This window comes from Cornus florida, unplaced genomic scaffold, assembly GCF_030987335.1.
Source record: "Cornus florida cultivar Cherokee Brave unplaced genomic scaffold, ASM3098733v1 CherokeeBrave_3.0.0_Hap2_Chr01, whole genome shotgun sequence".
Taxonomy (NCBI): domain Eukaryota; kingdom Viridiplantae; phylum Streptophyta; class Magnoliopsida; order Cornales; family Cornaceae; genus Cornus; species Cornus florida.
This window is the reverse complement of record NW_026775571.1, coordinates 55,350,566-55,475,915: the sequence shown is the minus strand read 5'-3', so window position 1 is coordinate 55,475,915 and position 125,350 is coordinate 55,350,566. Positions and strand designations below refer to the sequence as shown.

At 38.7% G+C, this 125,350-nt stretch overlaps 2 protein-coding genes across 8 annotated transcripts; one reads left to right on the top strand and one right to left on the bottom strand.

Moving 5' to 3' along the window:
* Positions 1-18,631: 18,631 nt before the first annotated feature.
* Positions 18,632-75,151, top strand: LOC132297474 (uncharacterized). Of its 7 annotated transcripts, none has more exons than XR_009479237.1 (9): positions 18,633-18,828; positions 34,926-35,076; positions 41,665-41,734; positions 65,487-65,746; positions 66,904-67,020; positions 68,977-69,028; positions 69,647-70,028; positions 74,579-74,630; positions 74,809-75,151. XR_009479237.1 is itself a non-coding variant. In XM_059794921.1 (9 exons), exons 2-7 carry the CDS (start codon positions 34,981-34,983, stop codon positions 70,012-70,014), a joined length of 963 nt encoding a protein of 320 aa, XP_059650904.1. In that variant the 5' UTR covers positions 18,633-18,828; positions 34,926-34,980; the 3' UTR covers positions 70,015-70,028; positions 74,579-74,613; positions 74,809-75,151. The 7 variants fall into 7 exon arrangements, 4 of the variants coding, with proteins under 4 accessions (XP_059650905.1, XP_059650906.1, XP_059650904.1 ...); XR_009479235.1 differs by having other exon boundaries at positions 74,579-74,692; XM_059794921.1 differs by having other exon boundaries at positions 74,579-74,613.
* LOC132272531 (uncharacterized) lies at positions 23,518-24,431 on the bottom strand. The gene is made up of 2 exons (XM_059773663.1): positions 23,832-24,431; positions 23,518-23,706 (listed from the first exon to the last, which is right to left on the bottom strand). Exons 1-2 carry the CDS (start codon positions 24,429-24,431, stop codon positions 23,518-23,520), a joined length of 789 nt encoding a protein of 262 aa, XP_059629646.1.
* Positions 75,152-125,350: the final 50,199 nt, after the last annotated feature.

Genomic DNA, 125,350 nt, shown 5'->3' with positions numbered 1-125,350 from the left:
GATAACAAGGTTGATGGAAACAAGGATGACGAAAATTCTCCTTCAAAAAATGCAAATCCTAGCTCATCTAATCCAAATTCCACTCATGAAAATCCTAAGCTTGTCACCCCAAATGTGGAGACTTCTTATGAACCTAAGGCTCCGTTTCCTCAACGTCTCCAAGAGTCGACACATTGTGGGACAAAAATTATAAAATTCAAGACATGTGGGAAGTTTTCAATCAAGTAAAGATCAACTTGCCTCTCTTGGATGCTATCAAGTAAATCCCTCCTTATGCAAAATTTTTAAAGGATTTGTGCACTCAAAAGCGCATTTCTAAAAATCATTTGCCAAAGAAAGTAAGATTAATTGAGAATGTGAGGGCAATCATTCAGCATAGCACTCCTCCAAAGTATAAGGATCCGGGCGCCCCGACAATCTCGTGTGTCATTGGTGACAACAAGATAGAGAGGGCCCTCATTGACTTAGGAGCTAGTGTGAACTTAATTCCATACTCAGTTTACTTACAGCTTGGGTTGGGAGATCTTAAGCCAACTTCCGTGGTCTTGCAGCTTGCCGATAGATCAGTTAAGCATCCGCGGGGCATTCTTGAAGATGTCATAATCAAAGTATAAAATTCTACTTCCCGGTAGACTTTGTGGTTCTTGACACGGAACTGGTCCATAACCCAAAGAAGCATATTCCCGTGATCCTCGGTAGACCATTTTTAGTTACGGCTAATGCTTCCATTAATTGTCGAACTGGGGTGATGGACATAACCTTTAGAAACATGCAAGTCAAACTCCTCATCTTCCATGTAACTCAACATCCTTCCAACGAGGATGATTGTTTTCTTATTGATGTAGTTGATGAAGTGGTTGAAGAATCTCTCCCCTTCATTCTAAGCAAAGATCTTCTTGAAACTTGCATATCTCACTTCGACTTCTCAAACTTTGATATTGACCAATCCATCCAAGAAGTAAATTCTTTGCTTGACATTGGTGCTATCATGGATCCTCCTCCTTAGAAAATACCAAGAGAACCACTTCCTTAACTTTCCACTACTCCTCCGGTCCCATCATTGAAATCTCCACCACAACTTGAGTTAAAGCCACTTTCGGCCCACCTTAAGTATGTATTTCTTGGTGCAAATCAAACTCTTCCGGTCATCATTGCATCGGACCTCTTGAAGGACCAAGAAACCAGCCTTTTAGCGGTGCTACAAGAGCATAAACAAGCTATTGGTTGGGCAGTGGCTGATTTGAAAGGAATTGACCCCTCTATTTGTATGCATTGCATTCATATGGAGGATGACTCAAAACCTTCTAGAGGGGTCCAGTGCCAGTTAAATCCTAACATGAAGGAAGTGGTCATGAAAGAAGTGATCAAATTGCTAGATGCGAGAATCATCTACCCCATCTCTGATAGCAAGTGGGTAAGCCCCATTCAAGTTATTCCCAAGAAATCCGGCCTCATTGTTGTTGAAAATTCAGTGGGAGAACTCGTGCCACAACACGTCACCACCGGGTGGCGTGTGTGCATTGACTACCGAAAACTCAATTCTACCACTAGGAAGGATCATTTTCCACTCCCATTCATTGATCAAATCCTAGAAAGGCTAACTGGCCAAAGCTACTACTATTTTTTGTATGGTTATTCCAGCTATAACCAAGTGGCAATCGCCCCCTAAGATTAAAAGAAGACAACTTTCACATGTCCCTTTGGAACTTTTGCCTATAGACGCATGCCCTTTGGGCTATGTAATGCACCGGCAACATTCCAAAGGTGCATGATGTCCATATTTTCCGATATGGTTGAAAAGTTCCTGGAAGTTTTCATGGACGATTTTTTCGTCTTTGGCTCCTCCTTTGACTCGTGTCTCCATAACCTATCCCTTGTGCTTCAAAGATGCAAAGAGACAAATCTTATTCTAAGTTGGGAGAAGAGTCACTTTATGGTTTGAGAGGGCATTGTTTTAGGACATGTCGTTTCAGAAAGGGGAATCGAGGTTGACAAAGCCAAAGTTGAGTTGATCTCTAACCTTCCTCCTCCAAATTCTGTCTGGCAAATCTGTTCCTTCCTTGGACATACCAGTTTCTATCGTCGCTTCATCAAAGATTTTAGCAAAATCTCTCGGCCCTTGTGTAATCTTCTTGCCAAGGATATTCCGTTCAATTTTGATGAGGCTTGTTTGGAAGCTTTCATGAAACTTCGTACTCTTTTCTCATTCGCCCCAATCATGAAACCGCCTAATTGGTCTTTTCCATTTGAGATCATATGTGATGTATCCGATTATGCATTAGGTGCGATTTTGGGCCAGCGTGTGGACAAGCTTCCGCATGCTATCTATTATGCTAGCAAGACTCTCTCTGATGCTCAGTTGAATTACACTACCACTGAAAAAGAAATGCTAGCTGTGGTGTACGCCTTGGATAAATTCCGTTCTTATCTTCTTGGATCCAAGGTCATTGTCTTTTCGGATCATACCGCTCTTAGGCATTTGTTCACCAAAAAAGAGACCAAACCCGCCTAATTCGGTGGATACTCTTACTCTAAGAGTTTGACATTGAAATCCGGGATAAAAAAGGGACAGACAATGTTGTCGCTGACCATCTCTCTCGTTTACTCATTGAGAAATCCTCCGAATTTGCTGCAGTTCGTGATTCCTTCCCGGATGAACAACTCTTTCAGATTTCTCATTCAAGCTTCCATTGGCTTGCGGATATTGTCAACTATCTAACGGTAGGAAAAATTCCGTCCAGTTGGTCAAAACAAGAAAAAGACCGGTTCTTTTCCCAAGTCAAAAATTTATTTTGGGAAGATCCGGAGTTGTTCAAATATTGCCCGGACCAAATCATTCGAAGATGCATCCCTGAAACTGAAACCATAAGTGTTTTAAATTTCTGCCACACTTTTGCTTGCGGGGGACACTTCAGTGCCAAAAAGACCGCTGACAAAGTCCTTCAAAGCAGATTCTATTGGCCGTCTTTGTTTAAGGATGCTTACAACTTTTGCAAGTTATGTGAGCGCTGTTAAAGGCTCGGATCCATGTCCCGAAGAGATATGATGCCCCTCACTCCCATTCTAATTGTTGAAATTTTGATGTTTGGGGGATCGACTTCGTGGGACCATTTCCATCTTCGTATAGCTATGAGTATATCCTTGTACGGGTGGATTATATTTCCAAATGGGTTGAGGCCGAGGCTACCAAGACCAATGATCATAAAGTCGTGATTAAGTTTATTCAATCAAATATTTTTAGTCGTTTTGGTACGCCCCGAGCGCTCATTAGTGACGGTGGATCGCACTTCCGAAATCATTATCTCAAATCTGTCCTCTCTAAGTACTCCGTCATTCATAAGGTTGCCACACCTTACCACCCTCAAACAAGTGGTCAAGTGGAATTATCTAATCGGGAGATTAAGCATATCCTGGAAAAAACGGTTCGACCGGACCGCAAAGATTGGGCATTAAGACTAAACGATGCACTTTGGGCCTACCGGACAGCTTACAAGACGCCCATTGGCATGTCGCTATATCGACTGGCAAAGCTTGTCGTCTCCCAGTTGAATTAGAGCACCGTGCTTATTGGGCCATAAAAAGGCTCAACTTTGATCTCAAACAAGCCGGCTCTACTCGTAAATTGCAGCTCAATGAGCTTGAGGAAATTCGAAATGATGCGTATGAAAACGCCAAAATCTATAAGGCAAGGACTAAAGCTTTTCATGACAAGCACATTGTTAACAAGTCTTTTGCCGATGGACAAAAGTTTGGCTTTTCAATTCTCGCTTGAGACTCTTTCCTGGTAAACTCTGTTTATGGTGGGATGGTCCATATATCATCACTTCTGTCTTTCCTTATGGTGCAATCAAACTTCAAGATCCTGCCGATGGATCTCTCCCTAAGGTTAATGGCCAACGGCTTAAGCCTTATGTTGACAGCATAGTCCCTATCCGCAAAGTATAGAAAGTCCTATTAACGGACCCAATTTACGAGGACTAATGCGCGATCTTGGTTCGTCTAGCTATCGACGTTAAATTTAGCACTCGTGGAAAGAAAATCTTTCAACTTCTGAGCTTTCCTCTTCCAAGTTGCCAATAGTTAACATTTTTCCGAAAATGCACTAAGCTTAACCAATATGTGAACTCTTCCGGAATTGTTGGTGTTCACATTCAGTTTTCTTAGTCGTTTAAAGGTCTCAGTACTATTTCTGAAATTCTTCAAGGTCATTCTGGCATTTTTCTCATCTAATCTAAAATTCAGATGGCATTCGGATCTCTGGACTACTGTTTTTGCAATTGTGCTCTGTATTCTATTCTGGGGGTTTTGCAAAATGTTTAGGGTCCATCAAACGCCTCTATTTCAAGTTTGGAATGCGTCGATCCCATCCCGCCTTTGTAGGCCATGATTTGCTACAAAAGGCAGCTTCTGAAGTAGGCCTGCGGGCGCCCGCGAAAGTGGGCAGTAGTATCCTAGCAACCGCGGGTGGCCGCCACGCGTCCACAGGCGCCCGCGACCCCTTTCACAGCATCATAAAATGGGCTCCAAAGCCCATTTTCACTTTATAAACTCTTCCTCTCTCTCAACCCCCGCCCCCAAAACCCTTCAACCCTTCAATCCATCACTCCTCTCCTCTTCATTCCCCATCTCTATCCTTCTTTTGGCCATCATTCCCTCTTCCATCTCACTCTAACCCTCAAATTCATCCATCATCAAGCACAAAGAGCTTTTATTTCTACCAAATTGGGTAAGCTTCCTCTACACTTTTTTTCTCTGAATTCTTGATCAATGGAGGATGGGATTGATATTGTGGAGGATTTATACTTGTTTGGGGTTATGCATTGTTGAGTACAGGGTTAAAATTTTTGGATTTTCTCATTCTAACATCCTTTTGTCTCTCTTCCTAATTTCTGTGCACGCCAGGTGTTCGTAAAAATTCCCGAGCCAACTATTTTCACTCCAATGGCGCCCAAACCATCTTCAAAGCGTGCTCGCTCATCCGAGGGACCTTTTAATGTGCCTCCCACGCCAAATTCGACATCAAAAATGGTTTCGAAAATAATCCAGAGACGGCATGGGCAGTCCGTGAATTGAGGGAGCGTGGCCTCGAATCTCTTTTTAAGCCACGTGCTAGTGCATACTATCCGTGTGTGGTCCACCTGTTTTACTCAAACTTGTTCCATTCCTGTGCGGAGTCGGAAATCATCAAGACCAACATTGATGGCGAGGCTTTTGAATTTACCCTCGATGATCTTGCTGCGGCTTTGGCTTGCCCACTGGCATCGCCGGTGGATGATACGGGCCTGCCCCTATATGGTGAAGCTTTGGCTCAGCTGTCATTGTCGGACATTGTGGGGGAGATTTGCCACAATCAGTACACCGGCAATCGAACCACAAGCACCAATAAATCATTCTTGCCGTGCCGATTGTGGTTTCTGGACTCGGTCCTAGCCAACGTTCTTCCTGTGCGGGGCTATTCTGAGCGTAAGGGGATTTTTCCGCAAGCCCTTTATGCCGCTAAAAAGGAGCATTGGTTTTACGTCCCGCAGCTTATCTGGGACTAAATCCTCAAGATTTATAATAAATTAATTTTGGTCAGGTCGAGAGCGCCATCACTTGGGCATTTCCATTTCCTTATCTTGTCACTCGGCTGCTAAAAAATGCAGGGTTCAGGCCCCCGCGCCATGAGGAGAAAAAGAAGGACGTGTTTGGTTTCACCCTTAGGGTCTGAAAGTCGAGCACTGTCCAACTTAAGACGTCCCGTCAGGCCCGCATTGGGGATGCGTTGGATTGGGGTGCGCCGGCTTCCCCTGTGGCTCCTGCTCCCCCCTGTTCATGATGCCCATACTGCTCCGGCTGCCCTTGTTGCGTCGCCGCCGCCTGTCATGACCCAATCTCATTATTATAATCTTAGTGCTCACCTTGATGCTTTTCGCATGCGCCTCAAAAGCATAAAGAGCACCGTTAAGGTTACTCAGGAAAGTCAGCAGGTTTTGAAAGACATGCTCCAGACATTGATTGACCGTGCACCTGGCGTGCCTGGCGGTTACTCCTCCACTCCGATGATGGAGTGATTTCATGATTTTAGTTTCTATTTTTCTTGCTAGTAGTACTTTTTAGACTTATTTTGGGGCCGCATTTGACATTTACTTTCCAGTTATTTATTTTGAACTTATAACTGCACTTCTTTTGCTACTTTTCATGGATTCTACTTTTTAGATAAATAAATTGCAGTTATTTTTATTCCTTTTTGTTTGGATTCATATGATGTTTGCTGTGTATAGATATCTTTTGACAGGTTTTTGAAATCAAGTTTGGAGGCATGCTCCTGGAATTCACGAAGTGGTTTATTTTTGCACCGCCACTGAATTTCCTCCTTCACTTGGTATTATTGTTCTATGTACCCTTTTTTCCATTCCTTTTCCTTCTTTGTCTTCTCACATTAAGGACAATGTGACATTCAAGTTTGGGGGTGCATTGTTGCATTTTTGATATTACATTTTTGCTCGCATGACTTTAACTTGATTCATGTAAGTTAATAAAATCATTTTGTTGGAAGCAATGATAGTGTAATCATGGAACTCATCGAAAATTGAACATGTGTTTAATACTTTGTGTATAGAAGCCAAGATAGTTTTGAAAATAAAAGAAAAATCTGAAATATTCATGTTAATTCACGTTGGTTTGTATAAATGCTCCAATTAGATTTTCGTTGGAATTCTTACTCTTCTATGCTTCACACTGCACAGATGCACATCGGAAACCTAATTGTGAGGTATGCAACCTAATTGACCTTGACCATGATTCAGTTGATTTGAATTGATGATCCTAATAAATGGATATTTTCGGCATGAACTTCTAAAAAAAAAAAAAGAGAGAGATATTGAATAATGAAAATGACTAGTTTAAGTTTGTAACCTTACTGACTCGAGTTATTAAGCCCTAGGAGTGTCTTCACACTTAGCACCCTAAAACCATCTGGTTTGGGAGTTGCTGGCCTAACACTTATTACATGGGTTAGTTAGAAAGCTTAAGGGACTTAGGCATTGCACGCTCATTCACAAAATAATAATAATACTAATAATAATAATAATAAATAATTATGGTTAGATGGAGTTCGTAGCCTTGCCAACTCGAGTTATTAAGCCCTTGGAATGTCTTTACACTTGGTACCCTAAAGCCATCTGGTTTGGGAATTGCTGGCCTAACATTTGCTACATGGGTTAGTTAGAAAGCTTAAGGGATTTCGGTATTGCACGACTACATTAAAAAAATAATAATAAAAAAAAAAAAATTGTCGTTTGAATAAATTCATGCCTTAGTGATCTCATTTAAAAGGAAATTCAAAGATTTAAAGGCTGGTGTTTTAAAATTGGATAGAGAAGGTAAAAGCCACGTATTGGGAATCCGGTTCACTTTCACTAACGCAAGAGTTGAATTCTTTTCAAGAAATGACAATTGAAGTGTTTATATAGACTATGATGATTGATGCATGAAAGTTGAAGTGTGTTTTGCCATTTTGTATATCAAAGCTTCATATATGCAAAGTAGTCTGCTTAATGATTCTGTCTCCGTCATTCTATATGTTCCAAGTTACATTTGAGCTTTGTACTGCATGTTGATGGCATTTAAAATGTTGCCATTTTTGTTAGGTTCTGTATTTTGGTTTTGCTATGGGACTAGCAAAATGTAAGTTTTGGGGGTGTGATAAGAGCCGAATATTGCATATTCAAGCGCCCTTATTTGCATTAGCTAAGTCCATTTAGTTGATTCTAATGTACAATTTAGCTTTATTTTTATTCTTCTATCTTTTGTCAAGTTGGTTCCCCAAAAATGGTTATTAGTGCGGTTTTGTGGAATTCTTGAAGAATCGAAGTGCACCGTTGCTGGAAACCGCCATTTTGGCCAAGCTAAAGAATTCATTGAGCTGATGAGATTTATTGCACTGCACCCAGGAGAAAGACCGTGTGTACAGGCCGACCCAAGGAATTCAAGGAAAAAGAGGTGAGGTTTTGTCAAGCCAGCAGATGTGGGTGCCCACAGGAAGTCCGCGGGCGCCTGCCGAATAGCCCAGTAACAACCCCTCATCCGTGGGGCCCCGTCGTGTCTCGCAGGCCCCCGCCATCAAGCACCGCAGCTCCCGCCGCAGATCCACGGGCGCCTGCGAAATCCTCCAGTGGCCTCCTTCGAGATTCAAGCACCCACAGGCGCCCACCAGCGCCTCGCGGGCGCCCGCCGATCTGCAGATAAGTGGGTATGGTTGCATTGTTTCTTCCAATGTTGTCCCCTTGACCCTTTTTGTGTGGTCCTGATTGCTCCTAAGGTTGGAGGAGGCACGAAAATGGAGGGAAAAGGAGGATTGGGTGGCTAAATAAGGGGCTAGAGGTTTTGGAAAGGGGATCTCACATTTTTTGGAAGGTTTAGAGAGATAAATATTGAGTGCTGTGTGTGTGGGTTGTTCTTGACCCTTCAGGTGCGAAAATGGAAGGCCTCATCTTCTCTTTTGCTTCCTCTATTGCTCATATGGATAACTAACTCCCTTTCTAAGGAGGAGATGAAGCCCATCCTTGTAAGCATGCTTTAATTTTGATTTATTTTGGGGAATGAAATGTATGTATGGGCTAAGTTTCATAATCTAGAGCATTTTACAATGTGTAATGAATATTAATTTATATAAATGATCACATTGAATCAATTATGTTGTCTTAGATTATTTGTTCTCATGGTTGTTTGGCTAGCATTTTCATAGTGATAATGGAAATGAGATTATGAAATGGTTTTAATGGCATGGTTTATGAGAAATTTGTTAATCCATAGCTTAGGGCTTCCTTTTGATGGGTTAATCTTGTCTCTTGACTCCATGTGCTTTTATCATTTAATTGAAGGCTTGATAATCTCTAGCTTAGTGAGTATGTCGAAGGCTACACACTAGTTTAGGTATAAGCATGTGAAGCTTTGATAAGTTATTCTTGCCTTGTGATTTAATGAATTTCTTGAAAATATTGTTGCAACCACGTGTTGCTACATATCATGGTCACATATGTGTATTATTTCCCCGAATCAATCATGATGAGTACTGAAAAGTGCGTATTTAAACCCCTTAAGCTTAGGTATTCTAGTACCTTTATCTATCTTACTTTACCGTTTTAGATTGATTTCGTAATATTTCTATTTTCAGGCACTTATCCCAAAAATAAGTTAACTCAGCCAAATAAGAGCTTAATTGAAGCAATTCTGGGATTAAACAAAGAAATGAGCAAAGTGGAGAAAGAAAGAAGTAAATGAAGCCAAAGGTGGGAAGCAACAAAGTTCGATCGATCCAACTTCAAGGTTCGATCGATCGAACATTGATCGATCTCAGTACTTCAAGATAGATCCAAACCTTGACCCAAAGCAGAAAGTCTAAAGTTCGATCGATCGAACACTTTTGTCCTTATTCAAATGATTGATCTTATCCACAGCTGTACCACCCACTAATCGCTTTTGTCGTTTTCCTAAAAATATCTCTCAAAATATCTCAGATTTGTCTTTTACCAAAAAGCTCAACCAGTTGGATCGATCTAGCCTCAGTTCAATAGATCTCAGCCAAGTACGATCGATCCAAGTCCAAGGTTCGATCGATCGAACTTCCTCTAGTGTGAAAAAGTTAAAAAACCAGCTTGTTCAATCCATCCTCTATCCAATCATTAGAGAATATTTCTTTGCACGACCCCAGCTCATTTTATGTGTCACTTTACCTACCTATAAAAGGAATATGATGCACTTTTTGAGATATATACAATTCTAGGGATTATTCTCAAAGGAGGCAAGCTTGGAGAAGAAGGAGGCTATAGACACCATTGGAGTTCTTCATCAACAATGAGCAGATTTCTTCCATGGAGTTAGCTCTTGAGGGTTGGAACAACATCACCATGAGTGGCTAGACATCCTTTTGGGGCTACAGTTAGCCCCAAGCATGCTTTCTATATCTTAACCTTGTGTATTATTGAGGGATTAGTGTTATAATTAATGTTTTGACACTTTGATATGTATAGATCTTGATTATTCAATGATTTATGTGGTTAAATGCTTTCAATTGATCATTTCATTTTATCCATATGTCTATGTATGTTAGAATAGATGTTCATGTGCTTTATCTAGATTTAGTGTTATTGATGCATGTCTATGTGTATTGATGCTATAGATTTAGAGATTGTCAAAATAGAGTGCTTAATGGAATGTTGTTGTGATTTTCTTGATGGTTTATACTTATTCCTTGATGGATTGTGCCTCTCCCCTAGTTTATTTTCATGCTAGTAGTGTAGATGTAGTGTAGTTGTAGTGTAGTGTTAAATGGGAGGACAATCCATGCTTGTTGTTTGATGATCCAAGCTTTTGAATGCAAGTAGCATATGTCTCTAACCTTGTGTTGTATTTGGATTGTGAGCTTAATGAAAGGATTAATGACTTGTTTTGATCTATTGTGCCTTTCACATGTTGTTTAGACAATATATGTTTCATTGCTTAGATATATTGTGCCTTTCACATGATGTTTAGACAAAACATGCTTAACTAGTCATCCTTGCTTGTTGAATCAACCAAACACACATACACATCAATATTACAACACACCATTTGCCCTCATTAGTCACTTGTCAATGGTATAGAAATGCATTGCTTGGTGGTGATCTCTAAACCCCAAGACTCTTATCTCTCTTATTTGTTCTTAGTTGCATTCTTTTGTTATCACTTAATTTAATTTAGTTGCTCTCTAGTTTAATCAACCAACCAACCATTTGTTTGATCACTCGACCTACTAACCCTAATAGCGATTCCACAACCAAGTACGACTCCAATACCTTGGGACAATCCCTATTCGCCCTAGCTATATTTATAGTGAAAGGTAGTAGTGGCTTTTACAAATGTAAAACTCTTGGCCTTCGCTTTAATGCCAACTCTTAAGCTTATGGTAGGACGACGATCATAGTTTTTGGTGTTGTTACCGGGGATTGATTTGATTAGGCAACGTTGTATTTGTGGAATCAATTAGGATTAGTACTCTTTTGATCGTGTCTTTACTTTATTTTTTATTTTTCTTTTTGGTTACTTATTGTGTTGTTCTTAGTTGACTAGGTGCATTGTTGGAGAAGAAGCAAGCAAATGAGCATTCAAGCAAAACAAAGAAACTAAAAAGCTAAAAATTTAAAAAATTTGCTAAGCTAAGCTTTAAATTTGGAATTGAAGTGCTAAAGGACCTTTGTGAGACTTTCTTTACTCAATCCCTTAGTTAAATCGTTGGCCCGCGTGGAGGCTTGTTTTTAATTGTTCTTTGCATCATTGTTGTTAAAGCATAGGAGTATGGGTTCAGTGTTTGTGGAAGAAGTCTAATTGCATTGTTGTGAAGGCATAGTGTTTGTTCGTTCATAGTGTTTATGTGCTTTCACATTGTGCATGCATGTTGTCGTTCTTGTCCCTCTTGATTTGCATCTTGAATCCATCGTTAGAAATCTTAGGGGAAGTGGAAGTTCAAATAGAACCAATCTATCAATGGATGACCATAATAATGATCATGTTGAGGACCTTGGTCACATAGACCAACAAGGTATCCTTCATCCAAATGTGCACAATGAGAACATACAAGTACCATTATGGTAAGACGACGACCAAATCATATATTAGCATGTGTAAGGGGTTGGAGTGGATTCACTTCCCTAGTCCTTTCTATCTAAATTTCTTTCCTCTAAATTTCTTGCACATTATTGTTTTATGAAATTTTAATTTAAGTGACAAATCAAACACAACTCTATACCCCTTTCATCAAACCAAAAGTGAATTTAACTACCTTGGTTGTCATAAACTAGCAATCCAGTGGTTCGACTTACCCGACCAATAGCCCTATTTTAGAATAATTTGTGCTATTGCAAAGGGTTTATTATTATTGTGATAGTCAATGACCAATCAGTGGGCTTTTATAGAGTTACCTCTTTTGTTAGGGACCTTGAATGAGGGTTTGATTATGATTGGTTGTCTTGTCTTCGCAGAAGGAGGTGAAGTCCTTCGTTATAGTAATGATTGTTTCGAGATGTTATAACCGAAAGAGTCTGGATTATAGATTGTGGATCATGTGTCGATGTTACCTTGAGTTATTTAAGTATTAGACTTAAGGACAAAAATGACATTGGTGTTCGGGTTGGATTGGCGATGGGAATGGCTTGGCCAACCATTTTCTTGAGTCAGTCTTTCTTTGACTTGATGTCGGGTCAAAGGTCAATGGTTTTTCTATGTGAATGGGAATGTGATGTTTTGTTTAGAAGTGAGTTTCTTGTGGAATGGACATTGTGGATTGTATATGTCAGTGTACTAGTAGTTTTTCCTTATCTTTTGACTGGTATGTCATGTTGTTTAGTATTGGAATTGGTAGTTAGTTGTGCAGCTATGGCACAGCTAATGATGACGATGGACGTCGGGAATGGCGTTGTCAGTATCTTTGGAGTTGCGATTTGAGCTTGTGAGTAGGTTTTATCGAGAGATTTAGTATCCACTTTCCTTGTTAGTATTTGGTGTGCATTGTGTAGACTGTTGTGTGTTGGATCTAACTGGTAGAAGTCTGATAGTTTCTAGTAATATTTGTCTTTTGGTGATGACATTAAGGTTATGTTACATTTTGGGTCACTAGTGACCTAGAGATAAGTAGTTTCTTTAACCGTTTATATCAATTTTCTATTGACTTCAGAGATGGTGTTGTGTCATTGGTTAGAGTTTTCTTGGCAGACTATGTGACCGTGGTAGACAAGATGCCTTTTTTCTTTTTAAGGAAGGTAGATTTCGAGGATGAAATCTTTTTAAGGAAGGTAGGTTGTGATGTTTCGCACTTTTTTTTCATTTTTCGGGCATTTTTCGAATTTTCATATTTATTCTTTTTTTGCGCCTCGTTTTGCGTCCCACGAGGGTTCCGAAAGTGATTTGGGTTATTTCTTTAAGTTTTGAACTCTTAATTATGCATTTTAAGCCATTTTGCCATTTTTTGAATTTTCGGCCCAGGAGCTCGTGTGGGTCCCACACCCGAATTTTTGGATCCTAAAATTATTTTTCAAGATTAATTAACTGTTTTGTACATTATTTGTTCATTATGTGAGGGTAGAATGGACTATTGATATAGATATGGCATTATTGTGAATTAGTAACCTTTGAGGGGTATTTTAGTCTTTCTATGGTTAACCTTTGACCATGCATATGTGTTGACACTTATACACATAGTTGGTTGCATTTCCTTAATGTTTTGACTAAACTTTCAACAACATGCATCAATTTTCCTTCTTCCGCTTTTCTTTTTCTTTCTTCTTAATCCTTAGCTCCATTTCTTCCTCCATTGTTACCCCTTTTTAAAGCTTAGTTTTGAGGGCCTTCTAGGAGGATTTTGGGGCTGCCATAAGAATAGAAAATTTTCCTTCGAGAGAGGGAGTTCCATTGATGTAAAAATCAGACCCTTCCCTTTAATTTGATTTTTTGAAATTCCCTTTGGAGTGGGAATTTGGTTGGGCTTCGAGAGGGGATTTTACTCCTCTTGTTTTCCTCTCTACATTGGTGCTTATTGGTTGCCATTAGGTGAATTTTGAAGCATGAATTTTGGGGTTTTTTTTGTCTGTTTGGCTTGGTTTGGCTTGAGGTAGGGGTTTTTTTAAACCATAATTTCTTTATCTCTTGTGAATTAATTTCTTAAGTTTTGAACTATTACATGCTTAGTATTGAAATTTTTACAAGTATGCTTATGTGTTTCAAATATGAAATTTGTAACTTATATAGTAATGATGTGTTAAGTGATTTAAATGCTTAAATTGAGCTCCTCTAAATGTTGGTTGCTTTTATGTGCGCAAAACTGAGAAATTAATAATTGTAAAGATGATATTATAGTTGTTTATAAAACTGAAATTCCAAACTAATTTAACTCAACTATGGAATTGTTTTTAGGTGAGCTTGTTATTGTTATTGTTGTGTTTCAAAAACTGAAATTTTGGCTTCTAGGATGGTGCTTAATATGAGCTTAGAAAACTAAAATTTAAGATTCCTAAATGTTGGTTTTGTTTTGTGTTTAAAACTGGAAATTTCTTACTCATTTGTGTTGTGTAAAGTAGCATGGACGCCGAAATCAATATTTGTTGCTTCTGTTTAAATCACCTTAGTTGTGCCGTTGATTTTCTGTAAGAATGATCATATTGTTGTGTTTTAAAAACTGACATGTTAGTTGTTATCATGGCATGACTTATAATCATAGTGTTTGAAGTTGAATTTATCATGTTTACAAGACACTGAAGTCATGTAAGGGTCATACATTACATTGGGCATGAAATAGGCAAAAATAGATTTTTGAAATGAAGGAAGTTATGTTTTGAAAAGAAAACAAAATGATTTTTGGGAAAAATGATTGAGGCATTGGATGGAATTTTGAAAAAGAGGGAGTCATTGGCACCTAATTAGCATTGAAATCCATTGCATCCATGAGATTACATTATGTGACGACTATTAATTCCCGAATAAGCATGAACTCTTTCCTTGTCGCTATTCTTTGTTTGGATTCACGGAAGCATTAAGGAGTGCATTTTAGGCATCTTCTATTGAGCCGTTGTGCTCACTCCTTACTATTTTTCAGGTTATGGAAAGGTGGTTATGGAATACATTTCTCCACAAGCATAGACGAAACTAGAGATTATGAGTTGTGATATCTTTTGTTGTATAAATGTTTATATTGTAAATTCTTGACTTATACTATGTAAGAGCTATATGAACTTTGGCTTTGTAATGTAATGAAGTATCCTTAAGACTTGTAATTATGGACTCTAGAAACTCTATGTTTTGAATATATAATGGGGCAATGAATGCATGATAATGCAAGTTCATTTTGAATCTTTAAGTACTTGATTTTTTATGTATAATGATTTCATGTGGTTATAAACTGTGGATTATATATTTGGGGACAGGTTTGAGGGGTTTGAGATGGACTTATAACTAAAGGGGTACCTTAGAAACCATGCCATGGCCAAAGTATGGCTTTGTGCTCGAGCATAGGGCTTAAAATGGTGAAATCCTAAAAGTAGTTTTCTGCACTTTGACCCAAACTTCAAACAACCATAGCTCCCTCATTTAAAACTCAAATTGGGTCGTTCTTGAGTCTAAACTAACCGGCTCGAAGTCAGCTTTCCATGGTACTAATTCCAGTCATAGATTATATTTGTGGAGATAGTTATGGCTTCTTTAGTGTAGACTACTCCAAAAATCTTTGGAACTAAAAGGTGCAATTGTGTGAAACCATCATTCTTATGTTTTGAACCTTGTGGCATGAGCCCAAATGACCAATTAGACTTATGTTGACATTGTATGACTCACTTAGAGTTATCTCATTCACTTTCATACCTTGAGTTAGCCATTTTACCCATGGGTGTTTTTGGGTTTGAGTAAGGACCCAGTTAGCATTTCGGACCCCAGGTTCGGGTCGTGACAAATAGCTTGATGTCATGACTGTTTTTTTTTGCATGGTGAGTTGGAAGTGCAGATTTATATGCATCAGCCTGAGGAGTTTGAGATTCTGGGAAAGGAAGATCATATTTGCCTACTAAAAAAGTCCTTACATGGGCTGAAGTAATCTCTTAAACAGCAATACAAGCATTTTGACACCTTTATGGTTGGGGATGGCTGTTGTAGGAGTAAGTTGACAGTTGTGTGTATCACAGGAAGCTCTCAAATGGTTCGTATTTGTACTTGTTGCTGTATGTTGATGACATGTTGATAGCTTACAAGAACATGTCTGAAATCAACATATTGAAGGCTTAGCTTAGTGGTGAATTTGAGATGAAGGATCTTGGTGCTGCAAATAGGATATGGGGAATGGAAATTCACAGGGATAGAGGAAGGGGCAAATTGTATTTGTCACAGAAAAAATACGTTAAGAAGGTGATGGAATGTTTCAGTATGCAGACATCAAAACCTGTGAATACTCCATTGGCTACCCACTTTAGACTTACAGTATGATTGTCACCACAGATCAAGGAGGAGGTGGAACACATGTCTCGTGTTCCTTATACTAATGTAGTTAATAACCTTATGTATGCTATGGTGTGCACTAGGCCAGGCATTTTATATACAGTTAGTGTAGTGAACATATACATGGATAGACCTGGGAAGGTCCATTGACCGGCTGTAAAGTGGATATTACGATACTTGTGAGGCACTGCAGATGTTGGGTAAGTCTATGACAAAGGTAGCGACACGTATGGGAGTGTTGCTGGATATATTAATTTGGATTATACTGGAGATCTTGATAGGAGGAGGTCCTTGATATGGTATGTCTTCACTCTTTGTGGGAGTGTGATCAGTTGGAAGGCGACTTTGTAGCCCGTAGTTGCATTGTTTACTACTGGGGCTAAGTATATGGCAGCTACAGAGGCAGTGAATGAAACTCTATAGTTGAGAGGCTTGGTTGGTGATTTGGGCTTGCAGCAGAATGATTTGACTGTGTTTTGCGGCAGCCAGAATGCCATACATTTGATTAAAAATCAGATGTTCCATGAGAGGACCAAACGCATTGATGTCAGGATTCACTTGATCAGAGATATGGTTGCACGGGGTGCTTTTAGTAAGGAAGATTGGGACAACAGAGAATCCGGTAGATATGATGACTAAGGTTAATCCTACACTCAAGTTCAAACATTGTCTGGACTTGATTAGTACTTGCAGTTGCTGAGGCCCTCAGGGGCATGTAGAGGCAGCGAAAGGAATAGTTGTAGATTGTGGAGCTTGGCGTAATTCGAGCTAAGGTGGAGATTTATGATATCATGGCCTTAATTTGGTGTTGGGTCGCGTTGCGACCCGCTTATAACCCGGCGACTCGTTGGATGAGCTTTGTGTGGGCCCAAGCTTTTTGTGATATTGTGGCCTGGATTTTTTAACCCGTTTTTCGCTCATGGGTCGTGGACCCTAATTAGTCTCTTGTAACCCAATATATAAGGGCACTTAGCGTTTGGAGTGGGGTAAGAGAGAAACCTTGAAATTTATATAAAAACAGAGTGAGGGGCTGAAAACTTGTAATCTTCGATTTTACACACAGTGAAAACTTTCGCCGGATTCCAACCGTGGACGTAGGCTGTTGCTAAACCACGTATAAATCTTTGTGCTCTTTGTATAGTATGTTTAATTTTCTATTGTGATTCTTTATTCAACTTGGATTCGTTGCGTTTGTCATAATAATTTTTATTGTTTTAGTTATGGGATTATTTTATTAAGGTCCGTGATATACGGATTTCCAAGTTGTACTTTGAAGGATTATTTACGTTTGGAATTTATTGGATTTATCTTGAGATTGGTATCAAAAGATTATATAATTATTATTTAGTTTCTCCTTTTCGGCGATATTATTTATTTATTTTTATTTCATTTGTATTATGTGTTTATTTATTATTAATTGTTTGATATTATCCATTTTTGGACGAATACTTGATTAACTCGCGTTCGGAAATTAGGGGTATCACACGAAGTATGGGATCTTATCTATTGTGTTGATAGTAGACATTTTTTATTTTTTTATTTTTCTGAATATTAATTTAGGAAACTTTAAATAAGGAGTAAGTATAATAGTGATTTTGTTGGATTAGGAAATGAGATTGGGGGTTTTGTAATATGGACTTGGATCCTCTAAGTTAAATATTCCCTAAGTTATCATAAGTTGAATTCGGTACAGAATGACACGTAACATTAAAAACCTATCTACTGCTAGTGTTAAACCTATCTACTGCTGATGTTAAACCATGTCAACTAATTTAAAGAAACTTTGAAAACTACACCGTTTTAAAATAAGAAAAATTTACCAAAGTTTAAAAATTGCATCGTTTTGAATCAAGGAAAATTTACCTAAGTTTAAAAACTATATCATTTTAAATTAAGGAAAATTCACCATACTCTAACGACGTTTAATATCATTATCTCTCCATCATCTTTTCCAAAAAAAAGATCCTCTATCTCTCTCCTCCTTATTCATATCTGAAACAAGTCGTGTCTCTGTTTTTTTTTTTAAATAGTAATACTCACACAACCCTGGTTCCAAATAATTGCTTGCACGATTTTTTTTTGGAAAAGATGAGGGAGAGATAACGATGTTAAACGTCGTTAGAGTATTGTGAATTTTCCTTAATTTAAAATGGTGCATTTTTTAAACTTTGGTAAATTTTTTATATTTCAAAATGGTGCAGTTTTGTGGTTTAACATCAACAGTAGATAAATTTTTAATGTTACGTGTCATTCTATAGCGAATTCAGCCTACTATAACTTTGAGAATACTTAACTTTGAGGATCCAGGTTATTGTAATATGACTGTAGGATTATATCTAACTGTTATTATACATAGCGTGAGTAAAATTTCTTGCTCCACGGTGAACAAGCAATTATCACACTCTCTCTCTCTCTCTCTCTCTCTCTCTCTCTCTATATATATATATATATATAAAACGTCATACATTTGGGCTCATCTCTTCTTTTTAACTTAAAAAGTTTTAGCTCCATTCAAACTTAACCCGGCCTAATCCAAATTAATGTAACACCAACACTTTAAAATGAGGACAGCCCAAACCCAAGCAAATTAAACAGCCCATAACCAAGCCCATATTCTGGAGCCCATCTATATAAACCCTTCGTCTTTCCATCCATTCCTAACAGTACCGCTTCTCAATTCTCTGCAACAATTCTCTGCGTCCCTTGCCGCTACTGCTCTCTCCATCGCTAACTCATGCTTCTCTGTCACAATCCTCTGCGTAATCTCTCTCTGCCATGAGAGGATGGTGAGGATACTATGGCAACATCGGAACGTTGATGACTACAACGATCCAGGTATTTTTCTATAGCTGTATAGACTTCTCTGTATCTATGTGTGTATTGTAATATATGTGGGTTTGATTTCTTTGTATCTGTATATGTGTGTCTATTGTATATGAATCTATGATACACGTGGGTTTGTAAGCGAGCTCCGACCTCGAGTAATACTGAACTGCGTTCAAACACCAAGATGGAAGCTCGAGTCGAGCTCGAGCACCCTGTTACAAACCTGAGCCGAGCTCAAAAATTCCACTACTCGGCTTGGCTTGGCTCGTTTGCCGCCTACCCTCTATTTGGACCAGCATCCTCGCTGGCGTGGACCCGATGGGTTTGTGCAAACTCCTTCATTTTCGACGGGGATTGACTGTGATACCTATAGATACCTGGTTCTCGTCGGTTGAATAGTCAAAGAGAAGAGGTCTGGGAATATATCACCAAGCAATATGAGAAATGCAGAAAGGTGGAAAAAGGGAGAGAAAACCAGTCCAGTCAGAGAATTGGAGCAATGGTAGGGAAGAAGCTGTTGTTAGTTCCTACCTCCTTTTTTCGTCATTACCCTCTTTTTATAACTCTAGGTCATCCAGGTGGTACATTGTTGGGCCTCCATGTTGAGAATGGGTCAGGGTCATTTCCTTTTTGGGTCATGTTGCCCTAATCCCTACATTTTTGGATCCATTGTCAAGTGTACCTTTCCTGGTGAATAATCCAAAAACGGCAGGCTGTAAAGGCAATTGTACTATTCCAACTGTCTTTTGCTCTTATTCTTAGACTGGGTCTTGCCTTAGTGGGCAAGACATTACTAATTTTCCATCCTCCATTCCAAAATACCTTATGCGTCCCAATGTCATTTGAAGAGCCCTACCATAACTCTTCGTTGCTTGGATCGAGGTTCGACGCCCACCGATCGATGGTTCATGGTAATGTCAAATCGAGGTTCAAGGCCCGTCGATCGACAGATTATAAAAAGTCGGATCGAGGTTTGAGGCCTGTCGATCGACAGATTGTGAAGGTCAGATCGAGGTTCAAGGCCCGTCGATCGGCAGATTATGAAAGGGTCGGATCGAGGTTCAAGGCCCGTCGATTGACAGATTGTCAAAGGGTCAGGTCGAGGTTCAAGGCTCGTCGATCGACAATTTGTGACTCGGATCAAGGTTCAAGGCCCGTTGATCGATGATTTATGATTAATAGATCGAGGTTCAAGGCCAATCGACCGACAGATTGTCAAAAGGTCAGATCGAGGTTCAATGCCCGTCGATCGACAATGTATTAGATTCAAGGCCCGTCGACCGAATGTAGGGCTAAGATTGAGTCCAGTGATCAACTATCACATGCTTTGCTGAGGTGGACTTTGTCAAAGTGTTGACTATTTGACTTGGCCCTTGGTGACGTGGCTAGACCACGTCCACATTTAGTCCCCCTGCACGTGGCGTTTTTGAATTTTGAAATAAAAGGATAAAGCGGCGCGTGCATAGAAACGTAATAATGTCTTGCTTTGGAAACCGATGTCTTTTCGGCGACTGTCAGTTATGTATTTAATGGGGAGGTGATGAGACACAACTGTTCGGTGTCTTCGTCTTCTCCAAGACTCTAACTGTGATCTATATATATAGAACCAGGGCGGAGAGAGGGGAAGCCATTACAGAAAGAAAAGAGAAAAAGGAAAGGCTGTGCCAGGTCAAGGAGCAAAGTGAAGTGAGCGTACTGTGTTAAACAAACGAGTGTGTGAGGGCAGCAAAGCTATTACTGTGTAAGAGCGGGTAAGGTATTCGAGAAAATGACAAAGAGAAAGCAGTTGAGCAAACCCGGTGAACCAGCGCCGGAAGTACCGCCGGAGGAGGAATGGAAGAGGGCTCCGTTCTTTTGGCCCATGGATAGGTTCTGGACCGCCGGCAGACTCTGTGCACCGATTTGCCATTGAACAAGAGATGTATTCCTTTTGTTTTATGGAGTTTAAAACGCCAGTGGGCCCATGTGCAGGATGGGAGGAGTGGTCTGAGCACATCTTCAGCAACAAAATGTATATGCTATGGCTGCGACAAGCACGAGTTGCGCGAGCTATGCGTCTGTCCCGCAAATTGAAAGTGCCGCGCGATATCCCAGGATTGGAATTGCTAGTGTCGAGATGGTGTAGTACGACCCACACGTTTGTGGCGAAGTGGGGAGAATTTACGCCTACATTGGAAGACATGGCCCAATTACTAGGCCTGCATGTCATGGGTAGAGGGTATACAGTACCCCTGACGATGGATGAAGCAGAGAAGGGTATCATGACTGCATTAGAGGAAGGGTTGGAGAAGACCAAGAGTTATGGGTCCTTTTTTAATGCGAAGGGGGCTAAACGCGAAGAGAGAGTGGAAGGAGCCAGAAAATGTACAACAGGTGCCTGGATACGCTACTGGTTCAAGGACCTACAGCTTTCCTTCAAGGGGGACAAGTCCGAGCGTCCCTTTGTTGATGGAGACAAGATTGGACATCCTGCAGAGCTCGCAGCATATATACTGTGCTAGTTGTCCAAGTATATATTCCCAGGGACTCAGACGATGCACCCTTGAGTCGATGGTGTCTAGTAGCGGTGAAGATAGCAAGTGGGATTGCGATCCCACTGGGGCCGTTATTCTTGGGAACACTGTACCATCGATTGGACATGATTGCTAAGGATATCACGCGCTCGACTGGCCGCTACCCCATGGTGTCCTATGTAGCCAGTGGTTTTTTACAGATGTTCTTGTACTAGAGATTCCCCGCGTATAGCCCTTTACCCTTGGAATTGAGTGACCATGGGGCACGAGGAAGACGTTGGTCAGGGGCAGATGTGCAGGCGAGCACTTGGGGAAGTGATAGACTCCGAACGAGAGTTTGTGTTCAGGCCCTATCGAGAGGAGATAACAGGGGTGGCGGACATGGGGATCTATTGGGAAGATTCAAGAGTGATCACACCAAGGCAAGAAACGGGGGATGCAGATGAGCAAACTTTTGCCTTGGTGGTGCTGCCAGGACATCTGCCCGGGTGATTTGAGCTGGGTGATGTGAGCAAAGTGTACAACCCAAAGCGGGTACCCAGGCAATTTGGCTATGATCAAGGGGTTCCAAGCGACTGTGGCTTGGAAGAAAGATTTGATGAATTTGACAAAGTCTTATTCCGGTATAGTGTACTATACGACCTATCCGAGGAAGAAACTGGCAGTATCGTGATTCCTTCGCGAAATCGCCACGGGGATATAACAGGAAAATACACGCAATTTTGGGCAGATTGCGTGGGTGCCTTCAGGAGGTTTTGCCTGCAGACTCCTCGTCTTTTTGCTCCCATGCCTATATACAAGGATGATGTGTCCCTACGCATGCTTAGGCCAGGAGTGCGAGGCCATAGATCGATAATGCTCCTTTGGATGCAGAAATGGGCGATGTAGCGTATGATGCGGTGCCCAAGGTGTATGTATCCGTTGCACCCGTCGAGCCAAGAGCAGATAAAAAGGCATCGACGGAGGCCCAGTCCAAGAAAGTGGTCAGTGAAGAGCCGATTGCTGACCGGAGACGGCAAAAACGGAAAGCTTCAGCAATCCAAGTGTCAGAGGATGAAGAGTCAGTTGGGGAGACAGAAGAAGTGGTGGAGCTCAGTAGTGATGATGCCTCGCCGAGGGTGGAAAAGGGGAGACGGCGGAGGCATAGAGCGCGGGCGAAAAGTTTAGTGGAGGTGTCAGAGATTGTAAAGAAGACGCCGATAACCATCTTGCATATGCCACGAGTGGAGAAGTCCTCGATACCAAAATCATTGATGCCCCCACTGCTATTAGAATACCCGGGTGAGGGGGCATCCAATGCGAAGGAGGAAGAAGAGGTAGCAGAGGAAGAGCAGGCCTCAGGAGACACCGTAAGGTTGGAAGATATGGAAGCAGAGATACAGATGGGCCCTCACGAGGTGGAAGTGCTGCAATCGCAATCTTCCCTGGAAGGCTCAAACAGTACCTTAAATAGGCGATTGTCGGGCGAGGAAACTGAAAGTGGCAAAAATAGTGGGATAGGTGGAGTGCCCCCAGTCTAAGAGAGGCAACAGAATGGGGTGGATTGTGCCATGGTTGCGACAGAGGAGACAGCCTGGCGAGGGGTACTGATCGGGGCACACTTCATCCCTTTGCTAGAGGCGGCGAACCGAGCGCAACCAGCGACGGTGGAGGCGATCGGAAGGAGACATCCGATGACATCTGATGTTCCATCGCTTTGGGTAAGAAGCCTTGGGGCGAGTACTCGAAATATTTGCAAGTGTGGCACGAGGGGAGGGGTCAGATGAAGTAGTGCAAGAGGCCCGCGAGCTAATTGAGTTGCTCAAGGATCGAGTGGAAATAGAATGGCTGAACAAGAGACTTGACGCTTGCGAGCGAGTGGTAGGGCAAGCTCTCCTGGCAAAGGAGATGGCAGAGTTAGATGCCCGAATTGCGCGAGACAGGCGTATGATAGAGGAGATTCAGGCTCGCCTGGCGATGGCAGAACAACAGCGGGCTCTGGTAGAAGAGACATACAACGAGCTTGGTGGCGATGTAACCATTCTGCTAAGTTATGAGTAGTCTAGTGATTGTAGATTAATGACCAGCAGGTCCATTATGTACTAGCTTTTGTTAATGAATGAAAGTTGAGCAATTATAGAAATGGTGTGATAATAAACTTGCATATATTATTTCTGATATAGGACTAACGCAAAGTACAAAAGAACTAACTGTGGTAAAGCTTTAACCAACTGGAATTTATGGGTTCAGCCTTGCGCTCATCACCCTGCAGTCTGCAGTAACCACTGGGTTGGACCTCAATGAAAACATAAGGCCCTTCCCATTTGGGGTTGAACTTTGGGGCAGAGGTGTTGTGCATAATGTGTTTGGCAGCTTTAAGAACAAGGTCACCGACCTGGAAGGTACGAGGTCGTACATGCTTTTTATAAGATTTTGCCAAGGTATGTTGGTAGACCTTGAGATGTTGGCGTGCTAAAGCTGTCGTTCATCTAAGGCCTCAAGACGAGTGAAGTGGTCGACCTCGCTTCGAGCAGCCAAAGCAGCAGCAGGAATAGCAATCTCGATTGGGAGAATAGCTTCTGTGCCATACAGGAGAGAAAAAGGAGTTTGGCCTGTTGCGCGCTTTTTGGAGGTGCGATGTGCCCAAAGAGCTAAGGGCAGCTGATCGACCCAATTAGACTTGTGCTCGGCGACCGTGTGACTAATGATTTTAAGGAGAGATTTGTTGGTTGCTTCAGCTTGGCCGTTGCCTTTGGGATAGTAAGTAGAAGATCGGCGCTGTGTGATGTTATATTGCTGAAGAAGCTGAGCAACCCGATAATTAACAAAGGGGGTGCCATTGTCTGAGAGGATGATCGCTGGGATGCCAAACTGGCAAATGATATTTTCACGAATAAAGGCTGTAACAGCGATGCCTGTGGCATGGCGCAAGGGGATGGCTTCAACCCATTTGGAAAAGAAATCTGTAGCTGTGAGGATCCAATGCATTTGACGAACTGTAGGATTGATTTGGCAATGAGGTCCAGACCCCAAGTGTGGAAGGGCCAAGGGGCGGCAAGTGGATGAAGTACTGTTGGGGGAGTATGTATCCGATGGTGATGGTATTGACACGGTTGACATTGTTGGACAAGCATCTTAGCATCGTGCTCCATAGTTGGCCAGTAGAGCCCTTTGTGGATCAAGTGTTGAAATAATTTGTAGGCACCCTGATGCTCGAGGGAGTGAGCTTGATGAAGTGCTTCACGGATCTCAGCGCGAGCAAGGCATCGCAGGAGGTGCCCTTCGCGAGAGAGGCGGAACAAATGACCATCGCAAACTTGGAAGCGTGGGGGTTGGTGCTTGAGCTTGGCGGCCAAGGTTGGATTGTCTGGGCGATGACCATGTTGGAGGTAACGAATGAAGGGGGTCTGCCAATCAGCCAACTCGAGCTCGAGGACCTCAGCCGCATTAGGGCATTTCTGCCAGGCAACACATGCGCGCTGCAACGCGGCAGCCTGACTGGACATTTGAGGCCAGTAATAGCCTTGGCACTGGAGTCGCCGGTAAAGAGCGATATCAGTAGTGGCACAATGTTGCTAATGAACACGGTGAAGAACTTCACGAGCCTCGGCGTCCCCGAGACAGCTACTGAGGATGCCAGAGGGGGATCGATGATAAAGGACTCCTTGGATCAGATGAAAGCATTTGAGCTGAGCAAGGGATAATGAACCGGTGAAGGTCTGCATTTGATCGATAATTGGGCGTCGCCAATCAGTAATATCTTCAAGAGGGAGCAAACTGGCGATGGCAGGCTGTGTTTGTTTATGAACAGTGATTTGTTGTGTGGTGCCAGAGATGTCAAGTTTGGAGGCGAGCGTAGCAAGAGCATCGGGATATCGATTGACAGATCGAGAGACATGAGCCAAGCGAACGGTGGTGAATCGAGAGAGAAGCTTTTGAATTATTGTGCGATACGAGGCCAAAGAGGGCTCTCAAATTGCAAATTCATCTGAAGTCTGTTTGACAATCAACTTTGAGTCGCCATCGATGCATAACCGGGAGACCTGTTTATCGAGTGCTTTTAATAGCCCCAGGATGAGTGCTTCATATTCAGCTTTGTTGTTAGTGCACTTGAAGTCAAGTTTGACAGCAGTGGTAGAGGTGAGGGTCGGGCAGGAGAGCACAATGCCCGTGCCTCCGCCCTTTGTGGTGGAAGAACCGTCAAAAGACAAGTGCCATTCCTGAGCTTGCTCGAGAGAGGCGACCTGTAGGTCATCGAGAGGTAACTGTTCATCCACGGGCTCATGAGCTGCGTTGGGGAATTAAGCGAGCAAATCTGCGAGAGCTTGACTTTTAATGGCCTTCGGCTGTTGGCAAGTGATGTCAAATTCTTCTAAGGAGAGAAGCCATCGTGCGGCCTTGCCTGTAAGCATAGCTTTGGAGAGGAGGTGCTTGTAGGGATCACATTTAGTGATGAGAATGATGCGATGGGCAAGGAAGTAATGCCGGAATTTGTGCGCGGCAAAGACTAAGGCGAGACAATGCTTTTCAATAAGGGAATACTGTTCTTCAGCGTCACGGATCAGACGACTAATGTAATAGATCGGGCGTTCTTGATTATCAATGTCCTGTGCGAGCAGTGCCCCAATGGATCGAGGTGTAGAAGTAACATACAGGAAGAGGGTTGGTCTTTTTGTGGAGCATGCATGATCTGAGGGGACAATAGCACGTGCTTGATCCGCTCGAAGGCGGCCTGATGAATATCCGTCCATGAGAACTTCACTTTTCCCTTAACAAGGGTACTAAAGGCGTGTGTGGCCTCCGCGAGGGCTGGCAGGAATCGACGAAGATAAGAAACTTTGCCCAGAAAGCTCTTCAGCTGCTTAGAAGTCGTTGGAGATGGCATGTCAAGAATTGCTTTGGCTTTTGCTCGATCGACCTCAATACCCTGTCAAGTGACCATAAAACCCAAGAACTTGCCATGGTTGACGCCAAAGGCACATTTGAGGGGATTCATTTTGAGATTATATTGGCGGCAACGCTCGAACACTTGGCGTAAGTCATGGAGGTGATTGGCTTTCTGTTTAGACTTGACCACCAAATCGTCCACATAATCTTCGAGATTGTGATGGAGTAGATCATGGAAGATAGCAGTCATGGCTCGTTGATATGTGGCTCTTGCATTTTTTAAACCGAAAGGCATGACAGTGAAGTGGAAATTACCAAGAGGCGTTCGAAAGGCTGTCTTTTTTGCATCACCGTCGGCCATCCGGATCTGATTATAACCACTAAAACCATCCATGAAAGAGAACATTTCATGGCCTGCAGTGCCATCGACCAGAGTATCAATAATGGGCAAAGGGAAGTCATCCTTTGGGCAGACCTTGTTGAGATCCCTGAAATCAACGCACACCCTGAGTTAGCCATTCTTCTTCTGCACAAGAACGATGTTGGCTAACCACGTGGGATGGATGATAGGCTTGATGAAGTCGACTGCTAACAACTTTTGGACCTCGTCTTTAATTTGCAACTCAAGCTCTGGCCGGATGGTTCGCGAGCCTTGTTTAACTGGGCGAACGTTGGGCAAAACGTTGAGATGATGGGAGACCAGCGAAGGATGAAGCCTTGGCATCTCGCTGTATGTCTATGCAAATACATCGCGAAATTCCTGCAAGAGAGACACAAGGTGAGATCTATCTTGAGAGCTGAGTATACCCGAGAGGAACGTGATGCGAGGCGGCTCATTGGGATGGGCAAGATTAACTTCAACGAGATCCGGTAGTGGTGCTTTCTTGAGAATTCGAGGCTGATACGCTGGGGGTCAGTAGAGTGAACCTCTGCTGACCCCGGGCACCGTCATAAACGGTAGATGACACGACCGTTGGGGAGGCGAACGCGTTTGCATTCACGTGGGGCATCGCTTGTCTGAACGGGAGAGGGAGGGTGAAAAATGCCCTTTGGGCGTCAGCCCAGGTGGGTAGAGGAGTACTGATAATGGTTGCATCGCAGTCTTGCGCGTAGTCATCAAGGTCATCGAAGAATAACGCATCCGTGTAATGAGCCTCAGAGGTGGCAAAAGGGCGATCAGAACAGGGGACAGTGACAACCTTGTTATTCTAGATGCCTTTGAAACGTTGATGGTAAGTGGAAGGGACAATGCCAAAGCGGTGCATCCATGCGCGTCCCAGAAGGATGTGATAAGAAGTGTCGCTGTCAATAACGTGGAACTTCGTGGAGGTTTGGAATTTGTTAACAGCTAGATCAACATTAACATAGCCCATCGTGTGACGAAGATCATTGAAAAATCCTGCGAATTCGATTGGCTCTTTGACCAGACGATCCTCGGAGATGCCAGCCTTGCGAAAGGTGGAGAGGGGCATGACATTGATGGAAGAACCATTGTCAAGAAAAGCGCGCTTGAATTCTACTCCCTTGATAGAAGCCAGTACATACAATGGTCGATTTTGGGCACCTGGGCTCTGTTTGTCAGCATCGGAAAAGGATAAAGTTTTCTTTTGTGCAGGAGAGTTGGGTTTAACAGAGGCGACCAAAGGACACATATCTGCTTTTGAAGAAGGCTCTGCCTCATGCCTGAATTTGTTTCTGCAAGTTCATCATAGCAGGTGATAACAGCTACACGATGATCAGGGTACGAGAACTGACGAACATCCTTAGGAGGGGTGACTTCAAGATCACCAGTTGCCATTCGCCGTTGAAAGAGGCGGCGCAAGCCCCAGCAATTAATAGTGGGATGAGTAACACTTTGATGGTAAACACAGAAATCAGCGTTAGCTCGATCTGCCGGGGTGGGCTCGCGATGCGGGGTAGGTAGAACAACATTGCCATCCTTGACCCATTGGGTGAGAGTATTCTTAACTTCCTCAATACGGATGGGGAAAGGTGGTGGTTTCTCGCCTTGTGGCTTGAATTGGGATTTGTCAAACCGCTTTCGGGGGCGTTCCTCAATGGTCGCTGTAGGTGTAGGCCTGCGATTGGAAGGCTTTGGAGCTTCAAACTTAGGGGCATCATATTTTGGAGGCTCATACTTAGCGGCAATTGGTTTGAGATCCTTGAGATTCCGGGTTGCAATCTTGAGCTCGCCAAAGCTAGCTATCCTTAGGTTGACAAGGTGGAGCTTGTAAATCTGCAGCATGCCCTGGATGCAAATATCAACCAAGTCCATTTCATTACTACTTTCAAAGCATTCACCTGCATGGTCTTTGAACCGATTGATAGAGGCAAGGATGTCCTCATTGTCCTCTTGAGCCTCCTTTGTGAGAGACAAGGTGGTGACCCGTTCTTTAGCCTGGAAAAACTTAGTGAGGAAGCGATCTTTCAGTTGCTCCGAGGTACTGATGGAGTCTGGTTCGAGATTAAAATACCAACGGTAAGCTCAATCAGTTAGAGATTTAGAGAACTCGCGTAGACGAACCACATGATTATCACCGAAATGACCCAAAGCCTCAACAAAGCGCATGACATGTTCCCTAGGATCACCGGTCTTGCCATTGAACTGGGGGAATTTGGGGACCAAGTATCCCTGTGGATATGGAGTCTGTGCAATAGTAAGAGGGTAAGGAGGCTCACTGCCAAAGTCTAAGGCACGAGAAGTTGGGGTACCTTTCTTGAAAAGATCGCGCACTTCAGAACGTGTGAACACTTCTTTTGGGGCGGAGTAGGAATAGGAGGGGAGAGGACGGTGTGCCTTAGGGTTCGCCTGGGCATAAGTGGGTGGGGAGCAAAACATAGGTTCTTTGCCTTAAGACAGGAATACTCGAGGAGCCATAGGGGTTACCTGTAATTCAGGGTTGTAAAGCTTTGGAATGGGCTGTGACAGATCTGCACTACGATCTTGAACTTTTGGGGACTTCGTGAGTTGCTGCTCATGTAATGGAGGCAAAGTCACACCAGTTGGGGTACTCGTACCGAACATCATCTGAGTAGCTGAAGGGAGCTCCGTTGGAATTATAGTCGGCGTCGCCGAGACCCTCCTGTCAAGAACACGGAGAGCTTCCTCAAACTTCTCCATTCGGGTCATCAGTTGGTGATTTATGTTCTGCATAGCCTCCAAGACAGCATCGGTGCTAAATCTGTGTCTGGATTTTGAAGAGTGAGACCTTGTGCTAGTAGCCTTAGTGCTAGTGTCTCTGGTGCTGGTGGCTTTGGCATTTGTGGCTCGGTGGCTAGCAGATTTGGTAGTGACAACCTTGACGCCAGTGGCTCCAACTGCGGACACCTCTGCCTGTGCCGGAGGAGAAACCTCATCTGGATTCATCGTTTTGCCCGGATAATCCCCAGTGAAGTCGCCAAATGTAGATACCTGGTTCTCGTCGGTTGAATAGTCAAAGAGAAGAGGTCTGGGAATATATCACTAAGCAATATGAGGAATGCAGTAAGGTGGAAGAAGGGAGAGAAAACCAGTCCAGTCAGAGAATTGGAGCAATGGTAGGGAAGAAGCTGCCGTCAGTTCCTACCGCTTTTTTTCGTCATTACTCTCTTTTTATAGCCCTAGGTCATCCAGGTGGTACATTGTTGGGTCTCCATGTTGAGAATGGGTCAGGGTCATTCCCTTTTTGGGTCATGTTGCCCTAATCCCTATATTTTTGGATCCACTGCCAAGTGTACCTTTCCTGGTGAATAATCCAAAAACGGCAGGATGTAAAGGCAATTGTACTAGTCCAGCTGTCTTTTGCTCTTATCCTTAGACTGGGTCTTGCCTTAGTGGGCAAGACATTACTAATTTTCCATCCTCCATTCCAAAATCCCTTCTGCGTCCCAATGTTATTTGAAGAGCCCTACCATAACTCTTCGTTGCTTGGATCGAGGTTCGACGCCCACCGATCGATGGTTCATGGCAGTGTCAGATCGAGGTTCAAGGCCCGTCGATCGACAGATTATAAAAAGTCGGATCGAGGTTCGAGGCCCGTCGATCGATAGATTGTGAAGGTCAGATCGAGGTTCAAGGCTCGTCGATCGACAAATTATGAAAGGCTCGGATCGAGGTTCAAGGCCCGTCGATCGACAGATTGTTAAAGGGTCAGGTTGAGGTTCAAGGCCCGTCGATCGACAATTTGCGACTCGGATCAAGGTTCAAGGCCCGTTGATCGATGATTTGTGATTAACAGATCGAGGTTCAAGGCCCATCAACCGACAGATTGTCAAAAGGTCAGATCGAGGTTCAAGGCCCGTCGATCGACAATGTATTAGATTCAAGGCCCATCGACCGAATGTAGGGCTAAGATTGAGGCCCAGTGATCGACTATCACATGCTTTGCTGAGGTGGACTTTGTCAAAGTGTTGACTATTTGACTTGGCCCTTGGTGACGTGGCTAGACCACGTCCACAATACCATATGTCACAACCTTCCCCAATTCATAACGAGACGTGGGAGTAAATAAATAAAGAAGAAAAAAAAAAAAAAAATCAAATCGCACCATCTCTGTAATAAGAAAATGCCTCTTTTTCTCCTGAAGTTGTCGGAATTATTTGTAATAAGATATTGGCTACAATTGAAAAGGTCTTATCAATAAAATTTCCATTTATTCGTGATCTAGGCAGCCTTTATATAATTCTTTCTTATTACTTCTGGTGATGAAATGATCCCACAAAAAAATAATAACAGATTCATTTTAAAAAAAAGATATGGACCTTCTGCTCAAATTGTTCCTTTTTGTCAGGAATCAACATGAAATAAGAAATGTTTGAACCCGATTCAATCACCTCTTCTTGGGACCCAGCATCCTCACTGACCCCTGACCTTCATTCGTGTGTGCACACTCTCCCATTTTTGGCTGGGGATTGGCTTTGATACCATCTATCCACCCGCACTCACTGTTTAGATACTGTCCACTTTGAACATTATTCATGCTCACGATTTCAAAATGCGTCTACATAGATGGGAGGCGTCCATGAAGGTGAGGGCCATTTGGGATTGGCCTACGCCGAAGAATGTGGGAAAAGTACACAGTTTCCATGGCTTAATCACGTTCTACTGAAGGTTCATCAAGAATTTCAATAGTATTGTGGCTTCCATCACAGAATGCATGAAGAAAGGAAATGGGGTGAGGAAGCTGAGATGAGTTTTGCCTTAATCAAGGAAAAACTGTCAATAGCCTTAATCTTAGTCCTTTCGAAGCTATTTCAGGTGGATTGTGATACCTCAATAATGGGAATCGGAGCAGTTCTATCACAAAAAGGAAGGCCAGTAGCATTTTATAGGCAGAAGCTGAGTGAAGTACGCAAGAAGTGAACCTATGAGTCGGAATTCTATGCGGTGGTGTAAGCTTTGCATATGTGGAAGCATTATCTTATCCAGCGAGAGTTCGTGTTGTTTACAGGTCACCAGGCACTGAAGTCCATTAACAATCAAAATAGTGTTAATCGGATGCACGCGTGATGGGCAGCTCCTTGGAAAGTGCCTTTCGCTACCGAATCTCCACAGCCACTTTCCAAGGAGCTTCCAATGAGCTGTTGAAGGGGGACAACCTCCTAAAACCAAGACCAACAACTGAAGAGGCCTGCAAACATACTTCCATCGGACGAGATGATACTTAAACTCCTCCCCTCGACCGCCTCAGTGGAAGTTTCGTTGAAGACTCTCGAGTCTTCCAGCAATAGAGGTGGAATCTAGAAAAGTGAAAGATAATAAGTTGGAAGACTCAACAGCGTTCTCTACACTAAATTAACCTTCCCGCCCTTCGAAAGATACTGCTTTTTCCACCTATCCATTCTTCTCTCAAATCGCTCTGTCACCGGATCCCAACTTCCCACCCTCCTTGGCGAAGCACCCAAAGGCAAACCCATATAAGAAATAGGGAAGGAGCTCATCCCACACCCTAGAACCGTCGCAAGAGAAGCGACTCCCCAGGGACAAGCACACTCTTTCCCACATTGACTTTCAAACCTGAGATTGCCTGAAAGCAAACCAGAATACATCTTAAATATCTCAGTTGGGGCACATCTGCCTCATAGAAAACCAGAGTATCACCCGGGAATAGCAAGTGAGAGATCTCAATATGTTGAACCGATTATGACCTGTCCTGAAACCCTTGATAAAGCTTAAATCCACTAATTCCTCATCAACCCACTAAGGGCCTCCATAACAATAATGAACAAAAAAGGAGAGAGGGGATGCCCTTACCTCAAACCTCGAGAATTGCCAAAAAATCGGAGGGACACCCATTCACCAATAAGAAAATCTGACAGAGGAAACGCAAACCTCGATCCATCTTCTCTTCTCTCTCCGAAACCATCCTCTCCAATAGATATAACAGGAAATTCCAAATAACATGATTGTTAGCAGAGATATGATAGCCATGAATTATGGAATGACTTACCATATTAGTAGATGTTTGATAGCCTCAAATTATAGAGTTTGACTTTATTTATGCACATATCTAGCCATAGAATATGTTGTGATTTGATTTAATTTCATTTCTTGTAATATGAGCATGTGCTCTTTTTATCTATAAATACTAGAATTGTGAATGAGTGATTTATCTCATTCAAACCTTTTACATATTTATCTTCTCTTTCTTCTATATTGTATTTCTTCTTGGTATTAGAGCCAGGTGGTCCGATTGTAATGAGGGCATTGCGAGTTCGGCACCACCTGTTCGGAAATAGTCTGAGGCAACATTGTTGATGATTTGTGGTATAAGGAGACATTTTTGATTCTTCCATCTACATCTTTTAAATATGTGTGGGAAGGAAAGTGGTTTGAGGAGACATTTTTTGTTGTTTATGGTCGCAAAACGCATGGTTGGTTGTTTATGGTCGCAAAACACATGGTTGGTTGTTTATGGTCTGAGGAGACACTTTGATTTGTTGATGGACACTTCATTTGAGAGAAAATCCTCACTAGTCAGATTTGCTCTCAACACCCTACATACATTCCTGCAAACTGCATTAGTAAGATTGTGTTTGAGGATGTATTGTCTAAGTTGGGCGTCTTAGATATTCTCGCACTAACTTGAGGGGGAGTGTTAGCAGAGATATGATGGCCACGAATTATAGAATGACTTACCACATTAGTAGAGATTTGATAGCCTCAAATCATGGAGTTTGACTTTATTTACGCATATGTCTAGCCATAGAATATGCTGTGATTTGATTTAATATCCTTTCTTGTAATATGATTATGTGCTCTTTTTATTTATAAATACTAGAGTTGTGAATGAGTGATTTATCTCATTCAAACCTTTTACATATTTCTCTTCTCTTTCTTCTATATTGTATTTCTTCTATGATTATAGGCTTTCTCAATATCGAGTTTGTACAAAACTCCAAGAACACCACTACTCAGCCTATAATCCACACACATTCGCTGGCAATAAGAGCAGAATCCTCTTCCCCCAATAAATTCATTTTGAGACTCAGAAATGATTCCATCCAGAACCTCCCTTAATCTCAACGCAAGGACTTTAGTGATAAGCTTATAAAGCAGACTCATCGATCTACAATCCTTAACGTCAGACGCACCACCCTTCTTAGGAATTAGGGCAATGAAAGATGCATGCAACGACTTTTTTTTTTTTTTTTTGATAAGTAAAATGTATTAGAAAGCGTTCAAAAGGGGAACGCGTCCCAAGCTATACACAAAAATGGAACCTATGAACTTAAAGAGCCCAAGAAGTCCACAATATCCTCAAAAGAAGAAGCATGCAACGACTTTTTGAACCTTCCGTTAGAATGGAACTCATGGAAAGTGGTCATTACCTCCTGTTTCACCACCTCCCAGCTTTCCAATAAAAACCTCATTGTGAATCCATCCGGACCGGATCTTTGTCACATTGCAGCTCTTCAACGCCTTCAGTACCTCCTCCTTTGAAAAAGGAATTTCTAATCCATCACTATCCACTGCTGAAATAGAGTCAAAATGAAGGCCATCAAGTCGTGGTCTCCAACGTAAAGGCTCAGAATAGAGCCTTTGGTAGAAAGAAACATTCCCCCTACGCATGTCATCCTCCTTATTCAACACCGCCCTGTCCACTCGAATCCATCCAATGTGATTTCCCCTCCTATGGGCATTAACAAGTCTATGAAAGAACTTCGTATTTCAGTCTCCCTCCCTTTTTGAGCCATAAAGCCCAAGATTTCTGTCGCCACGAAATTTCCTCTATAAGAGCAATCTCTGCCTGACAAGCTGCTCTCTTATCTCGCTGGGACTCAACAATACCACCCACCCCTTCAATCTATCAATCTCAGCAATATCAGCAAGAACCCTATTCTTCCTCCACTCCAAATTCCCAGAAATGTCCTTATTCCATCTTTTGAGCTTGTTCTTCAGGAGACAAAGCTTTCCAGCCAAAATAAAGCTTGGAGTGCCCACCACCGTGGCCTCCTCCCACCTAGACCGCACTTTCCCCTAAAAATCAACGGCTCTAAGCCACATATTCTCAAATCTGAAAGGAGTACAACGAGGTCTCAATCCTCCACAATCCAAAACTAACGGAATGTGATCTTCAATTTTAATGAATGAGATTGTTTTATTGCTGCCCATTTCTAAATTATTCAGTCTTAGTTGCGTAAAATTAGGTGCGGAGGAGATTTTTTGTTAGGTTGTGATTTTAGTGCTCATGGTTTTACCTTGTGAATCATTACATCATTTTTGTTTTTATGTTTTTTGTGGAGAAGTTGCGTTGAAAGGAGGAATATATTTGATGCAACTGCACGTTGTTTGAGATCCATCATGAACAAGGATGTCCTTCTGCCTTTTAAGGTTGGACAATTGGCTGAATCAAGATCATTTCAGATAGGGTATCGTGGTGCATGGTTCCGATGCAAGGTAATCCTCAATGCAACTATGATAATATATTTAGATTATATTCTTCTGGTGCTTACTTCTGAGATGTTTGATCTTACATTGAATTTGGCTATATTTATCATAGAATGATGTTGGCTATACTTAAATGCTATTGAGTTATACTTGGATGACAAGATAAGGGATGAACGATTTGTTTTGCTAGAATCCTTAGTTTTTTAGTGCTTTGAATTTTTTCTTGGTAGAACATTATGCTTTTATTTACAGTAAAACATCTAGTTTGAATATCAGAATACCTTTGGATCATTATTGAAATATGCTTTAATCTCCATTTTATATCTGGAGTTGCTTGGTTTTATGGTGATTTGGTAATATTATCCACTTGATTAGGCTGTGAGTTTTTAATATTTCGTCTCGTATACCGGTACATCTAAAGTAAGTTACGAAGTCATGCCCTGAAATCCAGTGCTTGAACTCCTGGAAAAGTTTTTAAATTTGAGTGATACGAGAGGTCATGTTTGTCCACTCCAGTCCCTTTTTTATTTTTTAACTTTTATTTTTGAGGCTCTGGATCATTCAGGATAGGATTTTTTTTTCCGCTCCTTGGTTCACATGATTAATCTCCACTATATTTGCTGCTTCTCTCTACATGCTTAATGTGCGTGGAAGCTTAGAGATTGATGATAGTCTGACCAAGATAAATGCAAAATCTGATGTTGAACAAATTTTTTTTTTGTTTGGTAATTAAGCAAATTCAATAAATAGCGTTCAAAAGGGGAACGCGTCCCATGAGCAACAAAAGGATCCTATGGACCCAAGGAAGAAATAAAATCAATTGTCTCCTCCGGGGAGAAACAATGCCTTCCGGAACCCCAAAAGCATAGCGAAGTAATAAAAGTTGACTTAAGAACAACGATCGAGGATTCCTCTCCTTCAAAGGATCTATTATTCCTCTCCCTCCACAGACACCACCATAAGCACAACGCATGACCTCCCACAAAGTATCCTTTCCAAGCCTCCATCAGTCCTCTCGTAGATCTAGGCATCACCCACGACACCCCAAACATGCCTCACAAAAGACATCAACAGTCAAAAGCCACTAGACAGTGCAAAAAAAGATGATCCACCGATTCTCCATTACATTTGCACATACAACACCAGTTAACTATTATTTGTCTTCGCCTCCTCAAATTGTCAAGCGTCAAAATCTTGCCCCCACACCACTGTCCAAGTAAAGAAAGCCACTTTGGGTGGCACCTTAGATCTCCACACAGTTTTCCATGGAAACGTAATCCCTGTAAAGTCTGCGAGGCAACGGAAAAATGAACTCACTTCAAACCTTTCTCGGGCAGAAGGAACCTAGACGAGCGAATCTCCACCTCTGCCACAGTTCTCATGCCGATACAGGCGCTCTAACAACCCACAAATGTCGTCCAACTCCCAATCCTGGAAAGCTCTCACAAACCGCACATCCCAAGTCAACCTCCCGCTATCAAGCCGATAACAGTCAGCAACCGAGGCATGCCTGTCAACAGTAATCCTAAACAATCTGGGAAAAGAACAAGCCAAAGAACAATCACCACACCAAAGATCCTCCCAAAAGCAGACGTCTTTACCATCCTGAATTCTGAATATGATGTGTTTTGAAAACTCATTCCATCCTTTTCTAATGGATTTCCAAACACCAACACCACCAGGAATCCTCACCAATCCTGAACACCACCCCCCTCTCTTTCCCGAACCGGCACAAAATAACCCTCCTCCACAGCCTATGGCATTCCACTCCATACCTCTACAACCACTTACCTTGGAGCACCCTGTTAAATGGCACCAACCTCCTTAACCCTAACCCTTCAGCATGAAGTGGCCTACAAACCTGCTCCCAATGGACAAGGTGATACTTAAACTCACCTTGTAAGCCACCCAATAGAAAGTTCCACTGAAGCCTCTCAATCGAAGCAATAACTATGGATGGAATCTGAAAAAGAGATAGAAAATATGTAGGAATACTTGGAAGCGTACTTTTCAAAAGAGTGACTTTCCCACCTTTCGATAAATACTGCTTCTTCCACCCTGCCAGTCTCCTCTAAACCATCTCAACCACCGGATCCCAAACACCCACAATCCTCGAAGAAACTCCTAAAGGTAACCCCAAGTATGTAATTGGAAAGCTACTAATTCCACATCCAAGAAGGCTAACTCACCTATATTCTGCACCTGCCCCCACTGGAATCAAAACACTCTTCCCTACATTCACTTTCAAGCCTGAGATAGCTTGAAAACAAACCAGCACCGACATCAAGGACCTCATCTGGGACACCTCTGCCTCACAAAACAGTAAAGTATCATCCGCAAACAATAAGTGAGATATCTCCAGGTGATGAGCAACATCCCCACCCACCATGAACTCCTTTATAAAACCCAATTCCACCGCCTTCCCCATCAACCTACTCAGGGCCTCCATAACAATAATGAATAGAAAAGGAGATAATGGATCCCCCTGGCTCAGACCTTTTGAGCTACCAAAAAAATCAGTTAGAGACCTATTAACCATCACTGAAAATCTAGCTGAAGAAATACAGGCTTCAATCCAATGCCTCCATTTGTCCCTAAACCCCATTCTCTCCATCAAATACAACAGAAACTTCCAACTCACATGATCATAGGCTTTCTTAACATCAAGCTTGCAAAGAACCCCTGGGACACCGCTCCTCAGCCTCGTGTCCAAACATTGGCTAGCAATAAGAGCTGAGTCAATAATCTGACGCCCACCAATAAAAGCATTCTGAGACTCTGAAATAATATCATCCAGGACATCCCTCAATCTATAAGCCAAAACTTTAGCTATTAGTTTGTAAATGCACCCGAACAAGCTAATAGGTCTAAAGTCCTTCATATCCGAAGCCCCCTTCTCCTTCTTTGGAATAAGTGCAATAAACGAGGCATTCAAGGAACTCTCAAACCTCCCCTGAGAATGGAAAGCATGAAACGTATCCATCACCTCCCCCTTGACCATACCCCAACTCTCCAAAAGAAAACTCATAGTAAAGCTATCCGGATCCGGAGCTTTATTTGCGTTACAACTCTTAAGCGTCTTCAGCACTTCCTCTTCAGAGAAAGGAATCTCCATCCTATCTCTACTAAGCTCTGAAATGGAATCAAAGTGAAGCCCATCCAGCTGGGGTCTCCAAGCATAAGGCTCTGTAAACAAACCTTGATAAAAAGAGACAATCCCTCTGCAAACATTGTCCTCCCTGATGTTGAACATTAGCCGGATAGAAATGATTGATCTCGCTACATTTGCTTTTCTGTTGGGGATTTCCTTTTTCCTTTAAATGAGATCTCAAAGCGGGCTACTTTTGATGGAATGGTGGTCTCAAGTTAACAGGGGAGATGAACTGTCATCATGGTGATGTGTATGTTTTCAATGATAAAAACCACTTGCAATAGAACGAATCCTTGTTTGATTTAAAAGAAAGAATTTTGATGTGTTTTCTATTTCTAAATTACAATAAAACTGAAAATAAACTAAATTAACAAAGGATGAGATCAAAGTGAGAAAAACTTAGGGATTGACTTCACTGCTAGCCTCATAACACGGTCAATTGCTTCAACTATGGGGAAATTCGCACATGTATATTCGGGAATCAAGTGGCTACAAGAACGCTTCAATTCAATTAAGAAGATATACGTGAATAAACACTCAGCCATAACTCATCTTCGGTTGATACGAATTGTCTACCTAACTACTCTAAGCTACCATGCAGTACAACTCGTCTTCCCTATGCATGAATTATCAAAACATTCATTTATATATTTGTTAAGCACCATTGCATGATAACCACTTCTACCGTTAAGAGAAGCCCTTAGCCACTAATCTCTCACAATAGCAGGGTTTGAATTCAATTAAAACAAAATTAATTCTAAGACGAGATTAATTTATTTAAAACTGATTATAATCATTAAAACCCAATTGCTTAGTACAACTAAGTCAATTGCTTACAATTATGCAATCAATATACATAGAAAAATCCCAAAAGTTAAGAACAATAGAACCATGCTACTCAGACTAGGGTTACATCAATGCCCTAAGGAATGATTTAGCTTCTCATGGAGAGGAAGAATGTCATCATTGTTGGTGTAGAAGCCATCTCCATGGACTGCCAAGTGGAATCTTCAATCTTCAAAACCCTAAAAGCTGCCAAGAGGTAGGAGAACCAAGAGGAAGAAGAAGAAGAAGAATGTGAAGAACAAGTCCTAATCCCCCTTGGATGGGCTTTATAGCTTTTGGGGGATAATTAGGCCCATAAAGGAACAAAGAAGAGGGATTTTACAACTTTCCCGCAGCTTTTGGAAACTTTCAGGATGTTCGAGCTTGAGCTCTGGTATCTTGTGTTCGAGCTCTGTAGTTCAAAATTTCTAAAGTGTCTTTTCATCTTCCCAGGGAGGTTTGAGCTCGAGCTTTAAGGCCAAAGCTTGAGCTTTGAGGCTCAGTGCTCGAGCACTAAGGTTTGATGCTCGAGCTCTCCATACTTAGAATTTTTCTGCTGTTTAGCAGTTTCTTCATCCAGTGCTCGAGCTCTAAGTATGGAGAGCTCGAGCACTAGGATCAGTGCTCGAGCTCTAGGCAATGCTCGAGCACTAAAGGGTTGTGCTCGAGCTTTGGTTTATGAATTTCTTCAAATCATCCCGGTTGAACCCCAAATTGACTTGAAAGGTCCGGAACATCTCCCTAAGCATTGAGAACATCGCCATAAGCTCTTAATACATGGAATTGTTCACATCTTCGGGTAAAAACCTACAAATAGAAAATGAACGAAAACATAAGAACCGAGATATAAGCATCGCTAGGGCATTAACATATGCATGTTTAAGGGCTCGAATATGCAATATTCAATGCTTATCACATGGCCTCCGAGAGATTTAAAAGGTGCAATGTTTGACAAGGTACGTGGCTTGCAGTTCTCATATGTCCGTACTCGGGCTCTATGTATGCTAGATAAGAAAGAGGAGAGGACTGAAAGTGGAAGACGCTATTCATAGCCTTGATGGATTATCTCTCTTGGATTGTTATTTGTTACTCAGAGTAGTATACAAATTAAATAATCCCTCATTTACCGGGGGAAAAAATGATACTCTCTCATAGACTGGTTTTGATTACTCAGATTAGCAAACAAACGTGGATATGCTTATGCTAATTTGCTGCAAAATTTGTCAGATTGGAATTGTGCACTTCCTGCCTTGACATCGTCTCTGACCAGAAACTGATACCTTGTGAATGCTGCTGAACAACCAGGAAAATGGTACTTTATAAATATTGGCTTAATTTTTTTTTTTTTTGATAAGTAATATTGGCTTAAATTCTTTAAGTTGCCTATTCTCTATAGCATGGTCAGAGAATAACTCAACATAGCTCGCTGGATAACTCCTTTCCCAACTGTATCTTTGATCTAACATAGCCATTTTCCTAACAAGTGTTCTTCACGTTTACTGGTGGAAGCAACTCTTGGATTCCTTCCATTCTCCCCTTACAAGCTCTTTCCAAATGACCAAATGTTATGTCGTTCACTACCAGCATTTGGATAAATGATATGAAGCAGAAGTTGCTAGAGAAGTTGGAAAATGATATGTGAATTACTGTTAGTTTAGCTCCTCTATCTTGAGCAAATGCACCATCATTTAAATTTTGTGTAGTAAATCATGCTACAATTGCAAGGCTCAATGATCTTTTGAACTTGAAGACTATTAAATGAACCTTAAGATTGATGGAATGCTTGAAGTAGAAACCATAGCCATTTGGGACCACAAGGCATCAAGAGCAAGACATCATACTCCTCTCTTTTGGCTGCTTTTGCTCTTGCAGCGGGTAGGGCTTTTCACTCCTTGGGATGGTTTCATTCTTTTCAAGGTAGCTCCTCCTAGGTAGCCCTTTTTGAACTCCCCTAGGTAGCTCCATTGTAGCTGGAGTAGCCCTTTCTACTTCATGGAGTGGTTCTTATTCTACGTCATATAGCCCTCTCTGTAGTAGGCCATTCCTTGACCCAAGCTTCATAGATGGGAGCTGTTTTAATATATAGTGATACACGATAAAGACATGGGACAGGTGGTAGGTGTGACATGAAGGCCCTATAAAAATTTGGGATGGCACCAAATAAATAAATATCCTCTCGCTTTGCCTAACTAAACTTGTATGTGGAAGCAATTCCTTTCACCAGTGAAGAAACAACGTCACTTCATGCATGACATCAAATGATAGAGCACTAGATCCTTATCTGTGATTGCTGACTGAAGGTAAAAATAAAATAAAATTTTTATTCTACAAATTTCACATTTTAGGATGTTGTGAGATTGAAAGGGCCTACAAAGATTGGACCTAATATGACTGATTGGTTACATCAAAGTGAATGTTTTTTTCTTTTATGGAAATCAAAACAACTTATAACGTTTTGATCAAATTATTATTATTATTTTTTTCTCTCTCAATTTTCTCTACACATAATAAGTGATATCTGCCCTGTATTTGAAATTTGGAGTAACTTGATCTTTTTATTGTTAAGGGAGCTTATCTTGATAAGATAATTGTTTTACTTTTACATCTATATTTTCCATCAGATAAAAGAGATTGACCGGAGACACGGGCATATTGGGCATGTCTTGGAATTTGTTGATTTTCCTGATGAAAGTAAGTTCTTTGTATGAATTCCTTAAAGGCTCAGGTTATTGCTTTTGAATATATGATGTTTCTTCTTTTTGGTCATACATGCTATTTTTTTTTTTTTTTTTTTACATTTCAAAACTAGTACATTGATCTTTTTCAATCTGCCATATTTAATATTTTTACACCCACATGACTAGTAACTTTTTTATTCTAGTTGTGAACATGTGCTGGAATAAAATTATAATATATCATTTGAATGCTACGTCATATTGTTCAAAGTAGAATTAATTTACTTACTAAGTCTTAGGGTACATGGGCATGGGCATACAAGTGAATATCAACATGATTACATGCAGAGAGGATCATGATCTGAGATCAAGTGTCCTTTGGTTTGCGATTCTCATAAAAATAAATAAAGAAAAAACATGTCAAAACATTTTGCAAATTCAAAAACCATGGGCGATAGCGAGTTGATTGGTTCCAGTGAGAATTGGAACCCTTCTCTTTAATGAGTTCCCACATCTGTTCAGCTTGTTTTTTTGTCGAATAGTTGTTATGCCAACTATTTTATATGGTTCGGAGTGTTGGGCATTTAAATGGAGGAATAACGAATTCATGAAGCAGAAATGAGGAAGTTAAGGTGAATGACAGGATGACTAGAAGAGATAGGGTTAGTAATCAAAGTGGGAGAAATTAGGAGTGATGCCTATTACCAAGAAGATAAGAAAAAGTAGACTCAAGTGGTATTGGCATATCCAAAGAAAGATCTATAGATGCTCAGGTAAGAAGATGGAGACTAATTTGCATAGAAGGTAGGAGACAAAGAGGACGACTGATCGGTTGATCAACTATACATCAACCTTCGCAATAGCACGAATCATTGTAAAATAGGGCTATTGGTCGGGTAAGTCGAACCACTGGGACTGCGCTAATCTATGGCAACCTAAGTGTCTAGAGTCGTTTTAGAGTGATAAGGTGTAATAAAGAGTTGTTGATTGGTTTGTCACTAAGCTAGAAATGTAAAGATGCATAAAATAATAAATGGAAGGAGATTAAAAGGAGTGAAACTTAGGTGGAGAGGACTAGGGAAATGAATCCACCACACACCTCATAAACATGCTAGCTTGCAATTAACTTGGGGAGCTACTTATGTAAATGACCATGATATGTAGAGATGCATGATAACTACACTATCTTCAAGAAGTTCATACAATCAAGAGCTAAGTATAAACCATCTAAGTATAATCCCCTAGGAATGGCCTATCAAATCCCTTACTTTGTATGGTAAATGCACATGTAATCAAAGACTAAGTATAATCCATCCACGGTTGGTATGAACCATCTACTTAATTACATTAAACTAGGGGTGTAGTATGGTTCATCGTTCCTAGGAATGGACTATCAAAACCTTCACAAGACATGCCAAGAAAACCATTTCATAATCTCATCTCCATTCCCACTATGAAGATGCAAGCTATAAAATCATGAGAGAATATAACCTAAAACAAGATGATGAAACTCAACATAATCATTAATAGAATTTAAGATCCATTACAACATGTGTAGAGCTCTAGCTTATGAAAAATACCACATACATACTTCATTCCCCAAATTAAGAACAAAACTAGAGTATGCTTACAAGGGAGGCTTCATCACCTCCCTAGAAGAAGAGTTAGTTACCCATTGGAGCCTTAGAATGAAGAAGAAGCTTGAACTCCATCTCCAATTTTCGAGCTTCCCTTTGTTAGCTTGAAGAACTCTCTTTCCTTGCTCTCTTCTCTCTCCTCTATCTTCCCAAAATGAAGCATACCAAATGTGTGGCCTTTGGTAGCCTTTTATTCTCCAACAAAACCCTCTCTCTCCTCCAAGGAACACCTCCAACCACTTCATAAAGAAGGAAGATGGCATTGAGGAAACCAATGTGCAAGTGGCTGAAAATGAGCCATTTCCGAGTGCAATCTGCCTGATTTTCGAGCACTCGAAAAGTGGTCTCGAGCACTCTAAATTAGTGTAATGTGCAACATGCTCTTCTTGCTCAACGCTGACCTACTTTGGTAAAACTGCTATAACTTTGTACCCCGAACTCCGAATGATGATCTGTTTGAAGATTTGGAGAGCTGATTCAGTGCTTTAAAAACTTCATGTTTTGATGAAGACCCAATTCTCAAGTCTGGTTGGTCGAAAATGGGGAGAAAGGCAGTACTTCAGTGCTGCCAGGCAGTTCTGCGCACCTCTGTTAAGAAGATCATAACTCTCTGCTCCGAACTCCAAATGATAAACCGCTTGAAGATTTGGAAAGCTGATTCAGAGATCTAAATCTTTCATGTTATGATGGAAGTCCAGTTCTTGAGTTTGCTAGGTCGAAAATGGCGACAAAAGTCAGGATCACTGCTGCCAGAAATTCAGAAATGGCATCCTTTTTGTTCAAAATTCCACAAGGCATCATTTTTGCTTCCTTTTTGCACTTTAACCTGAAAATGCATAAAAACATGCAAATGGAGTTAATCTACATAAAATAATCAATTAATGGACTTTGTTAATGTAATTTAGGGCGCTTGAATATACAGTATTCAGCGCTTATCACACCCCCAAACTTACATTTTGCTAGTCCCTTAGCAAAACCAAAATGCAAAGCTCAATGGAATGAAAACATGGGAATGCTATTACAAAAATACTCACCATGGCAAAGATAAACATAAACATAGCTCAAATACAACTTGAAACAGATAAGAGCTGGAGACGGGATCATTGGGAAGACTACCTTGCATATATGAAGCATTGATACAAAAAATGGGAAAAACCATTTCAACATGCATGCATCAACATCATAGTCCATATAAATAATTCAATTGTCATCTCTTAAATGGAAATTTCTCAAACTCCAGTGAAAGTGAATTGAATCCTCAAGATGCGGCTTTTACTTTCTTTTCCAATTCCAAGGCACAAGTTTTCAAATCAATGAATTCCCCTTTACATGAAGTCCCTAAGGCATGATTTTATTTTCAAGACAACTTTTGTTGCCTGTTAACAATTTATTGCAACTCATAAGCGAAACATAGAATGGTTGTGCAATGCTAAAGTCCCTTAAGCTTTCTAACCAACCTATGTAGCAAGCGTTAGGCCAACAACTCCCAAACCAGACGGCTTTAGGGTGTTAAGTGTAGAGACACTCCAAAGGGCTTAATAGCTCAAGTTAGAAAGGCTACGAACTCTAGCGAAACATGTTTATTACAATTTTTTTTGAATGACCGTGCAATGTTTAAGTCCTTTAAGCTTTCTAACCAACCCTTGTAGCAAGCGTTAGGCCAACAACTCCCAAACCAGACGGCTTTAGGGTGCTAAGTGTAGAGACACTCCTAGGGCTTAATAGCTCGAGTTGGAAAGGCTACGAACGTCAACTGGTCATTTTTTTTTTTTCTTTCTCAGTTTTTTTTATTTTTATTTTTTTTATTTTATTTTTTATTTTTTATTTTTTATTTTTTTTCAACTTAAATCATGCCAAAGATATTCATCTATCAGGTTCATCAAATCAGATTAACTAGGCCAAGGTCAAGGTTGATCAAGTTGCATGCCTCACAGTTAAGTTTCCAATGTGCATCTGTGCATTGTGAAGCTTATAAGAGTGTAAATCCAGCAAGAATCTAATTGAAACATTTATACAGACTAATTTGAATCTACATGATCATTTCAACTCAAATTTTTCTTTATTTTCAAAAATTTCAATTGCTTCTATACACAAGGTATTAAACATATGTTTCATCTCCGACAAGTGTCAAGTTATACTATCATTGCTTAGCAAAAATTATGAAACCAAAAATATGCCAAGAATGCTTTGATGCACCCCCAAACTTAAACTACACAGTGTCCTCAATGTGGGACATGGATGTAAGTTAGAGACAAAAATGACAGAGTATAAAAAGGAACAACAATACCCAGGGGGAGGAAATGGCATTTTGATACAAAAACCCCCAAACTTGAATTGGACTGCGCAACCTGGAGAGCATCACGAAGAACAAAAAGAAACAACCACAAACAGTATTAATAGCACAAGCATAAATACAGAAAAAGAATGTACCGAAAGTTAACAGAACAGAAAGAATTTGCATTGCAAAAAGAGTTTACATGATTACAAAAAGAGCTGTACAGGGATCAGGTCGACTAGAGCAACCTATACATAGCAAATTCTTATAGTTCAAAAGGAAAACAAAAGATACAAGAGAAATAGTTACATATGAAACAAAAAGATAAGGTCCACACTCGCAACAAGCTACGGTCCAGAGGGTAAACGGGCGAGGATGGAATGGAGGAGAGATTGAGTCTTGCGCCGTTCAGCGGAAGCCAAACGACGGTCCTCAGCGGCGACACGGCGGTCTTCAGCAGCAAGACGACGATCTTCTTCAGCACGTGAAGAAGTCTCACACAGAGTCTGAGTGCACACGGACAAAGAATTCTCAAAACGATCCAGTCGCTCATGAATACCGGCAAAGCTAGCCCGGAGGAAAGCCTGGTCCTGGTGAGAGTCGACCGGAGGCTCTACCCTTGCAGCGGCGGCTGCGGTGGAAGCATCCGCAGAAGGAGGAGGAGGTGGAGCGTGGATGAACAGGGGGGCAGCAGGCTGAGGGGTACTAGAATGGCTAAGAACATTGATCCACTGGCGCTGGGTAAAAATTTTAATCTTTTCGTCTTTTGGTTCATGGGGAGGAACAATGAAACCCTTGTGCTGAAGGAGCCGAGTGATGAAAAACGGCAACGGCAATTTCCGATTTTCAACTCGCGGAACCCGTGCATTATGAGCGTCATGCCAAAACTTCATAAATGTGGTCCAAATGAGCTCTGGGATGGAGAACCATTGGCCTTGGTCCATGGCATATAAGGCTTGCAAAAGGAGGCCTCTACGCTCGGTGCTATGCACCAAAGGGCAGACATTGTGCTTGAAGACAGTGTCAATGAACCAGAGGCGTTTCGGAAGATTGGTTTTGCGGATAAAAGACCGGGGCCTGGTAGGATCGTCAACAGGGCAAAGGGCAGCGGCAATCTGCTCCATAGTTAATGTATCCGGCTCCTCATATAAAGGGAGATTTTCACGATTGACAATATCATCGGGGCACTCAATGGGGCAACCAGAAACCTGAATGATGTCAGTCATAGTGAAAGCATAGGTGGTGCCATCAATGGATGTAGTGAGAGAAATGGGTGGCTCTTCAGGGCATTGGAGATTCTGATAGAAGAGGCGCACTACACGGGGGTAGGCAACCCTGGCAAGGGGCGCGCAAATGTGCTGCAGACGCCGGCTAGTCAATTCGGCTACAGCCCACGAAGTTGTGGGTAGAATATCAAAGGCATCGGTGAGCGGAAAAGAAAGCTCGTAGTTGAGTTGTTTGCGATCCCAAGGATCACGTGGTCGCTCACGATTGATAGCACGGGCACCCGCAGAGGGTCTAGGAGGGCGAGAAGGACCGGCACGAGACATTTAGAGAGGTGGACTTGGTTGAGGACTTTCAGCGAGCACCTGGCGTGCACCACAAAAAGGAGAAGGTGAAAGTGAGTGGGATGGAGGAGCAAACCCAAAAAATTTCGTGGAAAGATTAACAAGCTCCAACATAGAGCCATCACCAACAATCATCAACACAAGTATCAACAAAATCACCAACATGCAATCCCATCCTCCTTATGATGATTACTGGCAATGAAAAGAAGAAATTAAATTGTACGGAGAAGAAACTGACCTTAAGAGTGTGGAGAGAAAGGTGAGAGGAGGAGGGTGCTGTGATGGGGTGGAGAGAGAAAAGGTGGAGGTTGGTTGGTTTTTGGGTTCATGCATGGGAGTTGCCGAGAGAGAGAGAAGGATGTTGATGAGGGTGGGAGGGTGTTGGGAGGATGCATGCATGAGAGGGTGGTTTGGTTGATGGGTGAGGCTCGGTTGGTTGTGTGGAGGGGTGGTGAGGTCGTGGGGATGGTGGCTGGGTTTGATGTTGAGAGGTAGAGTTGAGTGGGTGCTTGGTGCAGTTGAGAGGTGGGGTTGAGAGAGGAGGCAGATTCGAGGGAGAGGGGGTTTTAAAAGAGGGGGGAAGTGGGTGTGTTCGAGTGCTCGAAGCTTCACTTCGAGCACTCGAAGTGAAGGCAGTGTGCTTGGCTGGTTGGTGTGTGAGAGCTCGAGCAGTGGCGAGCACTCGAAGCTTGGCTTCGAGTGCTCTAGAAACCGGCAGAGAGTGAAAATGGAGCTTGCATGCATGGTTGGCATGATTGGTTGCAGTAGGGAGGTGGCTGGGGAGATGGTTGGTCGTGGGGATGGTTTGAGTGTTGGTTTGGGTTGTGGCGTGAAGGAGGGTGGTATGCAGGAAGGCATGATTGGGGGGGGGGGGGGGGGGGGGGGGGGGGGGCGGTGGTTTGGATGATGGTGTAGTTGTGGATTGGTGATGGAGTTGGCGATTGAGATAGAGAGAAATGAAGGTGGCCGAGAGGAGGTTGTTTTCATGGATGGGAGTGTTCGAGCACTTGCAAGGGGAGAGAGAGAGAGGGAGTTTAGGGGTGAGTGTTGGGATGGTGAGGGTGGTGAGCTTGGGGGTGGGGTTGTGCATGGGAGTGGGTTGCATGGTTGTGGGGTGGTGGGCTTGTGGTTTGCATGGTTGATGGGGTTGAGGGTTGGAAGGAGAGGTTTGGAGGTGGCCGAGTGGTGGAGGGATGTGGGTGTTCATGCATGGCATGCATGAGGTGAGGAAGTGGGTTGTATGGTGGTGAGGTGAGGGGTTGGGAGTGGTTCGGGCATGGGTTTGGATATGTGGTGGCATGCAGGGTGGTGAGGGTTGGGTTGGGGAATGCCGAGAGGTGTGTGTTTGGTGGTGTGGAGAGAGAGAAATGGTTGGTTTTGAGAAGTGGGATGGTGAGAAGGTTGGAGGGTTGATGAGTTGGGTTGAGGTGATTGGTGGGTTTGTGGGAGAGAGAGAGAGCTGGTGTGGGTGATGGTAAGTTGAGGTGCGAGGGTGGTAGTGAGCGAGGAGTTTGCATGGATGGGTGTGTTTGTGCTGTGAATGGTGGAAGATGCTGAGAGCTTGTAAGGGTGATGGTTTGGAAGGAAGTTGGTAATTTTGATGCAGACAAGGCTGCATGGTGTGTGGGTGGGTTTTGTGTGGTGTGTGAGGTTGGTGAGGTGGTGAGTGGGGGTAGGCATGGGGAGTGAGTGGCTTGGTTGGAGCCGAGATAGAGTGATGCATGAGGTGAGAGAAGGTGATTGCTGGGATGTTGGTTGTTGGAGTTGTTGTCGAGCACTCTAAGCATGGAAGTAGAGTGCTCGAATTGGGACCAGTAGCCTCAGCATCTTTGGGGTTCAAAACTCAAGCAAGGTCGAGCACTCCAAATTGGAGTTTAGATTGCTCGAAATGAAGCCAGAGAGTTTGGGTTTGCTGGGATGAGGCTGCGAGCACTTGAAGCTTGGTGGTAGAGTGCTCTAAACTGGATCAGTAGGCTCAGCATTGTGGGTTGAAGAATTTGGAGCACTCAAATTGGAATTTGGAGTGCACGAAATTGGCTCAGTAGCTTGGAAATGAACTGGCACATGGAGATTGAATGTTTCAGCCAATTTGAATGCATGGATGATTTTGCATGGATGGATTGCATGGCTGCCTTTTGAGTGCATGGATGAATGCATTTGATGGATTGCCATGCATGGTGCTTCCAACCATCCATCCATCATATAAGATTGCAACAAAGAAATGCATGGAATGCATGCAACATAGAAATGCATGCAACATAAAAATGAATGGAATGCATGCAAGCAAGGTGTCTAGGCATGCAAAAATGCAATATGGAATGGATGAACTTTCAACTTGATTGAAAATTTATGCATGGATGCATGGATTTGGAACTCTCTATAAAATTTTATTTTATTTTATTTTATTTTTTATTTTTTATTTTTTTTTTTGTGCCCTACACAATGGATGGATGAGTTTAAGAAAATTTTCAAACTTTTGCAACATGATGCAAAAGGGATGGAATTTTTCAAAAATGAAATTTTTATGCATAGAGAATTTTTGAAAATTTTCATGTCAGTCCTAAATTCAAGCCATGCATGGAAAATCTGAAACTTTACACATTATTCCAATCCAATGCATGGATGATTTTGAGAAAAAGTTGGAAAACTTTTCAACTTCTTTCTAATGCATGGATGATTTTGAGAAAATTTTTAAACCTTGCAACCTCATTCCATTCCAAAGCATGAAAAAAAAAAATTTTTGGGGAACCATGATCCAACAATGCATTGAAAATGAGAGGTTGAACACATGAGTTGCATGCCAAAGATCCTATGAAATTGCTAGAAAGCGATGGAAATTTCCGGGAATGAAAATTAGAGCTGAGAAGGTTTAAGAGGCCAGTCTAAAATTGCGGAACACAACTGAAGACTATTTCAGAAAAATCAAATTTTTGGCTTTTCTAAACCATTTCCCAGAAAATTTCAAGGCATGAGCAATTGAAAAGATAGGGAAGCCTTGAAGTAGAAAGAATTGCTCCCCAAGGGTGCTAAATTTAATGTCGATAGCTAGACAAAGCTAGAGTAGGCACTAATCCTCATAATTTGGATCCGTCAAGAGGACTTCCTCAACTTTTCGGGTTAGAATTGTGCCGTCAATGCAAGGCTTAAGCCTTTGGCCATTTACCTTGAAGAGTGATCCACTTGCAGGATCATGAAGTTCGATTGCTCCATGAGGAAAGACGGTAGTGACAATGTATGGACCATCCCATCTTGACCGGAGTTTACTGGGAAAGAGTTTCAAGTGGGAATTGAAAAGCCAGACCTTTTGTCCCGGGGCAAAAGACTTTTTGACGATGTGTTTGTCATGAAAAGCTTTAGTCTTTGCCTTGTAAATTTTTGCGCTTTCATACGCGTCATTACGCAATTCCTCAACTTCATTTAATTGCAACGCACGATTAGAGCCGGCTTGTTTGAGATCAAAATTAAACCTTTTTATGGCCTAATAAGCATGGTGCTCTAATTCTACCGGGAGATGACATGCTTTGCCAAAGACAAGTCGATATGGTGACATGCCAATGGGTGTCTTATAAGCTGTCCGGTAAGTCCAAAGCGCATCGTTTAGCCTTAATGACCAATCTTTGCGGTCCGGTCTAACCGTTTTTTCTAAAATGTGCTTAATCTCCCGGTTAGAAATCTCTACTTGACCACTCGTTTGAGGGTGGTAAGGTGTAGCAACCTTATGAATGACGGAATACCTAGCAAGGACGGATTTTAGATAACGATTTCGGAAATGAGATCCGCCATCACTAATGATTGCTCGGGGCGTACCAAAACGACTAAAGATGTGAGACTGAATGAAATGGATCACGACTTTATGATCATCGGTTTTGGTAGCCTCGGCTTCAACCCATTTAGACACATAATCCACCACTACAAGGATGTACTCATAGCCATAAGAAGATGGAAATGGTCCCATGAAGTCAATCCCCCACACATCAAAAATTTCAACAATTAAAATGTTGGTGAGGGGCATCATGTCTCTTCGGGACATGGATCCAAGTTTTTGACATCGTTCACACGATTTGCAAAAATTGTATGCATCCCGAAACAAGGTAGGCCAAAAGAACCCGCTTTGAAGAACTTTGTTAGCGGTCTTTTTGGCACTAAAATGGCCTCCACAAGCAAGAGTATGGCAAAAATTTAGAATGCTTGTGGCCTCGGTTTCAGGAATGCATCGCCGTATGATTTGGTCCGGGCTATACTTGAATAGTTCCGGATCTTCCCAAAAGAAATGCTTGACTTGGGAGAAAAACCGGTCCCTCTCTTGTTTGGACCAATGAGCTGGAATTTTGCCAACCGCAAGATAATTGACAATATCCGCAAACCATGGAAGAGTAGAATGTGAAACTTGAAGAAGTTGCTCATCCGGAAAGGAATCACGGATGGCTGCGAATTCTGAAGATTTCTCAATAAGTAAGCGAGAGAGATGATCGGCGACAACATTGTCGGTCCCTTTTTTGTCCCGGATGCCAATGTCAAACTCTTGAAGTAAGAGGATCCATCGAATTAAACGGGGTTTTGTCTCTTTTTTCGCTAACAAATGCCTAAGAGCGGCATGATCTGAAAAGACGATAACCTTGGAGCCAAGAAGATAAGAGCGAAATTTATCCAAGGCGTACACCACAGCTAGCAATTCTTTTTCAGTGGTGGTGTAGTTCAATTGGGCATCGCAGAGAGTTTTGCTAGCATAATAAATGACATGCGGAAGTTTATCCACACGTTGGCCCAAAACCGCCCCTAATGCATAGTCGGATGCATCACACATGATCTCAAAGGGAAGAGACCAATTAGGGGGTTTCATGATTGGGGCGGAGGAGAGGAGAATGCGAAGTTTGATGAAAGCTTCCATGCAAGCGTCATCAAAATTGAACGGAACATCCTTGGCTAAGAGATTACACAAGGGCCGTGAGATTTTGCTAAAATCTTTGATGAAGCGACGATAGAATCCGGCATGGCCAAGAAAAGAACGGATTTGACGGACGGAATTCGGAGGAGGAAGATTAGAGATTAACTCAACTTTTGCCTTGTCTACCTCGATTCCCCGCTTAGAAATGACATGTCCTAAAACAATGCCTTCTTGGACCATGAAGTGGCTTTTCTCCCAACTTAGAATGAGATTCGTCTCTTTGCATCTTTGGAGCACAAGAGATAAATTTTTGAGACACGAGTCAAAGGAGGAGCCAAATACGGAAAAATCGTCCATGAAAACTTCCAAGAACCTTTCAACCATATCGGAGAATATGGACATCATGCACCTTTGGAACGTTGCCGGTGCATTGCATAGACCAAAAGGCATGCGTCGATAGGCAAAAGTACCAAAGGGACATGTGAATGTTGTTTTTTCTTGATCTTGGGGGGCGATTGCCACTTGGTTATAGCCAGAATAACCATCAAGAAAACAATAGAAGCTTTGGCCGGCTAACCTTTCTAGGATTTGATCAATAAATGGGAGTGGGAAATGATCCTTCCTAGTTGATGAATTGAGTTTCCGATAGTCAATGCACACACGCCACCCGGTGGTGGTTCGTTGTGGCACGAGCTCACCCGCTGAATTTTCAACAACGGTGAGCCCGGATTTCTTGGGGACAACTTGTGTGGGGCTCACCCACTTGCTATCAGAGATAGGATAGATGATTCCCGCATCTAGCAATTTGATCACCTCTTTCATGACCACTTCCTTCATATTTGGATTTAACCGGCGCTGGACCTCTCTAGTAGGCTTTGCGTCATCCTCCATATGAATACGGTGCATACAAATGGAGGGGTCAATTCCTTTCAAATCTGCCACTGTCCAACCAATAGCTTCTTTATGCTCTTGGAGCACCGCTAAAAGGTTGGTCTCTTGGTCTTTTTGAAGGTCCGAGGCAATAATGACCGGAAGGGTTTGCTTTGGACCAAGGAACACATACTTGAGATGGGCCGGGAGCGGCTTAAGCTCAAGTTGTGACGGAGATAACAATGATGGGACCGGAGGAGTGGTGGAAAGTTGGGGAAGTGGTTCTTTTGGAATTTTCCAAGGAGGTACATCCATGATAGCACTAATATCAAGCAAGGAATTGACTTCTTGAATGGCTTGATCAACATCAAAGTTTGAGAAGTCAAAATGGGACATGCAAGTTTCAAGAGGATCTTTGCTTAGAATGAAGGGGAGAGATTCTTCGACCACTTCATCAATGACATCCACAAGAAAACAATCATCCTCATTGGAGGGATGTTGAGTTGCATGAAAGATGTGGAGTTTGACTTGCATGTTTCCAAAAGCAATGTCCATTACCTCGGTTCGGCAATTAATTGATGCATTAGCCGTGGCTAAAAATGGCCTACCAAGGATCACGGGAATGTGCTTTTTTGGGTCATGGACCGGTTCCGTATCAAGAACCACAAAATCTACCGGGAAGTAGAATTTGTCCACTTTGATGATAACATCCTCGAGAATACCTCGTGGATGCTTGACCGATCTATCGGCAAGTTGCAAAACCACGGAAGTCGGCTTAAGATCTCCCAAACCAAGTTGTAGGTAGACTGAGTATGGAATTAAATTCACACTAGCTCCTAAGTCAAGGAGGGCCCTCTCGATTTTGCTGTCACCAATGACGCAAGAGATTGTGGGGGCACCCGGATCCTTATACTTCGGGGGAGTGCTGTGCTGAATGATAGCACTAACATTTTTAGTCAACCTCACTTTTTTTGGCAAATGATTTTTAGAAGTGCGCTTTTGAGTGCACAAATCTTTGAGAAATTTTGCATAGGGAGGGATTTGCTTGATAGCATCCAAGAGGGGCAAGTTAATCTTCACTTGCTTGAAAACTTCCCACATGTCTTGAATTTTACAATTCTTGTTCCCAAAATGTGTCGACTCTTGAAAACGTTGAGGAAACGGAGCTTTTGGCTCATAAGTAGTTTCCACATTTGGGGTGACATGTGTGGGATTTCCGTGAATGGTATTTGGACAAGAATTTGGATTAGAAGAGCTTGAATTTGGATTTTTCAAAGGAGAAACTTCCTCACTTTTGTCTCCATCGACCTTGTTGTCAACCACTCTACCACTCCGAAGGGTGGTGATAGCTTGAACTTGTTCATGAGTCGGCCCACTCGGAGGAGGGGTTTCGTCAATCACATGCATTCCTCTAGGATTTTCAAAAGGTTGAGAGGGAAGCTTGCCCTTGTCCTTTTGAAGCAATTGGTTCACCGAGTTAGCTATTTGGCCCACTTGATTTTCGAGATTAGTTATGGATTGAGTATGAGAGTGAACCATTTGGAGAGTAGGCTGCAAGGATGTCAAGAGTTGCTTGTTGGCATCCATTATTTGCTTATTTAATGATTCCATCATTTGCTTGTTTGCAGCTACTATCTCGTCAGTTGGACACACAGGAGGTTGATTGGAGACATTTGGATTGTAAGGAGGACGGTAGCTTGAAGAGGCTTGGAAAGGTCTACCTTGATATTGAGAAGAGGGCTGATTTTGCCGCCCTTGGTTTTGGAATTGGGAATTTTGTGGGGCTTGTTGCCGCCACGAGAAATTCGGATGATCTTGCCAACCCGGATTGTAGGTGTTGGAATATGGATTGTTCCCGGGCCGCGAGAACATGGCATTAGCTTGCTCTTGGTTGGGATTGGGAAATTGCTCCGGTGTGGGGCAATCTTCCGAGAGATGGAATGGACTAGTACACGAAGCACAAACTGAACTTGCTGAATTTTGAGACAACGAAGGAGGAAGATGTGGTGCCATCAATTGGTAGAATTTATGAGCGATGGCATCCACTTGAGATGATTCCTCCCTTATTGATTTTGGTTGACAAGGGTTGGTGTTGTTTGGAGTGGTTGAGGTCGGAGCCCTACGAGAATTGTGTTGAACTGAATTTTCACTCAAATTCTCAAGTAAGGTCCAAGCCTCATCCGCATTCTTGGACATGAACATCCCACCACACGAAGAGTCAATCATGAATCTATGGGTTTCGGTCAAGCCCGCATAGAAAGCTTGCACTAATTGCCATTTTGGGATCAAATGATGAGGACATTTTCGAAGAAGATCTTGTAGCCTTTCCCAAGTCTCGTGGAGTTGTTCTCCATCAACTTGAGAAAAGCTTAGAATGGAACGCCTCATTTGGTTGGTTTTACTCACCGGATAATACTTCTTAAGAAATTCTTGTTGCAATTGAGCCCAAGAAGTAATAGAGTTGGGAGCGAGGGAGTTCAACCAATATTTTGTCCTATCCTTTAGGGAGAATGGGAAAAGATGGAGATGAAGTGCATTGTCAGGAAATCCTCTCAACCGGATGGTCGAACAGATTTCAAGGAACTCATCGAGATGCTTATATGGATCTTCATTATCAAAACCATGAAAAGAAGGAAGCATTTGGATGGTACTAGATTTGATCTCATATTGAGCTGCATCGATGTTTGGCATCACTATGCAAGATGGAGAGGCATAGGTGGTAGGGATGAAATGATCTCTAAGAGTCATTGGCTCGATATTAGGAATTTCAGCCCTTTCATTCCCCGGATTTCCTATATTATCCCCCATTATATTAAATTCAGATTCAAGATCCCGTGTAAGAGTAGGTTCCCTAGGGTTCCGTCTAAGAGTTCTTTCAAGAGAGTTAATATCAATGGGAGAATCGATTGTGGGTAAGGAAATTGACCTACGACCGAACATCAACAACAAAGCATATACTCAACAAAGCAATTCATCAACCACAACTCCACATACGATGTTCCCTTTCTCCTCAATTATCAAGACAGAAAATAAATGGCTACGACAAGAACCGATGCTTGAACACAAAATTAAAACAGGATAAGAGCCTCAACAAGGGCTTCACAACTAAACTAAAACTAAATTTAACACATGCACGATATTCACAATTCGAAACTAGAAGTCACGAGACTTACCTGGGGTCCTCTAGACTTACAATTTGCTAGCAATCCCACGGCGAGCTTCGAGTCCCTAGAATCTTACAACACGAAGATGATCAAAACATACAAGGAATATTCACAAGACACAATATGCACAATCAAACTAAATTTAACCCTAAACTTTGGTTGCTAAACCGTTTGCAAGTCCCCGGCAACGCGCCAAAAATTGATCGGTTGATCAACTATACATCAACCTTCGCAATAGCACGAATCATTGTAAAATAGGGCTATTGGTCGGGTAAGTCGAACCACTGGGACTGCGCTAATCTATGGCAACCTAAGTGTCTAGAGTCGTTTTAGAGTGATAAGGTGTAATAAAGAGTTGTTGATTGGTTTGTCACTAAGCTAGAAATGTAAAGATGCATAAAATAATAAATGGAAGGAGATTAAAAGGAGTAAAACTTAGGTGGAGAGGACTAGGGAAATGAATCCACCACACACCTCATAAACATGCTAGCTTGCAATTAACTTGGGGAGCTACTTATGTAAATGACCATGATATGTAGAGATGCATGATAACTACACTATCTTCAAGAAGTTCATACAATCAAGAGCTAAGTATAAACCATCTAAGTATGATCCCCTAGGAATGGCCTATCAAATCCCTTACTTTGTATGGTAAATGCACATGTAATCAAAGACTAAGTATAATCCATCCACGGTTGGTATGAACCATCTACTTAATTACATTAAACTAGGGGTGTAGTATGGTTCATCGTTCCTAGGAATGGACTATCAAAACCTTCACAAGACATGCCAAGAAAACCATTTCATAATCTCATCTCCATTCCCACTATGAAGATGCAAGCTATAAAATCATGAGAGAATATAACCTAAAACAAGATGATGAAACTCAACATAATCATTAATAAAATTTAAGATCCATTACAACATGTGTAGAGCTCTAGCTTATGAAAAATACCACATACATACTTCATTCCCCAAATTAAGAACAAAACTAGAGTATGCTTACAAGGGAGGCTTCATCACCTCCCTAGAAGAAGAGTTAGTTACCCATTGGAGCCTTAGAATGAAGAAGAAGCTTGAACTCCATCTCCAATTTTCGAGCTTCCCTTTGTTAGCTTGAAGAACTCTCTTTCCTTGCTCTCTTCTCTCTCCTCTATCTTCCCAAAATGAAGCATACCAAATGTGTGGCCTTTGGTAGCCTTTTATTCTCCAACAAAACCCTCTCTCTCCTCCAAGGAACACCTCCAACCACTTCATAAAGAAGGAAGATGGCATTGAGGAAACCAATGTGCAAGTGGCTGAAAATGAGCCATTTCCGAGTGCAATCTGCCTGATTTTCGAGCAATCGAAAAGTGGTCTCGAGCACTCTAAATTAGTGTAATGTGCAACATGCTCTTCTTGCTCAACGCTGACCTACTTTGGTAAAACTGCTATAACTTTGTACCCCGAACTCCGAATGATGATCTGTTTGAAGATTTGGAGAGCTGATTCAGTGCTTTAAAAACTTCATGTTTTGATGAAGACCCAATTCTCAAGTCTGGTTGGTCGAAAATGGGGAGAAAGGCAGTACTTCAGTGCTGCCAGGCAGTTCTGCGCACCTCTGTTAAGAAGATCATAACTCTCTGCTCCGAACTCCGAATGATAAACCGCTTGAAGATTTGGAAAGCTGATTCAGAGATCTAAATCTTTCATGTTATGATGGAAGTCCAGTTCTTGAGTTTGCTAGGTCGAAAATGGCGACAAAAGTCAGGATCACTGCTGCCAGAAATTCAGAAATGGCATCCTTTTTGTTCAAAATTCCACAAGGCATCATTTTTGCTTCCTTTTTGCACTTTAACCTGAAAATGCATAAAAACATGCAAATGGAGTTAATCTACATAAAATAATCAATTAATGGACTTTGTTAATGTAATTTAGGGCGCTTGAATATACAGTATTCAGCGCTTATCAACGACCAACGTTAACATGGGATGAAATCATTAGAAATGATTTTAAAAACTTATATATTATAGGATATATGATTTGTAATATAACAGAACCATGAAGAAGGGAACTTCATCTTCTTCTTCTTCTTCTTTCTTATTTAATTTTTTTTTTTTTTTTTTTTTGATTTTTATATCAAAAAAAGAAGAAGAAGGGAACTTATGTGTTTTGATTTTTTTATCAAAAAAAGAAGAAGGGAACTTATGCGGCCGATCCTATTCATATGGGAGTAAGGCAAGGATGATAATGATGATGATTTGGCTCCTGATAAAACCCAACTTCTGGTCTCTATCATTATCCAGCTTGAACGGCCTCCATGTGCTCCTCTCTTTCACAAAAGTAGATGAAATAAAAGTTGCTGTGGATCTATGCTTAATATGCGAAAGAAATTTTGTAGGTTTTATGAATGGGAATGGGTGATTGTTGGACAAGCTTTGAAGCTTTTGGATTGCTGGTAATTAAGGTCAAAATGCTGTTAGAATTGCTGCACAACAACCATTATACGTGTATTAAGTGTTCGGGAAGGTTATGTGGCACAGAGATTTTTCTGGCTCAACGACCATTAGCCCGCTACGAGGAAAAATAATCCCTATGTGGCAATACCATGCCGACAAATCCCAAAAAGGGAAAATGAGCACCGTAACCAAAGTGGTCAACACCCAATTGTCTCCTTAAGACCAACTACAGTACGATTAGTCACTAGTACTCACTGGTTACTCGAACCACTCATTACAAGGCAACCTACGTACCTAGTCGAAGAAACCTCACGCCCTAGCGCCAACATCATTACCTTTTCTCTTCACCGTTCCTTAGAACACCTTTGGCCCCGACAAGAAGTCAAATGGATTATGGGCTACCTGCTAAACCTACGAGGTCATCCTTGTTCCACATCACTCCAGTTAATAATCTATCCGTTTGGATCCTCAACCGCTAGTACTACCTTCCGATACTCCAAACACATCCGGAATATGACTCCAGTTCACACCTTTTAAATTCTAAAACACAATCCACAGGGTAACACAGTACCTACCATCCATTACCTCATCCGTAAACAACCGGACGCGTCAACAACCTCACACTACCTGCCTTATGCAATTCCGCATCGCCTAGCTAAAACTGATCACTACACACAACCTCGTGACTCTCTTGACAACCGCACCATACAATCAACTCACTGAGGGTCAAAACATCCCTAACACATCCCTGTAGCTTTCCGAAATGGAAACCACCCCTCAACTAATCAGTCTCTAGAACAAACTCTTACAAGACCGCCAAGGATCACATCTACTAGTTGGTCACTTGTCACTGGCGTGACTCTATTAGTCTATCCAATACTTACGTCAACCTATACTTACTGGATCAAACAAGTTCCTTTAACAACCATAATCAACACGCCTCATCGGGCTGCACTAAAGTACGCGAAACATACGTCTAGAATCCCTAGACTATACTCGTGACTCCACCAGCCTCTTATCACACTGACCACAAACCGGTTCGAAGAGAACCGCTACACCAAATCGTGACCTAAATCACAAACACCGAAATCTTAAAATCACACGTCCCTTCCGAAAATCTCACATCCTAAACCCGACCTCCACGGTCACAAGACCCCATACATCTCATAAGACTCATGCACACCATGGACACCGTACCATCAAACATGGACCCGATCTAAAGTCATACCCCAAACACCACACCATGAAAGCAATGAGAAAATTGGAATATCCACGCACTAAATAGCTTAATCTACGAGCTAGAAACTCACGCCCTTCATTCGATAAGAACTAACACCCAAACAAACCTTGGAGCAACTGAGCTCCCCGCCTACTTAGGTCCTAGCCCACACAGCAACTACATTGTAACAAGTACCCCGCCATACTAGTTACTATCCCATGTTCAACCGCATACATGTATATCTATATACGTACATATGTAATGACCGTAACCCACACTTTGATACAATCATGTCCCTTCATTTAAAATTTATCATCATGCCTTCTCTCTAATCATCATTCTTTCATATAAAAATATACTTGCATAAACCATGCTCGATTTCCCGTCACATTACCATGCATAGCTTACTTGTCATACACCACAAATGACATACTTTCATTTACAAGCAACTTATCCAGTAGACACATAGTCCAATTATCATGCTTTAAAAGACTAATTACTTTTACACATCAAATAAACTTTTCACATATGAGCATTTTATATACATGCTTTTAAATTTCAAACACCTTTCGTTTCCATGGCCATGTATTCAACACATATCAACATTTAAACATGTAACGTGTAAACATATAGCAAGTAAACATCAAAACATTAAACACTTAAGCATGAAACATATAGTCAATGCCTTTGTTACATGGACTCTTCAAAAGTAGTAAAGTACCCGTGTTGGACACATATCCCTCGGACATGGGTATGGGATATGTGTCCGGCACTTTTGGTTGGACATGTACTTAAAAAGCATAGTCAGTCATTCAATTACATTATATTATTACTTTAAATGAGCTAAAGGCCAATATTGAACATTATATTAGATAAAAACATTACTTTACTCTAAAAAATAAAATAAAATAATTAAAAAAATGAATATTTAGCCGTATCCGTGTGTCCTTCTGTTTGGAGATTTGACACGTCCGACTCATGGGTACACACTCGTGTCCGACATCCGTACCCGAGTCCATGTAACATATGTCAATGCAAGTCTACCTCTGACCCCGTCTAGGTAAGCCACTACCTGTTGTCCTAAAGGTCTTTGAATCTTCACTCTGATACCAAATCTGTAACGATCCAAACTCGGGGGGTTTAGACCCTACCCGGCCCGGCCTGCCCGAGAACATCAAAGGGTAAAATAGTCTATATGATTATGACCTGTACCAGGCATTAGAAGTCTAGTTGAAGTCTAAAGAGTCAATCCTAACAATTTTAGATCACTTAAGAATGAGAAAATCAACCTTGGTCACTATTCGGGTCACTTAGGGTTACAAGGGTAAATCGGTCTTTTTGGACCTTATGACGTATTTGGGAGCTTATAATTGTCTTCTTAGCCATGTGTGGTCACTTGGGATCATTTAGAATTGAAAGAATTCAACTTGGTTCAAGACCCCGCCAGTTTTAGGGCTAAAAAGGGTAAAAATGACATTTTGGGCCATCCTACTCGTATCCGGACGCGGCCATGTTGGTCTAAGGCTCTAAGCCTCCTAAACACACTGTTGGACCCCTACGATGAAGCTCGGGGCCGACGAAAAAGTAAAAAAAAAAACAGGACATAAAACCTAATACCAAGCGCTCGGACCATGTCCTCCGAGCGCTCGGGGGACACCTTGACCTCCCCTTGCGCGCGCGCGCAGAGCAAGCTGCGCATGCAGCCCTTGCCGGCCGAGCGCTTGGATTCCTGCTCTGAGCACGGGCCTGCCCAGAAAATGGGCTTTTTGCCCTTTCTTGCCCGTTCTTGTTCCCGAACACTCCTTTGGCCATTTTTAACCTCCTTGCCCTTGTCTCAACTCACAAGCATGCATGAATGCGAAATATAAAACATCGAAATACAAGTTTTTGAATCACTTTTCATTTACAAATTTCAATGTACACACATAGTCATAGTTTCATCACTTACAAACCCAAAATGAATGAAAAGTAGTTCAAAAGATTATAAATATAAGTTTAGACCCTTACGGTCATAATTACAATGCTTCGCAAGAATTTACATCAACTAGGCATTTATTACAAAAATAATAAAAGTAAGCTTCTGTCCACCATAACTTCGCATTTAAGGGTTTGTCATCAACCACGTCGTTGTCATGACTTGAAAAATGTTAAAGGGGTGAGCTTGGAGGCTCAGTAGAAGATGCCTATGGAATCCGGGATCATACTTGGGGTTTCCACAACATTTACTTCACGAATCAATCTCAACAATAGTAGTTAGGCATTCCAATACAAGTATTCATAGAATGCAATGCAATGTCCCTTATTTTCCCAATCCTAGTCTCAACCGACTCCAAATTTGGCTTTCACCGGCCTCAATTCCCACCTACGCTAACTGACTTTACCGAGCTAAGATTGATACTATCTCGGCCTCTTGGTCATTTGGGGCCTAGTATCAACTTTTTCACGTCCTACATCGGATCGCGCCCCTTCTAGGTTGAGTTAGCACTGGACTTGCGATACCCGGTCTATTTCTAATTTTCTCTTTTCCGTCCATCCTAAGATGGCTAACTTGTCAATCTCTTTCAACTTCCTCACCATTCTAAAATGGCTCTAATTTCCTTCAAGTTCAAGTTTCCTACCATGCCATGCATATGAATGCAATTGCATCAACTTAACCTCTATTTTAATTATACAATAGAAATGACATCAATATGGCATTCTTTATAAAATAGATACAAGCATGGCATTCTTTACAATTTAAGCACACGTATGGCATTCTCAATACTTTACTCACAAGCATGCTTCCCATGTAAAATCATATCAATAAAATCATGCTAGCACATTGGCACAATTAGCAATTCTTCAACTAGTCAATGACAACACTTCATTTGCATGGAAAGAATATTATACATCAAATACTAGCATGCTTTCATCACATCTTCTTCAACATGGTCAAGTAAGGAATCAAGGGAAGATTACTCAACAAAAGGCAAAGTATAGAGCATTAGAAATCTCTACCTCAAGGATGGCAACCAAACAAGCCCTTATGCAAGCCCTAACTTTGAAATTCCTCAAGCCCTAGCATCAATGGTCTCAAAATGAAGCTCTTGACAAGTGGAACAAAACTCTCTCCTTGCTTATCATCAAAATCTCACCTTAAACCTCTCAAATTTGAAGATGAAACATGTAGCTATGTGTGTGTCTAGATATATAGAGAGAGAGAAGAAAATCTTAGAGACAGAGAGAGAGAGAGAGAGAGCTAGCCAAAGTGGGGAAAGAAAGGGGAGGGTTAGCCAAGTTCAAATGGTGTGTATAGCCCTCCATTTGCCATACCTTGTGCTAAAGTTACTCAATTACCCTTAAGCTTCATTGCAATGCCAAACAAGTCCCCGAAATATCTCCCAATGTATACTTACATATATATGTATGTATATATGTGTGAAAAGACCACAATGCCCCTCACTTAATTGGGCAAAACAGGGAGAAGTTCCCGAGCCTAATCATCCTGACTTCCGAAAAATTCTAAAATCAATTCCGCCACCTCTAATTGACTTAAAATAGTTAAAATGCACTTCTAAAACCTTCGGCTCAAGAAAATGACCTAGATGTGCCCGCGTGGCACGCAAAACGATACGCAAAAAATAAATAAAATAAAAATTTGAAAAAAATCCGGGACATTACAGAGTGAAATTGATAGTTCTATAGGTTGTTAAGGACCACTCTGGCCTTATATACATCATTATTGTTCATTATAGTGTCATTATTGCCATTACAGACTGTTATGGCCCATTACGGTATTTGAATTCGATAGTAACCTTAAAATATGCTTAATCTTTTAGGATAATCATCTTTTAAGAAATTTTACTTTGTCAAAATCCTTTGAGCTCTACTTATCAAAAAAAAAAAAAAAAAAAATTCCTTTGAGCTCTAAAGAAATTCTTATGCTCTTTTAATGAAGATTGAAATAAAGGAACTGGAGATTGATCAATAAACCTCTTCTATTTCTTAGTATTGAAGGGAGTTTCTAACTCTCATGGTCATATTCGTTTTTGTTATGACAAACGCAGTGAACCAAGAACAAATTACGAATTGCGTTGGAAAAGTAAACATGCCACACAAAGAACATAGTTTTTAGCGTGGTTTGACAGAAGTTGTGTCTATTGTCTCTCATAATCCCACTCCAAATCCTTAACGCCCTTATATATCGGGCTACAAGACAGTACTAAACAGGGTCAACGACCTTCAAGCAAAAAAAGGGTCGAAATTTTTTCCTGGGCCAGCTTGAGCCCACACAAAGCTCAATCATCAGGTCGAAACCAGGTTGCAATGCGACCGGGAACCAAATTCAGGCCACAACATCACAATTTCCCAACACACAATTATCGTCTTCTTTTGACAAGGAAAATATCGCTTGATTATTCCAACCACACTGATTTTCTAATTTGTAATTCTTTGCAAGAGAAAATTTTTATCTTGGGATAAATGTAGTTTGGGTGTTGGGAAAAATACAAGAGGACAATATTCAATTTGGATGCTAAAGATTTTGAAAATATTATGCAATGCCTTCCAAGCAAATTAATTAGATCAGAGTTATACGGGCCACCCTGCCTTTTTTTATTGCAAAGCGAATGAAGATGGCTTTAGCACTCTGACAATAGCAAAGTGCAGAATTTAACCATTTCATGTTATTTATTTATTTTTGAGTGACAGGCAAAAGCTTTTTGGTGTGGGAGCCTTATGATTCTCTTCAAAGAGGGTGTCACAACCATGCTACCTTAGCACAGCCGAGAAAAAATAGCAGTGTACCGCATCCAATTGTCTAAAGTCCTATTGTCACATTTGTTACTACTTATCTCTTGCAAAATTAAACCGGTTACCCTTTTCCTGTTGCTCAACATTCATATGTGAATTTCATGAAAGAGTTCATGTTTCCTTCCATAGAACTCAAAATCATCATCTTACCCCATACCTTAATACCCCCCTTTATGGTGTGGAGTTTATGGTTTACTATTTCCACCTCCACCTCCATCCCCTCAACACACACCACCACCACATGTAAAACTTAGGGAGTTGGTTAATTTGAACCTTGTTTGCTGCTTAAACTTGAATGCCAAGAAAACTTGTTTTTAGTGACATCTAATAGTTCCTTGCATTTTTTAATCATTTGCCAGCTTATTCAGTGTTAGTTATTGTGCTCTCGCAACAGTAAATAGGGCAAATATATTAAGTCCTCAACCCATAGAAGTAAGAGGAAATCAGAAGGCAATTGAAGTGGGTCATGGCTTTCTGTACTTTTTATGGTTTTAGTTTATAGAATCTGTTGTACTTCAAATATTCTTTTATTTTTTAAATATAATAAATTAAATGTCCACTGCTGTCGAGTTCAACGTTATACATCAGTGCAAATTATAACAATGGAGCAGAAGTTGTAGTGGGAGTATTGGAAGAAAACTTGGGTAGCCTTGATTCTGGTCAATTGTTGCATTTAGTTCATACTGTGAGATGATATAACTTGCTTGAAGTACCAAGGATTTGAGGAATGCAGCAAAGGTCAAAGTGGAGAGAGGGCTACCTGGAGGTTTTAATTTTCATAAATAACGACTCAGTTAATCATGGCACTGGTTCGATTTTTCACATTTAAGTTCTAGAAGAGTTCAGTGGATGATGATTGTTGTTCTGTTTCTTTAAATATGAATGTTTGTTATCTGTTTAACCTAAATTGTATATATGCAGAAATAAAATGGACAAGGTTATATCAATATCCCCCAACTAATGTTAGGAAGTCAAAGGGAATAAATAGGCAACTGATGGTGCGTCCACAGTATCCTCCTATCATTTATCGTGAGAGTGAAATTCCTAATGTCAAAACCGATTCAGAAGTGGCAGTTGTCATTGATGGTGCCTGGAAAGTAGGGGACTTAATTGATTGGTGGACCTCTGATTCTTATTGGTGTGGACGAGTGACTAAAATTTTGGGCAATGACAAGGTTAAGGTAATACTTCTAAACTGTTCCAACTCATTCACACTGCTATCCAGTTAGCCAATTTGAACCTCTTATGATGTTAATGTCTTTTACATCATGAGGATGTGGTGTTTGACATATAAAGATTTCATGATGTTTATTAATAATTAATTTATGACGTTTATTAATATTCACTCTAGTAAAATGAAACACTTTTTACTTTTTCTTTAATTATTTATTTCATTTTATTGTATCATGAATTTTGCACTGTCCAATATACTTCATATTTTGACCATTTTATTTTGAGTATTTGCTATCAAATTATATTTGTACATATGCATAGAGATCTAGATGATGGTAACAAGTCCTTGTAGAAGAATTGATGCTGCTGAATATCCTCTTGATATATAATATGCACTCTCTCCGGAAATTGTATCAAGTGTTCTGCCTAGGTCACTAGAGTGAATATTTTCCTCATTTCTTTAATCTCTCATTTAATGGTAGATGAAAAGGTAGCTTTGAGGACTGATTTTCTTGTAAGCTTGCGTTAATTTGGCTCTCTTTATCCTTGTTAATATCTTAATATAACTTAGAAAATCCAGGGGTGACTACATCGGGGCATTTAAGTTGCTTTTAGAAGTTCTATTTATTGTTGTAAAGATTCTCCTCAATTGAAGCATCAATTCTATATATCAACGACAAAACCCATGAAATTGTCACTTTTTTATAAATACAACAATTGTACCTGGAGATTGGGTAACTTGTTCATAAATACAAACCTGGAGACTGGGCGAAGTATTGTCGTGATTAAAAGAGATTGTTCTGTCTTGGATCCTTTGAGATGTTAATTCCTGAGATATATTTAATACTGAAATCAGAATTTGCCTGTCCTCTTCATTATTTATAGTTTCTGTTTGATAGTGCGAGTGTGGAAAATGGTGGTGGCTGCCAGTCTCCTTTAACTTCATGTTTTGTATATAACAGTGATTTTTCTCATAACCAAGGATTCACCCGCATCACCATCTGAACATGAGTAGGAATTGGCCATTTTATAGAGAATAAATCATCTTCTAGTCTTGTTATTGCTTATAATGTTCTATGAGTTCATGCAAGGTACTTGTTATAAAAGATATATGTTTATTAATATCCTATTTATATTTATAATTTTTGTAGCCTGGTTTCTCTAGATTTATTTGCTACCGCGTCCTCTGGGTGAAGGTTTATCATATGAAGTTTTCTGCAAGGATCTACGCCCATCCTTGGATTGGTCTCCAGAATGTGGTTGGACAGTGCCTATTCCATTGGTAGCTCCGTCTGTTCCTCTGTTTGCATATTTGTATCTACCTGTTTTTTCCTTTTTTCTTTCACTCAATCTTAATTTCAATGTTGTGTATATTCTCTTGTTATTCTACTTGCACATTATTCTGTTATTATTCTACTTAATCAGTACTTTTGTATCCCATTACCAATCTAAATTATGAACGTAGCTTATAAAAGAAGGAAACAAGATAGTACCAATGGCGGTCCTTTGAATTGCCGTATAGGTCTCGGTTGTTCTCCACAAATCTGTGATATTCCCATAGGTTGCCATTTTCTACTGCAGCTGGTTATGCACGATTTCATTAGATTTTTTATTTTATTTACAAGTAAGATTTCATTAAAGGTGCTCAAGAGGGAGCGCTCCCAAGAGATTACGCAAATAGCCGAAAATGGTTTAACAATAATTTATTCCTTACAGTAGTTGTAATACTATTTTTAACAACATACTGGATGTTATAATGCTTTTGGATAGCAAAATTTTGGTTATACTCACACTTCGAGCTTGACAATTATTTGGAGACAATTAACCATTCTGCAATATCCATTGTTTGTTTAGTGTTGAAAGACATAAAAGTTGAAGAGAGAAATTAAACATGAATAACACAACACATAAAGCCCATAGGGCTGCATCTCTTTCATTACATTCTCTCTTGATTTTGTTTGCAATAACCACCTATTTATAGGTGAATTGGGGAAGACTTGTAATAAAGGAATTACACATAAAGTAAAATATAAATATGGCAACAACTTGTTGCCCATGTATTGGAACATTAACATTCTGTCAAGGAGTGATTTAAGGGCTTAAATCACTCCAATAATTATTCTCCAACACCCCCCCTCAAGTTGGTACATATGGATTTAACTCAAGTGTCCAACTTGAAATTAAATATGAACTTGTTGAGAGTCTGAGATTAGTTGATCTGGAGATCCGAGACAAGTTGATCTGAAGATCCGAGACGAGACGAGATGAGACGAGTTGATCCGAAAATCTGAGACAAGTAGAGTATATAGTAGGGCATTATAAACTTGCTCTGATACCATGTTGAAAGATATAAAAGTTGAAGAGAGAAATTAAACATGAATAACACAACACATAAAGCCCAAAGGGCTACATCTCTTTCATTACATTCTCTCTTGTTTTTGTTTACAATAACCACCTATTTATAGGTGAATTGGGGAAGACTTGTAATAAGGGAATTACACATAAAGTCAAATATAAATATGGCAACAACTTGTTGCCCATGTATAGCAACATTAACATTCTGTCAAGGAGTGATTTAAGGGCTTAAATCACTCCTATAATTATTCTCCGACATTTAGTATAGGCATGACTTTTTACTTGGTTGTTGATGCATAGCCATATAACAAGAGATCAGAATGGGAGAACTTAATTAAAATATCTGAACTTCCTCGTTTGCTGTCTTGGAATGGAACTCTAGATTGCTGGAACTTTGCCTTGGAGTAAATTTTTGACTCAGCTTACCCTTTAATCACTCATGTTATTTGACTGGCTTTCTGATTATGCATTCCAATTGCAATTTCCAAACAAGTACTTGCTAGTTGTTGAAGGTTTTGAACTTCTGATAAAAAAAAGATGATATCTTTTGAATTGAATTTGAAGGATCGAGACTTACGTTCAGTTCTAAGTTATATAAACCTAATAGTTATTTTTGCTCATCTTTCATTATTATTGATAATAATCCTATTTTCTCGAGTCCTTTGGCAGCTGCTTAATGATAAAGACGGCAACTTTTACTTGCTACAATTTTCTGTACCTTGTCTATTTGTATTTCTACCTTTGTTTATTATGTAATTGGGATGCTTCTTTTGCCTTGTCATCGCTAGAAACCTTTTTCGTCTTTTGATGTTGCACAATATTTTCATAAATGGTGCTGATTCTCTCTTTATCGTTTAATATCTGTCTCAATGGCACATTACAGGATGGTGAAAATTTTCGTCCTTTTGCTCGGCTTATTCAGCTGGTGAATCAAGGTATGATATGAAGCAGTCTAAACATTTATGGCGCAGTTTTTTTAGAAAACTTAGTTTCTTTTTTCTGAATTGGCTTCAGTTCAGTTAAATTAGCGATCAGTCTTGCTAGAAACTGATTGAAATATATCAAGTATAGAATTTGGCAGAGGTAAACAGTCTCTTTAGTTGGGAGACCATTTTTAGGCAGGTATACCATTTATAACGTCTCTGACTAACAAAAATCTAGATACTGATTGGATACTACTCAACATTGAAGTCTGCCATCACTCTTCTTTGGTGGGAAAATTGGTAACATCTTGATTGGATGCTTCATCTGCTTATTTCTGTGCATTTTGTCATTGGTGCTTAGTGTATCCTATTCTATAACTAAACGTAGAAATGTAATAAAAAATACATACGTCTACAGTTTATTTTGCTTTGAGAGTTTAATGTATATACACAGTCGAGCATCTCTTTTCAAATGAAAGGTTGAGAGTTCAAGTTCCCTTTGTGTGTGTGTGTGCGTTTTTTATTTTTTAGGGGGTACTTACCAGATATATATACATATATTACAGCATCAGATGCAGTATTATATAGGCTGGATTGTGATTTAATGATTCCATTTTTAATCATATTCAGAGAAATCATTACCTGCTCTGGATGAAGCAAAGCTGTCTGTACCGAGGGGTGTGCTGAAACAACCATTGAGCATCACTGTTTCCAAGGAGGCGATGCACATGCCAGAAACAAATTTGGAAACTGAAGGGCATGCTGGGGAAGGCCTGTATTATCGCGAGGAGTCGTCAAAGAAGATGAGAACTGGTGGAAGCATTTCCTTAAATTCTATGTGCTCTGACACTTTAGAAGCTGCAATTATGGATTTGGAGGAACTTGCAAACAGGGTCAAATGGCTTAGGAGCATGCTAGAATTTGGAATTCCTTTGTCCAATGCTGTGAGACCTCCATGGAAGTTTGTGGAACACCATGCATCATCAGCACCAAAATGAGTGATTAAATAAGTGTAAGCATGTATATTCTTGGCTCTTGAGATGTGTTTTATTTTGTGTGGATTGGTACACCATATTCTATGCCATATTTTTGACACTTCAATATTTCCATTATTTCTATCAGTTTTTACTAAGTTGCATTCCCAATTCACGTTGGGTTGCATGTAATTCATCTTTTTGTGTTTTATGAGAATACAATGATCTGAACAGTTCATTGTTTATGGCGTGTGCTTGTGTAAAATAATGCAATACACCATTACAAATTAAGATCTGCATTATGGAAAATTCTATAAGGTGCTGTTTGATAAAACTGAAAATTAACTGCTGAAAATTTTAATTACTAACATAAATTGAGAATTTCTTTAATACTACTACAAATTTTAAGTGTTCAGTGACAAGTGAAGCCCACCTCACTTGAAAATTTACCCCAATTTATGTTGCAAAAATAGGAGCCACACCGTGTTATCAAACACTTTAAATTACTTGTGTTTTGAGAATTAAGTACTAAACTGAGTCATCAAATGGAGATTAAATCTGGATTATGATTTTGTATAACATCGAATGAGGAAGTAAAAATATTATGTCGTCGTCGTTATCATCATCATCCTTGCCTTTATCGCGTACAAAGGGGGTTGGCCACATGGATTCTCATTATTCACTCTTTTCTATCATAAGCCATATCTGCTACTAGACTTGATTTTTTAAAACCATTTCTTATCACTTCATTCCATGTTAGTTTTGGTAGACCTCTTTTTCTCTTACCCTCTATGCAAATCAATCTCTCTCCTCACGGGTGCATCTATAGAATATGCCCATACCACCTAAGTTTACTCTTTCTTATTTTCCCACTAATAGGCATCACACCTAATTTCTCCCTATCATCAATCTCTCTTATCTTTTTGTACAATTAATCCTATGTATCGAAAACTTCAAAGGGGATTTGATAAAGTTTTTCGGTCGACCGTCTACCTGACACCAACCCACCTCTTTTTGCATCTTGCCTTTGGTATGCGCAATTGGAGGGTCAAATAACCTAATTTTGTAATCTCTTCTACCACAAATTTTATGTCAGAAGATTAAAGAAAATTTTGGAGAGAATTGAAATGTACCTACTAGTAGCCATGGTATGAGCTTCCTGTTGTATATGTGCATATCTATTTGCTCAAATTTCCTTGATGCATCCCACATCTGGTTATATTTGTGTATATTGCACATGTTCATAAATATGGATCTTTTTAAACCTACCTTTAAACTGCTTTCAGGGGCTGGGCCGCTGGTTAATTATTTACCTACTTTTGGCTGGAGGAAGTTTCCTTTTTTTTTTTTTTTTGGTTTATTTTTTAATTAAAAAAACTTGTGATTGATGCCTTTGTGGTCATTTAACACGAAACTCATTTCTCCTTTTTCTCCTCTTTGATCCTTTTAGAAGATTTCCTGGGATTTTGAATTCTGCAGCTCGTGCTCCCATGTGAAACAGATCCCCTTTGATCTGCAACCTAGTCTATCTTGAAGCAATGAGTATAGGGTTATGACTTGGTTAGATTGGCTTGGGTAAAGGGTATACACTGCTGAGCTGAGTGCATTTAGGGTTATATGCACACTGCGCCAAACGGAAAATGAACGCAGCCCACTTACAACTGTTGAGGAAGACTAGGATTAATTCAATCTGCATTGAAGCCTAGATTCTAAAGGAGAATTTGGGAGAATTTGAGAAATTGTTATTAAAATGATAACATATAGAAATCATATTGATAGACTTCTTGCGGCAGATTGAAGGGGCTGTTCTTTTATAATACAATCAATAATGTATAATCTTTCTTAGACATACTTTAGAAACTCCATTCAGCTGTAACACCACCTTTTCACTTTCCTAAATAATCACTTAGTAATTCAAAGCTTAATTACTACTTTGTTTAAAACCAGAATGACTATTATACTTCTTCAACAAACTTTGTAAGACGGGATTAATTATTTGCACAACACACAGACATGTACAGACATATATACATATGTAATTATGTAGGTATGTGTACATATTGTATAGGGTACTCATGTATGAGCATATATCTGAATGCTTCTACTTGAATATAATTACATATATTTTGACATTATACTGTATGCATATATGCATGTATACATGTTTATGCACATAATAGAAGTATTTTGTGGTATATCAATCGATAGGTTAATTTGTTTATCTAGAAAACCAGAAAAATGAGTTAAAATTCATTGACTGTGCCCGGATTCAAATGCAACTTTCTTTTTCGGTGCAGAAAAGTTCATTTTAAAACAGTTTGAGCCTTGATTACCTTTTTTACCCCATAAATTTGCTATCATTTTGGAGTCAAGACTCAAGAGTCGTACAATCTTAAGCTAGGAAGCACAGGCACGTCTATAAGGGTGTAGTATCTATGCCTGTCATGTGTTAGACACGTGTGAAATGTTCTTGTCTTTTGTTTATTATTTTCTTCTAAAGATTTTACATGTGATGCAGAAGACACTAGAGACAAGGTTGTGTAATTTAAAATGGAAGAAACAAGAGCTTGAAAATAACAAAACTCTAGAATGAGAAGTAAACTTCCTCCCTAAATCGGACAACATTTAAAGAGATAAGCCTGGACTCTGAACCTGATTCAAGTTAATCCTAACCAAACTCCCTAATTTGAACCAATTGTCTTTCTTACCCAACAGCATCTGCCTTTGTCATCGCCTCTATCAGCCACAATCGCCACCACCCCTGCAGCACACCATCACAAATATATCCCAACCTTGCTCTATTCTATACATGTTAAAGTATATATCCTCGTTGAAAGTATTTGGGGGAGAGAGACTGCGAATGGAGAGAGGAAGTGTTGGGAGAAGAGGACTTTGCCTGGGGATGAGATGTGAGAGGGTCGAATTTTTGAAAGGCAGCCAAGTGGTTTGTTCTTTGAAGAAGATATTATGTTTGTTGTAGAATTTTCTGGTTTGGGTGTGACTCGATACACTTGTTCATATAGCACCTTTTTTTGTTTGGCTAGCCAAGTGGTGCAATATACCCATGTTCATATGTTTCTTTTTCTTTAGTTATATTTTATGATCAAATATATATATTTATTTTGAGTTGTGTCGCCGCCATATCTATTTCCTTTTGTGTTGAGAATGATGTTTTGATGAGTCCTTGGCACCCTGCCATGTCATATCTACATTCCTTGTCTTCGTTTCTTGGACCTTAAGAGTTACAGTGCTGGAGACTTGTAACCTTAAATCTCTCTGATTTATATCCATACTCAAAAGTGGAATAGGTAAAATATGAAGTGCAAGCCCCTTTCAGTGGCGTAGGATGTTTACATTTTCTACAATATTGACATAAGTGAAGAAAGTTTGCTTTATAATAATCTAGCTGCCGCTATTTTTTGTGTTTTTATCACAACTAGAGGAGAAAGTCTGTAATTTAAAATGAAATTTGAAAAGTTGTTACTTTATATTCTTTGTATCCTTTGGCCTTTGACCTGTTGCGAAGTTTGACTTGCCAATCCTACATATTGATGCCTAGAGTGGCCATCTGATGCATGGATGTTTGGATAGATTATATTCAATGCGATGAAACTTTGAAGAAAATTATATATTTTTCTCTTCAAAAATTACCTTTTTTTTGCTTCAGAATTGGGACTATTATTTGTTTGTGATTCAATCTTTTAAGTTAAAAGCTTAAATAAATTTTGTATACATGATGCATGAAAAATTTGGATTGATCTTTTAATTCTTTTACATTTCACTGCTTTAAAGTTTCCAAAATGTACATTATTTAATTTAATGAAGTTCTGTTGTTACCTTTCACTGAATATTAGTTAGTAAAGATATATATATATACAATTCATGCTCTTCTGAGGTGGTGTTTGATAAATTAAAAGTTAAAGTACTGGAAATTTAAGTGCTGAAGTTTTAAGATGTAATTATAAACTCAGATTTTTTATTTTTTATTTATTTATTTTTTTGCTATATATATATATATTTTGGGAATTGAAGTGTTCAACATTCAGTGAAAAGTGAAGTCACCGTCTTTAAGTGATTTAAAATGCATTATGAAACTAAGTTAATCAGATAAGCACTTAATCCATTCAGAATTAAGTGCTGAATTAGGTTATCAAAAAACATTTTAATCGCTCTGTTTTGTGATGTTAACTTCCTAGGTCATATATTAACACTCCCTGTAGTAATATTACGTCTACCATGAAATCCTGTGTGCATTATCTGCTGCTGTTTTTATTAAAATATGTGGTAAACATTTGAGAGAGAGAGTTTATATATACCTGGTTGTGATAGGCATATGTGGTTTTGTGGTTTCATATGGATATTATGACTGAAGAGCATGCGTCAGTTTGACCATTGCATCACTTGTTTCCCTTGCTCATTATGTTTTTGTTTTCGGACCTGGCATTAAGAAAATAATATGATTGAAAGTTTGATAAAATTTGTTATCATGGTGTTTGCTTCTAGTTGAAGTACAGTTAGGAATATGCGAATTATACTAGAACTGTCATCTTCAACACTGGAGTAATCAAATGTCAATTGAATTTGTCAGGCCTCCAGCAACATCTTGGATCTCTGGTCAAGCAAGTATTATTTCTCCTCTTGTTAGTATTCATAAACATTTGGCGGTGGTGTTGGTGTTGGTTGGATTACTGATTTGAATGAAGTGGGTTTTTTTTTTTTTTTTTGCCCTCCTCTTTTGCTTTTTATTTCAATATAAATCATGCATAAATATGACAGATATGCTTACATGTATATTTCTCGTTATTTTGTTGTTTACAGGAGATTACTTGATGCGGCATAGTCTACTGAACCATGTTCCAATTGAGCATGGGGAGAACCTTACAGATGTATCATGATTCTGATTGAAAAGCATGTTACTTTGTGTACCTACTTCTGTGTAGTCTGTGCCTTGAGTGCTCTATTTCAGCCTGGTATCAGTTCCTTTTTCATTATTATTATTATTTTTCTTTTAAAATTTTCTTTTATAAGCTCCACGTATCAATTTGAAAAATTGTATGTATTTCGGGTTCACTCTAAAATCGCTACGCTGGACATCTGTTGAATTTTATGGTGCCATTTTAGCACGAAGTTGTAAAATAATGTGACCTGAGCGTTTCAAATACGGCCTCTACTTGTGATTCTTCTAAAGCAGTATTACCAAAATTTCCATTGATCTCTGTATGTTGTGTGGATGGATTCTTTATCATACAAAATTAAGCTGAATTTTTGTACGGACCATTGTAGATTGAGATGAAAATGTCTAAATTTTGGTTGGTTAAACCAAGTAATGTAAAGTGTGCTTTAGAAGTACATTTTTCTTGGTCTTTAAACTTCTATTTTCAGTGGCCTTTAAAAATTGCATTCAAGGGCAGTTTGATATCTGATTTGTCTGAATATCTACTAAATCAGCTAAAATGACCATGTTAGTCAGTAGTTGGGTATGTCAACTTGTTTATACATGAATGGAAATGAAAATTTCTGAAAAGTAACTAATTTTTTGCTCGAGTGGTTTCATTTGGTACGAAGCGCAGAAAAATGGGTGGAAGAGAATGAGTTTAATTTTAATTTGGTTTTTTTTGTTTTTTTTCGCTCCTCCTCGTCTCTTACCAAACCAATCAGATTCTTCTTCGGTTAATTTTTTTTTCGCTCCTGCGGTGAAATCTCTTACCAAACACTAGATTTGCAGCTAATCAGTTCATGAGTCGCAAAACAAGAAATCAAACAGAAACTCTCAAGTTTATATATGAAAAATCAAGTCTATCTGAAAGTCTTAAAAAATTTTAAAAAATAAAATGCAAAGAATATTCACATTTTTCTTTTCTTTTCAGTATCCACTTCAGAGAGAGAGAGAGAGAGAGATTTTGGAAGATAGATATCAAGAGAGATGCAAAGAGAGGGGTATGGTGGGAGTAGATGTTGGGTGCGTGTCATATCACAAGTGTACACATGAAGTATAATGTACTATTTCATTATCAGTGCTTTAGGTGGGCTAATTTTTTTTAAAAATAATGCATTGCCATTGAGTGAATACACTAATGACATGGGTGACTGGCGCATTCAATATCTACTTGTATGGTAGGGTGATCACCTTTCACCATCTGGCCTTGTACTTGGGCGGGTAGGGCGGGTATTCATTATATGCTTCCATCCCAGCCCAAAATCAGTTAAGAATTCCCCATATCAATTCTGAAACCAAGTCGGACTGCTAAAAAAAAAAAAAAAAAACTTAGCATACAATTCAAGGACTTTGTGAAGGTCATAAAAGTATGTTTTTTTAAATTAATTGGGATTTAAATTTTTTTGAAAATGTACAGAAAAGATTACCATTTTGAAAATCTCAAAAACTCTAATGTTTCACAGTTATGAGAAATTATATCAAAATTGTAATTACATTTAAAAGCAAATTCTAACTATTTTAAAGAAATGTGGAAAGTAATATGGAGAGGAGAAGATCTCCCTAAAAACTTTTGAAAACCTATTGAAAACGTGGATCTTCTTATTGTACAAAATTTTGTCAATTTTAGTGGTATTATGAACCCAACTGAAATTCTCAGAGAGCTTCGATTGTACCCCCCAAGACCATGGTCGTAATAAGAAACCTAAAAATAATAAAAAAAATCCCAAAACTAGTTATAAAACTTATTCGAAACTACTAGCTCAGTTGGTAACTATAACCTTTCAAGGGCATTTATGAGAGCACAATATATATATATATATATATATATATATATATATATATATATTTACATTCTTAGTTGGTACTCATGTGATTTGTACGCAACAGAAAATACTTAGAATGTTTTGTTTAATTTAAAAACAGATATTGTGTTTTTCTAACTTACTTTATTTTAGCAATTAATAACTTAATATCATGCTATCTAAAATAAAGTGAAGTAAAGTTAGAGATGAAATCAGGATTTTAGTGAAGAAACTCCAGTTGATAAAATACGTCAACTGTTTGTGTGGAAAAAACCTCGTGGACTATGCAGTCCAAAGTAAACAGATACACTATGCTTGAAACACAGTACACTGGCATTTGACTCTGTTTCACATCTTATCGTTCTACCAAACACCAACTGCTAACAATCCTCTGGCTTTACGACTCCCCGTGCAGCAACAACTTAACATCAGGCTTATGCTTGATCTTTGTAGAAGAGTAGCAGGTAGATCAGACAACACTCCTCGAATGCTCTAACCTTTTTAAAGTGTGATTGCTTTTACTTTTATTCTTCAATCGTCTGAATTCGATGTAGAAGTAGATCTGCTTTTGTCTGATCGATGTAGATGTAACTGTATAATCATGATCAGGATTTGAACAATCACGATCAGGATTTGAACAATCACGATCAGGATTTGAACGACACAAATCTAAACTTAAGGGTTTATGTGTATATGTTCTAGAAAGATAAACAGAAAATTCTCTAAGAATTTATGAGACAAAAATCTTCCTAAGGCTATTTGAGAATAATAAACTAATAATGCAAAAGCCGTAATAAACCAATGTATATGACATGGTTTATATAGAGTATAGAATGACCTAATCCCTTTGAAAATATGAAAAAATTTGTGCATAGGATTTGGTACAATTCTAGAGCAACTGGGAAACAAATCAGGAAAGGAAGCTGAAAGTTGTAAACCTATCAGGACACCTTGAACCAGTTCAGAGGGGCTGAACTGGTTCAAGTTTGGCAGTAACTTTTCGAAGCCAAACTTTACATCTTGAACTGGTTCAGAGGGGCTGAACTGGTTCAAGTTTGGTAGATTTGAAACTTTGGTTCCTTCAGCCTAAATTCATTTTACGGTAAGTTCTGAACAAAATGAAAATTGTAGAATGTGTCCAACCCTGTTTAGAATCCTTTCTAAAGTGTTGTTCTTACCTTTTTCTTCAACTTCAATTATGGTAACTTTGAACAACTTCCCAGTTCTGTAGTTGCTGTCGAACTTGATAACTTGCAGAACAAGTAATTTGAATTACAACTTGACTTTGACTTGTTTTGTCTACAATAATTGCCAAATATAAAATAATATCTCACAATCTCCCCCTTTAGCAATTTTGTGACAAAACCCTAAAAATAATTTTCGCAATCTACCCAAAGCAGAAAAGTAAAGTACATTATTTGTTTAAAGGCAAAAACACAAAATATGATCACTTTTCTCTTTTCTTCTTGGATACACGGCTTGACCTGATTTTCTGCAGACTATCAAGCAACAACTACCAGTGAAGTTTAATAAATAAAAATTTATAAAACTCTCCTTTAAGTATATATTCAGAATATATCCAAAAAAGAAAAATATCATCTGTCTGTTTCTCCCCTTTAATTTCTATCTGTGATCTCCTCCTTTTTTGTAACTATCAAAACATGAGCAGATAAATAAGAGAACAGATAAATTCAACCCAAAGAAGTCATGTAAAGCATATTCTAAGAATATCCAAAAAATATTGACAATGTGATCAACATTCAAACAAAACATGATATTATGATGCATGAAAAAAAATATCATGAAAAACAGCATCATTGTCTCGTCAACCACTCAGAGAAAATAAACATCATCTTTAGTCTCTACCACTCTCCTCTTCATCCTCATCCTCATCATCCTTATCTGAATATTTGTCCCTTCCTCATCATCTTCTGCATCTTCAGCTCTCAGAGATGGATCTGGAGGTGCAGGCTTGTTGACATCTTCATCCGGAACCCCTGATGGCTATCCTCTTAGTTGAATCATCTATAGTTTGAGATCTCGGATCTCAACCATCATCCTGTCAAACAACGAATTGATGAGTGCTGAAAAGTGCGAATTTAAACCCCTTAAGTTTGAGTATTCTAGGACCTTTATTTATCTTATTTTTCCGTTTTAGATTAATTTCATGTTATTACCCTTTTCAGGTACTTATCCCCAAAATAAGTCAATTAAGCCAAATTAGAGTATAAAATAAGCAATCTCAAGCTGGATGGAAGAAAGAAGCAAAGTGGTGGAAAACAACAATCTTCGATCGATCTCATCTATCTTCGATCGATCTCACAGTGATCGATCTCACCTCACCAAGATGGATCAAACCCCTTGTCCTTATCCTCAAGAATTTCCATCTTCGATCGATCCAACTTTCATTTAGATTGATCGAACTTCCTTGATCTTATCCCCACCTACCACTTTTGTCTTTTTCCCAAAATATCCCAAAAATATCTTAGATTTGTCTCTTTCCAAAAAGGCGCTGCCAAGGATTGATCGATCTGGCCTTACTTCGATGGATCTGGCCATAGTTCGATCGATCTCATCTGAATTCGATCGATCGAACCTTGTAATACCCCTAATTTTAAAAGGATAGTGTTGGCATTTTAAGTTATTGTTTTATTGTATTTTGTGTGACTATTTGGCTTATTTGTTAATTGTTTAATTATTTTAATTAGTTATTTGATTTAATTGTTTAGTTATGTGCTTAAATTACATTTATTTGGTTTAATTGTTTATTTATGTGCTTAAATTGCATTAATTGATTTCTTGTTTTCAGTAATTGAATGGTTTTATTTAATTGTCTTTTGTATTTTCTTTAATTGTATTAATTTAGTAATTATTAATTCTAAGGTAAAATAAGTGTTAAAGGAGTCTTTAAATTACGTTACTTAACTAGGGTTCTCTAGGAAGTCAGTATGTGTAGCCGGCATGGATTAACTTAGGTTGCTCTATGGGCCGACTAAGATTGACATTAGGGCTCTGTCTCTAATCATACAGGGAATAGGGTTTTATTTAAGTCTCTATATATATAGAACAGTATGTCGACTTAGGGTTTTAGAATACACAACCTCTGTTCACGTATCAAGTTTACAGAGAGAAACAGAGAGGGGTTTTGAGCAAACAGAGTACGTTCGGTGAGGGTTTCAACTGTGGCTTAAAGGTTAAACCTAGGAGAAGGAAGGAGCAGAAGTAATAGGAGGCTAGACTGTATTGCAATGTTGACGAAAACGTGAACACGACGCCAGGATTTCATAATTGAAATCACAGGTAAGTTCTTTTCTTCCTCTTTCCAGTTGGCTTATGTTCTGTGCACCTAGATAGTCTCTAGGAGATTAATTGGACATTAATTGAACCATGCATGATTATTATATGTTATATTTGATTATCTATTGTCTGTGATATTTATCTTAAATAATTCTGTCATGTATGGTTTTTATCGTTTCTGTTTTAGCATAAAGAGTCGCCACTGTTTTAATCTTGTATTACATTTTATTGTATTAAATCAAGGTTTGAATTAATAGCAGATGACATTTAAGACCTTTAAGTTCAATTTAGAGGAAGAACAGTAAGGTTGGAATGGCCAGAGACGGAGCAGTTGGGCTGAAACGGAGTGAAACGGGACTGGAAGCTCTCAGAGGAGGTGAGAGCCGGCTCCATGGAAGTGGGAGCAGGCACCCACACTCATAGAACCTGCTCCAAGGTCCTTGGAGCCAGCCCCCAAGCATAAAGAGCCTGCTCCCAAAGTCATGGAGCAGGCTCTCTCCAATTTACACTTTCTGATGTTTTTTTTACGAACTGTTGGTACTGTTTGAGCATGGGAACTGTTCTTATGGTTTTGGGTCTTCACAGAGGGATTAGGAAGTTGATTGTAGGTGTTATTAAGACCTTAAGTTGATTACAGTTGACCTCTAAGTTAATGGGACAAATAGTATAAAATTAATGAACTTTCTATGCTGTTAACGAATGGAAGAGAAATTAATTGCTTAACTAAATTTTAGCAATTTAATGGGATCTGGTATGTTTATAAATCTTATTTCAAATGCATGATAAGGTCATTTATGTATTAGTTTTGATCTATGCATGCACTAGATGCTAATTGTTGAAATATGAAACCTTTTCTGCAATTACATGGATTAACGCTTGGATTCTAGTTGCTGAAATATTAAATACTTTCCTACAATTATTGGGAAAATGGTTTTGGACTGTAAATTATTATACTATTATTTATGTGTTGTAATTTACATGGATATGGAGGGTTGTATGCACCGATATGGGACGGTGGCATACTAGGGATGGTTTTGCTCAAAACGCTAAGACTTAACCTACCGGATTAAAGGAATGGATTGTAAAATATTGAATCCTACTTGTGTTTAAGTCAAATCAACTGGCTAAGTTGAATGACTTCCTGGATTATTTGGTAGTAGTTAAGTCATATCAACTGAATAAGTTGAGTGACTAACCGGACTGTGTTTTGAATGTCACCTCAACGAATAATTGAATGACATACTCTGGTTTTGGGATGGACTTTAGATATATGGTTATGGTGCCACGAGATGAGTTTGAGTCTCAGGCTCATTGGTTAGGGTGCGTATATGCAGTGGATGCGTAGCTGGCTATGGTAGGTGGAGGTGTACCCTATTAGGTCTAGATACTCATGCCCACCTTTGGGTGCGTTTTCGCATGTTGCCTTCTATTTAGGTTGAGACCCCTACTGTAGTCCAGTGAATATCCCTTAGTGTGGATATATACTTACTTATAGACTAGATAGCTATTGTGAGGTATCTAGGGTGTATCTGCGTATCGGGTCACTGTATGGATTGTAGTTAGATTAAAACTTGTTCGTGGGCCTGACCCACTCTTTTATTCTTTTCAGGTACAGGACGGTTCCAGCCTTAGAGCTTAATCATGCTTGTCGAGGATAGTCTTTCATTCATCTACTTACGTAGGACTTTTCTCGATTTTCTAGTTTAGTTTTATTTTTTGTTATTTAGTTCAGTTGGGATTTTTATTTAGGGGTCCACTAGATGGACTCCCAAGTTGTACTCTTAGAGGTTTTGGAGAATTGGAATATTTTTATTCAGTATTATTTGGAGGATTTATATTTCAAAGTTCTTTTCAGTTTTGTAATTTAAATTCTTAAATCTTTATATTCTTTGTTCGCTTTAAAATACTTTAATTGTTTGATATTCCCTTAGGTTTGGGCCTGGGCCTGATCAACCCATGTCTCGGATCCGAGGGGTATCACAAACATGTTTCTATTTGTGTGCTTTCAATTCTATATCTCCTATACCTATTACTGACTCCAGTTTCAAGTGTTTCTTTCTTTTTTGTAAGCCATGGCTCGAGTTAGGACTGTTGCCCGCAGGCCGTATGAGCGCCGAGTGCAACAGAGAGTGAAGGAGCCTGAGGAGCATCAGGAGCCAGCTCCAGCTTAGTCTAAGCACTTTGCTTCTTCTGCTTCAGCATCTTCATCTTCTTCATCAGCCGATGAGGCTGAGCATGTATCACCTTCTTCACCACCACCAGCATTGCCCGACCAGGTCTGAGATAGACCTACCAGGAGATATTCATGCCTTACGGTGGCGCATGAGTCTGTCTTTGACATTACTTTCTTCTCCCGGTCAATTCTGACCAGGGCAGTTTTTGATGATATTGACCATCGTGGCATTTCAGCTGTACTGGCCCCGTTGACCTACCCGATTTGCCTGCGTCTCGTCCAGTTGTTTTACCATAACCTCCGGCAGGCCCCGAGTAATCTATCGGAGTTGCGGACTACCATTGATGGCCATCTCATCCGCGTTACTGTTGAGTCATTGGCCACATCTTTTCGATGCCGGCATGTCTGCCCTCCCGGTCTTCATTATCCTATTCTCCAGAGGCCATCTTCCGTAGATATAGCCATTGCTCTGACTGGCCATTATAGTGATGGCGAGACATTCGCCACCCAGACTTATTTGCCCGATGATTTATGGTTTTTTGATTCGCTACTATACAGAAATGTATTCATAGCGGGCCATAAGATCCAGTAGCGGTTAGATTTTCTTACAGCTGTCTATGCCTTCTACACAGGCCATTGGTTTTCTATTCCCGTACTCTATTGGAGTGTTATGATGAGATTGTATGCGAGCTACATCAGCAAGGCCAGGCCTAGGCGAGCCACCTTCCTTCCCTTTGGACATTTAATTACTTAAATTCTCAGGGACTAGCATTATCCCTTTCACGCGGCAAAGCATATTGAGTCAGGGGCTTGCCACTATGGCAAGAAGGATTGGAACAAGAGCTACAATGCTCTTATTAAGAGTTTAGAGCAGGAGGTTATCTTAGCAGCTGAAGAGGCTGCAAAGGCAAATTTAGTAGAGATGGATGAGCAGGTAGCAGCAGTAATAGCTAATCCAGCAGACCCACCGGCGGTTGCGGATGCATATATGGATATAGATCTAGAGTGGGAGCCTCCAGCAGAGTCACCACATCACTCTCCGGCAGGGTCGCCATTACATTATCAGGAGCAGAGTCAGGATGTACCTTAGTTTCATGACCTAGTCATCCCTGACGCTCCAGTTCAGACACCCGGCCTAGAAGAGTGTATCCAGACCCTAGAGGACGTGATAGTCTCTCTTCAGTCAAATGTGGACTCCCTTAGAACTGATGTGACCACTCTCCATGCGGACGTCTTGGCTACACTACAGGACTTATCCAGAGATATCCGAGGATCCTGCCCTACCAGACCGACTTCATCTACCTGACCATTCTCTCTCTCCCTCATTATTATTCAGATATCTGTGATTTTTGACTGTCACTTTGATACTCTTGCTATATTTTTGCGGCCAGTCTGTTGGCCCAGATACTATGTTGTACCTTACACTATTTTTTATTTTCTTTATCCTATGCAAGATATTTTTGGATGTCCAGTTATTATATTGATATATATATATATCTATGATTGACTCCATTATCAGGTACCTTCCAGTGACTTCAGTGAGAGAGTGCTGCCCAAAATTTTTCAGGGCCATTCTTATTATTCTCTCTCTTTACTTCATTTCCTATCCCATTTACACTTGCATGCCCATTGTGCACTGTTATTATTCCCTTTGTTATCTGATTAACTTTTTTCCCAGTGCTATCTTTTCAGGACCACAGTCAATCCCAAGTTTGGGGGGGTTATACCACCCACTTTGAATACTTGTGTCCTAGCCATTCTTTGCCTTAGCTGCACTGGTATACTCTTTCCTTTATTCTCTTTGCACATTAAGGACACTGTGCCATTTAAGTTTGGGGGTAATGGGTGTTATTTGCAGTATTTGTTTTCAATTCAAAATTTTGAGCATGACTTGTGTATTTGAGGGATTTTTTATGATTGATCCATGACTAGCTATGATTTTAATTTTTTAAGGACTATATTGCTTAAAATTTAAAAATTGCTTGACTTGAGAGTCCAATACTCCTTGTATGCCTTGTGAATGCCATTTAGGAGTAAATTTTTTGAAAGATTGATATATTGCTTGCACTTGTGGTCCATATCATCCTGATTTTATGATTGTTTTGAGATTCACTTATGATTCTACACTAGGACAGGCGCACATTAGCATTCATTTGTGGGGTACATGATTTATTGATTATTGAATTGGTTATATCCCAATTGAGCTAGCAGTGCATTGAAAACTTTCATTCTTGATAAAGGTGGATAACAATCCCTTTTCACTAAGTAGCCAGGATTCTAGCCTTATCAAGCACTGAATTTCTTGCGCCGAAAGGTGGAGGGCCCAACCTCTAGGTTAATAACTTGAAAAAAAAAAGAAAAAAAAAAAGAAGAAGAAGAAGAAAAGAAAAGAAAAAAAGTTGTTGCAAAAGCAAATAAAAAAAGTGAGGACTTTTCCCAAAATGTGAGAAGTAGGAAATGATTAGATGGAGGTTGTTTTAATTTGTAGCCTAGTTGATTTGAGCTTGTAAGTCCTTAGGGGTATTTAAACACCTAATGCCCTAAAGCCGTTCAGTTTGGGAGTCATTAACCTAACGCTCGACCTCATGGATCACTAGAAAGCTTAATAGATCATTACATTGCACTATGTTTCCATCTTTGACCCTTAGGGATAGAAAAAAAAATTTGAGTAAAAGAATAAGCGCACCTAGATCAATAAAGCTTTAATAAAAGGTCCACTCTTTGTCTTGATGATCGGTACTAGATTTGTGTGCTGGTTTGAGGGTAAGGATGTGATCATTTCTTTAATTGGCTTAGATAACAACATATTTGATGCCAGTCCACTCAAAAAGAATTCTAAAGTTACATTGATTTGCATGATCATTTTCTCGATGTGTGGAGGGCCATACTTGCTCACTTGATGTTGAAATTTTGGGAGATTGCTTGGAAATGGTTGAAAAATTGCATACTTGAGGTAGTTTTCTCCCAATGCTTGTTTGCAATATTAGTGCATCTTTTGTGAGAATGAGCTTAATGTTTGTGGGTATCATTTCTAGAAACCCTCATGAGACTTCACTCATTCCCTACGAAAGTAGCGTTATCCTTTTATTACTTTCTAGTTCATAGTTATATAGTTGTTCATTTCTTTTCTTTACTTTATAGTTCATTGCTAGGGACTAGCAATATTTAAGTTTGGGGGTGTGATAAGCGCTGAAAAGTGCGCATTTAAACTCCTTAAGCTTGAGTATTCTAGGACCTTTATCTATTTTATTTTTCCGTTTTAGATTAATTTCATGTTATTGCCTTTTTCAGGTGCTTATCCCCAAAATAAGTCAATTCAGCCAAATTAGAGCATAAAAGAAGTAATCTCAAGCTGGATGGAAGAAATGAGCAAAGTGGTGGAAAATAACAATCTTTGATCGATCTCACAGTGATCGATCTCACCTCACCAAGATGGATCAAACCCCTTGTCCTTATCCTCAAGAATTTCCATCTTCGATTGATCCAACTTTCATTCAGATCGATCGAACTTCCTTAATCTTATCCCTACCTACTACTTTTGTCTTTTTCCTAAAATATCCCAAAAAAATCTCAGATTTGTCTCTTTCCAAAAAGGCGCTGCCAAGGATTGATCGATCTGGCCTTACTTCGATGGATCTGGCAATAGTTCGATCGATCTCATCTGAATTCGATCGATTGAACCTCCTCAAGTCCGAAATAAAACAGAGTCCAACTCATTAAAAGATGGCTCGTGGTGCAATCATTGAGAGGGCCCTAGTGCACGAGGTCTGGCCATTGGGTGTGACACTTGAGCTACGTATATAAGGATTTTGAGCCAGTTTTACATCATATATCATACACAACTTTAGTATCATATACAATCTTGGAGAGGAGGCTAGACATTAAAGAGACATACACCATTTGGGAGTTCTTCCATTCATCTAGGGTTTCCATCAAGGAGAAGATACTTCCTACCATGGAGATGGCCCTTGAGGATTAGTTGACTACATCAATGAGTGGCTAAACATCTTCTTGGGGCTAAAGTTAGCCCTAAGCTTGCCTTCTAGACCTTGTTGTTTTGTATTTTGAGGGGATTTGTGTTGTAATCTTGTCTTGACATTTGATTTATATAAAAATCTTGTTTCTACAATGATTTGTGTTGTTTAATGCTTCCAATTGATCATTTCATTCTAGTCATATGTCTATGTATGCTAGAATAGATGTTCATGTGTTTATTTCTAGGTTTTGTGCTATTAATGTATGTCCGTGTGTGTTGATGCTATGAATTTAGAGATTGTTAAGGCATAGTGCTTAAATAGAATACTCTTGTGGTTTATTTGATGGTTCATACTTATTTCTTAATGGATTGTGCCTCTACCTTAGTTTAGTTAGTTTAATTTTCATGTCTCTAGCTTAGTTGTAGTGTAGTTGCCTTATTTCCTAGATAGGAGGACAATCTATGCTTGTTGTTTGATGTTCCATACTTATGAATGCAAGTAGTATAATTCTCTAACTTGTTAATGTGTTTGATTGTGAGCTTAAAGGAAGGAATAATGACTTACTTTGATATATTGTGCTTTTCACTAGGTTGTCTAGACAATGTATACTTAATTAGTCATCCATGCTTATTGATTCTATCATTCACATCTCTTGGTATTGTAACACATGTTTTCCCTCATTCATTACACATTGAGTGTCTAGAAAGGTGATGTTTAGTGGTGACCTCTAAATCCTAAGATATCTCACTCTTGTTCTCTACCCTTTATTTACTTTAGTTGCCTTGTATTGAATTTATTTACATTGTAGTTTAATTTACCAATCAAAACTTCTTTTGATCACTCGACCTACTAACCCTACCTTGTTTCCATTTCAAGCACACACCTGATCCCTTGGGATGATCCCTACTCACCCTAGCTATATTATTAGTTAGAGGTAGTAGTGGCACTTTATAAATTTAAACTTGGTTACGCTTTATATTGCAATTTGGGGTGTTGCGACGACCACGCCATTACGAAAATAAAGCACTTGTGCTCGCTAAAGAATTATTTCATATTTCTTTCCAAAGTAGCCCAGATTTGCAATAGCAAACAAGTTAAAGAAAGCCACTTTATCTGTCAGAAATTGAGCTGGAATGCTATCTTGATTCAAAGAGGAGTTCGGTACACATATCTTTGGAACAATTGGGAAAAATCAGGACCCGTGACTGTCAAATGAAGAGAATGTCCACTCAACTGACGACTGTCCTGAAGACCAGGAATAGTCTCAATATCCTGCTCATCAACTATATAATCAACTCCAAACAGAGATAAGATGAAGTAGGAGTCATGAACCTCACGGATATTTGTATAGAAATAGCTAACCATATCCGGACAGTAAAAGCTTTTGCCAAGCTTAGTGAAGAAAAGCCAATCATTAGACTTGATGTAGTTCACTAGCTCACGTCCTACTGTGTCTTGAAGCTTCTGAAGATTGACATTCCTCTCTATCTTGATTGGACCATCATAGTAAATAGAGAGATATACTTTCTAAGCATCTTTATTATAGAAGTGTGACTCAGGTTCAAGGGAAGTGTGTAATATGCACAAAAACTTGAACCGGTTCAGCCCTATTGAACTTGTTCAAGATGGGCAGTCACTTTAGGCTTGGCCTATTGATTTGCTTGAACCGGTTCACCCCCATTGAACTGGTTCAAGACCCCAGTCTTGAATTCACAATGTATTTTTTTTAAAAAACTTTTCCAATTAATTTCCAAAAAATATTCTAACACATTGGTGATTAAAACTATCAACAAAAACAACCAAAAAACCTAAAACTCAAAATCTTTTTGAATTTTCCAAATTTTTTCAAATTTTTTTTTTTTAAGAAATAAAACCTAAATCACCAATCATTAAAATCATCCAGTCAATACATGATTCAAAACCCTTTTAAAGAATTTTAAAAATATCTTAGAGAATAAATATTTGACTCCATAGACTTTTCAAATAATTTCAAATCTCAGAAAGTAATCACAACATGAAATCAAACTTGCAAATTTTACTGAAAAATTTAAAAATTAATCTAGCAAGTTCATGTGTGTGTGTGAAATCTAATTTAATCCATCTTAGGTTGAATTTCAATAGACCATTGTCTAAACCATATTGATCGAAAAGTATCAAGATAAAATTGTTTTGAGCAATTTTTTTAAGCAATGCGGCTTTCAATCTAAAGAGTAGTTAGCAATTCACCAACTTAACATATCTCCACTTTTAACTTTAATTCACAGTTTAGTGGGAGCTTTTGATCAAATCTCAATAGGTAGTCTTTTTCTTAGCAAAGTATTCAACAACTTTTAAATTTTTCTTTCTTTTCAAGCTGAATTTTTTTTTTTCAATCTTTTTTTAAGCTCCTATTTTTTTTTCTTCTAGACAATAACCTTTATAGCTTTTGTGAACAATAAACCCTAGTCAACAGATTAAAAGATTTTCAACCAAAATTTTTAGAGATGGACTAGTGCACAAAAGTTTATGAACTTAAGAGATTCAAATCTAAAAATCCCCTAATCAATGTAAATCATCTTTCATTGTATATATTACAGACCAAGAATCTATTTTTATCCAAATTATCATGTGTCTCAGTTTGTATTCAAAGATAGATCATAAATTCTTCAAAAGAATTTTCACAGATATATCAAGAAAATTATGATCAGAAACTCAAAACCCTAACCAAACCCTAACAAGTGATCCAATGGCAATAAATTATTCTTTTAAGCACAAGCTATGATCACTAAATTTTGTAGGACTCAGTTTGAAGGTGAAGTCCTTTTGGAATCTAGTTCTAAGGACTCAACAGGCACAAAATTGATCAAATCAGTCTTTTTGATCCAAACAGTCTTTACTTTTACTTCCTGAAACTCTCTCTCATTCTTTACCTCATGTTTAGGCAAATTTACAACTTTAGAAAACTTAGGTTACATAACATTCTTTTTCTTCCTAGAACGCACCTTTTTCTTAACATGAGAATTTTGAGACTGATTTTTAGAAAAATATTTCTTCTTCCTGTGAAGGCATGTGTTATACTTATGTCCATACTTTCCACAAAAAGTGCAATGCAAAAATTTAGGCACATAAGACATATCAGAATGTGATGCATCAGGTAAACATGGTTTAGGTATAATAGCAGGTTTAACAAAAGTTATTTACCTTTGGTACTAGAAGAACCTTTAATAAATCCTAACCCTGTTTTATCATTCACATCCTTACCCATGTTGATTATCTTATTCAAACTGTTTTGACTTTTATTGAATCCTTTCAGTTTATCTTGTTCAAATGTTAATTCAAATTCAGGATAATCAATTTTTAAAACAAGATATTCCTTCAGAGAGTTAGCAATACTTACCTTATCCTCAAGAATGATAATCTGCTTCTCAAGCTCAGTGATGACATAATTGCTTTCAAAAGCTTTCCTTTTGCCTTTATCAATTTGTTTTTTTAGATCTTCATTGTCTTTTTTTATTTGGATAAGCTCCTTTGCTAGCTTATTGATTGCCTGTTTGACTTCTATGATTTCTTTGACCATCTTTTTCAATCTTTTATCGTCCTTCTCAGCCTCTTGCACCTGTTCATCATGAATTTCATTGTCTTAATTATCTCAAATATCAAAGTCAGATAAAGAAACGACATGAGGACTTATTTCAAGAAAAGCAACATAAGAAAAATCATTAGTATCATCCTGAGGAGAATCATTATCACTAGAAGCAGAATTTTTAGATATAGAAACTTTCATTGCTTTTCCTTTATTTTTATCCTTTTTTTTTCTTTCCTAGGACTAGGACAAACATTGGATGCGTGACCTTTGCCACCACAATTCTAGTAAATGAATTCAGTTTCTTTTAATTCTTCTACTTTCTTTTCATTAAAACTAAACTTTGACGTCTTGTCAGAATTTTGAGGATTAGCCATGTTGCTATTTCTTCTCCTCTGTTGTTTTTGAAAAATCTGATTGAATTGCCTTGACAAAAATATAAGATCATCATCAGAGTTGTCATCCACAGTATTCTCAACCTGTGTAGATTTTAAAACAAGATTTTTCTTCTTCTGATTTAAATCAAAGTTCTGCAACTCAAAAGTTTTTAATGAACCTACCATCTCATCAAATTTACAGGTAGTTAAATCCCAATGTTCAGTGATAGTTTCAACTCTAATCTAGAATCTTTTAGGTAAAGACCTTAAGATTTTCTCACAAATTTTCTTATCACTAACTTTTTTTACCTAAGTGACGCAGTTCAAAATTTCAAGAGGACTAGAATAAAAATCAGAAAAGGATTCATCTTCTTTTATCATGATTTTCCTAAATTTATGAGAAAGCAACTGAATTTTGGACAACTTCACTTTTGAAGTTCCTTCATGAGTAACTTGCAAAATATCCCAAGCTTCTTTAACAGTTTTACAATTAGAAATTCTAGCATATTCAGATGGAACAATAGAATTAATAATTGAATATAAAGCTTTTCCATTAGCATCATTACGCTCAGTTTCAATAACAGTAAAAACAAAAGTATCTTTTAACTTTTTGACTATTTTACCATTCACAGTTGTATCTGCTGTAGGATATGTATAGCCAGATTCAACTATTGCCCAAGTTTTACCACCAGAATTTTGTAAATAGGCTCTCATCTTTGATTTCCAAAAATTGTAATTATCTCCTTCAAATAAAGGACCACGTTGATTAGAACCACTTTCTTTCAACGCATAAGACATAATTTTGAAAAGAATTTTTGAAAAACAAAACAAAAATTTCCAGTAAGGATTAACTCAATGTGTAGAGATTGGCTCTGATACCAAATTGTGAGTCGTACGCAGCGGAAAATACTTAGAAAGTTTTGTTTAATTTAAAAACAGATCTTGTGTTTTTTTAACTTACTTTATTTTAGCAATTAATAACTTAATATCATGCAATCTAAAATAAAACAAAGCAAAGTTAGAGATGACACCAGGATTTTAGTGAGGAAACCCCAATTGATAAAATACATTAACTGTTTGCATGGGAAAAACCTCGTGGACTGTGCAGTCCAAAGTAAACTGATTCATTATACTTGAAACAAAGTACATTGAACTTTGACTCTGGCTCACACCCTATCATTCTACCAAACACCAACTGCTGACAATCCTATGGCTTTGCGACTCCCCGTTCAATAGTAACTTGACCTCAGGCTTATGCTTGATCTTTGTGGAAGTGTAGTAGGTAGATCAGACAATACTCCTCAAATGCTCCAACCCTTTCGATGTGTGATCGCTTTTACTTCTATTCTTCAATCATCTGAATTCGATGTAGAAGTAAATCTGCTTTTGTCTGATTGATGTAGATGCAACTGTATGATTATGATCAGGATTTGAATAACACAACTCTAAACTTAAGGGTTTATGTGTATATGTTCTAAAAAGATAAACAGAAAATTTTCTAAGAATTTTTGAGACAAAAATCTTCCTAAGGCTTTTTGAGAATAACAAACTGATAATGCAAAAGCCGTAATAAACCAATGTATATAACATGGTTTATAAAGAGTATATAATAACCTAATCCCTCTGAAAATATGGAAAAATTCGAGCATAGGATTTGGTACAATTCTAGACCAACTGGGAAACAAATCAGGAAAGGAAACTGAAAGTTGTAAACCTATCAGGACACCTTGAACCTATTAAGAGGGGCTGAACCGGTTCAAGTTTGGCAGTAACTTTTCAAAGCCAAACTTAACATCTTGAACCAGTTCAAAGGGGCTGAACCGGTTCAAGTTTGCCAGACTTGAAACTTTGGTTCCTTCAGCCTAAATCATTCTACGGTAAGTTCAGAACAAAATGGAAAGTGTAGAATATGTCCAACCTTGTTTAGAATCCTTCCTAAAGTGTTATTCTTACCTTTTTCTGTGACTTCAATTATGGTAACTTTGAATAACTTCCTAGTTCTGTAGTCGCTGTCGAACTTGATAACTTATAGAACAAGTAATTTGAATTATAACTCGACTTGGACTTGTTTTGTCTACAATAATTGCCAAATATAAAATAAGATCTCACAACTCACACACGCATGACTACATTGAGGCTATAACCTTGTCCTCCCTTTGAGAAGTAGGAGTCTAGTATCACTAGGCCATTGACCTGTTGGTTTATATATATATTTATATATATATGTTGACGCTAAAATCGGCTGGCTAGAGCTGATTCTAAATTGATGTGATATGGGCGTGCCAGAACCAATTATATGGTTCAAGTGTAAATTGTTAACTGCAATCCCTTTGTGAAGGTTGACTTTCAGGCGATGTGAGGAAAAAGGGAACAATAAAACTCCTCTTTAAGTTCAGAATTGCCTTAATTAAAAGGACTTTTATCAGTGAATAATTTATAGTAATAATTTGAGAGAATAGAAAAGGGAGAGAAATAGATATAGAAAGAAATAGAGGGAGAGATTTGGAGAGAGAGAGATAGAATGAGATAGAGAGAGATAGAAATAGCAAGGATGCTATTCTGGGAAAGGGCTTGAGGAAGCAAACACAATAATAAAATGATTCTGAGGGTGCTGGACCTCTAATTCAACATGCCTCTTTTGTTTATTTATTGAATAATGTAAAAACAAATTACCTACATACAAGTATTTTAATTGCACTACAACTCTATAACATACTTATCTATGAATTTAAATTAAATTAAACTATAGATAAACATTAACATTCAACTAATCCTAACTAAAAGATAAACATTGAAACAAATAATTTTTATCCAGCTTTACATACAATCTGTTCAGTTTGAATCCACGCCAAACATATCCCCATCTTAGTCTAACTAAAGCCACGTCACTGTCTATTAAATTCACAAAATGCTTCGAATATTCCATTTTAAATCGATGCTTATTGCCACATCACTTGCCCACGTGTCACATTATCCCCAAATTAGTTAACATGTCATTAATACAAAATTTACCAAAAAGGGTGTCAACAATGCCCCCCAATTTTAAATGTCTTATCGGCTGTCGGTTGCCCAAGCCGATAAGATATTTGAAATTTAAAGTACATTGGAAGGAAATTTTGAACAAAAGCTGCACTAATCACTTGGAATCAGATTGTAAATCAACGAGCTCCAAAGCTTTATTTCTTTTGAATCACCTCTAAGATAATCTTTATTTCATATTAGCAAAATCTGCCGATTTAGGCTTCTTCCTAGATTTTCAGATAGTTTGCCGATATTGCCAGCCCATAAACCAATAAAGGATTTATCCCCCAAGCATTTTCCAACTCCACTAGCAAATCATGATCATGATCGGTAGAAATTAAATTATTGTGAAGCATCATTCTAGCCGACCTGCCTATTAGTTGTACTAGATTAATGAAGTTGTGCCAACAAGGAGTTTTCTTAGCTGATTTCCTTTCAGCCGATTTTTCCTTAGCTGATTTTATATTTAGCTCAATCGGCAGGACTGCATCATGCCCAAAAGTCCATTGGCAAACATGACCTCACTATAATCGGTAGGCTGAAGTAGAGGGTATGAATCAACTAATTTTTGTTGGGGGTTAGCGATCACATGCCCCCCGGTAGCCGCTGGTCATACTGGTGGACCTTGCTGAACTACCTCGAATTGGATTAGGGCTAAAAACTGAGCCATCATTGCTTTAATATCCTGATTCTCCTTCCGATAATTAGCAAGTACCTCCTGATTAAATTCCTTCATTTCGGTACGTACTTGATTAAATTATTCTATTTGTTGATTTACCACCTACCAATAATCGGCTGTTGGCGTCTACCGATAATCGACTGCTGGAACATGCCGATAATCAACGGTTGTTGGTGTCTGGTGATAATCGACTGCTGGAACATGTCGATAATCAGCGGTTGTTGGCGTCTGCCGATAATCGACTGTTGAAAAAATGCTGATAATCAACGACTGGTTGCTGATAATTGTCTGGCCACCATATGCCTGATTAAAATACTAGTACATCGGCTGATTTGACTAATCATAATATTTATATGTCGGTTGAGAAGCTAACTGCATATTTTTACTATAAATCACTCACCCAGTGGGGTCCCATTGAGCGTACCAAAAATGTTGATGCTAAAATCGGCTAGTTAGAGCCGATTCTAAATTGATGTGATATGGGCATGCCAGAACCAATTATATGGTTCAAGTGTAAATTGTCAACTGTAGTCCCTTTGAGAAGGTTGACTTTCAGGCGATGTGAGAAAAAAGGGAACAATAAAACTCATCTTTGAGTTCAGAATTGCCTTAATTAAAAGGACTTTTATCAGTGAATAATATATAGTAATAATTTGAGAGAATAGAAAGGGGAGAGAAATAGATATAGAAAGAAATAGAGGGAGAGATTTAGAGAGAGAGAGAGAGAGACAAAATGAGATAGAGAAAAATAGAAATAGCAAGGATGCTATTCTGGGAAAGGGCTTGAGAAAGCAAACACAATAATAAAATGATTTTGAGGGTGCTGGACCTCTAATTCAGCATGCCTCTTTGTTTATTTATAGAATAACGTAAAAACAAATCCCTACATGCAAGTATTTTACCTGCACTATAACTCTATAACATACTTATCTATGAATTTAAATTAAACTAAACTATAGATAAACATTAACATTCAACTGATCCTAACTAAAAGATAAACATTAAAACAAATAATTTCTATTCATCTTTGCATACAATTTATGCAATTTGAATCCACGCCAAACATATCCCTATCTGAGTCTAACTAAAGCCACGTCATTGTCTATGAAATTCTTAAAATGCTGCCGAATGTTCCATTTCAAACCGATGCCTATTGCCGCGTCACTTGCCCACGTGTCACATTATCCCTAAATTGGTTGACATGTCATTAATACAAAATTTACCAAAAAGGGTGTCAACAATATATATGATTTTTGAACAGTAGCATTCAGAAACCAGTCAAGTAAATTGGGGAAAGAATATCTTAAGAGCAGCTGTGGCTCAATATAATTTGAAGTCTTAGGTGAAAAGTATAAATTGCCTTTTAATATATAATATACTAAAATTGAATAATACTTAATATTTATTTAAATATCATTATACTTGCTTTTTGAGATGCAAAATTACTAATTATTAGTTTCTTGTATTTAAGATTTCATTTATGTAGAAATAGAATATGATTTTTCATTGAAATCTTCTTTTTTTTATTTTTTATTTTTTATTTTTTTTATTTGTTTCAATTTCTTCTTCTTCTTCTTCTTTTTTAATTTTTTTTTTTATGTTCTTCATAAAGATTTTTCTTATCACACATTTGATTATTATTATGAATCAAGTCCATAATCTTTCTTCTTCTTCTCTCTCTTTTTTTTTTTTTTTTTTTTTTTTTTTTTTTTTTTTTTCACTACTGTATAATCTTCTAATTTTTTTAGATGAGTTAGTTGTTCATTTGTTGAATTTTCAACTATTTTTCTTTTTTTTGGTTATGTTTTGATTATAGCTGTAATAAATTTATCAATAACTCCTTTTTATTAGATTGAATTAGTTTTTCATTTCCCAATTCGTACTTTCTAGTATGCAAATTCAATAATATAAATAAAAATTATCATAAACAAAATATACTGATAGTAATAAATAATAAGAGTACAAAATAATTTTAGTTAAAGAACAATAGAATCTAATGTTAATAAAATTTGGTCTAATTCTCTAAAAAATTCTTCAATCACGTAACTTCCAATAAATTTATAACACCCAAGTAAAAAATATATAAAAGTGAGGTCTAATGGAGTGAGATAGTGACTATAAGTGGTCTGATGACCGTGTCATCTTTTTTCTTTTCTGTATTTATTTTTATTTTATTTTATTTCTTTTCGTTTTCGGGTCATGTGGATCTGATAAGTGCTTAAATGTTGCATATTTTAGCACCTAAGTTAGGGTATTTTAGTCTTTTTATCTATCTTACTTTCCCGTTTTAGTTCTAATTTGTGTTTTTGTCTATTTCAGGTCAATAAGGTTCAAACGGGCTAATTTCGGTCTATTAAGGCCTTTTTGGAGTCAAATTAAATCTTTGTGAAAAGTTGGAGCAAAAGGAGGCTAAAGCTGAAAATTTCCTATTCGATGGTTCTAAGTTGGAACCATCGATAGTTCTAGCTTGGATCGATCGAGCCTGAGCTTGGATCGATCGATGGTTCCAACTGATATGTGGTCGATCACACTGTTGGTTGGATCGATCGATGGTTCCAATTGCTATGTAATCAATCACACTGTTGGTTGGATCGATCGATGGTTCTAATTGATGTGTGATTGATCACACAGTTGGTTGGATCGATCGAACTTGTCGCTGAAGCTATAAAAAAGCAGATCTAAAGCTCATTTGGAACCAACTCAGGTTGTGCTTGAAAGAGGAGATCCTTAGGTCGAGATCTGAGATATTTGGGATCAAAAAGCCTTGTAATAAAGAGGGATTGAACCATTTTTGTAGGGAGATTCATATTTTTACATTGTAATTTCTATATTTTCATTAGCTTTCTCTCTCTAGAAAGGTTAGAGATTAGGGTTAGAAGAAAAGGGGGAAGTGTAGGCACAAGGATTTGAAGAACATCTACACATACTCTTTCTAAAGAGCTTCAAAGAAGAAGAAGAAGATAATGATGCCATGCTTGGAAGAGGACCTTGTTGACACCTTGACCACTTCTACCACCATAGGCTAGATCTTCACTTATGGCTTGGATTAGCCCAAAGTCTTGTGTAATCTAAACCTTTGTATTTCTATTTTTGGGGATTTATATATATTGTTGTGATTAGTGGTTAGCCTTGTGATTGCTGATTTAATTCTTCCTAGTGATTCTCTATTTTAATTACATGTTGTCTTATGTGTGATTATTTGGGAATTGATCTTTACACTAGATTCTCTATGTTGGTTGCATGTCTATGTGTGATTAATTAAGGATTTAGTGATGGCTAAGCATGGTTTTCATTGAATGGGTTTGTAAATTAATTTGATGGATTATGCTTATTAATTTGATGGATTATGCTTACACTTAATGGGTTGTTCTACAATTTAATTCATGTTTGTAGGTAGGTAGACAATCTATGTTTGATTTGATACTCACATTTATTATTGCAGATTCCATGATTCTCTAGATTGATGTGTGCTCTCATTAGATACATTTGTTAACTAATTGATGGATTATGCCTTTGTCTTGATGGGTTGTTCTACCCTTAGTTTACTTGTTTGTTAGGTAGACAATTCAAACTTCCATTAGATAGTCCATACTTTTACATGCAAATTGTGTTTATGTTTGTGGCCACATCTAAATTGCAACAATGTATTCCCCATTACTAGAAAACAAGTGGTTAATTACATGAGTTTAGTGGTGATTCCAACACCCTAAGACCTCTATTCATATCTTTAAAATCCTTACTCATTAGTTTACTTTACTTATATTTTAATTAATTGCATCTTAGTGTAATCAACCAATCCAACCCTCCTTTGCAATCAATTGATACATTAGAGTCGAAGTTAAATTCCAACATGTATAATCTCTTGGGACAATCCTTTCTCACTCATACTACATAGTATAGGTGTTAAGCGGTTTATAAATTTAAAGTATGGTGCCCACTTGACACTAATTTCCAAACTTAAAGTGTTGTACATTATTTTGTGCACACGCTCGGGTCGCATCATAATTTTGGCGCCGTTGCCTGGGATTAACGGTTTTGTTGGAATTAGACTAGACAATAGTGTTCATTTGATATCATCTATTTTTTATTTTATTTTCTTTTGTATATTCTTTTCTCATTCTTGATATTATTTGTCAATTAGGTACTTGACTATAAGGAAGGCAAACATTGGATCTTAAAGCATTCATTGGAGCTTAAAGCTAGCATTGGAATTTGAAGTTGCTTAAGGACCTTTGTGAGCATTTTCTTGAAAATCTTATTGCTTAATTGTTTCACTTCTTTGTATGCTTGAGATAGCCTTTGTTGAGGCTCATTATAATGCTTAAATTTTTGTCCAAGCATCAGCCCATGTGGAGGCCTTATTTTTATTGTAGTATCATCAGCCTGTGTGGAGGCCAATATTTTCTTGCTTTGGGATTTTGAATGTGGATGGAGCAATTGTTTGATCCAAGTTTGAGGGAAAATTACTTCCCCTCACCTTATGTCCCTCCACCATATTTTAATCCTTATGAGATTAAGTCCAATGCATTTAAAGCATCATCATTTGACAATGGACTTAATCATTTTCATGATCCTCTTTATGACTATTACCCTCCCCCACCATTTTATAAAGTACCAACTCCATCACCTTATTCACCCCGAGTTTCAAGAAAAAATGTTAGCTTTACTTGATATGCATATTTCACAAACTCAACTTATTAATTCTCATTCTCATATCTTAGCCAAGCTTGAAGCTTAAGTTGAGCAAATTGCAAGTACTCTTTCTTGTCATGAGGAAGAGGAAGAGGCAAATGAACAAATGGTAAGCACTTTAATTTATATAGATGAGGATGAAACAAGTGAAATAATTCCTAGCACTCTATCTTGTATAGAGGAGGAAGTGGCAAATGAGTTAGTGGCTAATCCAATAGAGCATAACATGATTAATGAGGACTTTCCTTGTTTTGATCATGATTTTATCCCGGCCATTACTACTTTAGAGAGTGAGGAGATGGTGACCACAATAGAGGTAGGAGTAGAGGAGTAGGAACTTGTTGAAGAGAACCTTCCTTCTGTTATCTCCAAAGACCTTCTTGAGACATGCCTTTTTGAAATGTATAAAATGTAATGACCCGATCTTTTTCCTCCTTTTCTTTTTTCGGTGATTTTCTTTTTTCGTCTTTTTCTTATTTTGTCTTTTCCCTATTTTGTCTTTTTCTCGTTTATCATTTTTTCTTGCATAACCTCACTTATTGTGCTCGGATTTGATTCCAGTTTTGTATGCATCCATGATAATTGATTTCCATGATAGTGGTATTTTTACTTTTGTAGAAAAGCATGTTAGTTGCTTACTTTTTTCTTAAAGGGCATGGATGCATACTTTCTTGTAATTATTCCTTATTTTTGGGGTTTTTGTGTAATTACATAGTAATTATTTTTCGTCTTGGGGACCTTTTTGCAATTTAATTTGTAAGATATTTTGAAAAAGGACCTTTTTACAATTTTTGAAAAATGTGACAAGCGTCATATTCTCATGGTGGCACTTGTTAGCAATGGGGTGGAGTGACTTGGATGTATAATCTCTTGACATTTGGAGGGTGGAGATTCACCCACTTGTTAGCCTAGGATTGGAGCACTTGTTAGCTTAGATGGTTGACAAGTGTAGGCTTAGGATTAAGCCTAGGAAGGAGCCTTAGATTTGTGACAAGTGTAGGATCACAATTAAGTCTTGCATTATGTGTGTGTGAGAGGTAGTGTAAGAACACATAGTGAATGGAGGAATACTAGACCCTCCACTCACCATTTTCACTTTATCCCTTTTATTTTCACTTGTTTTCTAAGAACCCTAAACTAGCCACCATTGGAGAAAATCTTGGTTAATAGCTTTGACTTCATTTTTTGCCTCTTTCCATTCACCCTAGACTTAAAATCTTGGAACACAAAAGTTTCCTCTTGCTGTCCTCTTCATTAACCCTAAACTTGTTTTTCATTTTGAGCTTGGTTGCTTGGATTATAGAGATTCAATTCTCTATTGAGGTAGGGGTGGTAGTATGTTTATATTTTAAGTGTTTTATAATCCTTGGGGTTTAATATATATTGTGTACATGCTTTTAATATGATAGATTTGCATATTATAGGAAACCCTCACTTCTTGACTTAAGGTTTATTAATTTAAGCATGTATAATATGTATAAACCATGTGTAGAAGGATTATATAATTTAGTAGTATGCTAAATTCTAGTATTTTCACATGTGTAGTGATATAGAACTCTTGTAGAATTATTAATGTTATATACAATTCCTATTGACTTGAATTGCTATATATATGGTGGTAATAATTCTATAATCTTGTTGATGACAATTGTGATTATTTTATAAGCTTAATACTATAATGTTGTAATCTAGTATATATAGCTTATTGTTAAGGCATGATTTAAATTGATAAGTTGGTGGTATTGTATTGTACAAAATATCATGATGAGGACTTGTCATTTGGTATGCCATTTTCGATTTGGAACCCTAAGACATGGTTTATGTGGTTTCAAAATACTTGTGCATGGAAGGTGGTTTATATGCCTTAATTATAGTGTTTGAGTTTTGAACTTGATTGTGATTTTGGATTATCTTGGGACATTGTTACAAGTGATATGGCTAGAGTTTGGCTCCAGTGCGGGAGGTATGAGTTCTCCCCAATTGAGATAGTGCACACTAGGGTGGTCTTCCTAACAGGTTAATGCCCTGAATAACCATTTTGATCTTGGTTTAGTCCGAGATGTGATGTCCAAGTATTCCACTAATTAATTTCGCATTAAATTCCAAGTTGACAACCAATGCTTAATTGTAACTTGTGATTTTTGTTATTGGTGAATTGATATTGTTAAGTACATTGATATTGATATGTGTTGCTAAGGAATATTTAAGTTAGCTTAAAATGATCCCTTAGAACACCTTTAACATAGACGTTAAGTGGAATGCTCCCTTGTATTCGTCTATATTGATCTTGCAATGATATTGAAACTTTAGGGTATACGCATATGCTTCTTCCTACGAGTAACTTGATTACTCACCCTAGTGGTTTGGGTTGTTTTTCAGGTAAGGAGACTATGTTCTTGAATGCTCATCATCCTTAGAGGCTTATGAACAATTTGGAACATTTTTGTATATTGACATGCAAATGTTTAACATGCTTTACTTTTGGTATTATATTTTTGCATACCATGGATGTATGGTATTTTTGAGGCTAATGTAGCTGCCTTAATGTATAATGATACCTAAGTTCTTACTTTTGATATTAGAAACATGTATGTATGGAGGCCAAGGGCCAAGTATGTTTACATTAGTACTTGTATCCATTTGGTGCCAACTTTTGTTTCAAAAATGTAATTTTACCTACTTTAGAGGTTTGGCATATGAAAATCTTATAATTGACATATATGAGGCCATGGGCTATTGTTTTACATTCAAGTATTCATATTAAGGTTGTTGGCATGTCCACACATTTACATCTCATTGAAAATCAGTTTTAAACTTCATTTTTGAACTAAATCATCATGGGATTCAAAGTATGGGTTGAACCTTAACACCTTAGGCATATAGTAGGCCTTACAGCAGCATTTTGAGGTGTTTCGGTCGATCAAAACTCTATTTCGATCGACCGATGGCAATTGGAAACTTTATTGCACAGTAAAAACCTATTTCTAATAGCCATTTTCACTATTTGGGCCTATTTCGGTCGACCGATGGCCTATTTCGGTCTACCAATGCTTCAATTCGGTCTACCGAACCAACCAACACTTAAAAACATGTTTTCAGAAAACATTCTGTCCAGTTCGGTCGACTGACACTCTATTTCGGTCGACCGAAATAGCTTGAATTCGCACACAGCTTCCAGTTAGGTTTCAGCAATGATGGTCCAACTTCAAAAGGCTATAACTTCTTCGTTTCTAATCCAAATAGGGTGATTCTTGAGCCTAAACTCAAGGATTTTGAGTTAACTTTCCAATGGTACCAATCTCATACTCAGATTCAAAAACAATGAGAGATATTCATGTTTTAGTGACGTAGGGTCAGTTTTCACTTAAACCGGGAAAGGACATTTTGTGGGATTCTTGGCCAATGTTCTTAGAACCTCTTGGAATGTTGTGAAATGATTAGATTAGGTTATATTCACCTTGTTTGAATTATTTAGAGTCAGGTTTCTCCCTTTAATTGTGAATTGACCATATTGCCCCTTAGTCAAAGAATTTTGCACGTTTTGACCTTTGTTATCGCTTTTGCTCTCTTTAAGTTCCATGACCTCATGTAAGGTCACATTGGTGTCTTAGGGGTGACTCCTATCCCTAGAGACCTTGGTTCACCGTTTGCTTCCGCATTTCGGGCCCGTTACCGGGTCAACTTTCAGTTTAGCATTGACGCATCGGGTTGAAAAACTTGGGCCGTCACATAAAAATTATGGTTTTGACCTTGGAAGCTCTAAAAATGAAGTAAACTCTTTAATGGACTCCTTAGCTAACTTGGAAAGTTAGGAGATGGTGATTATAGAGGAAGATAAAAGGGATGAAGAGAGTGCAATTCCTATTAATCCAATTGAGTCTTTGAAAGACTTTGCCTTGCCAAGTGCAAGGCCGCCCATTATTGACTTTATTTTCAAGGTCGTGGATGAAAAGAAACAAATTACATTTTTCATAATTTCTTTTTAAGTCATTCTTTTGGAGGATGTGTATATTGTTGTGAGAGCGAATTCATTCGGGAAAATAAACAAGTGGATATAAACAAGCGGATCAATAAAGATGTTTCATATCTGGTTTTTGATACTTTCGACTAGTGAGTGGAAACAACGACTTACTAGAGATGTTAAATACTAGTATTCATAGAGTTTCACAACTCTATTCCTCCCCCATTTCTTTTTATTTTTCATTCTTGCGGCGTCTAGATAAGATCCATTGCACTTCATTGAAAAATTTCAGGCATTTAGGGCATTTGGAAAAAAAAAAAAAAATGTTGGAACGATCGAACTTGTGTCGAATCGATCGAACCTTATGTTGGATCGATCAAAGGTTCCAAAATTTCAGAACCCCAAAATACATGCTTTCGGTCTCACCGTTTGAGTTTTTCTATTATCGATCCAATAGTGCCATGATCGATCCAAGTTCTCTATGATCGATCTAATCTCAAAAAATTTATATATATATATATATATCTATATCTATATATATATATATGTTATTATTATTATTTTTTGCATTCTTTATTTCCTTGTAATTTTATTTTATTATTTATTTATTTATTTATTTATTTTGTACATACTTGTTATGTCTAAAAAAAAAGAGCACCAAAAATAATCTTTCAAGGTGGCATTCCGTCTTGCTAAAGACGTTAAACTTAGCACCCACATGACACATTGTGTCTTTTATCTCTTGTATAGTACATGTTCATTTTCATTTTTATTTCTTTATTTTTCTTGCATTTTGTTTCATTTTACATATTTTTATAAAAAATATATATATAAAAACTTTTCACCATTGTGCCCTTATGTGTAGTCATGCTACTTTCGTATTTTCTATTGCGCTTGATCTCATATCTCTCATTCATCTTGTGTTATATTGCCTTAGAATGCATGATTTCATTATTCTTATCCCATTTGATATTTGATGTGAGTTTGCTAGTGTGGTTATTAAAGTAGGTTGTTAATTCCAAGTTTGGGGGTGCTCTTTCCCAATGAATCATTACCGAGCTTCATGGTTTTGCCACCACGGTATATTTTATTCCATTTTTTCCATTGTTCTCATTGCACATTGAGGACAATGTGTGGTTTAAGTTTGGGGGTAAGGTGTCTTTGTTACATTCTACTGAAAGTTGAGTTTTAAATGCATGATTGGATTAGAGATCCATGTTAGTTATGATTTTGATCTTTTTAGGCTTATGTTCCTTAGAATTTAAAAATTGCTTGACTTGTGAGTTTAATACTCCTTGTATTCCTTTTGGATGTCATTTTGAAGCAAAATTTTTCAAAAGTTTGATTTCATGCTTGCTTTTGTGGTTCACATCATCTTGTTTGTGAGAATGTTTTGAGAATTGGCTATAGAGTTCTACAATTGCACATGCGCACACTAGTATTCGTTTATGGGGTACATGCTTAGTTGATCATTGGTTTGGTTATATCCCAATTGAGCTAGTAAACTTTGAAAACTTTCTTTCTTGACAAGATGACCTTGCATGTTAATAACAAACCCTTCACCGAGTAACCTGGATTCTAGCCTCATCAAGTATTGAACTCTTGCATTTAAAAGTGAAGGGCCTTCACCTTAAAAAAAAAAAAAAAAAAAAAAAAAAAGAAAATTTGCAAAAACAAATAAAGTGAGTACTTTTCACCAAATGTGGAAGTAGGGAAATGATTAGATGAGAGGTGTTTTGATTTGTAGCCTAGTTGATTTGAGCTTGTAAGTCATTAGGGGTGTCTTTATGCCTAATGCCCTAAAGCCATACGGTTTAAGAGTCATTGACCTAATACTCGTTAAATGGATCTTCTAGAGAGCTTAAGAGATCACTACATTGCACCATACTCTTGTCTTTGATCCTATAAAAAAAAAAAAAAAAAAAGAGAAAGAGAAAAACAAAGAGAGCATTTTAATATATTGAATAAGAGGTTCATTCTCTGTCTTGATGATTGGTACTTGATTTGTGCGCTAGTTTGAGACTAGTTGTGCCCATCTAATTGATTTGCTAAGATAGCAACATATTTGATGCCGGTTCACTTAAAAGGATGCTGGAGTTGATTTGATTTGGATGATTATCTTGCTTGATGTGTGGAGGACCATATTTGCTTGCTTGTTTTTGAAATTTTAGAAGATTGCTTAGAAATGGTTGAAAAATTGCATACTTGAGGTAGTTTTTTTTCAATGCTTGTTTGGAGTGTTGGTGTCTCTTTACTGAGAAAGAGTTTAATGTTTGTGGGTATCTTTTTTGGAAACCCTTATGAGACTTCACTCGTCCGCTAGGGGTAACTTAGGGGTTCAAAAGGCCTGTTGCATATGCTAAATGCAACCATGTTCCCAATGAAAGTGGCGTTATCCATTTATTGCTTTCTAGTTCATAGTTTTTTAGTTGTTCATTTCTTTCTTTATTTTGTAGTTTATTGCTAGGGACTAGTAATATTTAAGTTTGGGGGTGTGATAAGTATTCAAATGTTGCATATTTTAGCACTAAGTTAGGGTATTTTAGTCCTTTTATCAATCTTAGTTTCCCATTTTAGTTTTAATTTGTGTTTTTGTCTATTTCAAGTCAATAAGATTCAAACGGCTAGTTTCGGTCCATTAAGGCCTTTTTGGAGTCAAACTGAGTCTTTGTGAAAAGTTGGAGCAAAAGGAGGCCGAAGCTGAAAATTTCCTGTTTGATGGTTCCAGCTTGGATCGATTGAACCTGAGCTTGGATTGATAGATGGTTCCAACTGATGTGTGATTAATCACACTGTTGGTTGGATTAATCGATGGTTCTAACTGATGTGTGGTTGATCACACTGTTGGTTGGATCGATCGAACTTGTCACTGAAGCTATAAAAAACAGATCTAAAGCTCATTTGGAACCAACTTAGGCTGTGCTTGAAAGGGGAGAACCTTAGGCCGAGATCTGACATATTTGGGCTCAAAACACCTTATAATAAAGAGGGATAGAACCATTTTTGTAGGGAGATTAATATTTTTACATTGTAATTTGTATGTTTTCATTAGCTTTCTCTCTCTAGAAAGGTTAGAGATTAGGGTTAGAAGAAAAGGGGGAAGTGGAGGCACAAGGGTTTGAAGAACATCTACACACACTCTCTCTAAAGAGCTCCAAAGAAGAAGAAGAAGAAGATGATGCCATGCTTGGAAGAGGATCTTGTTGACACCTTGACCACCTCTACCATCATAAGTTAAATCTTCACTTAGGACTTGGATAAGCCCTAAGTCTTGTGCAACCTAAACCTTTATATTTCTATTTTTGGGGATTTATATATATTGTTGTGATTAGTGGTTAGCCTTGTAATTGTTGATTTAATTCTTCCTAGTGATTCTCTATTTTAATTACATGCTATCTTATGTGTAATTATTTGGGAATTGATCTCTACACTAGATTCTCTATGTTGGTTGCATGTTTATGTGTGATTAATTAAGGATTTAGTGATGGCTAAGCATGGTTTTCATAGAATGGGTTTGTAAATTAATTTGATGGATTATGCTTACACTTAATGGGTTGTTCTACAATTTAATTCATATTTGTAAGTAGGTAGACAATCTATGCTTGATTTGATACTCCACACTTATTATTGCAAATTCCATGATTCTCTAGATTGATGTGTGCTCTCATTAGATACATTTGTTAACTAATTGATGGATTATGCATTTGTCTTGGTGGGTTGTTCCACACTTAGTTTACTTGTTGGTTAGGTAGACAATTTAAACTTGCATTAGATAGTCCACACTTTTACATGCAAATTATGTTTATGCTTGTGGCCCTATCTAGATTGCAACATTGTATTCCCCATTAATGGAAAGTAAGTGGTTAATTACATAAACTTAGTGGTGATTCCAACACCCTAAGACTTCTCTTCATATCTCTTAAATTCCTCTCTTATTAGTTTACTTTACTTGCATCTTAATTAATTGCATCTTAGTGTAATCAACCAACCTAACCCTCATTTGTAATCAATTGATACATTAGAGTCGGAATTAAATTCCAACACATATAATCTCTTGGGACGATCACTTCTCACTATACTACGTAATATAGCTGTTAAATGGTTTATAAATTTAAAGTATGATGCCCACTTGACACCAATTTATAAACTCAAAGTGTTGTGCATTATTTTGTACACACGCTCGGGTTACATCAGGGTCCATGGTCGAGTGAAGTGCTTAGGAATAGTTCCCGACACTTTGTTCATTCAATCCTTGCATATTTTACCCTCATGTCATTGTCAATTTATATTGCTCTTGTATGTGATTTTAACTTTTATTACTTGGGAATTGTTAGACCAAGAGAGGGAGGGGGTGAATTGGTGTATGTCAATTTTATTTCACTTTTTGGTTCATTTTCATGCTTATAAAACAATTGAGAATAGTGCTCAACCAATCCATAAGTGCTCATGATATTACAAGAAAAATCCTTCTCAATTAGGGAAAAAAACATTAGTTTTTGGCCTCAGCCAATGTAATCTCCACTAATTGTATGCAAGTGGTTACACACTGTGCACACACCCTTTTACAAGTTGAAGCACTAGCTTTCACAGCCTCTACACACACATTAGCACCACTAAGTGCACACTGCACTCCCCCTGTCCACATCACCCTTGCTTGGACCTAATGATCACTCACAGCTCACTAAAAACATAAGAATGTATATATCAACACAGTATAATGCCTGTTACAGATAGTAAGATTGGAATCACAGTTCATAGTAACACACATATAATGTCCCGGATTTTTTTTTGAAATTTTCGGTAATTAATTTTGATTTATTTTTCCACAGCTTAGGTTGTGTGTCGTGTGGGTCCCAGCATTATTTTCCATCATTGTTTATTTACTTATTTGGGCATGATATATTTGCATATATATATATATGTGTGTGTGTATATTATTATATATATGTGTGTATGTGGTTAGTGACTAGAGAAAGATATTTTGTGTCTCAAGTGTAGTTAGTTGGTGAAGGGAGGTTATTTTGGTAAAAGTTTGAAGTCAAAGGGGAAGACTTGACATGAACCACTCATTTTAGAAAGGGATAGGGTCAAGTTTGGACCACATCATTCATCCATCACTCTCTCTCTCTCGGCCACCACACTCTCTCTTTCTTCTTTCTTCTTTTTCTCTCTTTATATTTTCTTCTCTCTCTAAGATCTAACAAGTTGGGGCAAGATTTAATCTTTGCCATAGTTAGCTAAGTTGGAGAGCTCGTCAAGGGCTACATTTTGATACCGATCTTGCTACCATTAGGTGAATTTTGAGTTTGGGAGCTAAGGGCTTGGGTTTCATCTATTGAGGTTGGGATGTTTAAAGTGTTATGTTTTGCCTCTAATTAAGTTTCTTGATTTGATTCTGTGCCATACTTGCTCAAAATGACGATTGTTGTAAGTTGAAATGATGTGTATGTTCTTAATGAAAATGACATGTTTATAGACATTGTTAGATGTATATTCGAAATGCTAGGTTGGTTGAAAAATATGCTATGTGTGAAAGTCACTATCTTGAGATTATTTGATTATTATGATGATATGTTTCCATTGATGAAAAACATGCTTATTTAAGTATAGAAAGTATGATTTATGTTTTGTTGTTCTTGAATAATGCACGATCTCATTCATGGTATGAGCATGATTAGGGAAAATGAGTTTGAAATAGTTTTAAAAGATGTGTTTGGGGAAGGGCTTAAAAAAGTGGTTTTATGAAAGAAACCGGGTATAGCGAGTCCAGGGCTAATTCGACTTAGAAGGAGCACTTGCCGGATTTGGATGTGTAACCTTGGTTATTAGGCCCCACATGGCTGCCGAATTTGGACTCAGGGATAGCTAATCAATCTCCCCTCGGTAATGTCAGTTAGTAGTTTTCGGTGTGTGTTATGTTGGGTCAGGATTATGGTCGAGAAAGCATTACATTTCATGGCATATTGGCATACTAGTATTGATTATGATTTTCTTGATGTTCCTGTGCATGATCCCAATTTCCTTTATCTATTCCTTGTTTATAGACTCAAGGGAGCCCAAAGCCAACGCTTTAGGCATTTCCTGCTAAGCTGTTACGCTCACCCTTTCTTTTAAACATTTTTAGGACATGGTAAGGAAATCGTAGAAGAAGCAACCCCTCAAGCTTATGAGTTGTTAATGTATTTTGTCATCTTTTTTAAAAGATTACATAGACAATGGAATCATGTAATTTAAATTTATTCTTTTGTTAGCTTCAAGTGAAGCTTTTGTAACTATGGCCATGGAGGCCTCGATGTTTTGTAAATTTATTCTTTTAGACAATGAGTATTCTTTTAGGGTATGTATGTAATGAATCATGGAAGTTTTCAATCTTTAGATGAGGAATCAAAAGTTTATATTGATGATAATATGCATTTTTGATGAGTTAGAGGATGTTTCAGAACTTATATTTAATGTTCATTCACTTTGGGTAGCTTATGAATAGGTTTGGAATGTGATCTAATCGATGACATGGTTATGGGCATCATCTACCATTTAGATGGGGTTATCTTAACGTTTAAATCAGATCTGGGAACCATCTGTGTGTAGGGATGCATTCATTTGTGCATACAGATGGTCATATGTGCGTATAGATGTATTCATCTGTGCGCACAGATGATCCTACAGCTTGACTCCCTCACTGGAATTACCATCTAAAAGATAGGATGGACTATCTGTGCACAGATGGTCTAATATTCACTGTTTGACCTAAACTTTCTGTATAATTACCTGATTATCTTAAGATTTACCAAAGCATAGAATAGCCATAGAAAATGAGATTTTTACCCTTAATGAGTTTAGAAGCTATAATGAATATACTAAATGACGGAGTATGCAAGGGCAGTGAGAAAGGCTTTAGTTGTTGAGGCGGAGAGCAAGAACAGACGAGCTATACGAGAGTCGTACAAGCAAGGTAAGAGTGCGGGTACTACTTCTGAGGTCCATACATAGAGGAAGTATAAGAGTGAGTCATCGGGTTTCCAGGAATGGCAGATTGCTAGATCTGCACCAGTAACTTCAGTTTCTTTGGGGTCTTCTAGACCAGAGGTGATATGTTTCAAGTGTAAGTAGCCCGGGCACTATAAAGCACAGTGTCCACAGACTCAGTCAGTTTAGGGAAGTTATTTTGGGTGTGGCCAATAGGCCATATGGTGAGGGATTGTCCATAACGGGGTGTTAATACAGTGTGACGGCCCAAGTTTTTCAACCCGGTGCGTTAGTGATGAACCGAAAGATGATCTGATAATGGATCCGAAATGTGAAAGCAAAAGACAAACAACAGTCTCTAGAGATATAACATGACTCTAAGACACCATTGTGACCCTTAACGAGGTCACGGGACCCAAAGGAATCAAATGCGGAAATAACATTTCAAAAACGGACAAGAATGCACCTAGGGGAAAAATCATCATTTTCAGCTTAAAAGTGGGTGCCATCGAGCACACAATTGGAAAGACAACGAAAAATCAATGAACTTAGACTCAAAAATCGCTTGATTCGGAGTCCGGATGAAGAAGATATGGCTAACGGAAGAAGAAGGGGCAAAACGGTCCAAAAGAGGCAACCCATGAACATCTAAGCGGTTAGGAAACATTGAAAAAAATGCTGCCCACACTCATCTAACCGGTTACGAAACCCCTCGTAACCGTTTAGATGTGAAGGGGCAGTAAGGGTGCGACCTAAAAACCTGGCAGAAGGGGTTTTTCCAGAAAAAATGGAAATTTGAGGCCTTAGATGACATTTTCTGGAAAAACTCAAAGAAGAAACCCCCCTCAAAATTGAGTTTTCTACATGAATTTTATGGAAAATCAAAAAATACGCAATGTGAAATGCCCAAAATGCGCTCCCAAGAAAACTGGTCCAGAGGGTCCAAAAAGCTGCTAAATTTAAAAACTGAGAGCTGAACTTCGGATGCAATTTTTGATGCCAAGATGGCATTTTCTGGAAAAACACGAAAAAGAAACCCCTCCTAAAATCATATTTTCTAATCAACCATATGAAGAACAGAATTGATTTCCCAAAGAAAATTCCAAAAATACCCTTAGGTCAGAATATGCAACAAAAGTGAAAAATGAGTCCGTAGGAGGCTCATTTCACCAAAGAAGAATCCTTGCCCGGAAACGACCATGCACGCAAATGTAACTTACCTAGTAAGACATGCTAAAATGGTCCATGGCCCAAAAATATGGCCGATACAAAATATGACCCCCCAACGGCCAAAATGCCAAAAACGAAGTTTGAAATGAAAACTTGGAATTTAAAATCATGAGATGGTTTTAAAATGCCGTTTGGCCCTTGGCCATACTTCATACTTGGTGAATGAATGCTAATGGAAGAATCAAAATGGAATTCCCACACCCAATGCAAACATGGTGAAGCAAAAACTCAATATTTTTCAATACATTCATAATATTCCATGAAGTCAAAAATTACATAGGATAGAAATTACATGTCATTGGCCTCTGGCCTCATCTCATACATGTCAAATACATCATAAAGAGTGTACTCATGTACACATTACAAATATAGAATCAAATGTACACATGTTGACATATAAGACTACAATTGGCATTCCAAGCCAACCTTCACAAAAATGGAAGTCTCCAAGTCCACAACCATCCAAGCATAATGAAGACCTCAACTTTGATTCTTGTACCTAAAATATACCCCAGTATTGTAGGGGTGAGTAACATAAAGCTACTCGAAGGAAACGAGCATGTATCGACCTACGTTTTACAAGTTTGCATGATTTAATCATTGTGGTTCATTCCACCTAACGTCTATGTCAAAGGTGAGGCTCAAGGAGCATCCTAGCTACCTAAGATCATTTCTAGCATCAATCACCTCATTCATGCAATTTTAGCAACATAGGTTCATGCTTACACAAAGCAACAACATAGGAGCATGCTTACACAAGCAACAACATATAGATTCTCAAGGTTATCAATTTGAAGTCTAAAATGCAACATCAACTAAATATAACAATTTAACATAATTAGAATATCTAATACCACACATCAAGACATAGATTCTCTAGGTTACCAACTAGAAATCTAAAAGTGTAAAATTAACTAAATATATCAATTTAGTATGGATGTACTTAACAACATCAAAATCGCCAATAGCCAAAACCACAAGTCAACAAAGTAAACATGATTGTTAACTTGGAATTGAATACGAAAACAAAAATTGGAAGACTTGGACATCACGCTCAGAATTCTGCCAAGACCTCAATGGTTATTCTGGGCACTAACCCGTAGGGAAGACCACCCTAAGTGCGCACTATCTCAATGACTTAGAGGACTCACGTCCCCGTACTAGAGCCAAACCCTAGCCATCTCAACTCAACAATGTTCCAAGATTCCAAAATAAGCCAAATAAGTTCATAACTTATACATATTACTATTACATAGTGACAAGTTAGCAATATAACTCTCAATTGTGCATAATAAACATTTCATATCCATAATGCTACGAAATCACAAGCCAACAATATATTCATATAGAAACATACTCTCATGAATATAAATTTAATAACAATGCCCTTTAATGCATATAACATAATCAAGTGAATACTTCACAAGTCTAAATCCATGCTCTTGAAATAGAAACAACTTCTAAAACATGATTAGATCTATGGATACACAAGATAGAATTTAATTACATCAAAATAATTAAACTCTCTAGATTTCAAATCATTTCCAATTGGCCCCATTTTAATATATGTTAATAGACATATCATGGTTTTTACATATGTTCACACACAAGCTTAATTGGGCCCATGAAACCACCAAAATAGATTTTAATTAGTACCCTTAATTAAAGTCTCTAGATTTCCAAACTCAACCAAATGCTCTCAAATTAAAGTATGTTAACACACATGCCAAAACTTAATTTAGAAGCATAATACAACTCAATTCCATGCAAGGTATGGCCATGAACTTAAATTTTTCACAAAAGATAAATATTAATTAAAAAGAGCAATTCTTATTCAATTAATTCCAATTTAATATATGTTAACCAACATATTAAAACAAGAGTTTCTAGCATGCCACAATTCAAAATCAAGTTTCTCATCATCATGAAAATTAAATCTTATACAAAGAATTAAATATTTCAAATTTCCTAGATTTGATACAAGGTATGCATATAGGTTGTATAAACACGAAAAACACACAATACAACACATATAAAATCCTAAAACATTCCCTACCTCCATTTGAGATGAAATCTCAAATCCCCACCAAAATAAATCGGCTCCGAATCCGACGAAACTCCTAGGTTTTGTCGGGGACAACACCACGAACATGAATCCCAAGGAAGCCCCATCAAAAACACAACTTGACTTCAAACTTGAACTCAAGAAATGGCTAAAACGAGATTCCAATCGGTTGGAATCAAAGGCCTCGCCGAGGGGAACAATAAACACAAAGGTATCACCACTTTTTAATGAAGGGAAGAAGTCCAAAATAGGAGAGAGAAGATGTCAGCCATGAATGGAGCTTGGACCGGCCATGAGAGAGGAGAGAGAAAGAAAAATCTGATTTTTCTTTCTAAGACCTCCTATTTATAGAAAAACTCAAAAAGTGTCCCGAACGGGCCCCACCGGGTCCGGAAAAGTGGAATTTACACAGACGTGCTCAAATGGCAAAAATTTGTGAATGAAAAAGATTCCAAATGAGAAAATATGAACAACGGAAGAAACGGCGTCGAAAATTGAGTCCCGAGCAGAGAGTTATGCCCAAAATAAGTTTGGCGCAAATCGGGGCCAGAAACCCTGAAACTGGAAAATATCGTCCAGGAGGAAATTCTAAGAGTCCACGACTTGACAAAATGTGAAAAGGAATCCCATACGAGGATCCAGGCTCAAAACAAGGCATTGAGCAATAACTTTCATTAATTGCACAATGGTCCCTCCAAAAAGTGAAAACTATGAAACTGCCCCAGAATGAAAATATCTTCAAAAATATATTTTCTTAGATACCCCAAAAATAAAATATCTTCAAAAGATATTCATGAAAAACACCCCAAGAAGCGAAAAAGTTTCCAAAGAACTTTGCATTTATGCCCCTACAGGCACCGAGAGCAACCAGAGTACTTTCTCATGAAAGTGAAGATACGTATCTCATAGAAATCATTGGGAATGAAGATATGTGAAGTTAGAAACCAACTCTGAACACAAGAAGTGTGGTTATGCAAACATAGTGACAAATGAGGAAAAGACGAAATAGGGAAAAAGACAAAATAGGGGAAAAGACAAAAAGTGAATAGTGTCAAAAAACAAAAAGTGCGGAACTGACTCGGTCCTCAAAAGAAGTTGTCAATCCATAAAAAAAGAGTCTTGGAAATCACTCCAGAGCACTCGAGACGACACTAAGCGACGTGAAACTGAACTCAGAAAGGAAAAGATCCACGGAAAAAATTTATCCGAAAAATCTGGGTCATTACATACAGTCAGTGGTAAGGAGTCACAGTAGAGGTAAACACAGTCTGCCACAGTTTAGTCAGGGTTTCAACCACTGCCACCACCATAGTCAACTATGATGTTTCAGGGCTCACGACCAGTTAGGGGACCTCTATCTAGTGTACCTACACAATAGTCCGGCTATCATGTTAGTAGTTCTTAGACATAGACGACCTAACGTTGGGTGTCTGCAGTTACTCTAGCCACCATTCCAGCTGAGCCATTATCCAATCCTCAGTTGTCAAGGGTATGTTTCTTGTGTCCCATTCATGGGTTAAGGTGTTGATTGATTCTGATGCATCGTATTCCTTCATTGTATCATCATTTACACATGCATTGTGGTTAGTTGGCACATTAGGCATCTTCTACGGAGCCTCCGTGCTTACCCCTTTCCATTAACATTTTTCAGGTCATGGTAAAGATACGGTTAATGATGGACCCTCATAAGTATAGTTAGGGTTGATGGGAACATCTTTTGATAACTTTGTAATAAATGCTTCATTGATGTATTTTCTTGTAATAGTATATGTATTTACAACCATAGGGGTCAAAGTTTGAGATTGTAATCTTTTGGACTACATTATAGTATGTAAAGGATGAAAGTAATGTCTATACTTATGTTTTAAGGATTTGAAGTGAAACGTAATTTAAATGATACAATTCAAGGTCCTTTATTGATGCATTAATTTCATTATTCATATTCACGCATGCTTTGAGTTGGGACAAGGGCAAACAGGTCAAAAATGACTATGGTAGTGTTCGGGAACAGGTTAGGGGGCAAAAAGGGTCAAAAAACCTATTTATGGGCTTCTTCGAGCATTCTCCGTTCGGCTGCGAGTGCTTGGTGTGCGTGCTGGGGTGCCCAGGACACACCTTGAGTGCCCTCAGGGTGTCCATCGAGTGCTAGGGTGCTCGTGGCACCCTCCGAGTGCTCTGAGGACATCCACGGAGTGCTCTGTATTAGAATTCAGGTATTGTTTCCTTTTCTTTTTTCATTTTTTTTTTTTTTAAGTTTTCTGTGGCCCCAAGCTTAAATGTATATGTCCCACCGGGTATTTAAGAGGCTTAGATCACTATGGCCCCACCGGAATGCAAGCGGAATGGCTCAGAATGACATTTTTACCATTTTTAGCCCTAAAACGGGCGACCTAAAGCCAAGTTGTTTTCTTTCATTTACAAATGAATCTAAGTGACTAGATGTGACCTAGATGACAATTGTAAGGTCCCTAATGCGTTGTATGGTCCAAAAATACCAAATTACCCTTGTAACCCCAAGTGGACCAATTTGAGGATGGAGTTGATTCTTTCGTCCGTAAGTGAATCAAATTGATTTGTAACGACCATTATGACCTCTAGTACACTGTTCAGAATCCGGTTAGTGATCCGGACCCCATGGTTTGGGTCGTTATAGATTTGGTATCAGAGCGTGGTTCGAATACCTTTCGAACGATGGGTAGTGGCTTACCTCGGTGGGGTAGGAAACTGACTTGCATCGAGTATGTGTTTCTTGCCTAAGTGTTTATGGTTTTGAGAAGCATGCTTATTTGTTACTTGCTTATGTGTTTAAATGTTGAAATATGTTACATGGCCATATAAATGAAGTGTAAATGTGATTTAAAACATGTATATGAAATGCGTATGTATGAAAGGTCTATTTGATTAATGAAAGTAATATGTCTTTTAAAGCATAATAAATGGCTTATATGTTTACCTATTAAGTTGTTTATTGACGATGGAAGCATGTTATTCATGGTATAATGGCAAGTAATGGGCACGGTTTGTGCAATCATGTTTTAGATGGTAAAGTGAATAGTACTTGAGCATAATTTATGCAAGTATGTATTGGACATGTTGTTTATTTTAATGTAATGGGATGCGATTGTGTCAAGGTACTTGTTATGGTTATTATAGATATATGTATGTATGCATGTATACAGTCGAGCATGTGATAGTTACTAGTATGGCAAAATACTTGATACGGTGTAGATTGCTATATGAGCTATTAAGCTATTTGGTGCATGGTTATTCCAATCTTCTCATTTTTTTTATAGTGTGGTGCTTGTGGCACGACTTTAGAATGATTACATGTCGCATAATGTGGTGTCTAGAATGATGTGTATGAACTTCATGTGTTAATGTATGAGCTCTTGTGACTGTGGAGGTCAGGCGTATGACATGTGTTGGTTGAAAATCTTTGGAAACCCAATGAAACAGAACTCCTCAGCTTTGCCTTAACTATAGTTTCATAACCAAAGAATAGAGATAAATGGAGCTCCTGAGCTTTTTCTTTTAAGAATATATAAAGATAAATGGAACTCCTGAGTTCCCGAGCTTTTGTTTGTAATCTGCTTTTGACACGAGAGAAGAGAATCAAACAGTCTAGGAACTTTAGCTTGTTGTTAGTGAAGAGAAAAAAAGGGTCATAAGAATCACTCTGCAATCACTCTTCTCTTGGGTTTGTGCAGAAAGAGAGGGAGTATAGAGAGATTAAAGTTGGGTATGAAATTTCAAAAATTTCATGTTGTGGTCCGTATGCATATATAAAAGTTTTGCTTTTTTAATTTTTTACCTTTTTCAGTTTTACCATTTATTTTAACTTACCAGCTGGGACTGGTCTATTGTAGTGCAGGAGAGGATATACCTAGGAAAAATTAATGTTGCCCCCCTAAAATTACATAAAAAATTTTACTTTTGCCTTCTTCACACAATTTACGGGGTCCATCCCTACTTTGCTATATTACACAATATTATTACAAAAGAATAATTATTGAGTCTGGACTATCCGAAGCTATTTTTGTTTTTTGTTTTTTCTTTTATGTATTAAAAATTTTTAATTTTGTTTTTTGGTGAGAATTAGTTGGTTATTTGATGATTTCTAATGACTAAAACTAGTGTGGAGTTCCATCTCATATTTCAGATTCAAGTTGTAATGTTAGGTAGATTATTATGGAGTAGAAACTTAAAAAAAAACACACAAAACAAACCAAAAAGGAAATGAATCTGTCATCCACTAATTTTACATTATTCTCTAGATGGTTATAAATGTTCATCAATTATTTGATAGACAACAACAAAAACATACATGTAACACTCCAATCTCCAACAGGTTAATGTTCCGTTAAGGCTGGTTTGCCAGCCTAATAGATTAGTAAAAAATTTTATTTTTTATTTTATTTATTTATTTATTTTAACTTAAGAGAATAACATTAGAACACAGAGGAAATATAATCTAGAGAAAGAGCATTTAACAACCACGGGGGCCATATGCTCTACTCGAAATCACCAAAACTGGCGTCCAAAGTCGATTTACTCACTAGGTGAGCAACAACATTGCCTAAACGAGGGGTTCAACCAAGAGAAGAATGAGACAAGACTTAAGAAGAATAGATACATCTTCATAAATAACAGAAAAGGGCCTATTCCAAAGGAAGAAAGAGCCATAACTGGTTTCCAATCACCTTCCACAATGACTTGTGAATATCCCCAACACTGAAGAAGCTTGAGAGACTGCCGAAGCACAAGAGCTTCTGCCACGGATGAGCTGCAGACAAATTTGAAGAAAACTGTAGCAACTCGAATTGGCTGCCCAAAATGATTTATGAGAATAATGCCTCATTCGCAAGATTTGGAAACATTATTAAAAGAGGTATTGAAATTAAGTTTAAGAAAACCAAGACCAGGGGGGATCCATGCGGAGGACTGAGGAGGAACAGAGGCCGGAGGCAAAGAGAGGAGAGTGTCCTGAGAACTACCTCTTTGAATTCATTAAAATTCCGAACTGCTAGTTGGACAGCTGCAAACGGATCCCACTGTTGGTTGTTGAACATAAGGTCATTGCGGCACTTCCATAAAGCCCAACAGATGAAAGCTACAAGGGTAATACAATTGGATGAGGAATCACAATTGTTGTGGCCGGAGGTCGCACTACCACCATCAAGTTTGGAGTATGTGCAATTAAGGCGAGGGCCAAGAGTTTTACATTTATAAAAGCCACTACTACCTTTCACTATGAATATAGCTAGGGCAAGTAGGGATCATCCCAAGGGATTGTGAGGGTCGGACAAGGTAATGGAATCGCTATTAGGGTTAGTAGGTCGAGTGATCAAACAATTGGTTGGTTGGTTGATTAGATATCAACTAAATTAAACTAAGTGATAACAAAAGAATGCAATTAAGAGTAAATAAGAGAGAGAAGAGTCTTGGGGTTTAGAGATCACCACCAAGCAATGCATTTCTATACCGTTGACAAGTGACTTATGAGGGCAAATGGTGTGTTGCAATATTAGTGTGTGTGTGTTTGGTTGATTCAACAAGCAAGGATGACTAGTTAAGTATGTATTGTCTAAATATTGGTGTGTGTGTGTTTGGTTCATTCCTTGAAGTTGGATCAATCGAATTTTGCTGCTTCCCACCTTTGGCTTCATTTGCTTCCTTCTTTCTTCACTTTGCTCCTTTCTTTGTTTAATCCCAGAATTGCTTCAATTAAGCTCTTATTTAGCTAAGTTAGCTTATTTTTGGGATAAGTGCTTGAAAATGAAAATAATACGAAATCAATCTAAAACGGTAAAGTAAGATAGATAAAGGTACTAGAATACCTAAGCTTAAGGGGTTTAAATACGCACTTTTCAACGCTCATCGCACCCCCAAACTTAAATATTGCTAGTCCCTAGCAATGAACTAGAAAGTAAACGAATGAAATGAACAACTATACAAGTATGAACTAGAAAACAATAAATGGATAACGCCACTTTTGTAGGGAACACGATTGCACTTAGCATATCCAACAAGCCTTTTAAACCCCTAGGTTACCCCTAGTGGACGATTGAAGTCTCGTGAGGGTTTCCAGAAATGGTACCCACAAACATTAAGCTTATTCTTCCAAAAGAGGCACCAATATTACAAATAAGCATTGGGAGAAAACTACCTCAAGTATGTAATTTTTCAAACATTTCAAAACAATCTCCCAAAATCTCAACATCAAGCAAGCAAGTATGGTCCTCCATACGTCAAGAAAATAATCATGTAAATCAAAACAACTCTAGAATCCTTTTTGAGTGGACCGACATCAAATGTGTTGCTATCTTAGCCAACTAGATAAATGATCACATCCTTACCCTCAAACTAGCACACAAATCTAGTACCGATCATCAAGACAAAAAGTGGACCTTTTATTAAAACTTTATTCATCTAGGTGCACTTATTCTTTTCACTCGATTTTTATTTTTTATTTTATTTTTTATTTTTTTTTATAGGATCAAAGATGGAAGCATGGTGCAATGTATTGATCTATTAAGCTTTCTAGCAATTCATGAGGTCGAGCGTTAGGTCAATGACTCCCAAACAAGACGGCTTTAGGGCATTAGGTATTCAAATACCCCTACGGACTTACAAGCTCAAATCAACTAGGCTACAAATCAAGACAACAACCATCTAATCATTTCCTACTTCAACCTTTTGGGAGAAGTCCTCACTTTTTTTTTTTATTGCTTTTGCTTTTTCTTTCCTTTTTTTATTTGTTTTTATTTTTTTTTATTTGAATCAATTATTACCTAGAGTTTGGGCCCTCCACTTTTTGGCGCGAGAAGTTCAGTGCTTAATGAGGCTAGAATCCTGGCTACTTAGTGAAAAGGGGTTGTTATCCACCTTTATCAAGAATGAAAGCTTTCAATGCACTATTAGCCCAATTGGGATATAACCAATTCAATAATCAACAAAACATGTATCCCACAAATGAATGCTAGTGTGCGCAGGTGCTAATGTAGAATTCTAGAATGAATCTCAAAACAATCACAAAATCAAGATGATGTGGACCACAAATGTAAGCAAGATATTAGTTTTTCGAAAAATTTACTCCTAAATGGCATCCACAAGGCATATAAGGAGTATTAGACTCTCAAGTCAAGCAATTTTTAAATTTTAAGCAATACAGTACTCAAAAGATCAAAATCATCGCTAATCATGGATCTATCATAGAAATATCTCTCAAATACACAAGTCATGCTCAAAATTTTGAAATTTAAAGCTAACACTGCAAATCACTATTCCCCCCAAACTTAAATGGCACAATGTCCTCAATGTGCCAGAGAACAAAGAAAAGAGTAAACCAGTGCAACTAAGCAAGAATGATTGGGACTGAAGTATCCGAAGTAGGTGGCATGGCACCCCCAAACTTGGGATGAACTGTGGTCCTGAAAATTGGCACTTGGATAAACTCATCAGATAACAAAATGGGATAATTAGTGCACAGTGGACATGTAAGTGTAAATGGGATAAACAGATAAAGAAATGAGAGAGGTATAAGGGTGGTCCTGAAAATTGGGTAGCACTCTCTCACTGAAGTCACTGTGATGCACCTAATAGAGTCAAATATACAGATATGAGAATATAATCATATGATATCCATAGCAAAAATAGATATATATAAAACAGATAAAGTGCAGGTACAACAGAAATATCAAAGCCGACAGACCGGCTGTAAAAATAATAGTACTGTACAGTGACAAAAATATAGATCAGATATCAGAGAGCAGAGAGGGATTAAAAAATAGAAGGAACTGGGAACTCAGGAGGATGAGGTAGGACGGGAAGGTCGGGCTCCACGGATATCTCTGGATAGATCTCGGAATATAGTCGGGACATATGTGCAGAAGGCAGCAAAATCAGCTCTGTGGGTTGTAAGATCAGCTCGTATGGCAACAACAGCATCCTTAAGAGTTTGCAGGAGTACTCTAAAGCCAGGGGTCTGATCTGGACTCTCAGGTATAGAAGAGTCAGAAGAAAGCTCCTGAGTTTGTTCTTGCTCGTGAATTGGCGACCCAGCTGGAGAGTACTGCTCTGTGGCATCTGCAGGGCGCTCTAAGTCAATATCTATATGCTCAGCAGCTGGATCGACTGGTGCGTCATCCGCTGCGGGATCTGCTGCTGCTGCCTATGCCTGTGCCTATGCCTGTGCCTGTGCCTGTGCCTCCTCCTTAGCTTCTAGCTCCTCTGTAGCCACTACTGCGTGGTACTGTAGTCTAGTAATGTTGGTGTTCTAGCTCTTGGTCCAGTCCTTCTTCAAAAAGTGACATGAACCTTTCTCAAGTTACTCCCGAGGATGAATAGGGTAGGGCTGGTCGATAAGAAACTGGGTGATGAGGTGGCTGAATAGGAGAGACTTAGCCCGTTCGGGCATCTCCTTGCTAATGTACTCATCATATAGCTTCCTCATCATGCTTCAGATCAGCGCGGGAATAGACACCCAGTGGCCGGTGTAGAAGGCATAAAGGGCTGTCAAATAATCTCCCCTCCTCTAAATCTTGCGCCCTGCTATGTAGATGTTCCGGAAGAGCACGGAATCAATAAACCAAAGGTCATCTAGAAGGAATTTCCGAGTGGCAAAGGTTTCACCACTGGTATGGTGACCTGTAAAAAAAATGCTAGTGAGTCCACTGTAATGGTGATCTGATGGCCATTTACAGAAGTGACCAGCTCTGCTATGGTACGCGGGGATGGTCGGAGATTCTGGTAGAATAACCGTACCAGCGGCGGGTAGACTGGCTCTGTCATTAGGGCAAAAATAGCTGTCAGGCTCCTCTGAATGATGTCCTGGTAAGCAGATCAGGTCAGCACCGATCTGGAGAAAAAGGCCTTGTTGAACACTAACTCATGGTCGACCGGCATATGCGCATATCTAGGCACGGGCCTATCACGCTCCTGAGCTAGCTGACATGGTGGAGATGGTACGGGTGAATGCTCAGGTCCAGCATGTGGTGGAGATGGTGATAGAGTAAATGCAGGATGAGCCGCAGAGGTGTATGGCATATGGTCATCCTCAGCCTCATGAGATGGTGACTGAAATGGGGTAGCCTGTGCTGGCTCCTCCTGCGCATGAGAGGGCTCTGTTAGCTCCTCTGTCTGGGGTGTAATATGGCGCTGAGGTCCGTGTTACCTGTTGGCAATGGTCTTCCTCTTAACCATGGCCTGCAAAAAGAAAAAAAAAACTTGCAATGGGAGTTAGTGCCAGAATAAGAAATTTTAAGCACAATATAGAAACATGCTTGTCAGATAAGAAAGATAAGACATATATGACATGTATCTATGCAAGTGGCAGGATGTGAAGCATGCTAAACAATGTAAGTATGAAATACATCCAATGTGAAATATCATAAGCATTGGGCATATATGAGATAGCATGAACATAAGGCATGATGAATGAAGTGTGTGTGTGAGATCTGTGAAATTCGATCGATCAGAAAAAGAAGTGAGATCGATCACAAAAGTTGGATCGATCAAAAACAAGTGAGATCGATCTCACAACTTCGATTGATCGGAGACATGAGTTCGATCGATCTCTCAAGATCGATCTGAGATACAAGTTCAATTGATCAAACTGTGCGACGAATGTAAACAGTTACAGATCTGTGACTTTGGAAGCACGGGGCCCACACGAACGTGTTTGTGGGCCCTTCAACACAACAAATCATCTAATCCCATCACCCAATCATTGCCCATAGTCCCAAAATAGATCAAACACACATAGATATACATACGAAGCATATACACATATACATAGACATGCAAACTCAGTGCTTCGAAGCTTCCAAAATGGAGATTCAATCATGTATAAAGCATGAATGTAACATATAAAGCATGTAATCATTATATCAAAGCTGAAATCATAGATGAGATGCTTGGATCTTACCCAAATCGAAGGGAGAGAAGTGGATGCGAAGAGTGGATGAGAAATCCGAGATGAGGGAGAGCATGTAGCTTCGATCTCGCCGGAGATGAAAAAGATGGAGAATGGATGCGGCGGCGATGAGGGAAGCAAGGGTTTGGAGGGTTCGATCGATCTAAATGATTAATCTTGAGACCCTCCAAGTCTATTTTAAAAACATTCCCGACCGAGTTCGATCGATCGAACTTCAACTGAGATCGATCAAACTTTGATGAACTCTCCTCAAACTGTTTTTGGATTTTTGAAATTTTGAAAAATGAAAAACTAAAATTAAAATTTAGAATTAAAATTAAAAATTGTAAAATAAAATAAAATAGAATAAAATATTTTTGGATTTTTTGTTTTTGTTTTATGTTTTTTTTTTTTTTTGTTGAATAATCAATAATAATTAAAAACTAAATAAATTAAAATATTTTTGAATTTTGGAAAAAATTTTGAAAAATAAAATAAAATAAAATGAACTGAAAATTAAAAAAAATAAAATAAAAATGAAGATATTTTTGGATTTTTGAAATTTGAAAAGTCAAAACAAAGTGAAACAATGAAATGGAGAACTGAGATCGATCGGAACAAGAGTTCGATCGATCAGAAAGAGGGCAAAAATATTCAGGTTTATGGCTCAAAAATTTGGCTAAGTGTTGGAACTTGAAGATCGATCGAACTTGGAAGTTGGATCGATCAAAGAACTTCTGATCGATCTTGGAATGTTGCGATCAATGAGACAGAGAGGTGAAATATGCAGGTTTTTGCAGGCTCAAAATTTTTCTAAGTGTTGGATCTTGAGATCGATCAAACTTTGAAGTTGGATTGATCAAAGGCCTCCTAATCGATCTAAGAATAGGTTTGAACGATGGGACAGAGAGGTGATTTGGATGCAGGTTTCTACAGGTTGAAAAATTTTCTAAGTGTTGGATGCAGAATGGAGTTCGATCGATCGAACTCAAGTTTGAGATCGATCGAACTATGCAGAATGCTCAATAATGACATGAAAGCTCATGCAATCCTCACCAAAGTTCCTTTCAATGCATATGAACCAAAAACAAGTATCTAGACTTCGCAAGAAATGAAATTTAAGATAGAAATGAGGGAGGAATATTTGACACCGTACGAAATGTTTTTGCTAGTCTTTAATGTCTCTAGCAAAACATTGGGGTTTTTTAGCCCGGATCAAAGATCTTATAATGCATCCCCTCCTTATTGGGGTGATAGATGCTTTGAACTCCACCCAATAAATGGTTCTTTGAAGAACATGTTGGATTAAGCTCAAAAGAAACTTTTGATGCTTTGTATATGCAATCACAACTTTTGGGCTTTCATGCCCTTTCAAAGCAAGAATTTGAAACAAGACTTTTAGAATGCAAGGTTGAAGATGATCCTTTGGAAGTTTTGGTCTTACACAAAAGCTCACTTCCTTGACATTGAAGATTATGACATTTATCTACAACATTAACCTCTCCTTCATATTTGTCAAATGAATTGGGTATGGGATTAAAGATATTCAACTTCACCTTCATGTGGCCAAATGAGATCTTCATTGTCCCCGTCCTACAATTGATGTTGGCATTAGAGGTTGCCAAGAAAGGACGGCGAAGGATAACGGGAATTTGGCTCTTAGGATTCGGAACCGGTTCCGTGTCTATGACAACAAAATCAACCGGGAAGAAGAATTTATCAATTTTAATCAAAACATCCTCAATTATACCCCTAGACTACTTAATGGATAGGTCGGCAAGTTGCAAAACTACCGAAATCGATTTTAGTTCACCTAGGCCCAATTTCAGATAAACCGAGTATGGAAGAAGGTTAACACTTACTCCTAAGTCAAGAAACGCCCGATTAATAATATGACCACCAATAATGCATGATATAGTGGGTGAACCGGAGTCCTTAAAGTTTGGCAAAGTGTTATGTTGCAAAATTGAGCTTACTTGCTCAGTCAAAACCACTTTTCTTGGTGCTTGGCCCTTGTTCTTCTGCTTTTGGGTGCACAAGTCTTTCATGAATTTGGCATAAGCCGGAATTTGCTTGATTGCATTTAATAGTGGAAAATTAACTTTTACTTGCCTAAACATTTCCATGATTTCTTTGGTTTTTGCCTTTTGCTTTTCTTTTGAAATGGATCCTTTTAAGGCATCCGGAAATGGAACTTTTGGTTCAAACACTTTTTCAGAATTTTCTTTTGAACTCTCTTCAACACTAGAAGTTTTCAAATCATTTTTCAACAAAACTTTTTCAACATCATTTTTCAAAACTTCTTTTTCAAACACATTTTTCAAGACTTTCTCATTCATAAGATCATGCATATGCAATGAAGGAGGAATGGGATGTGGAACGGGACGGTTGACAACTTGAGGTTGCACCAGTTCACTCTCTTCATTAGACCTTTCAACTTGATTGCCCACAATCCTACCACTCCGCAAGGTAGTCACCGCATTAACATGTTCAATGGTGTGGCCTTCCAATGAGGAATGGGTTTCCACAACACATTATTGCTTAGGTGAGGCATTAATAGGCATTTTTCCCTTCTCTCTTGCATTAAGAGTGCTTGCTATTTGCCCTACTTGGGTTTCTAGCTTCGCAATAGATTGAGAGTGAGAATGAAGCAATTGTGTGTTAGCCTCTAAAGTGCCCAAAACATTTAAAACTTTTTCTTCAAAGGTG

Bases quoted from the DNA above. Each gene is read 5' to 3' on its own strand.
- LOC132272531 (XM_059773663.1), bottom strand. From the start codon at position 24,431: ATGTCAACCGTGTCAATACCATCACCATCGGATACATACTCCCCCAAC. The intron at 23,707-23,831 runs GTCGACCACTTC...CGTACCTTCCAG, and splicing joins CTTTGGCTGCTCGAAGCGAG to GTCGGTGACCTTGTTCTTAA.
- LOC132297474 (XM_059794922.1), top strand. From the start codon at position 34,981: ATGAACAAGGATGTCCTTCTGCCTTTTAAGGTTGGACAATTGGCTGAA. The intron at 67,021-68,976 runs GTAGCTCCGTCT...GGCACATTACAG, and splicing joins GGACAGTGCCTATTCCATTG to GATGGTGAAAATTTTCGTCC. The intron at 69,029-69,646 runs GTATGATATGAA...AATCATATTCAG, and splicing joins TATTCAGCTGGTGAATCAAG to AGAAATCATTACCTGCTCTG.